Source organism: Sylvia atricapilla, chromosome 20 (genome assembly GCF_009819655.1).
Source record: "Sylvia atricapilla isolate bSylAtr1 chromosome 20, bSylAtr1.pri, whole genome shotgun sequence".
Classification (NCBI taxonomy): Eukaryota; Metazoa; Chordata; class Aves; order Passeriformes; family Sylviidae; genus Sylvia; species Sylvia atricapilla.
The window spans coordinates 3350542-3460864 of NC_089159.1; the positions used below are offsets into that span (position 1 = coordinate 3350542).

At 46.6% G+C, this 110323-nt stretch overlaps 4 protein-coding genes across 5 annotated transcripts; 2 read left to right on the top strand and 2 right to left on the bottom strand.

Annotated features, from left to right (window-relative positions):
* Positions 1-874: 874 nt before the first annotated feature.
* RFC2 (replication factor C subunit 2) lies at positions 875-9357 on the top strand. The gene is made up of 11 exons (XM_066333167.1): positions 875-1040; positions 2046-2115; positions 3628-3669; positions 4044-4150; positions 5294-5395; positions 6139-6239; positions 6914-7071; positions 7462-7527; positions 7957-8037; positions 8376-8489; positions 9139-9357. The coding sequence occupies exons 1-11, from the start codon at positions 925-927 to the stop codon at positions 9247-9249; spliced, it is 1068 nt and encodes a 355-aa protein (XP_066189264.1). The 5' UTR covers positions 875-924; the 3' UTR covers positions 9250-9357.
* A 4577-nt stretch (positions 9358-13934) lies between these two features.
* On the bottom strand, positions 13935-28985 carry LAT2 (linker for activation of T cells family member 2). The gene is given in 15 exon segments (XM_066333168.1): positions 13935-14766; positions 15988-16072; positions 16893-16955; positions 17683-17772; positions 18212-18282; positions 18416-18443; positions 18997-19035; positions 19784-19827; positions 20452-20503; positions 21316-21359; positions 22779-22818; positions 24151-24238; positions 28846-28935; positions 28937-28960; positions 28962-28985. Coding segments are annotated over 15 exon segments (801 nt in total). The 3' UTR covers positions 13935-14747.
* Positions 28986-35809: 6824 nt separating this feature from the next.
* EIF4H (eukaryotic translation initiation factor 4H) lies at positions 35810-47445 on the bottom strand. Of its 2 annotated transcripts, XM_066333169.1 has the most exons (7): positions 47312-47445; positions 41717-41898; positions 40745-40809; positions 40537-40636; positions 39813-39878; positions 37794-37952; positions 35810-37674 (listed from the first exon to the last, which is right to left on the bottom strand). In XM_066333169.1, the coding sequence occupies exons 1-7, from the start codon at positions 47368-47370 to the stop codon at positions 37538-37540; spliced, it is 768 nt and encodes a 255-aa protein (XP_066189266.1). In that variant the 5' UTR covers positions 47371-47445; the 3' UTR covers positions 35810-37537. The 2 variants fall into 2 exon arrangements, with proteins under 2 accessions (XP_066189266.1, XP_066189267.1); XM_066333170.1 differs by lacking the exon at positions 39813-39878.
* Positions 47446-49737: 2292 nt separating this feature from the next.
* On the top strand, positions 49738-105427 carry MYBBP1A (MYB binding protein 1a). Its single transcript, XM_066333171.1, has 27 exons — positions 49738-49956; positions 50124-50219; positions 51404-51487; positions 51868-51942; positions 52363-52470; positions 53293-53483; positions 53771-53938; positions 54111-54228; positions 56703-56992; positions 57636-57743; positions 58317-58442; positions 59186-59389; positions 60016-60124; positions 60509-60599; positions 61862-62013; positions 62729-62818; positions 63460-63585; positions 64299-64463; positions 65505-65662; positions 66494-66628; positions 67820-67925; positions 70146-70277; positions 71787-71855; positions 91858-91971; positions 103066-103167; positions 104234-104358; positions 104794-105427. The coding sequence occupies exons 1-27, from the start codon at positions 49756-49758 to the stop codon at positions 105305-105307; spliced, it is 3957 nt and encodes a 1318-aa protein (XP_066189268.1). The 5' UTR covers positions 49738-49755; the 3' UTR covers positions 105308-105427.
* The last annotated feature ends 4896 nt before the right edge of the window (positions 105428-110323 follow it).

The following is a 110323-nucleotide window of genomic DNA, read 5'->3' on the forward strand; positions in this document are numbered from 1 at the left end:
TGTGGAGCATAAACAGAAAGATGTACCAAGGCTCCAGTTACTACTGAGGTTGAAAATGAATACTGATTTCCAAGTTCTAGTGCTATGGATTCAATAACCCAGTTCTCTGTCAGGGGCTGGTAGCATGTAGGGGCACCAATGAGCTTAACTCCTCATCAGAATTATCAATTAAGGAAAAAAAAAGTCTTGACTTAGGTGGATGAGCCACCTTTACTTAACATGGAAAAGAACATTTATAATCATAGAATTTCAGAATGGTTTGGGTTGGAGAGGATCTTAAAGCTCATTTCATTTCACCCTCTGCCATGGGGACACTTTCCAGCAGATAAGATTGCTCCAATCCAAGCCACCCTTGAACACTTCCAGGAACAGAGCAGCCAGAGCTTCCCTGGGCAACCAGGATACATTCTATGTGTTCAATAAACGGAGCCAGAATCATCGCCCTGACTGTAACGTAACTGCTTACAGTATTTTGTATGCATCTTCTATTGTTTTCATTTTTGGGGCGAGAGGAGGAAGGCGGAAAGGGGCGGGGGGGGCGGGATAGAGGTAGATAGAAGGGACAAAAGTTTAGACCCCTGAAATGCAAACATGTTATTGTTTTTATTATCTTAACCCGCGGTAGGGTAGGAGGCCCAGCGAGTCCAAACAGACGAGTGCAGGCCCACCCAGCCGAGCTGCGAGCGGCCTCCCCACACCGACAGCTCCTTCCCTGGCACAGCACAGCACAGCACGGCACAACCACGGGCCTGGGTGCCGCCTGCCCGCCTCACAGCAGCCTCAGGAGCCGGGGAGCGGCCGGCCAGCGCACACCCCGGCTGCCTCACCCGGCCCGCCCCGGAGGCGTGCCGGCAGCGCGGCCCTCCCTCCTCCCCTCACGGCGGCATCGGCGGGGAGACGGCCGGGAGCGCCAGCTGCGCCGCCATGGAGGTGGATGTGGCGGAGGACGAGAAGGCCGGGCCGTCGGCAGGCGAGAAGCGGGGATCCACTGACTCTGCGGGAGCCGCGCCCGGCGGCAGCGGCCACTACGAGCTGCCGTGGTGAGCTGAGGGAGCGGGCGGGGGAGCGCGGCCGCCCCGAGCCGCCATGACTGCCCGCCACAGCCAGCGGGGGCGGGGCGAGGGGCGGGCGGGCCGCGCGGTGATTGGTGCGGAGCGGGGAGGGGGCGGGCCCCTGTGCGGCATAGCCAATGAGGTGAGGGCGGGGCGCTGGTGGCGGGAAGGCGGCGGCGGGGCTGTGGCGGCTGAGGGGAGCCGGCCATGGCCGGAGCCGTGTGTCCCAAGCTGTCCCCCGATGCCTGCCCGGGTGCGGGAGCTCAGTCTAGCCCGGAATCCGGGACTCCGCCTGCACCCTGTGACGTGCCCCGTCTGTTTCCGGGGCTGGGAAGGCAGGAATCAACAGGTATACAGAATTGTTTGGGTTGGAAAGGACCTTAAGGGCCTTTTCGTTCCAGCCTCTTGGCAGGGGCACCTTCCACTACACCGGGCTGGTCCAAGCCCCGTCTAGCCTGGCCTTAAACACTTCCAAAAGTCAACAGTAAAGAATATCCTTTGTTTTCCTTTGTAACGCAGAGAAAGTCAGCCCTGCAGGCTGTTTACCATGGGACAACACACAGGGTGGCTTCCTTCCCTCAGGCTGAGGCACCGAATTCCTCTTTGAGTCCTGCCTTTTACTTTTTTATACCAGCGGAAATAAAACCTTTCAGAGTGATGAGGCCCTGGCACAGGCTGCCCAGAGCAGCTGTGGCTGCCCCATCGTTGGAAGTGTTCCAGGCCAGGTTGGACCTGGAGCAGCCTGGGACAGTGGAAGGTGTCCCTGCCCAGGGCAGGGGGGTGAGATGGCCTTTAAGGTCCTTTCCAAGCCAAACCATTCTGGGATTCTCTATGGTTAGTGTTACGGAATGCTGTGCTTAGCAATGACACTGAAGACATGTCCAGCTGTCTTTGTCCTGTGCTCTCTTGATATGATCCTCCTTGTCCATCCCTCTAAAACACTATTAAAGTGTTATTACATGTGGTGAAGTGTGTGGAGTTTTACTTTTACAGGGTGGAAAAATACAGACCCATGAAACTGTCCGAAATAGTTGGAAATGAAGATACTGTGAGCAGGTTGGAGGTATGTACTTGTCCCTGTATCTTTTTATGTCTTATGTCAAAAATGTTAAAAACGGGCCAGGAGACCTGCTCCTTTGAAAAGCCTTTATTAGTCAGCTCTTTAAAGGGGGAACTCGAGGGGTCGCCTGCGCCGCCGCTGCTCCTGTCGCCGCCCTCGCTCCTGTCGCCGCTGAGGATCAGGTGTCAGTCGGACCTTCTGCTCTCGCTGCAGCAGAGTCGGGAGGCTCCGATCTCGCGGGAATTCCCGGCAACCCAACTGGGCTCGTGTGGTCTAGGGGTGTCACTTCTTCCCAGTCCCTTTGTGGTCGTGGCGAGGCGGCAGAAGCAGAATTCAGTCTTTAGGTAGCTGAGGGTCTTCTCGGTGTTGTAGTGCCTCCCTTTTTACCTGGATTTGGTGCTGGGTCGCGGCTTTTGGGTCCGCTTGCCGGCAGCTGTACTTCGGTTTTGGAGCGGTGCACCATGGAAGTCCTTGGATTTTCCTATTAGGCGGGGCCGGCAGCTCGAGGAGCCGGCAGGGAACGGCGACAGCCTAGCCCGACGGAAGGGGGGGGGCCCGGGGTTTTAGAGGGGGTATACAACTTGGAATGAGATTTTTGAGGGTACAAACTTTGGTACAAACAGCTTAACAGACCGGTTTACAACTGGCATAATATTTGAAACAGTACAACTTTTTAACAAATGGCAGACTGTGTAAGAAAATGGGAATCTCTTACATTTTATTCATTTCAAAAAACACATATATTTCTGTGTAGATCCATAGGCTAGTAAAAACACTGTCCTGTTTTTACATCCATGCTTGAGTATGTGGAAGAAAGCTTCCTGATTTACTTTAAAAATTACAAGTTTTACATGATATTTGAGTTGTGTGTAAGGAAATTTGCCTTCTTCAATTGGGATATTTAAAATTAACCATTTGATACAGTTTAGAGAATTTGTAGCTGTTACAATAATACTGTTTCAATTAATAAATATAATTCCTATAACAACAGAAAGAAATATAATGTTTTATTTGGAAAAGAAATGTTTGCCAGATCAATTCTTCCCTGAAAGTGTCCAAGGCAATGTTGGATGGGGCTTGGAGCAACCTGGTCTAGTGGAAGGTGTCCCTGTCTGTGGCAGGGGGTTGGAATGAGATGGGCTTTAAGGTCCCTAACTATTCCAGGATTCTATAATTCTATGACAAATTTATCTGTGAACACAGTATTTGTGTTCACACAATATTTTAATTATATACTAGCAGGTATATAATTAAAGCAGATACAAAGGAAAGGCAAGAGTACTAAAGATCTGTGGCATTAAGTGCTTTTAAATATATCCCTATTATTCTAGGGGCTGATTTCTAACAGTTCAATTTAAAAAACCCAAACATATGAAAGCACGAGGTTCAAAAAATGAAAATAGGAGGGGGAAAAAAGAAGCTTCTTTCTGATGCTTAAAATAGAACAGAATTGAAACTATTTGTTCATGGTACTTTTTTGTCCTTACATAATTTCTTATTATCATTCTTTCTTAGGTCTTTGCGAAAGAGGGGAATGTACCAAATATTATAATTGCTGTGAGTATTGCTGTGTTGTGCTGTATTTCAGTGTTGGTCCTGGATTTGAAATCTAGCCAGGATGGCCTCCCAGTACAGATCACTTTGTCCCTGAGTGTACTGCTGAGGGAGATGTGTGGTGTTGGGACAATGTTCTTGGCAGAATACACAGGGAAACAAGTTTAAATCTACCTCAGGTGCCTGCTGAAACACATCCTGCACCATATACCTCTGTCAGGAGCAGAATCCTGAGCTCAGGCACAGCTTCCAGGCTGATGTTTTCTCTGCAGTTCCTCACTTGCAGCCTTTTTTCAACATTGAGGAGATTTGTAGAGGGCACAGCTTAGAAAGTTGCATTAAACTTACCAGCAGTTGTTGCATTGTCACATTTTTAGGGCCCTCCAGGGACAGGTAAAACCACCAGTATCCTGTGTTTGGCTCGTGCTCTGCTTGGTCCTGCACTGAAGGATGCTGTTCTGGAGCTGAATGCCTCAAATGACAGGTGAGAATGAACCAACCTTACCACATTTTTAATGAAGAAGCGAGTTTCCATTAAACCCAGGCCAGTTTCGTAGGCTTAATGCTATAGTAAGGCCTCTAAGACTTATTTTAGTGCAGTCTTTCAAAATAAAAGGTAGGAGAACAGCAGTCTTTGGTGTTCACCCATCAACACAGATATTATTTCTTGATGTTTTAAAAACTTTATAGATACTTTAATATGTGAAAATATGAACAGGTAGAGTGCAGAATCCATAATAGTGCTTTTTTTTTTTCTCAAATTTATTTGAAAGAGTTAAGCTTCCCACTGCATTCATGAGGATCCTAAGAATGAAAAGTGAACAGGTTGTTTATACTCAAACTCTTCACTGCTTAGAGTGAGGGGAATTAGGGCTCTAAGGGCAGTTGAGGATTAAAATGTAGGATCAGGTTTTAGGTGTGTAGAGGACACTGACTGTACTCCAAGGACTCAGGCACTAAGGGCTGATTATATTTCCCAGGTTCTGTTCAGACCCACCCTGGAATACTCTGACATTTCCTGGTGTGTTGTCTGAGCACAATACACTTCACCTACTCCATTAGTATCAGTTATAGAAGAGCTACAGAATCACAACATTCTTTTTCTAGGCAGGACAAAAAAAGTAAAATCCTCTTTTAATAAAAGCAGGTCTTTGAACAGACTTTTTCTAGGAAAGTGTCTGTGTTGTGTTGATATGATTCAGTCTTTCCAGCTGTATTTTTTAAACTCTTGTGAGCTACAGCTGGGGCTGTGGATGGAGCTGTGGGAAGAACTGGCAAAGCAATCTCACATGCTTCTGCCTTTGTTTATTTATTACCCTTCCCTCGTGCCAAACATAAGTCATTTTGTGGTGGTGCTGCAAGGTTACTGGCTTTGTGTATATTTATATTGCTGCTGTTAAATTATTTACTTCAAGACCCCCAAAACCACAGATTGTTGGTGTTTGAATCTAAATCAGTTGGACAGTCTGGCTTAAAGCATGGTTCCACAGCAGTTGTGCTGAAACAGCTGAAGGGCAGGAACAAACAGTGGTAGAACCAGGAGCACTGCAACTGCTGTGGCTGCTGAAAAAAATCTACTCTGTATTTTCACCCAGCTTATCATGAATCAATTGAATTATTGTTCCAGAGGCATTGATGTTGTAAGAAACAAAATCAAAATGTTTGCCCAGCAAAAGGTCACACTTCCAAAAGGTCGGCATAAAATAATCATCCTCGATGAAGCAGACAGGTATGTTGTTTTATCTTGACCTCAGCTACTGTGTGAAATGTGCAGCATGTCTCCTGTCTGTAGAGCTCCAGTCTTGGACAGTGTGGGGTGTTTCTATCAAGCTGGTCAAAATAACTTGTTAGGAAATGAATATGGATTGAGCAGTGATCTTCTGGGAGTGCTCACAGCAAGAAGAGATCATTGCTTCAAAAGAGATGCTGAATATTGACATGGAATGCTCTGGATATGAAACACAGCAGTTTACTGGAAGGATGCCCCATCCCTGGAACTGTTCAAGGCCAGGTTGGATGGGGCTAGGAGCTGCCTGATCTAGGAAAAGGTGTCCCTGTCCATGGCAGGGAGTTGGAACTGGATGAGCTTTAAGGTCCTTTCCAACCCAAACCGTTTTGTGATTCTGTGATTCCTTCTCTTTGGAAAGAGTTCGGCTCATGTTGAGAATTTTCCTGGATGAAAACGGGACTTTCTCCTCCTCCATAATGTTACAGTGTTCTCCAGAGCGTTAATGATTTCATTTTGCATGTCACGGATGTCATTTTGCATGTTATGGAGGTCTCTGTGACTACCTGCATTGCAGGGTGGTTTGTTCACATGACTTGAAAAAGGTGCTTAGTTTATCAAACCAGAATGTTGCAAAGCACAGCTTAATACCTGTAAACTCTGCAGCTTGTATGAAAACAGTTTTTAGGCTGCACCTATGAGTGAGTGAAGGACAAAATGTGTCCTAACTCCTTGTCTCCCTTCAGCATGACAGATGGAGCCCAGCAAGCACTGAGAAGAACAATGGAAATTTATTCCAAAACCACACGCTTTGCACTGGCATGCAATGCCTCTGACAAAATCATAGGTAAGAGCTGCTGGTTCCTGGGTGTCCATGTCATATGTTCTCCACAATGTTGGCTCACTTCCAAGGCAGCTTCCAGAAATACCTTAATGCAGCTTGCTGCAGGAAAGCGTGGGACTTCTGAAAAATCAAGCCACCTGTACTTCAGCTGATAAAAGAGTTTATTTGTGTAGCCAGGGCACCTTCTGAGCAGCCCTTTTTGATGGATAGTGCCATATGTGACTGCAGAAGCAGATTTCTCATGTTTTGAGTTTAGTCTGCATCCCACTCTGCTACAGTTTAGGATGTTTGATGAATTCTTTACTGAGTATTGAACCCTTTTTGTCCTTTCTGAATTGTAATCTTAACTTTGCCTATAGATGAACACATTACAGACCTTTAGACTTCTCTTGAAAAAAATAATGTGATGACCATCTCTGTTCAGAAATGCAGGAGAACAGAGGAAGCTGAGCTTTGTATATAATTCCACTTATCTGGGAAAGCTCCAGTAGCACGTTTGGGCTCAAAGGAAGGACTATAACAATTGTATGTGCTCAAGGAGAGGCTGTGTTCTGCTTGGACCTTAACATGTCCTTTTTCTTGCTGGAATTCTTGGAAACTGAAATGAAGACTTGTGTTTGGTTGTGGTGTTTTTTGGGAAAAAGAGAGAGAAGCTAATTACACATCTCTGTCCTCAGAACCTATTCAGTCCCGGTGTGCAGTGCTGCGTTACACCAAGCTGACAGATGCACAGATACTTGCCAGGCTGCTGAAAATTGTTGAGAAAGAGGATGTAGCATATACAGATGATGGACTGGAAGCCATTATCTTCACAGCCCAAGGTGATATGAGACAGGTAAAAGGAGTAAGACAATGAAACAAAGGCTTCTGTTTAAAGCAAAAAACTTCTGAATGGCAGCTTTCAAGGATTTCTCTCTGGAGAGGTAAAGCAAAGGAGGATGTGACTTGTGGCCCAAGAGTAACTAAACTGTTTGCTTCTGTGAGGGTTTAAAATGCTCTGTAAAAGTGAGTTGGTGGGAAGTGAATACCAAATTTATGGGAGGAAATAAGTGAGCATAAAATTGTGGGGTTTTTCTGTTGTTTAATGGCAAACTGCTTATTTGACATCATTTCCTGAAGTGCATTTCATCCTGAGGAGGTGAGTGAGAAGTAGACTTCAGAAAACAAATTAAGTCTTTTTTTTTTTTTTTTTTTTTTTTTTTTTTTTTTTTTTTTTCTTTCACAGGCATTAAACAACTTACAGTCCACATACTCTGGATTTGGCTTTATAAACAGTGAAAATGTCTTTAAGGTCAGTAATAGCTGAAAACAATTTTGCCTGAAGATTAGTCCATGGCTGTGTGAGATTCCATTGGACACATAAACCTTTTTGCTGGTTTGCAGACAGCCCTGGGTATGTAGCAGTTACAGCATCAGACTTTAGCCTATGTGCCTTTTGAAAAGACATCCCTAGTGGCACATCTGAGACCTTTGCAACTCTCTCAAAGCACACAAATCCAGTAACTGCAGGGAAATTTCAGTGGTAACTTGGGAATCTGTTACTTGGGTGTTTTCATTTCATGCTGTTGAGTCTGCCAAGAGTCAGATTACTCAAAATTTAGTCTGTATTTTGGAATATTTCTGATTCAGTACTTTGTCTCCATAGCACCTTGGTGAAAATACCAGAAGTTTAATGAGAAGTTTTCTGATATTTTCAATGTAATATTTCTCTTGGATACAGGTGTGTGACGAGCCTCATCCTCTGCTTGTGAAAGAAATGATACAGCACTGTGTAAATGCAAATATTGATGAAGCATACAAGGTTGGTTTTCATGTCTTGTGTCAGTATAGTCAGGCATTCTTTCTCTACAAAATTTTTTGTTTGCTTTGAGGCATTCACACTGTGTGTTGCTTTTTGAGATAAGGGCAATGCCATGTAGATGAGTTGATAAACTAAATCCCTTTTGGCCAGGAGTTTGTTCAGATAAATAAGCCAACAAGCAAAAACCAAAGGTACAGTAAAATGAATTGCTAGATGCTTGAGGTTAAATCAGCTGATAAATAGTACATGCAATTTCAGTGATTATATACAGCTGTTCCAAAGGTGAATATCCTTGACTCAGCTGGCAGATAAATGGGGGGTTTTTCTTGCCTGCCCAGATTCTTGCCCACCTGTGGCGCCTTGGATACTCTCCAGAAGATGTCATTGGCAATATCTTCCGTGTGTGCAAGACCTTTCAAATGCCTGAATATCTGAAGCTGGAATTTATCAAGGTTAGTACTAACTCAGCTCCTGATGGGACCTTTTGGGCCTTTTTAAGAAGAGGATGTGATCAGGGGCAGCCTCAGGGGTTTCTGTTTAAATTTGGTGTCTATTAGCACAAAGAGAGTGCTTCTTGACTCATTACTGCCTTCTTTCCCACTGCATCATCAGTTTGTCAGTGAGAAGTCACTTGCACTTTAGCATCTGAACACCCACAGAAGTGCCAGAAGTCACTTTAGTGATCAGCTAAAATTAATAGCAGATGCAATGTTGAATTTATTAGTTATATCAAAGCATCAAATATCTGCTTGAAAATGTTTTTCAAGTGCATAGTTGCTTCTAGTCCAATAGATAGTAAAATATTAAATTAACAGAGAGTTGATGAACAGTAAGCTGGTGACATGGAACTACTCTTCATATTTGAAACCCATCCTCATATGCAGGCACCTTGCTTCTTATAAAGGTAGTGGGGAAGTACAGGCTTTGATTTTAAAAACAAAAGGCATTTTAGTTGGTTTATAGGAGAAGATGTATTCTCTGAGGCACGACTGACTCAAAGCTGGTCTTTTAGCAGCAAGGGATATGTTCTGTTTAGTCATTTGTAACGTATACACAGACTGGGGGAGTAAACAGAAGACTTGACAATGTCTCTGTCACCAGGAAATTGGGTACACTCACATGAAGATAGCAGAGGGTGTGAACTCCCTTTTACAAATGGCTGGGCTGCTGGCCCGGCTCTGCCAGAAGACTGCAGCCCCTGCAGCCAGTTAGGCACCTCCTCAAGCCTGCTGGGAAGAAACCAGGTTTTGTTGCAAAAACTGTTTTATACTTCTTTTATTTAGACCAATAAAGCTCTAAAATTTACTTTAACCCACAAAATTGTATGTGTTTTATAACCAGGATAGAAGAGAGAACTGTGACAGTCCAGAGCAATTAAGGTCTGTCCAGTGCACTCAGCAAAACTGCTTATGTCCATGGTATTGAGACCTAAGCAGGAGAAACAAAAATGGAATCCTGTTGTTGGGGATAACACTTCAAGCCTGGTCATGAGTGATCTTACCAAGACCAAGAAGGATTTTTTTTTTTACACAAAATACACCATTTACTGAAGTTATAATTGAGACATATTGAGCCACTTTGTGGGTAGGGAAGGTATTTTCAGCAAACATACAGGAGAAATATTACACATTTCTTAATGGTGCCACTACATTTTGGCTATTCCTTTTGTAATGTTTAAAAGACTTGACTAAATTCTGGGATGATCTGTATTTATGTTCCCTTTCCTGTCCCTGCTTGTCCAGGTTAGGTAATGTCATAGTTTCAGGCTGCCAAAAGACCACAGAATCATGTTTGCCTGTCCAGTTTTGGAAACACCTTGTAAATGGGCAATTAAGTGTGAAATGCAGACAGAAAGTAAATATAAATTGAATTTGACCACCTGATATGAGATGTGAGACTTGTCTCCAAGCAGATACATCTTAATATAATTACAGAATGATTAGGTTGGAAGAGACCTTTAAGATCATTAAGTCCAGCCCAGCCCTAACATCTCAACTAAACCATTGCACCAACTGCCACATCCAGTCTTTTTTCAAACACATCCAGGGATGGTGACTCCACCACCTCCCCGGGCAGACTATTCCAGTACTTTATCGTTCTTTCCATAAAAAGCTTTCCTAATACCCAACCTGTATTTCCCTTGGTGCAGCTTAAGGCTGTGTCCTCTCATTCTGTCAGTGGTTGCCTGGGAAAAGAGACAAACCTGGCCACAGCCACCGTTCAGGGAGTTGTAGGGAGTGATAAGGTCACCTCTGAGTCTCCTTTTCTCCAGGCTGAACAACCCCAGCTCCCTCAGTCATTCCTCACAGGGTTTGTGTTCCCAGCCCCTCACCAGCCTCGTGGCCTCCTCTGGATGTGCTCAAGTGTCTCAATGTCCTCCCTAAACTGAGATCCCAGAGCTGGACACAGCACTCAGTGTCCATCCTAAACTGAGATCCCAGAGCTGGACACAGCACTCAGTGTCCATCCTAAACTGAGATCCCAGAGCTGGACACAGCACTCAGTGTCCTTCCTAAACTGAGATCCCAGAACTGGACACAGCACTCAGTGTCCATCCTGAACTGAGACCCCAGAGCTGGACACAGCACTCAGTGTCCATCCTGAACTGAGATTCCAGAGCTGGACACAGCACTCGAGGTGTGGCCTCACCAGTGCAGAGCACAGGGGCAGAATGACCTCCCTGCTCCTGCTGGCCACACCATTCCTGATCCAGGCCAGGAGCCATTGGCTTTCTTGGCCACCTGGGCACACTGCTGCCTCATGTCCAGCTGCTGTCACCAGTGCCCCCAGGTCCCTTTGTGCCTGGGCACTGTCCAGCCACACCATCCCCAGCCTGGAGCACTGCAGGAGTTCTTGTGGCCAAAATGCAGGACTCAGCACTTGGACTTACTAAACTTCATCCTATTGGACTCTGCCCATCCATCCAACCATTCCAGGTCTCTCTGCAGAGCCCTCCTATCCTCCAACAGATGGACACACACTCCCAGCTTAGTGTCATCTGCAAATCTACTGGTGGTGGACTCAATCCCCTCATCCAGACCATCAGTGAAGATATTAAACAGGACTGGCCCCAGCACAGACCCCCGAGGGACACCACTGGTGACTGTCCCCAGCTGGATGCAGCACCATTCACCTCCACTCTGGGCCATGCAGCCAGTTCCTAACCCAGCAAAGAGAGCTCCTGTCCAAGCCCTGGGCTGCCAGCTTTTCCAGGAATATGCTGTGGGAGACAGTGTCAAAGCCTTGCAATTAGGCATGGTCTGGTTACAGCAGTCACACAAAAGAGTGCAGAGGCACAAGTTGCTGGTGCTTGCACTTCACTCTGCCCATTTTATTGATGATTTCCATTCCAAGTATTCAGTTCCCCACTGCAGCTGTCTCGGTGCCAAATGGATGTTTCCTGGCAGCACCAGTTGGCTTCAGCCTGGGGCTGATCCTGCACTGAGGCAGAGGCTGGGCACACCCTCCTGTTCTCTGACAACGCACAGGGGTCACAAGTTTCAGCAGCAAGAGCTGGTGGCATCGTGACTTTCCCCTCAAGTCTTCCTGCAGCTCCCCTGGCAGAGCCTGCAGACAAACCTTTGTGATTCAACGTGCAGGGGAGCAAGGGAATTGGCAGCTAAAGTGCAGGGAACGCAGCAAACAGCACTTGGAATAATGGATGTAATGCTCAAAGTACATTCTTTCTTCACTAGATATGTGTTGAACTTAGGCTTTGGTTCCCAGCCAGTGAGTTATCAGCACAAACTCTATTAATTCCACAACTAATAGTTTAGTACTGAGGCTTGAGCTGCTGAGCTCTCTACAGACACAGCATCCCAGCTTTTGTCCCCAAAAATTTAAATAAGGTTAATTTTCCTTTGACTACACATCACAGCCAGCCTACTCTGTCTTTGCTTTCTCATTAAATGTGTTCATTGCTGGATGGGGAAGGAAGAGGTGTTACCATGGATGTTTCATAAACCAGCAAACACTATTTTGGATGACTCAAGGTCAGTCTTTACCCTGTGGGATGTGCCTGCCCACAGTGTTGATGCTGGTAGAAGGGAGAGGAACATGGAGGGTCATGGTTCCTGTTCTACCTGGTTTCGGAGGGTTTCTTCTCAACTATATTCAGTAGCTGCATTTCACAGCTCCAGTTTGGAGCAGACTCTCCTTTGGGCTAATCCTTTCCAGCTCTGCAGGGTCATAATCACACCCACTTTTCCTCAGAAGAGGAATTGTATTGATCCCAGAGGCCACCAACACCTCCTGCTCTCCAAAGGTGTTTTTTGTCCCCTCTGAGTGCAGAGCTGCTGCTTTCCAGCACTTAACACAGACTCCCCAGCTCCATTTTCAGAGCTGCACCAGCCAGAACAACTTTTCTAAAGCATTTTGAATTGAAAACAGGAAGTGACTTTCTCACTTGACTGCCTACTAAACGTGAAGAGAGAGAGAGGTGGACCCAGGGGAGATGAAAGTCTCCTTGCATTAGGTTCAAACAACAGTGTCTAGCAATTCTGGTTGAGCACCAGAAATCCTTGCACACCTAAAGCCAGTCCCAAAAGGGCAGCAGGGCAATGAACACACACACCCATACTCATTGCAAAGAAAAACCATGAGGCTGTTCAGAGCAAGACTGATGACATTGGTGAGAGTTCCCGAAACAGTCCCTGGATACCCTGGATACCTTCCAGGGTATAGAAGATGGTAATGAGACGACTGGCTGAGAAGTGCCCCAGAAGCTTTACAAAGCCAAGGATTTACCCCTCACCACAGCTGACTGATCTGGAGAGCTGCAAAGGGGGATTTGCTCAGACCCCAGTAAGTGAAGGGAAGATTCTCCACATCCAGTTCTGCCCTGCATGCTTTGGCTGCACAACTTTCAGACTCAGACTTTGGCAATGGCTGAACCTTGTAGCAAGAAAATCTTAACTGGTGTAATCTGCCTCCCTGCTTAGTGAGGAGAGCAGTAAATCTTGTATGTTCACCTTCTGACCATGCAATGACCTGATGCCTAGAACTTTCTGGGAGGTCTCCAGCTGGATCTATTGCTGTGTGCCAAGGATCTGTCACTGCTGCTAATCTGCTATTCATGAATGGCTCCCTTGGTTGGGAGGTGGATCATTACCAGTGGGTAACATCACCAGACATCACCCAGAAGGAGCTCACTCTCACAGTGAACAGCCCACAGTCTGCAGCATTTCATGGAAAGTGGGAGCTCCTTCAGGTGCTGAGGATGAATCTCAACAGCTCTGTGAGGTACAGGCACAATTTCACTGACAAAAGCTCCCCTTGCCTGCCTGGGAGCCTGTGCAGAGCCAGCACAGAATGTCACTGTCTGCTTCTGGCTCATGCTGCCATGCACCTGTGCAGACTTTCTGTAGAGCATCTGACCATCAGGAAACCTAAGGGTGTGAGCAGAAGCTGGGCTGAGGTGAGCAGAAAACCAGGCTGTGGCTCTCTGCCTGTGTGCATCCCTGAAGTGCACTAGATTTTCCCTGTTGTAAAAGTCCTATGAGAACTTGTAGCATTTGTAGGAGCCACTAGCAAACCTCCAGAGCCCCACTCCAACCCATCCACTGTTTCAGCTACACCAGTGGTGGGCACCTGTGCTTTCTTGGTGGTTCTGCTAAAATTAGAGCCAAGTCATTTGCAGCAGGAAGCACCTGACATCCCTTCTCCCACTCCACAGCTCTCTAACCCTCAGCTCCCCTTCTCTGCTCACTCACCATCAGTGTGGGCTGTGTTCTTTCCCGAAACACAGTTTTCTGATCTGATTTTGAGGAAGAAGGCTTTGAATGCCTTTTCTCCCCCAAACATCCTGCACATCACTCCATGTCACCTCATGTCCTCCCATTTCTGTGTCACCTGATCATGTAGGCATCTATCAGTGTAAACCATAGCAAAACAACCCATTTTCTTTGGAAGCTTTTTAGTTTTAATAAATAAGTGTTCCAGAAGTACCAGATCTGTACATCAAGGCTCAGGAGATAGGGATTCTGGTTTTGGGATGAAGTTCCAACGCCCTGTTGAGGGACTGGTACAGTTTGTGAGGCTGGTGGCTGTGGATCTGACTCTCACAGTTGCTGCTGGTTCTTTGTATCATTATAAAACAGATACTGAAACACGAGGAAAACTGCCATAGACCAACACTGTGAATTACAAGCCATGGATAAGGCAGGCATTTAATCCTCTTTAGCTTTTGTGAACAGGTTGGAATCTCATTCAGCTCCAGACAACCACTGCTGTTACAAACACAGCCTCTGCCTTGCCAGTTCTCTCACGTAGGAAACTGCTTCTATAGGAGAGCCCAGGAACTAAATCAGAACGTAATCCCTGTGGCTTAATACCATGGTGCATGAGTCACCCTGACAGATTAAGTAGCTGGCTGTGTTACTGCTCAGCAAGTTAAGGATTCATTTCATGCCTGACAGGAGTAAACACTGCCCAGACTGGCCATCTTCGAGGGGACGTGCAGGGAAATGAGACTGGGGTGAGGAGCCTCGGGCTTGCCCGTGGTTGCTGTGAGCAGAGTGCTTTCTCCAGTTCCTGGTTTTGCAGTTGGACTTCCTTGGGGCTTCAAGCAGTGCATTTCCTCCTTTCAGTAACACCCCTTCTGCGTCATTGCAGGCACAGTTTGGAGAAGAGATTTCACTGAGGGATGGAAGTCTCCCCTCTCCCTGTGTGTGTTCTCTGGGTGTGCTCTTACAGCTCAGAAAAAGATTTCTTCAGACTTCATGCAGAATTCTTGAAATAAGAGGAGAAAAACCAGTGAGTTCAATGCCTTTTAATCCCTGCCTTCAACTTAACTCTGCTGCCTGACACATTTTCTTTCCAGGGACAAGCAGTGACATACACTACAAAATGTCCATGTCTAAGCAGAAACCGCAGTTGTGCTCCTGGAGGATGATTCCTGATCAGAGCAGGAGGCACAGAGGCACCAGGAGCACATTTCTCAATTCAGCCTCCCTTGGTGGAAAACTTCTGCTGGCACTTGTTGGTTGGACATTGAGATTTCAGAATATTACTCTGCTAGCAAAGGCTACAACAGAGTCATCGTTATAATGGCAAAAAGATGCCTGGCAGCAAGATATGGCAAGGTCAGGTTTCTCAGACTGGGTTTTTCCATGTCCAGCAGAAGCAAATGGCATAGTGTGCAGAATGGATGGCTGTGCTTTGCATGGTGGGCACAAATCTTAAGTATTCTGCATGGCTTCAGAAAGATCTGATTTGGGGAGTCTGCCCACTGCTGGTGCCTACAGTCTGGGAATATAAAACCCTATTAAACTAGAGCAGCTGGCACGTGGCATAAGGATAATCCCACTGGGTCTCCATAGGTGCTCAAGAGAGTAAAAACCCAACGAGGAGAGTGATACTGGTGCCAGTCCCTCTCCCAGCTGGAGTTCTAGACCAGTCTGGAGCAGGGTGACAGGCACTAACCAGCACATCATTCACTGTCCCTCAGTGTCATGCAACCTTCCTGCAGTTTTTTTACTTTATCTGCCTTGAGTAATTCTTTATGAGCAGCACAGGTTGGTGTTGATAATAGGGCAGATGTGGTATTAGCAGAGCAGGCAGGGCTCAGCTGAGGGAATCCCTGCTCAGAGCAGGAGTTGTGTCTGTCCCTGCCCACAGCAGGTAGCAGAGCTGTCTCAAGCTGCTCTGGAGCAGTTCCTGTGCCTGTTGGAGGAGGGCAGCGCTGGAGCTGGGACATGGACTTGGACAAATTTGTCTCCATGTTAGTCAGCTTGGCATCAGCCAGAGATGAGGCACTGCACAGGGTGGGCTCCTCACACTCCTCCACTGCTCCACTGCCCATGGGGGCTGCTGTGCTGCTGCTGCCAGCAAGGGCAGAGCTCCAGCTGAACTCCCTTTGGCATAAACCAAATCCTCCCACCCCTAAATGAACACCATAAACCAAATCCTTCCACCCTACATTGACGTATCAACCATTTACTCTGTCCCTACCTTTGCTGTGACAGCAGGGCAGGGCCTGACACAGGACCAGTGTTGATGTAGTCTGGCTCATCATCCAGGCTTTCTGTCAGCGAGGCTGTGGCTGAGGATGGGAAGCATTTATCAGTGAGTGGGTTGATGTAAAAACACACAGACCACTGACACCATGTGTCCTGCCAATATTTAGCCTTTGGTGCTGACATGTTTCTGTGCCTGGGCTAAGAAAACTCAGATCAGTGTCAAGGTCTCCTTGAAGAGGCTTCAAAATGATCACAGCAAATTTGCAAACACTCTGGGCAGCTCTTCAGAGCCAAAAAAGATTAAATCTCGAGAGTGTGCAAACAGGAATCAGTTTGCTTAGACAACTTTCACGCCAGAGACACAAAGCTCTTAAACGTTTATGTGTACACTCCCCACTATCCCCCAGGCCAGAACTACCCCCATGGCTCACAGGAAGCCACACGTTAAATGAAACTGTGGTTAAAAGGTCAGCTTCAGCAATTGGCCCCCTGCCTACAGCAGGAGAGTCAGGGGCTGACCACACTGGGTGTGTGCACAGTGTCACGGGGGGTGACACGGCTCTGCTTCCGCTGGGCCACCTCAAAGGTAAGAGGATGTAACGCCTGAAGAGCAACATTTCTCTGTAGCATCCCATGGACAGGGTTTAGGCACAGCCACCCAAGTGGTGCCCATTTGAGTAGGACAAACACCATGTCCTAACACAGCAGCATTCAGCTGCAGGATCCTGTTGCAATTTGCACGTTGCCTTGGATATTTATCATGGGCAATTGGGGAAGAATGAACTCAAGACAAGGGTGATGGCTGCGTTGCCCCTGCATGGTCTATACTGGCCTAGTGCACCAGGCACTCTGTCATGAGCCCCAACCCCAAACAGCAAATAACAGCCGAGGACGTACCTTGCCTGTGCTGGAGTTTCCATGTGTGTATTGCCATGCTGTTCTCATAGTCTACAGCATCATCTGTGACAGGGAAGAGTTTGGACAAATGGACTAAAAAAGGGCCTTTGTGAAACCCCCTCCTTCCACTGCACCCTGGCTGTGTCCTGCACGTGGCTGAGTTTCCAGCCAGCACAGATCTGCTGATGCTGCCTCATCATTTTTCCAGCCCTGGCCACGTGCCTGGATATCTGCAGGCACGGATGGGGATCAGACAGGTCCCTGCTGCTCCTGCCTCCTCTAATCACTGTGCACAAAGCCAGGCAGGAGCAGGGCAGGCTTCAGCAGCACAGAGTGTGTGTTAACTCACAGAAGGAAACGAAACTGACTTCCTATTTTGATTGCAACATCCCTGGAAGCCCTGAAGGGACAGTGTCATCCTCCAGAAACTTCCTGGCTTCAGCCTTCTTGTGCTGGATTTGGTGAGATACCTGAGCTAGGGGCTAGAACCGTAATCATCCTGCCTGAAACAACACTAAAAACCTAGAGATGCAGACCCCAAAGCTCCTGAATTGCTGCAGAAACCACTAAGTCAAAGGCATTGGGGGGGAGGTATCACCATGTGCATTTTCCTGTGGAAAGGGGAAATGTTCCAGACCTGCCCTGTGTGCAGCAGCCCCTGTGTGCCAGCTCCACGGGACAGAGCTGGTAGGAAGAGCTGAGCTGTGAACAGGCAGGTTCCTCTTGGCTAAGCAGGTTACCTTCTCTGCACTTTGTGTGACACACAAGAACTGTGACACAACACACTTACCTGGATCAGAGCCTGGATCAGAGGCTGGATCAGAGCCCTGAGGTGCTCCAATGATGACATTTTCATAGGAATAGGAATCCTCATCTTTCTCTGATGGAGAGAGGAAAGAGGAATGACAAAGGACCGACAGAAGTGTAAGTGATGTGGGAAGATCCCTCAGTACCTGCAGGAGGGGGCTGTTTCTCACAGTGAAATGTAGATTAGCTAAAAAATTGTTAGTCTTTGTGGTGACCAAGGGATGGGGTATCTGAGTACAGTGGAATCAGGTGATCACTCCCACAGGAGCACAATCCCCACAATCACCAATGGTTTTGGGCTGTTGTGTTTATGGGCAACAGAGGGACAGAAGGGGGCTTGGATACCCCTCAAATCCCACAGCTCTGCTACACCCTTTTCATGAATGTGTCTCCTGGACCCACACTTGCCTCAGGCCGTACACAGTGAAGCACAGAGCTCAGCAGGAACAGCCTCACGAGCTCCCTGGAGCCAAGGGACAGCCAGGCTGGATGAAGGAGCCCACCTTGCTTACCTGGAGACCTACGCTGCGGTGGATTGAAGATCCCGGTGCAATTGTAGTAGAGACCCAAAGATATGGGCTCCCTGTGAGAAGAGCAGCACTGTTAGCTCCTCCTGCCCAGCACAGGCTTCCCAGGCTGAGCTATGGGAGCACCAGACAGCACTGGGACCAGTATGGCTCCACTGGAGCGTGCTGGTGGCAGCACAGGGTACTTACACATAGGCAGACTCTTGCAGGCAGTTCTCTGCAAGAACAAGGGTTTGCTGTCAGCACCCCACCATGGCATCCCCCTGAACAGCCATCCCTGTGCACAGCTGGACAAACCCCCAGCACAGCCACAGCCACAGCTGACATCCCCAGCAGCCACAAAGCCCTGGAACAGCCCCAAAGCCTGTCCACAGCAGAGCCAGGTGGCTGGAGCACACAGCCCCGGTCCACCCCAGCTCCTGAGAAAACCCCAGCTCACCACTCTTCATGGATACATCCTGGCAGCTAGCAGGGAGAGGAGGAATATTGTCTCTGGCTTGGGAAAGGAGAGCACAGCCCCCCACACCAATAATTCTCTTAGGGCAAGCACCAGCTCACAGTGCCCTGGGAGGGAGCCAGGGCTGGGGAGCATCCATCCCTCTCCACTGCCCAGTAATGAGATCAGAGTGTGTCTCACAAAGCAATCTCTAAATGGACCCAGCCAGAGCTCTGCCAGCTGCAGTGCTGGCTGCCTGTGTGCTCCCTGCCAGCTCCCATCCCCTCAGCAGCCTTCCTTCCCAAACCCCCAGACACAGAGCTGCAGCATTTACCTGCCAGGAAATTCTGGTACCTGGACTCATCCCTGCTCCCTGGGGACAAGAGAGGGGCACATTACACAGGAACTGGAGCTGAGTGATAGGAGCAGTTGGACAATGGAGGCACCAAGTATTTCAGCAGCAGCAGCTCTACCCCCACTCAGCTCTGAGGTCAGGGTCATGGCTGCAGGGTTGGACACTCCGGGGTACAGGAATTGGGACAGCCAGGGGTGATAGTTTAGATAATCTGTGGCTGTCCAGGACTGGTCAGCCACAGCAGGATGAGCACTGGGCTTTAAACTCAGAGCCAGGATAGACCCAAATTAAGATGGATGTGGACCTGTTGGAGCAAGTCCGGAGGGGTGCACAAAGTTGCTCCATGGGCCCCTCTGCTCTGGAGACAGCCTGGGAAAGCTGAGGTTGTCCAGCCTGGAAAAGAGAAGGCTCTGGGGAGACCTCAGAGCCCCTTCTAAAGGGGAGAGGGACTTTGGACAAGGGCTGGGAGTGGCAGGACAAGGGGGTATGGCTTCAAACTGCCAGAGGACAGGGATAGATGGGATATTGAGAGGAGATTTTCCCTGTGATGGTGGTGAGACCCTGGCACAGGTTGCCCAGAGCAGCTGTGGCTGCCCCATTTTTGGAAGTGTCCAAGGCCAGGTGGATGGGCCTTGGAGCAGCCTGGTCTAGTGGAAGGTGTCTCTGCCCATGGCAGGGGTTGGAAGGAGATGATTTTTAAGGTTCCTTCCAACTCCAATCCCCCTGTGGTTCATTGTGTCTGTGCCTGCCCCAGGAAACTTCTCACCATATCCAGTGTGGTAGGAGGCACTGAGCTCTTCGATGGCTTTCCTGAAAGAGAGAAAAGAGACCTAAAATCCCGGGTCTGAGCCAACCCTACCAGCAGTTACACACCATCAGAAACCAGCCATGAAACCTCCCTGTGAGGTTATCAAGCACACACATGGAGCAAGGGGAGATTAAGGTTTTGGGGTAAAATCCCAAGATGGGAATAACTATGCTTCAGTTATTGCAGCAGTTGTCATGGCTGTGTAGTTACTGGGGGTTTGGGTGATGGAGAGAAGGGGATTTATCACACCAAACTGCTTATAAGTGAATAATGGCCATTTTTTCCCCATGATGTATCTGTTATGTACAGCCTCAGCTCACTTTCCTGGCTTTGATTTAATCAGTTGCCAGAAGAATGCAGTCACCCTGAAGAAAATCCAGAAAGAGACTAAGCATACTATTGACCATCAATAGGTGAAGAAACTTGATCAAGTTGAAGATGTCCCTGCTCCTCACCAGGGGTAGGACTAGATGACCTTGAAAGGTCCCTTGCAACCCAAACTATTCTTTGATTCTAAAGAATCACATCTATAGGGCCCAAAATGCAATCCCAAATGTTCATGTATATTGAGTGAACTTCATCCAACATTGGCTCTAGAGCTAGATTCCATTTGGGTTTTTTCCTACCTTGCTATTGGTAAGTTTTCAGGTTCCTTAATTTGTTCCAGCCTTCGGGTTGCTGTTGGCAACAACAACAGAATCACCACGTTAATTATTATGGCAGCAGCAGATATTTCAAAGAGCACAGAACATCCACCAGAGAGGAATCCCTGGGACTGGGAAGCATTTTCCTAATGCATCATAAAATAGCTTCCAAATTGTTCCTTGAATGTTCATAAGCGGTCAAAGCAAGAAACAACCAGAGAAAAAGCTGGTGTCTGTGCAGACCACAGAGCTTGGAAACCCTTGCTGGGGAAAACTACAATCCCAGCTGCTGCCTTGTTTTCTCTTGTCCCCCAAACCTGCTTGGTTTGGGGCCATTCCCTTCCCTCCACACTGCAAGGTGCAGCTGAGAGTGTTGGTTAGGAGGGGATAAAGACTTGTAGAGGGGTCTGGTGGTTGGAGCCAGCAGAGTCTTTGGGCAGGGCAGAGCCACCTGCAGATGGACACATTTCACATGGACCTGGCAGCACCTTGTTGTGGCTTAAACCCCAAAAGTTCAGCTCTGAACCCAACCTGCTGCAGGAAGCAGTGAGGGGGGATGATGAGTGAGTCACTGCTGTCACCCACACCTTCATTTTCACTGCATGCTTCCAAGAGCCCCAGCAGCTGAGATGTCACTTCTCAAAGACATCACTTCAGTGAATTATTTTCAATGGAAAGGGCATTTATTTTTCCTAGAGCTCAGAACTCACGTACCTAGAAGCATCCAAGGTGGCTTGGATGATCCAGGTCTCACCATTTCGTGGCCTGGCTTTGAATGTTACTTTCCCCCTGTCCCAAGCATGCAGGGCCCTCACACCAGGAGCCACAGGCAATGCTCATACTCACTGGTACGGGGTTGGATCACTGCAAACCTCTGCTGGCTTTCGAGCCTGGAAAAAACAGCAGGACAGCCCCAGCTGAATTGTGGGGTTTCTGACAAGGAAAACAGGTACCAGAGACCTGACTGGTTGGTGAGTGGAGGGCAGAGAGCACCGTGCTGGGCTCTGTGGGATGCCAAGCTGCATCACTCAGCGTGTTCTGCAAGGCCTGTATGACCTGGGAGAATCTTCCTGGACTCTTCTTCGATCCTTCAAAGACAAGATGTGGTTTTGGACCACCAGATAGAGCAGCCAACATCAGCAAGGGAAGGATCCGGGGATGATGAAAACATCATTTAGGATAATTCTGATGCTTCAGCCACCAAAGGCCAGAAAAACCTTTTTATCCACAAAAATATGGATGTTCATGCATGAAATGGCTTCAAACTCCACTGTTTCACCTCCACTGCTGCCTCTGCCCCTCCCATCATCCCTTAACATCAACATTAATAAAATAACATTATCAATGATAAGCTGTGCCCACTAACATCTTTACTTTTTAGTTAATAGGAGAGCTGCTTTTCAGAACACCTGAGAATTTAGCACCTTTTCTACTGCAGGTGTTTCTACACAGGTACTTATTAATTCCAATTTGGGAACCCTTTCCCCCTTTTTCATTGGGGTTGCCCCACACCCAGCTGGGATTCATGGCCCAGGGCTGCTGGGAGAGCTGTCAAAACCCCCAAACATACAGCCAAGCCATTTTGCTTGCAAGACACCCAAACCACTCTCTAAAAAGAGCACACAACACCACAAACCTGGACCCAAACCACCTCATCCAGGTATACATCTCAAGAAGTTGGGACAACTCATCATTGATGGATGAGGGATGGAGCCTTCCAGTGGGTGCTCCATCAATCTACAGTGGATCATTCCAGAGCTTTCCCCAAAGAAACAAAATCCCCAATTCCTTGGAGGCCTTTGCGGAGCCTCACTGCACCTCATTGCTCCTGTTACAAAGCTTACAGCCCAGCTTTTCTCTTTTCTAACATCATTTACTGTGGTTTGTCTGCCGCTGAAGGAAATAAGGGGCAGTGCACGTGTGTACACTGCATTTCCTTCATTTCTTGTGCTGCAGGTCAGTGGTTGCTCATGGTCCAACCAGCACCAGCCAAGGGCAGGGGCTTCTTTATGAAGTAAATAACCTTTCTCATCTCAGGGTACAACAGAACAGGACAACAACTTGCCTTTCTCTCCCAGACCTTTCCCAATTAGTTAATGATTCAGTGACATCGCAGTCAGAGCTTCAGTTTCATTTTGGATTATCCTCTGTAAAGGCACTGCCCCTTTAGCAGCACCTTGGGCTGGGGCACATGGCCACTTGCACCCCATCCTGGCATTATTTTTTCTACAAAACCAGATTTCAGCTTGGGTCTGGCTCTGGGTGAGCTGTTTGGGGGAGAAAAAACCATGATTGGAAAGGCAACTTACTGGCTCCTCCGTTGGCTCAGCTGTGTCTCCCGTTCGGTGGCTGGAAGACAAGGGAACAAAAAGCTCTCAGAAAGGCTGATTTGGGAGTTAGAGATCAGAAAGGCCCATAAAATACATTCACAAAACTTCTTCAGCAGGTCAGGACAGCGGATGCAGCAAGCAGCAGTTGCAGTAGGGTTTTGATTAACCTTTTTTCAAATTATGGTTAAATTGTGGCTTCTGTCTCAAACCCCACAAAGCAAAGCAGCCAGTCCTGGCCCCAAAGCCCCAAGAGCAGCCTGGCCCGGTTAGAACCCACCAAGGCTCAGGGAGGGGCTCAAACCCCACTCCCCCTGCCCTCTGTATCAATTTATCCCGCGGACTCCCGTCCTCGCCAGCCCCTGTGTCCCACACCCTGTGTCCCAGACCCTGTGTCCCACCCCTGTGTCCCACCCCTGTGTCCCAGACCCTGTGTCCCACCCCTGTGTCCCAGACCCTGTGTCCCACCCCTGTGTCCCACCCCTGTGTCCCACCCCTGTGTCCCAGACCCTGTGTCCCACCCCTGTGTCCCACACCCTGTGTCCCACCCCTGTGTCCCACCCCTTTGTCCCACACCCCGTGTCCCAGACCCTGTGTCCCACCCCCGTGTCCCACCCCTGTGTCCCACACCCTGTGTCCCAGCCCTGTGTCCCAGACCCTGTGTCCCAGACCCTGTGTCCCACCCCTGTGTCCCACCACTGTGTCCCACTCCTGTGTCCCAGCCCCTGTGTCCCACCCCCGTGTCCCAGACCCTGTGTCCCAGACCCTGTGTCCCACCCCCGTGTCCCACCCCTGTGTCCCACCCCTGTGTCCCAGACCCTGTGTCCCACCCCCGTGTCCCAGACCCTGTGTCCCAGACCCTGTGTCCCACACCCCGTGTCCTACCCCCGTGTCCCATCCCTGTGTCCCAGACCCTGTGTCCCAGACCCTGTGTCCCAGACCCTGTGTCCCAGCCCCTGTGTCCCACCCCTGTGTCCCAGACCCTGTGTCCCACCCCCGTGTCCCACCCCTGTGTCCCACCCCTGTATCCCACACCCTGTATCCCACACCCTGTGTCCCAGACCCTGTGTCCCACCCCCGTGTCCCAGACCCTGTGTCCCAGCCCCTGTGTCCCAGCCCTGTGTCCCACCCCTGTGTCCCACCCCTGTGTCCCACCCCCGTGTCCCAGACCCTCGGCAGGACTCGTGTGAGCGGAGCCCATCCTCCCGGTGCCTCCCGAAGCCGCACACGGACACAGGACACAAACCTTTGGGTGCCGCTTCCCTCCCGGCTCTCCCCGCAAAGCTGAGCACAGCCCAATGCACGCTTCCCGCGGACATTCCCCGGGGCAGGGACAGCCCTGGGCAGGACTCACCGGAGCGCTGGCACCTCATGCACAGGCTGACGGCCGCCCCCAGCAGCATCAGCGCCGCGGCCGCCCACAGCTCCGGCGGCACCATGGCCTGAAACACACGCCGAGGCCCCCCGTGAGGTGTGGGGACACACCGGGCTCTGGGGACAGCCCTCAGATGGGAGATTTACCCCCGAACCAGGCGCTGCTGGCCCTCACGGCCCGGCAGCGGCCGAGGATGCAGTCCCTGCCCTGCTCCGGGGTGCGCATCCCAAACCCACCCACCGCCAGCAGGCTTCTTTCACATCCCGAGGAGAGGGGCAAAGGCAGGCACTCGGCAGTATTGGAACCATCGAGACCTTTGCACAACGTGTTCTGGCTCATTGCTGCAGCTCCGAGTGACTTGCAGTGTTAAATTCCCCACGATTTTCTCAGCACTGAGCTGCCTCAGCCGCTGGCTCTTCCCCTCCTCCCCATGACAGGCTTTTTCACAAACAGCACCTAACATTTTTTAACAATCAGCACGGTTTGGCTTCAATTTCTTCCTTCAAAGTACAAAACATCCTGCAAATATCACAGAAAGCAGCCTGCTGGTACTGAGATGGATCATCCAGCCCATTCCTATTGCCCAGGGTCAGATCTTCTGTAGTTACAGATTATTTTTAATTTCTTTTTGTTTTTAAAAAACTTGCTTTTTTCCCTAGGGATGGAGACATTTCAACATGCCAAAGGCCAGCACATCATCACTCTGGCTGGCAGGAAGATTTCCTACTGTACCTTCAACCTCTCTCATTACAACTTAAGCCTGTATTATATTGGTGAATGGAAGAGAAAAGATATATTAGAGCAACTGATAATTAAAATAATTCAAAATAATGCAACAAATGCCAGTAGCAAACAATAGAAAGCAGCAGCTTGATTCTGCCCTGCTCAGTACCTTCTGCCTCTGCCTGATTAAAGTGGAATAAACAACATTTCTCTGCCCAAACTCTGCAGAAGTCTGGAAGTTGTCTGACAGCCCGTTCACCAAAGCCTCTCTGAGCCTGTGGGGGCTGAGCAAAACCCTCCTGTCCCTGCCAGGCCCGTGGGACAGCAGCTGAGCATGTTGGTGGCACGTTTGTGGTCCAGTTTGTCATTGAAGCCTCAGTCCTGGGCCCTAATTCTCAGGGCATAGTGAAAATAACCACCATCTGGGTGTCCAGGAGTGACCTTGATGAGGCTTTGACACCACACTGGGCTTATTCTCTTGTGTTCCAGCTTCCCTGGGCTCTCCAGGCCCTGGAGAGCTACCAGCGCTCACCCCACCACAGTTTTGCCTTTTATAGGCCCCCAGAGGCCTCTCTTTCCCTGCACAGTTTTTTTGCAGCACTTTCTGAAGAAGATGAGATGAGTTATTCTAAATTTAAGTGCCCAGACCTCCACGCACCCACCCCAGAGGTACAGGACCAGAGCTCAAAAGAGCCCAGTCAAAACCATGTGGTTTCTCCCATCATTTTTCCTTTGCTCAGCATCCCCCATGGAAATCATGAGCTGTGGATCATCTCTAAGGCCTCTCCAAGAGGCAGCTGAGGGAAGTTGGTCCAGTGCTGGTGACTAAAATACAAAGGGCTGCAGCGCTGCTGCTTTGTTTGAAGCTTTCCTGGCTTTTTTTCTTTTTTTTTTTCCCCTTTTTTCCCTTTTTTTTTTTTTTTCCTTTAAAGTGAAGGCAAGGCAGAGCTGAAGGCACCTGACAACAGTGACCTGGTTTGTCCCATTGCATGGCAGGTCTCCTCCCTTCCAGAGCCAGTTTTATTTTGGTCTCGGGCAGTGAAGCAGCAAAACCTGTCTGCTCCTGAGCCTCACTCGCCAGGGACACAAAAAGTGGTTATTTGGGGGGCTGATGAAAAGGACATGGGGTGTCCCACCCCACCAAGAAATTCACACACACACCATCAGCCCAGAGATCATTTCTGCTCCCCAAACACCCAAATCCATGGAAAACCCTTCCTTTTGGGACAAGCCCTGCTCTGGTGCAGAGCTGACAGAAGGAGGTGACGAACAGATTTATGACAAGCAGAAGGCTGGAAGCACTTACTCACGGCTAGCAGGTTATAAATAAAATATTTGGAAGGCTGAATGTGCTTCCCTGCACTCTGCCTTGGGGAGCTGGAGAGAACAAATTCCACCCAGAAGGACGTGTGGAGTTCAGGGATGGCCAGCTCTGCTCTCAAGGTGCTAACCCCAAACTCGGGGAGAAAACAGGTTCCCATCTTGTTTAGGAGTGACACTGAGATAGTGTGGCAATGCCCCGTTCTCTTCATGGAGTTCTCTCTTCTCCTTTTGCCTATTTTTCCCCTTTTTGTGCAGAGGAAGCCAGTGGGACCACGGCACCCCCTGAGCACCTGCAAATCCCTCAGGAGCAGCTGCTCCAGACAAGCAATTCCTGGGAGAGAAACACTCTGGGGTGTGGGTACAGCTGTGCTCCCCTTCAGAGGAGCTCATCTTCCCAAACAGGAGCTGCTCCTTCTCTGGCCTCAGATATTTTTAGCAATCAAGGAGACAGGCTTTTTTCTTCCTTAAATATATATATATATATGGAAAAATTAATGAACTTGCAAAAGCTTCTGTACTCTGTGCCAGGTCTTGTCCTGATTTAAGGATTCACCCCAGTAACCAGGCTCGCTGTGAAGATCCAAAGGAAGGAGAGGTGGTTTTATCCAGGAAGACTAAAAGGTCTTTTGCTTCTAATTCCACTGAAATGGAGAGTAAGAGGACACAGACAACTCACCATCCATTGTCCAAGAGCAGCACAACAAAGTGAGAAAATCTTTTGAATTGAAATTAGGCAATTCTGGCTTATAAAAAGAGTGGATATAAGCCGGATATACAAAGGCTAGAAATGAAATTCCTAATGGATGGAAAGTCTGGAATAACTTCCCAAAAGCAGCAGAAGAGGCACAAAGCTCACTAAAAAAATCCTGCAAGAGCACTTAAAGTGAACTTTAACTTTTCGCTGAGAAACCAGGAGAGTGAGGAATGTGTTGATGGGGCCTCAGCGATGGTTTTCCATGAGATAATTTCTGATTAAGACATTTTAACCCTTTGGAAACTTCAAGCCCTCCCCCGAATTCACATTATGAGATAAAGACTAAAATAATGTATTTGTATTATGCATTCTATCTATCAATCAAATCATGCCTGAAAGGCAAATATAAACCAGTCACTTTCTCTCCCCTCCAGAAAGTTTTGTGGTCTGCACCAGTTTGCAGTAAATTAATTTTAATTCAGGCTGGTAGGATGAGTCACTGGTATGAAATATGAAGTGGAGAGTGTATTTAAAGACTCACCATATGAAATTCAGCACACTGACTTGTTGAACAGATGCAATATTCAGCTTGAGTCAATGTCTCTAACATGTCTAAGAAAAGCAGCTCCACTTTCTGTTTGCCAGTGTGGCAGAAATTGCCACAGAAAGTCCCAACAATTCAGAAATTAAAGTCTCAGACCAAGGAAGCTCCTGTGGCTGGAATGAGTTCAATGGCCAGCACTGAGCCTTCAGAAAAGCTCCTTTCCAGAGGTCTGCACATCTCATTTCCTACCAGATTTATGCCAGTGTCAGGCTTTTAGGAAAGCTGCTGCCATAGAGTTGAAGTCGGGGGTTTTTACAGCCATTCAGGCAGATGAGGCTTTTATGCCAACAGATGCATTTCAGTAGAACATATGAGAAAAGGGGAAAATTAGAATTGATAAACCAACGCTCACATCAATTATAACTTTGGAAAATGCTTTTAAAAACCTTGGGTGGAACACACGGTGCGAAACCCCAATCACAACAGGCATGGCAGCACAAGAAGGTAACTCACAGACATATCTTCTATTTGTAATTTCCCTGTTCCAGACAGCACTGAAACCTCACAGCAGCATTCACTTCCACTGGGAGGCCAGGGGAATACAGGCAGCCCCTGTGTAACTACAGACTCCAGAACCATGAAAATCAGCCAATCTCAGGCAAGATTATCCCCAAATTATCCTCTTCTGCTAAATCATCTGCCTCATGGCCCATATTACACTGAACATCGCTCACACAAGAGAAAACTGTTGCAAAACCGAATCTCTTTCTATCTAGAATTACCTATTTCAAGCGCTTACATGAAGTAAAATAAATACATTGATGCCAGTCAGCTCTGAGATCAATGGAAAACCCAGGAAGTGTTGTTTGAATCAGCTATTTTTAAGGACTGGGCTTTGGAGGGAGAGCAGCGTGGGCTGCAGCAGTCCCAGAAGCTACAGAAGGACCATGCAGGGATGAGGGAGGCTCAGCACAGACTGAATCCTCCAGAATATTTCAGAAGATGTGAATGCAGAAATAATGTAATTGAACCCACGCTTCCATGAGCAGATGGACGAGGAGATGTGAAGCACAGTACAGTAAAGCAGACAATCCAGGCTGTGTGGGATGGACCCAGCTCAGGTCCAGAGGGGTTCACACAGGGCTGAGAAGAGAGAGCTGGTGATTCCTACCTTGGAGCTGGTGATGGCCCGGAGCAGCAGGGAGGAGGGAACATCCACCACGTTGCTTTTCAGAGAGGTTTTACAGGAATGACCTTGAACTTCTTTAAAGGGTCGCCAGTGCCTGACCTGGGATCTCTGAGCTCAGTGGGACACCCCACTGTCCCCACAGAGCCCCGAGCACTTGGGGCACTTTCCTCTCCCCACCTCTCCCTCCCTCACCCACCTTACCCACGGCCTCTGCCGCTCTCCCTGCTGTGTCCCAGCTCCTCCAGCACCTCTGGGCAGCAGCTGCTGGGGCTGGAGGTTCCTCCAGGGCTGGTGAGCAGTTGCTGGTTTCCTGTCCCCCTGTGAATCACCAACCCCAACATCCGCCGCGAGCGACGCCTGCACAAACCCACCCCAAAGGGTCACTTGGGCTCCTGTGGGGAGAGCAGGAGGCTTGGACAGCGTGGAACCACACACACACAGCACTGAGGGCACTCCCCTTGAGGTTCAGAGGGTGCCCCAAAGAAAGTTCAGGGTTTTCTTTCAGCAAAGAGCCCTCACAGGAATAACCCTGCGTGCTGGAAGTGGCAGGTGCTGCCAGGGGAGCCTCAAAGCAGGCACAGCAAACTGAGAGCCCCCTCTTAGTTTTTATAAAAAGGATGGTGACAAGTTTCAAAGGCACCAAACAGCCCGAGGTCACTATAGCTAATGGCCAAACCTGGAGCTCCTGTCCAGTGCTGTAAGAATAAAACCTCTTCTTATGCTTCAGCACTGGCAGTTTGCACGCAGCAGCCACAATGTCACTGCACTCCTGAAAAAAAGTAATTCCTCCAACTTTTCGGTGCTTGAATGGAATAAGGAGGGTTCATGAATTCCCCGTGGGGAATTTATGTATTGGCTTAAAGCCCTGCCACAGTCCGTGCAAGAGGGATCCTGCTCCAGCACCAGGGAAGTCTGCACACACACACACAAATGTGTAGCTGTGCAACAACAGCACAAGAGCCACGGGGTGCACGAGTTACAACCATAAATAAAACGTTTCATGCTGCTCTCACTAAGGCTCTACAAAGCCTCTCTTACATGTAAATTGTTCAGTAAAGGGAAATTTCGTTATATTTAAATTAGGGCACTCTGAAGCTGCCACAACCAGCCACCTACACACAGCTCTCTGTGCAAGAAAGTGACTCTTCATCATAAAAATTATCAAGGAGCCAACTGGTTACAATTTTTGCAACTCTGGGATGAAATGTGGCTATCAAGCTTTCAGAGGAAATGTTACTTCAGTAAGATAATTATCCACTGTACGTGTAAGTAACTTTCTCTCTTCCAATTCTAACCTGAGATGCAAAAATTATGCACCTTCCAGAGCCATTCCCAGGCAAAATCCGGGTGCTGAAGCCTATCTTGAATTCAGCATAATCTGAACCAAAGATAAAAAGAGGCAGACTCAGCTTTTAACTGCTCACATGGTTTTCTGGGTGGTCTCTGTGTAAAGGACATTGCAAAGTGTGAAATGTTTTTTTTCACTGCCAAAAGAGTTGTTACAAAATTGGCATGTCTAGCAGAGGTCTTAGTGATTAAATAGTTTATTAACAGCTTTCTAGCAGGATTTTTACGTGTTCAAGCATAAGCTGACAACAGAAGTTTTGCAAAAGAGTTCTTTATAGCAGAACTGATACTCAAAATCTGGTGGAGACATTTAAAGTTCATCTTTTGTACCCAAAATTAATTTTATCAGGAACAGCCACTGCTGAAAAGGTGCCACGAGTTTGTTTACAGGTTCTCTGGTGGGTCTCAGCTTCAGGTATGACTCAGTGCTGTGGTGGGGACATTACCCTGGTTGGCTTGGGCTGCACCTCGTGTTTGTCCCCAAGCTGTCCCCTGATGGAGCACTCAGCCTCTCCAGAGCAGGCAGAGGCTGCTCCTGTGGCCGAGGAGTGACAGCAGAGTCACCCCAGTGTGATGTACCAGCTCCTGGGCAGAGTGATGCCCCTGAAGGCATCAGTCCTCTGCAGAGGCCAACACCTTGCCTGGAGGGTAACTACTGCAGCAGCACACACCTCTGGGCGGATCCTATCTCCTTCCCTCACATTTCTCTTCACAAGGGCTGGATATAAAGGTCTAGGCTGAGTCCTCACTCCCAGCACTTTCCAGCACAGCCACAGGTTCTGCTCTTCATGAGGCCAGACCAACTCTCCTCCAACACACACAGAGTGACCCCCTAGGCACCAGCCCAGCTTGGGAAATGGGGCTCTGCCCTCCTGAAACCCCTCTGCACATCGAGAGCTGCTGCTAGAAACTATTTCTGATTTGACAAAAGGTCAATAACACAGGAGCAGCCTGGTTTTATCTACTGCGGTAAGTTATAGAAACACCACGTTGTAATTTCACCTTTCATGTTCTTTTCAAAGCTCACCCATTTCAACTTGGGCTTGTTTCCCCCCATAACATAGTTCCTACTCCTTCAGGCAGGTTCACCAGTTAACCTAACTAACCTAACCAGTTCACCTTTTGATACAAAGCTGACAAGCTGCAGACAGATCTCTCGGGTCCAGAAAACTCATCAGAACCCATCCTGTACCCAGCTCAGCTTGCCTGGGCCTGGGAAGCCAAATGCCCTGAGGGCTGATTTATTCTTTCACACAAAGGGGCGCTGCTCAAAGATCAGCTGACTTTGCTTGAATCAGGTGCTGTGATTAACACTGATCAAAAATCAGCAGTGAAACAAGGACTGGAAAACAGGGCATCATCTAAATCCCTTCTTCTGCACAAACACACCCAGTGCTGGAAGGTTTGAGAAAGCTCCAACATGTTTTCCAAGCTCCAACAGACTCCAAGCTCACCAGCTCTGCAGGTCAAGCATTGCTGTGCATCAGCATCAAGCCCCTCTTGCTTTGGGACACAATGAGCACGTGTCTCATCCCAACCACTAACTGGGATTACAATGCTTTCCATTTGTTTAGCAACATTTTCACGGCAGCTCTAATGCAAGCCACGTCTTGGAGGAAATTTTCTGATGTGCTGAAGTCGTGCTGGATAGTTTTGTATACACCCAGGAACTTTTCTCCCTGCTGTAGTGGAATGAGCCTTTCCCCAGGCAAAGGGGAAGTGCTGCCTCCTCCCCTGCCCCAGCTGCACATTGCTTCTCTCCGAGCCGAAACCGAAAGTGGCTCCGTTCCTGCTGAAGGAAAATAAATGCTGCTACCACCCAGTGGAAAGTCTTCTCACAGCCAGGATCCCCGGGTGCTTCACAAAACCTTGGCCAAGGGAGCTTTGCAAAGACTAATCCCAAACATCCCTGTGGTACAAAGCTTCCTGTTCTCACCCTGCTGAGTTCGTCCTTGCGGACACGACAATTCTCAATTTGAAGACAAAAACCTAGAAGGTTTGAATGCTTTTATTTGAATTTTTATACAGCAATACAAATTATACAGATTCGTTACAGTACAGATTTTGCAGGGGTTTATAGAGGTACTTTGTGAGTTTTTGGTTTGTTTAAAAGAAAGAGGCAGATCTCGGGAGCACGGTGACATGAACAAAACAATCTTGTGGTAGGAAACAAATCCTGACCACAGGGAACACTAACCTGGCTGAAACCTACTGGGCAGAAAGGTGGTGGTAGCATTCCCAGCAATAACATCCCCAGAACATCAACCCTGGGATACTCTAGAGCTTTACACAGGAATTGGTGAGCACACAGGTAAGAGGGGGTTCCTGTAACAGCACTGGAAGTCCTCGAAGCCCTTGGATGTACTTTGCTGCAGAGGGGACAGAAATGAGGGAGGCTGATGTCACACTGAACCTGCTGTGGAGCAGGTGATGCCATGGAATGGTGGAAAAGGAAACCTGAAAACGCTTTAGATTTAGTCACTCAAACAGGTACAGTGAGAGGAGGAACACGATTCCAGACCCGATAACGCTGACACCGTGTGCCCACCGAGACACCACGTGTGCCACCAGCACTGATGGCTCGTGTCTTGTGTCCCTCTGGGGTTCCTGGGAGCAGACAGAACAACAGCAGAGCTTCCCTGCAGGCCCTAATGCACAGGAGAGGGGCTGAACACATGTCATCAAGGTATTGCTATTATTAATGTGCATCAGCCTTGAGAGTCAAGTGTCTGGCACTGAAGGATTAAAGCCTTTCAGCAAGCAGGGTCAAAAATATGATTACACCATCCTAAATGCTTCTATTGGGTTTGGTTTAATACTGCTACAGCAAGTGCTATCACAAACAACAGAATAAATTACAGATTATATAAATAAAATGTATGCACCAAATAAAAGATGTCTCTGCCACTTCATTCCTGCAGTGGCGAAGTGGCATTTAAGAGGAGGGAGTCAACTACCAGTTGAGAAAATTCCACTCTCAGCTGGAAATCAAATTCTTTTTCAGTCACAGAAACTCCCCTTTCTAAAAACTTAAGACAAGCAACACCAACTAAATTGCATCCCAAGAATCCACCCCAGGGAAGCCCTTAAGAAGTACAAAGGTAACAGGTTCTACACTAGAATATGCTGGAATAGGAGAGCAGTCCCTTTCCTTCAGAGCTTTTGCACTCCACTGGCAATGAAACACAGAAACCATCAGAATGTAAAACATAAACATCAATATTAACACAGATTTCCAGATGCTAAATGTTAACAGCTCCTCCCTGTGCTCTTGCTGTGAGTGCAAATAACCCCGAGATGGCTTCTGTGCACAGAGAGGGAATGAATGGGCTTGGAACAGAAAACCTGTGACTGCACCTTGGAGCCAACCTGACACACAGAGCCTGTGTCCAAAACACACCCAGGGGAACTGGGGGTTTCCAGCAAAGTCACTCCAAGCACATTTGTCCAAAGCAGGCAGCAGGACAAGGGCTGCTCTGTAAGCTGCAACACATCAGCACTCTGGTTGAAGAGGTTGCACATACATTCCAAAATTTGCTGGCTTTAGTATTAAATCTTTCCTACAAAGAGGAAGGGTTGGAATATTACAGGATTTGCTCTAAAATTCTCACACTTTTATCATCTTTCCTGAAGACAAGTCAGCAGCCAGTACTACAAGTAGCAAATGCTTCAACTAGACTATGTACTAAAGTCAGGATTGAAACTGTAACAGTATTCATAAGTTAAAAATATCAGTATCATCCAAAATTACCCCAGGACAGCAAGCTTGGCCACAACCATCATCAGCCCTGGGACACCTGCAGAACTTTAGAAATTCACGGTCAGCACTGGAGACTGAGTAGTGGCAACAAATCTCAGCAGGTGAACAAGTTGTTGCTGCTTTAGGAAGGCCAGTGAGCCACACTCGAGGGCATGAATTTAACGTGACTCTGCCATCACCAGCCCATTATCTGAGTGTGTGAACACTCCTCCACCTCCTTCTTCAGCCATCAGAACCTCCTTGATGGCCACAAGCACAAAGAGCCCCCTCAGAAGTTGCTCCAGGCTTGTGCAGCCCAGCAAGTTGACAACACACCCGTGCCAGCACTGGGTGCTGCCCTGAGGACTGGGATGAGCTCTCCCAGGGGCATTCCTGCACTCAGCAGCTCAGTGGGGATTATTTTTTGGTGGCTGACAGCAGAGCTTTGCAGCACATTAAATGCTACTGTCCGCTGCTGCAGTGTCCAACAGCTCTTGCAGACTCCCACCTTCCCCACTTGCAACCAAACTGGAATAAGACAACAAAGCACTTCCTACAGCAGCAGAGCAAACTTGGTTTCAGTTCCAAAACCTGCCTGGTGCCTTCCTGCCTTCAGTTTTATTTATTTTTTTTTAAGTTTAAGCTGGAAGAAAGCACTGTATAGCTACCAGAAATAACTCAGAGAGAACATGAATAGCCACAAAGTGAATGATCCAGTTGCTGCACTGCTGGTACCTCCTCAGTCTGGCTTTGCCATGCTAGGCTTAGCTTTAAGCAGCAGGTAAAGTTAAGCATCACAGGTTAAACCTCAGCTGCTTTTCCTGGTAGGATGGGAAGGAAATAATCTTACTTCCTCTTACAAAACTAAATCCCACATCCATCTATTAAATATAGTTGTGTTAACTGTTGACAAAAGCTGGTTTGATAAGCTTTTGTATAGGAAAATGTTCACCCAGTACATTTTTGAAGGAGGGAAAAGAAAAAAAGACTGGAGGAGTCTGACCCTGAGCCACATGGGAAGCACAGTGTGGAATGCTCCAAAGAAACCAGTCAATGCACCAGTGTCTGCATATTAGAAAAGACAGAATGGTTTTGGGATCAGGCTGCACTCACTAGGGGGAAACCCTTAACCAAACCAGTATTAGCAGACACAGAGAAAGACATCTAGAACTAAGATGACCCATTTGCCACCTCTCTCACTCATCAGGGGTCCTTCTCTCCATGCAATGATGAAATCCCTGCTCCCAGCAGCACCAGTTTGACAGAGCAGCTGTAGATAAATGTGGCAAGAGCTGCAGGGGACCAACTCCCCACCAGCCCTGCTCCTCCACACAGGCAGGACAGCCAGGGGCTGGCACACACAGCTCCAGGGCAGGACTGGGACTCTGCTCAAGCTGTGCTGAGAGCAGGTCTAAAGAGAAGGTGACTAGCTGGAAGCAGGAACACTTCCCATCTTTTCAGCCTACAGAAAGCAGTAAAACCAGCAGGGAGGTCAGAGCTCATTTCCTCAATAAAAACATGGCTCTACCTCTTTCAACTTACCCTGCAGTACATTAAAGCACATCCTCCAAAGCCACAGGGCAGCAGCCTCCTTAACCATTATGCCCAGTGGGAAAGGGGTCAGTTGGAAAAGTTTGGAGGAAGTTGGCAAAACAGCAGTAGTTGATCCATTGACTGCCTCAGCACAAAGCCCACGTGACACTGCTCAGAACTCACTGGAAGGACACATCCTGCCCAGTGCCAGCCACAGGGCAGCAGCAGCACCCAGCTGGAGGGGCACAGCCTGAGCAGCTGCAAGACCTGCAAGCTGCAGGAATTCAAAATGCCACCTGGCAGCCGTAGCAATGCACTCAAGTGACACTGAAGTCACAGGACAACAAAGCTGGGCTCATTTTCAGCTATAATAATTTTCACTTCACTGTTACAGCACTCTTTAGATTAGATTCCTCCCCTTTATCTTTTCCTCTTCCCCCCCTTATTTTGTATCAGAATGGCTCTAGGACAAATTAACACAGTATTTGAAAACTGAGGGGGGGAAAAAACATGGTAGAGTAGACTCAAATAAAGACCAATGTTAAATATTACTTAATGTTTTCTTTTATTTAAAAGATCATTCACAAAATACCATATCCATAAATTTATTTTGTTATGAAGCAGAATGTGCTAAGTGTTTGGAATTCTTTTTTTTTTCTTTGTTTTTACATTTAAAAGTCAACTGCCTTGACTAGAAGTGAGTTTTTTATATGGGAATTTGTTCTTAAAATTTTTCCACATTGAAGATGTAAATAGATCAATTATTGGTTTGGAATACAACCACACAAATGCATGTCTGTCTTAAATTAAGTATTAGTGTTAGACAAATGGTTCTTATCTCAGAAGCAGATTAAGTGAAAGGCAGAAAGAAGGAAAGAGTAGTTCTGTAAATTGCTGGGACTCTGACTTACAATGGGAACCTCAGGGAAGAAATTCATCACTAGCAGTGGTGTTGGTAGTGGGGCAGCCGTGCTTCCAACCTCCTCTTGTAAGTACTCTGGGGTGCTGGCTGCTTTATCTGAAGGCTCTCAGCACTGGCAATGTGGGCCCAAGCTTTTCCTATACACTGGACATGTCCAAACTTCAGCGTGGTAGAACCAGGTTTTGGTTTTAAACATTAAAGATTTCTCCTTTTGCTTCAGCCTCCCCTCCCTCCTCCCACACAACACTGACAAGAAACATTTCAGGTGAAGAGAGGTGCTGTAACAAGAGATGCTATTTACCCAAAGTTCTACATGAAAATCTATAGCAGAAAGATTTCTAATCTGCCCATTTTCAAGGTATTCTGAAAGCTGACGTCGTAAAACTGTACCCACTGGGCAAAGAAATACAGGGGATAGTGACGATCAAATACTGCATGGCAAAGTATACACTCCTTCAACAAAAATAAAAAAGTCAAATTTTATTTGTAGAAATTTCATTTAAAAATTTACCAAACACGTAAAACCCAAAAAAGTAAGCAGAAAGAGCCAGTGAGCAGTTGTGCTCAAACAGGCATGGCTTTGCAGCACTAACCTTGAGCTCAGAGTTGTAGTAGCATCATACCATTTGGAAGTCAAGAGCCAGCAGGAAGAGGCTGCTGGCAGAGGCTTTATCCATACTGATTCCACCAGCTATTCACCAGGCTTGTCAGGCAAGGCATCCATTAAACTGATCCTTCCTGGCAACCCATGTGAAAGGACAGCTGCCCCCCTCCGTTTAATAAGGGGCTCTGCTGTGAACAGTGACTATCACCAATTGTCATAAATGGTATTTCACTACTGGGTTAGAACTGTAAATTTCTGTTCAACTCATCTGGACCCTTCAGTTTTCCTCTTCAGAGCCACAGCAATACAGAACGAGACATGCAAGTCAGAAGAGGAACACTGAGGAAGTAAAAGGAAACAATACAGGGAAATAACTAAGTCTAACCTGTGCTTCTAAAGTAAAACAAACCCAGAAAGGAAGAAGTGAAGCAGCACCTTTGTCCAGAGACCTCCACACTTGTGGAAGCAGCCACACTCCCTTATCTACTGGCAACTGTGCTGCTTGGAAGGAAACAGAAGAGGGAAACTCAGCACAAAGCAGGCACTAGATACAGCAAAGCCAAGAACGTACTAAAAACCACTTGTTAACAGCTGACATGCATTCACAAGCTCTGTGTTTTCGGTTTCAAAGAGGACAAATACCAGATGGCAGGAATGGTAAACTGCAGGGTTGACATTCCAGCAGAGCTAGTCACTCTGTACTGTCTTGCTTTTTCTCCCGCCTCCCCATTCCCTCTCAACCCCAAACTCAGTCGTGTTCTTTTACTACTTCCTCCCGGGGCTTGGCTCCTCCGAAGATGGCAGAGTTTGGATTGGCTACTTGATTGAGGGGAGTATCGACTGTTCGAGGTTTGAGCTGCAGTCGGGGTCGCTGTGCTCTTTCCTCTGGAAGGAAAAACATCCCACGTGTGAGATCTGCCTGCGAAGGGCAGGAGCTCTACCCTGACCATGAACCAGGAGCCTCCCCTGCAGAGGCAGACCAAAGCCCACCCGGCAGAGTTTACCTTCTGTTGGCTCTCTAAAGTCCATGGAGGACCCACGGAGGGGAGGCCCATCTCTGAAGCGACCAGTGCCACCACTTCCCATGGAGGCACCCGGTGGTCGCCGGTCTCCGGGGCGGGTTCCTCTACCCCGACCTCCCAAGAAGTCATCGTCTTTGAATCCTGAAGATGGAAGACAGTGAATTTAAAGAGCATCTTTTGCAATGTTTTTTATCTAGACTTAGCTGGATGACTGGAAAACCTTGCTAGTCACCGCTGTCAGTCCAAGGTGATGCACTGAGAGCCTTTGTCTGCAGGCAGATTGTTTCACAGAGCTCTGGCACCTTCTGGAGGAGCTGTTCAGGTTCCATTTGAAACCAAGTACACTATGCCAAGTTCAGAAAGTGCTTTATCCACTTAGAGGCTTATTGGAGTGTTGGAGAGTGGGTCAAGTGAATTTAAAATACGAGCCTTGGCTGCAACTTCAGTTTGTTAACATCATTAGCTGACTTGACAGACAACACTACAAGTGCTCAGAGTACTTCCAAAGCCAGATCATCACACTGGCAACAGCCTTAGCATGAAATCTGCAGGAGCAGAGCAAATGGGAAAATAGCTGAGGAGTAGTGAAATGCACTTATAAAACAGAATAAAACCCCAAGGCTGTTTAGCTATACTATAAACTGACCAGGCATTTACTAAACTAATTACAGGGAAAAAACTAATTACTGGGGAAAAAACCAAATCAGACTTTAAACTGACTGCATTTCTTCAGTTTATGTATCACAAATAAAAAAGTAAATCAAGAGCCATCTGTCACTGACCAGAGTTCTGGTCTGTACCAGTGATTACCCCTGAGTATCTCCCCAGGCCCCACTGCCTGCATTTCAGTGGGAGGAGGACACTTCAGGCTATCAGCATACAGAAAGGGAATACACTCAGATTTTCAGAAGCTGCCTGGAAGAGAAAGTTGTTTGGTTCCCAACTGAGATTTTCCTTTCCACTTCAGTATTTGGCAGAGCTGCAGAGCTGTCCCTTACTTACTTCAGTGCCAAACGAGCCACCTTTAAAGACTTGATCAAGAGCAAGGCTGTACAACCTGAGAAGAAAAGCTTCTGTAGCAGCTAATGCTGAAATGCTAAACTTTTGGCTCAGGAATCACTCATCCAGCATTTAACAGGCTGAAATGCATCCATTTGGAGAAGCTGCCAAAGAAGGTACAAAGCTGTGACACAGAACACTTAGCTCCAAAGGCAGGTTAAGCACAGCACTGCAGCAAGCTCCTCTCTCCAGCACCATGCTCCAGTCCATGCCGGGGGCAAGGGCACGCTTGGCTTCTCCTACATCGTTCATTCCATTCACGCAGAGACCAGACATTGCAAAGTTGTATTTGGCAACATCTCCCCATCAGAAAATGGACCAAACCCATGAGTTCAGAGGACAAAAGCAATTGTGTTAATGCCACCCTGCATTCTAATAGCTGGAACTGACTGGAAGTCAAGAGCAAACCCAGTGGCTCCGTCACTACCTTCCACTCAGCAAGCTCAGTAACTTGCTGCAGCTGCTTTACCAAAGCAGGCCTAAACATCCAGGAACATTTTGCATTTACAAGTGCTTTGGAACATTAATCTGCCTTTAGAGATGTCAGTTACTTCAGGGACACACATATGACATCACATCTCCCTGAGAAGGTGAAAGCCTCTGCTCTGACAGAATATCAGCCTTCCTATACGATCTGTCTGTTTCTGCTACTATTCAGAAATTTACTTAGTTGTATGTTTGAGAAATGCTTGAAGCAGTCACCCATAGGCTACACCTGGACAAGAATTCTGTCATTTATGGGTGTTTCATACAATCTTCTAATGAGACACTTTCCTCTCAAGGCAACGAGAGATTCCCTATGAGGAATCCCACCACAACTGCAGGATGTCCAAAGCTGGCACACACAGTAGATTCAATCAAACCAGTAATGGTGACAAATGAAAATGAGAACATTTCAGTGCCTTTTAGGCTTCCTATCTGTATAAGTGTTAATACTGATACCAGAATTGAAGTCATCTCTGGACTCCCATCCACCTCCTCTGGATTCTCTGGAACCTCCTCCCATTCCTAGGAAAAAAGCCACAATTGTGTTCAAGTCTGAAGCTGTGGGAAAGACTGAACAAGGGAATACCAAACAAATGTTTCAGTCCTTCAAAATTCAAAGTTACGCTGCTGGAAAATCCTTTTCTTTCAGTAGTACCAAGTTCCATTGCACAGGAACAAACAGTTTAAGTTAACCAAGGATAAGTGGCCAGAAAGGTTTCTTTAATACACATTCAATGGAAACCTCTGGTGAATGCAGTTCAACCAACCTTCAACTACAGGCAAGAATGCTTTTGCACTGGAACAAGAGACATACTCCAAAATAAGCACTTATCTACATGTGCTTACTCACTTTTCATACATCATCCTAAAATAGTAGCAGATCAGACTGTTGGGCTTATGATTGTCCTCTGCAAGACACAACAAGTTATTAGGGGTATTGGTCTCACTTCCTGGGTTAGGAGTGACAACACATCCAGCCTCTGGACACAAAGCACAGCTAAATTTCAGACACCTCAGGAGCAGCAGCAGCAGCTGGTTAGAAACACATATACATTCAAAATTCCTCCTTTCAACATAATCTTCATGTTCACTTGCATGCCTTGTCTTAGCATCAGTCAGCACCAGAAGCCATAACTGCAACCATTACATTTAAGAAGCTATTTAGAAAAATGGGAGTCACCTCTGTCATCAGGCCCGCCGCCTTTTCTGAAGCCAAAGCCACCTTTATCCTGTTTCCTGCCTTCTGCTATGTCCACTCGGAGTGACCGGTCACCCAAAAGCTGTTAAACCAAGGGGAGAATCTGTTCAGGATCTATCAGAAGGGCTGCCAAAGAGTTTCAGACTTGTGCTTGTCTTTCATTTCACAAATTAATTGCAAGTGTACTTACTGCACCATCGTATGTAAGAGCTTCCTTGAGTGACTCCACTTCATCGAACTCTACGTAACAAAATCCTGTAGGAAACAAACCTCAAGTTAAAAGCACTTTAAAAGGCCTTTGTAAGTGGCTACTCCTCCTGCATGCCTGCTAATAGCTTCCTTCACTTTTAAACATGAGTTGTGATGTGCACATGGCTCAGAAACCAATCATCATCAACAATGAACACATTTACCTGCACCTGTTAATGATGGGGCACATCCTGAAACAGAACTCTGGGCACTCTGTGAATGCCAAGAGCCTAATTCCCTTTTCCACAGGGTTCTCATTATAGATTAGATCCGATCTATGCCTTCAGACAGTTATTCAGATGAATATTGACACTTTGTTCCTAGTGGTTTAAACAAGAAATTGAAGTATTTATGTGGTCAGCAGTGTGATTTGTCATCACGTAATTTAGTGGATTTACTCCTTTTCAGAGGCCCTCTGTTATCCAAGACAAGCCTTTTCCACCCCTTAAAGTAACTTACAAATACAGTCCATTTCCACCAGACAATTCCCATAGCAAATGAATTTGGATCCCCTAAAACAACTGCCTGAATGGGTTATCTACTTGCTTTTTCTCCCTGTCTACTAAAAAAAGCCAGAGCTGAAGCAGTGGGAGTCTTCTGAAGTAAAGGAATTACTCAATACTTAAGGTCATGGGGCTTAAGTGGGTCAGCTCTGGTAGAATTCATACAGGACAAGGTTTGAGAAAATTCTTGTATGTCAGGGCAAATACTGACTGCTCACTCAGGTTACTCTGTATCACAGGATGATGAAACAGTGACTCTCATTCAAATGATACACTTACATGATAGTGAATAAGAAAACCTGCCTAAGTCAACATAAAAGCAGAAAACAACTGTGCTTTAGACTGGAATTCCGTTTGAAAGTGACTTCTACTAATTTTTCATCTACCACCCAAGAACTCTGAAGGCTCACCTTTAAATTTGTCTGTTTCCTTGTCTCTGACTAGTCGTACGCTCCTTATGCTGAGATCCTTGAAAATGGCATCTATGTCTCCTTGGACAGTGTTGAAGGGCAGATTTCCCACATAGGCTGTGAAAGGGGGTTCTGTTGGCAGCTCTTTATTTCTGCGGGAACCAAGGCCACCACCACGAGACCTGTTGGAAAAGCACAGTGCCTCTGGAACTGCCTCCAGCACAGCCACAGTGCAGTCCACAGCACTGCTCAGGTGCTGTGCTCAGCTGCAAGTCCATTTTCCCAAAGCTTTGGTTCGTTTTTCAATCCTTTTGCCTGTACCTGCCACCTGAACTGTTGGTCAACTCCTTTCCAATATTACCTGATGCAGTATTTCAGTGACAAACTGAATATATTACAAGGTAAACTCATTCATGAAGTGATGAATGAACTTCTCAACCCACAATTCATTAAGGAAAGCAACATAAGGTTACCTCTAATGTCCCCTGCTCAAAAAACTTTACCTCTTAAAAAATCAATCTTAGAATAGATTTTAAGAATAATTTATGTTGATGAAGACTTGTATGGCACAGGTTTGTCAACTTATCCAGAAATTAAGCTGGATCCAATGCTCTTAACTGAACAATATATTACCAACACCTACTCCACAATCATCCAAATTATCTCAGCAACATTTAGCTTAAGAGAAACACCTCCCCCTAAGTCTGAAGCTGTGTCCATAATTGTTGGATATCTGGACTGGAATGCTTTGAACTGAACACAAAATAAATTTGGTTGAACAAGGGGTTCTGAGGCAGAAAAGAACATGTGCTGTCTGGATGCTTACTTCTTCTTTTGTCTTGCGAATTACAAAGGTAAACTGGGTGGTCTTTTCCTGTCTTGTCCCTCAGTACCAGATAAACTCTTGGCACTGGGTGCTGAGGAACTAAATTGTACCAGCTAAATTCTTTACTGTACTAGTGTAACACACCTGTGTGAGCTTCCTGCAGAGCCTCATCTTCAAAGGCCAACCTGGAATTTCTGTGCAGAGAGCAAGGTATGTACAAGGCAACCTCAAGTGAAAGCTCCTAAACACTACAGGATGCCACAGGTTCCAACACCATGTGCCCCACTCAAGCAACCTGTGACTTTTACCTAAATATCTACTTACTACTCTGTCCATCTTCCCTTTATCACCTTCCTTCTACCGGCCTTTGCTTGTGTCTGTTCCCTTTCCCTGAGGCTCCCCGTGCATTTAAAACCACGATGGAACACAAGCTGTACCAAAGCAGGATCTGCCAATGTGACATGGACCAATTAAACTGCTGCAGAGTCCTTCCCAAAATCCAGAAGGTCAAATAATTTTATTGTTTCCCTTTATTCTGGCTGGTTGCATGCAGTCAAAAATCCCATTGGGCAAGCAAGGTACTTGACAGTATTTTTTTTTTTTAATTCAAGAATAAATATTTTACTAGTAATTAATGAGACAATGCATTAAGTCTGAATAAGATTCCTTAACTCTTCCTAGGTGAGCCTGTCATTTGTGCCTTATTTAGCAGCTCCATGCACAAATCATTTGTCACCAACACTATCAACATGCTGCTATATCAGCTTGAATCACAATCTACATATCTTTAATTAGTGTCCACCCAGGTTTGCATTTTAGCACTTTTGACAATATTCCTCATCTGCCTTTGTCTCATTAACAAGTCAACAAGGTACTGGAGAACTAAAGCTGTAATAGCTGTGAATTACTTCAGTCACAAGACTGAGTTTTAAGGAGAAACCCCAAGAAAGCAGAGGTGCTGCTCTAAATAATCCCATAATACACAGAATCAGTTCCATGCCTTTTTCTTTTTCTATCATCTACAGCATTAGGAACAGCTATTAACATACCAAACATTTAACTTGCATCCAAAAAAGAAAAACTTAACATTTATGTCCTACAGGAGCATCAGAATTGAGTTTCAAAGGAGCATTCGCTCCTTGCACATAATCTCAGGACATTCCCTGAGCTGCCAGTCACCTCACAGGGAGCTGATTCACCTAAAAACCCACCCTGGAGCTGAGCCCTCGGCCAGATCAACAAGGTGATCTGGACAGCTGCAAAGAGCCCTTTGCCAAAATGGGAATGAGAAGGAGAATGAGGGCTGCAACTACCACTTTCATCAGCAACCTCCACTCAGCTCCATTTGAGCCACTTCTAAAACCACACTCTCAATCCTCAGAAGGATTTTCTGTGCTACAGACAAACGTCCTTCCTTCCACAGTGCACCAGAACTTCACAGGCTGCATGTGTGGAAATCCATGCCCTATTGTGTAATCCAGACTGATTTTCAAGTCAGAAAATTAAATATTCTTCTCCAATTTGATATTAAGGCTTTGGTTATGAAATATATAACTATACCTTTGATATTTTAGTTACCATTTGAAGAACAGGAGTGGTCAATAACTAAGTTTCAAAACAAGTTTCTTATGGAACTCAGGCAACACAAAAAGAAACTGTTTCTGTACTTCCCTACATTTTCACTGGAACAGTGAAATAAAAGAAAAGGCTTGAGTTTAGTAACCAAACAATGAGATTGGAAGAAGATTTTCTCATTTGCAACAAAGTAGGACAAAAGTAAAAAAATAATTGAAAACACATCTGAACTAGGCAAACCAGAGTTGTGAATAAATATCTGCATTTCCCACTCTAAACTTTTGCTTGGACACAATTAGATAATAATTATGTCATCTTACTGTTGAGAACCTGAAAGACATTACTTGATTATCTTGGTTAGAAAACCAAAGCAGAAAGCAAAAGAGGAGAGTTTGCTTCTAGCAACATCCCCATAATTAAACTTTGGTGGGCTGAGTTAATGACTTTGGCCATATTGGATAGAAAACAACTAAACTCCCATTTTAAAGCTACTCTTTTGCAAAGTTTAGTTATGTCTCCAGAAAAGAAGATCTGCCAGAAGTTCAAAATGAAGGCTATTTTGAAACTCAGTATTTGAGTTAAATAGCTCTCACTAGAGGTCAAAGATCAAGATTTACCTTTTGCACAGCACAGAGACAACAGCCCACCTGGGCTCTGACATTAGTTTTCTGGGGCACCATAAGGGTTAGCAGATAACAGGGGCAACCCTCCAAGACCACTACACTAAATTCAAACCCAGTTTATTCAAGCAACCCAGGACATGTCTGAAGTATCAGAGGTTTTCAGCAAAATGCTTACCCAAGCCTAAAAATTAGGAGATGTCTTTTAATGCTCCATGGGTAAGACATGGGATCCAAGCTACCAGAAGGCCAAGGACTAACTCCTCATTTTCACTGAGCTCTCAATTTCACTTCAGCAGGTGAATCTTAACCTTTAGTAAGGTGCTCAGCACTCCAAGCCACACCTAAATAAACAGCCCAGCAGTGAGTTAGGAGTGGGAAACACTCCCTTTCTTTCAGCTGTGAGAAGTTCTACAGACTTTCAGTTTCAACTAGGCCTCAGTATGCTTAACTACAGATTCTCCTGTCAAACGTTGGGCGCCAAAATATTTTCTAAAAAGCTTATTATAAGCCTTTTGTCATTTATGTCAGCATCACATTCTTCACCAGGAACAAAGTGACTTCTGCATCCCCTAATATTATGATTCAGCTTTTAGTCAGTGCATCACTAAACATCTCAGCTGCAGCAAAATCCCATCTCATCACACTTACCTTGATGCTCTTCCATCATTATTTTGATGATTATGAGAAAGAGGCAGGTAACTGACATATGTCAGAACTCGCTGGGCACTGATTTCCCATCTGTCACACTGAAATCCCGTGTTCACTCCCTATGTACACCAAAGGTTTTGCAAAACGCAACGTCCCCAAAAAACTACTACATCTCAGCTGAGTTCACACTGTTCCTGCAGTCTCACAGTGCCTAAAAATGAGCAGGAGCCACTTTAAATTAACATGGGAGTCTTTAATCAGAACCTTCAAGAACAGTCATGCTTTTATTACACTTCATATATTACAGGACTTCATACAACATCCAGAGAGACCTGTTAAACTGTGAATTAGCTATCAGTAACTTAATAATGATAACAGTAAATTAGATAGAAGTATACACTGGTCTCTAATATTAGTAGTATCTGATGTTTAGAAATAAAGTAGGTAAATTAGAATAAGTACATTTTCTTATTTGTAAAGACATCTAGTAATTTGCCTTTAGTTTACTAAGCAAGGAGCCACATCTTCCCTGACAGCAAATTAAAGTTCTCTTACAGGAATCTGAATATAAAGTAACATTTTAACTGGCATTTTATTACTTCACAGAATATGCCTAAATTGACTAGGATAACTTTTGCAGCAATATCTGAGTTTATAATGGGTCAAGTACCACTTCAGGCTGCTGGCAAGGCTATTTTGTCACAGAATTTTAAAAAATAACAATAATGCAAGTGGCTACATCATCTGCTTGCTCTAGGATATCTCTGAATTAGACACAAAGGGAATCAGTGCATGACAATGAGCTTCAAAAGCTTAAAGCGTCAGAGTTCTTCCAAAGACAATAAAAACTTACTGCTGTTCTAACTGCAGCAGCTCCTCTCTGCTACCTAAAGAGTCTGAAATGAAACCGAGTTATTTATCTAAGAGCAGAAAAGAGCATGAACACTATTGATCAGGAAATACACCCTGGAAGATTAGATTATACAGTAATACACTTGTGAAATGAAGAATACACTTGTGAATACACTTGCTTCACAAGGAAGCTCATTCCACAGATCTACACCTACTGTTTTATTTCACTACACAAAGAAACTTGTAGCAGCACCAATCCCCAAAAAAATCAATTGTTTGATTGCACTTTCCTGATTTAAGACAAACTTCTAATTACTGGTTATTGTCTCTGTAGCTCCTCCCCTAAAAACTCTCTTCGGCAAAGGGACGGAGACAAGCCCGATCCCTAAGGATCAGGGATTTGCAGTCAGCACCCGGAGCCCCGGATAACGCAGGACGGCGGCTCCCGGCGCTCCTCGAGCGGAGGCACCACAAAGGCCTCCCATTTCCTCCCGCCGCAGGCACCACAACGCTGCCCGCTCCCGGGGGCGTCTCGTCCCGCCAGCACAGCGGCCTCCTGCCCTGCTCCAGCCCTTCAGGAACGTTCCCTCCGCCCATCCCGCTCCGACCCCGCACAAGCTCCTCAAGGCCTTCCTTGGCTCTGGCCCAGCACCTCCCTAAATCCCCCCTCCAGTCGCCTCCGGGACGGCGGGAACAGCGACACCCTCTTCCTCCCGCCCCTTCCCGGCGCTCCCGGGCCGCCGGCCCTGAATCCTGCGGCGCTGGCCGGAGCAGCGCGGGCACGGCCGGGACCCCCCAGACCCGCAGCCCCCGCCCCGCCGCACAAAGGGGCCCGCCACGGCCGGCGGAAGGGCACCCCCCGGCCCGGAGGAGGGCGGGCGGGGGCAGAACGAGCCCAAACAGTTCCCAGCGGCAGCGCCCCCGTCCCGCAACCCCCGCCCGCCATCCCCGCGGAGCGGGGCAGGCCGAGCCCTGCGGCCGCGCCCCCGCCGCGCCCGGCCGGGGCCACCGCTCCCCGCTCCCGTCCCAGCTACGGGGGGAGCCCCGAGTGCTGCCCCCGGCCCCGCTTACCCGCGGCCGCCGCCAAAGCTGCTGTAGGCCCGGTCGTCGTAGGGATCGAAATCCGCCATCGCCGCCGCGGCCTCGTCCCCGTGCGAGCGTGACAGGACCGCGCCCGAGGACCCCGCAACGCTTATATACGGCGGCGCGCGGGCCGGGGCTGCCCCGCGCAGTGCCTGCGTCCGGCGAGCCGCCCCGACGGGGCTGTCCGCGCTGCTGCCTGTCGGCAGCCGCACCACGGAGCTGTCTTCCGTCGGCTCTGGGACGGGGTCTGCCCGCGGATCTGCGCGATCTGCTCTGGGATCTGCGCGGGATTTGTCCGCGGCTCTGCTCCGGATCTGCTGGAGCAGCTGCCTGGGATGTGCCCGTGGCCGTGGCCGGCGTCTGTTCGGGATCCCCTGGGGATCTGCCCGGGCTGGGCCGCGTTAACGCCTCCGGTGAGCGTTGAACACTCCGGCGGTGATACCCAGCCCGCGGCTCTGGTTCCCCAAGCATCCCGCTGTCGCTGCGGGCAGGGATCACAGAGGTCATGGAAATGGATCCTGCTCGGAGTGTCACAGTCATCCACAGTGATAACAGGGATGGATTCTGCTCCGGGGTCATTCCCTGCCCTCCCGCGGGTGGCACCGGTGTCTGGCAGGATAGCAACAACTCGCAGTGTTCAGAGGCCTGCTGGAGACTAGTCCTGGATTTCAATGCAAATTAAGACAACGGGCTGTACCCGAGAGTTTCACGGTGTCCTTAAAAAACACCATTTGTACCAACTGGTTTGTCTCCTCTTGCCAGGCCATAATTTAACGTTTTCTGAATAAAACCACATGACAGATTCTCATACGATAACCGTCTATGCTCACACGTCGTGTCCTGGCCGTGCACTGCCGACCCGGGCTCACCCCGTGGCTTTGCCCCTCTGCCCCCGAGGAGCCCCGCGGATGCAGGCTCCAGGCTCCAGGCTGGGTCCAGCCCTCCCTCCAGAGATGCGAACCGAGCGAGACAAGGCCAGGAGCTCCCGGGGCAGAGGGACGATGGAGTCCCGCGGAGGAGCCGGGATGGGGATCAGGGAGGGAATGCGGCGCTGAGGGGAGCGGGGCTGTTGCGAAGTGTGGAATGTGTCAAGATTATCTCAAGTAGTAATGTTCTTTCATGTAAGCATACTTGGATACTTTCAGCAAGAAAGGAAACCTAACCCGTGGGGCAGGCAGCAGCCAGGATCCCTTACTGAAGGACATCCTGCAACTAATGAGCATTAAGGATGTGTTAAATTCAGATGTTGGTGTACGCCTGTGTATACTTCGCTAACTTATCAAAATACTCAAGGTCCATGTATCCCATAGCTGATCTATGTTCATTATAATTCTAAAGACGCTGTGAAGACCCTTTCCCTCAGCATGTGTAGGAGTTAGCTGAGGTTACGGCAGCTTGTAAATTACTAAAACAATCACGATAGACGGGCACTTGGAAAGTTACTAACTCTGAACTTTTGCACATAAATAATGGTGTGAAAAGCCCGGTGGGGCGTGCTGGATTAGTGGAACCCCACCGATTTAACTCTGAAATAATCAATGTGTCGGTGGAGCGTATCACGGTTGGCTTGCGGCACAACGGGTAAGGAATCCGATTTTGTGGGCTGAGGGAGCGGGGTGTGAGGGGAGAGGGCTCTGAGGGGACAGGGCTGAGAGCAGCGGGGGCACCGGGGGCAGCGGGGCTGAGGTACCGGGGCGCTGAGGGGAAAGGGACTCAGGTACCGGGGGCACTGAGGGGAGCGGGGCTGAGGTACCGGGGGCACTGAGGGGAAAGGGACTCAGGTACCGGGGCGCTGAGGGGAAAGGGACTCAGGTACCGGGGCACTGAGGGGAAAGGGACTCAGGCACCGGGGGCACTGAGGGGAAAGGGACTGGAGGACCAGGAGGCACCGAGAGGAGAGGGACTGAGGTACCGGGGGCACTGAGGTACCGGGGCACTGAGGGGAAAGGGACTCAGGTACCGGGAGGCACCGAGAGGAGAGGGACTCAGGTACCGAGGGCACTGAGGGGAGCGGGGCTGAGGTACCAGGGGGACTGAGGGGAGCTGAGGTACCGGGGGCACTGAGGGGAGCTGAGGTACCGGGGACGCTGAGGGGAGCGGGGCTGGAGGACCGGGAGGCACCGAGAGGAGAGGGACTGAGGTAACGGGGGCACTGAGGGGAGCAGGACTCAGGTACCGCGGGCGCTGAGGGGAGCGGGGCTGAGGTACCGGGGGCGCTGAGGGGAGCGGGGCTGAGGTACCGGGGGCGCTGAGGGGAGCGGGGCTGCAGGACCGGGAGGCACTGAGGGGAGCGAGGCTGAGGTAGCGGAGGCCCCGGGTCCCGCGGGCACTGAGGGTATCGCCTCACACGGCGCCGAGCCCGTCCCGCCGTGCCGCGCTGCCCCGGAAGAGGCGGAGCGGGCGGCGGCCCCACGTGCGGCAGCGGCGGCGGCATGGCGGGGACGGTGAAGATGGAGGAGAAGGAGCGGCAGGATGAGCAGCGGGCCGGCGGCGTGCCGGTGACCGACCCCCGCGGGGTGCTGCGGCAGGGCCGCGCCTTCCTCGACTTTTTCTGGGACATCGCCAAGCCGGAGCAGGAGGTGCGGCTGGCGGCCACTGAGAACCTCCTGCGGCACCTGCGGGAGGGCAAGAAGGTGAGGCGGGGGCCGGAGGGTGCGGGCGGGCGGTGGGTCACACGGCTCATCCCTCCGCTCCCGCCGGGGAACGCGTCAGTGCGGACGGGCACGGGCCGGCCCTGGGTCTGGCGGCCGGGCCGCGCTCGGAGCAGCCCGGACACCGCCCCGCTCGGTTTCTTTTGCAGGACGATGAGCTCAAGTACACCCTGAAGCGGCTGGTGGAGGGACTGGGAGCCACCCGCGAGGCCGCCCGCCCTGGCTTCAGCTTGGCCTTGGCGCAGGTCAGTGTTTCCCAGCGCGGATCAGAACCGTCGGCAGCCTCTGTCCATGCCTGGGGTGTCTTTTGCTCTCTGGGCAAGGCTGGGGGTCTCCCTTCTGGCTGCTCCTGTGTGCACATGGGAGGGAAGGCTCTCACAATAACCGTGGTGTTTTTAAATGGTGCTACTCTGCCTTAGAAGTTCTGATAAAGTTATGAACTATACCAATATCACATTCATACTACAGCATTCAGTCCTGCTTCAAGGACCCTCTTAATTTACAAATCTTGACAAAGTTTTCAATTACTCTGCATTTAGTACTGTTACTACTTCTGAAAACTGTCTTGCTGTTGGTCAGTTGAGGTGAGATATCTGAAAAGGTAACTCTTTAGCAAACACTTCAGAGTTATTTCCACCACAGTGGTTGTCTGTAACATGGCAAAGACTCTCAGCAACTGGTATCACCAGTGGTGTGTGACCTCATCTCACATGGGAATTTGAGAGAGCAGAAGAGGCTGTGTGTTTCCTGCTTTGATCAGGGGCCTGTCCATGAGGAAAAGTTTGATCACCTCTGTTACGGGGTCAGGCAGTTTCAGCAAAATGTTTTCATTATTTTTCTGTCATGTCCAGGGAAAACCCCTAGAATATCAGCAAGTATATTTGTGTTTGCATAGAATCCTAGAATGGTTTGGATTGGACGGGATGGGATAATTAAAAAGTATCTTGTTCCACCCCCTGCCTTTTTCTAGACCAGGTTGCTCCAAGTCCCATCCAGCCTGGCCCTGGACATTTCCAGGGATGGAGCAGCCACAGCTTCTCTGGGCAACCTGTGCAGCCTCTCCACCCTCACAGGGAATGATTTCTTCCTAATATCTAATCTAAGTTGACCTTCTGTCAATGTGAAGTCATTCCTCCTTGTCCTGGCTCTCTGGGACTCTAGAGTCCCTCTGCAGCTCTCTTGGAGCCTCTTTAGATCTCTGAGAAACTCTCAGAACTCCCTGGAGCCTTCTCCAAGCTGCACTACCCCAGCTCTTCCAGCCTACTTCCTTTTCTATGCATCTTTACTGATGTGGTTGTCTTTATTCTGGCCTGATAAAGCAGCACATCTGCTGCTGTGCTGAACAGCTGTTTGGCTCTGTTTTAGCTTAACCCAATACAATGTCATGAAATGGAAGAACTGCAAACACCTGTTCCATCTCTCCTCTCAGGTTTTGCAGGCTTTTGAGGAAATTCCACTGTGCAGCGTTTTGGAACAGATAAAAGAAAAACACAATCTGGAAAAAGTGAAAAAAGTAAGTCAGCTCATGGTAACATTTGCCAACTGCTACTTTAAATTAATTGTTCTCTATTCTTTGAAGTCTTACTGTATAGTGTTGTTTTGGGGTTCTTGTTAAAGCAAGTGACTATAATGAAATAACAAATATTTCTAAAAATTGGAAGTTGATGACATTGTCATCTGGCCCTGTTTTAGGTGAGATTTGTCAGTGTGAGGAAGAGGTACTCTAGGACAGTTAAACATTTTGCAGGGGGTTGTTTTTCAGTATGTTCTCTTCCCATGGTGGAATGTTCAAGGCTGGATCTTCCTGCCATCTTGCTCCACTGATCATGTGGAATCTAGCCTCTCAGGAAAGTAGATTTTTACCCTTTTTTCTTTCCTTTTTCTTCCTTTCAGAAACTTGTGAGAAATGCTGCTTTTGGGAACTTTTTTGGAGTTATGGCTCTGTTCCAGTCTGGGCGCCTTGTGAAGGTAACACTGCTGTCAGGTGTGTCAGTGCTGGTCCTGGGGCTTCTGATGTGACAGAGGATTGACAGAGAAAGGCTGGGCCACTGGGTAATCAATGCAGTGGCACTTGAAGGATCAATTTTACTTCATTTCTATTGCATCATCCATGGACTCTTTGTGCCTTGTTAATGTCTGTTCCTGAGTAGACTGTAGGAACTGTGTCAAATAGTGCAGGAGGTTCCTGCCTCTCCTGGAAGGAAGGGATCTGTTGTCATATCCAGCTGGAAAACATGATTTTGGAAAAAGCTGAGTGGCCTATCAAGACACAGTTTTGTGTTTCTTACTATAAGCAGGCATAAACATCCAGAGAGTGGATTGTTACCTGAGCCTTCAGCTTAGTTTCTGATTTATGTCCTCTGGTTTTGGCCTGTGTTTCCTTTCTAGGACCAGAAAGCTCTGCTGGAGAGCATCCAGCTTCTCCAGCAGCTGACAAATCACCAGACACACCTCAGGGATCTGCCCCGCAGAACTCTCATTGACATCACCTCTGAGGTACAGGCACTGCCCGTGGGCTTGGTGGGGCGGGAGGAGGAGAGGGCTTGGCTTTGGGCTCAGCTTTTCCTTTGCTTTGTTCTTAGCTGGAGGTTATAGGGGGCGTGGGGGAGTGAGTGTAAACTGTGGGACCTGTCCCTATATTGCCTGTGGGCAGATGCTTGTATTCTGGGGAGGGCTTAGCTTAGTTTGACTTTATCATGGACAATCCCACAGGCTGTTGTTTCCTGTTTCACTTGCTTGGATGATGTGTTAGACCATCTGCTCTTTTGAACAGATGTATGCTGAAAACTCTGAACAGAAAACCACTTTTTTATGCACCAAGCCTGGGCCCAGGGTTGAATTTTGGGCTGTTGGAAATGAAATGATGTAGGACAAGGAGTAAAGAGCTCTGAGTATGTAGTAAAAGAAAAGAGTTTATTTCCTTTTTTTTAAAGTGGGTATTATTTGTAGACATGAAGACTTGCAATGTTAAATAAAAACGGTTTCCTTGTCCCTGGGTTGCCCAGCAGTACAGGCAGAGCAGTCAGGCAGCAAGAGAACAATTGCAGCTGGAGTCAGTTGACCAGAATTGCTGTCTTATGACAGCAAACTGTCCTACTCCCCATGGCTTAGCAGCTGGGACTGTCTGGCAGTCATGGACACATCCATTATTTATTTTTCATCGTGTCACCATAAAGGCTATTTCTAGAGTTTCCAGAACACTGCAGGCTTTTAGTAAAATGTCCTCCAATGCAGATACTTTAATGTACTTACTTCACTGCAGGTTAGTAAAATGCCTTCAGAGATTTCTCATATGCTCTCACCCTTGTTCCTGTCTAGGTACCTGAAACTGTGTTTGAGGAGGTCCTGTTTGACATCCTGCAAGGTGACCTCTCTTCAGCTTTCACATCTCCAGAGAACCTGCACCTTTTGCTTGTGGGTATGCAGAAATTCCCTGGTGTTCTGAAACCTAAAAAGCTGAAGAAGCTGTTTGGCTCACCTACTGTTGTAAATAATGAAAATATTTCCAGGTAAGTTCTTAAATAAGGAGGCTTAAATGAACATTATTTTCTTCTTGGCCAGCAGTGAGGGAAATGTGGGTGTGATTCTGATTCCTGCTTGTATTTGCCACTGCAGTGCTGTTAAGGGTTAGGTGTTAATTGGTATGCAGGTTCCCAGGTTATAGTTGTGTCATTTATCCCAGGAGGCACAGCCTGCAGTGCTCAGGAAGTGTTCTTGTCTTTCAGCAGGATGAATTTGGCCTTCAGCAATTCCCTTTTAGGTCAGATCTTTCACATTATTTTATTTCTTCTTCTAGACTCGTAGAGCTTCTGAAAAGTGCTGCCAAGTCTGAGAAGGAAGACAAGAAATTGCCCAGTGTAGTGTTTGATTTGCTACAAGTTGCCCTGAAGGAAGGTGCTTTTGAACTGTTCTGGAATGAAGTTGTGGAGAATGGGCTACTGAAGGAGAAATCAGGACCTGTGAGGTTTGTTTTGACATACACTCTTTGTTGTCTCCCGTGCTATCCTTCTGTTTCTTGACCCAGAGGTTTTGACTTCCATCTCCCTGCATGCTCCTGGACCCTGCCCCAGCACTTTCTCTGTGTGTGGATTACTGCAGTGCTTTATTCTGAGGGAATGTTCTTTGTTCCCACTCAGTTTCATGTGCTACCGACTGCTGGGCAGTGCTCTCCCCTTGCTGTCCATGGAGCAGCTGCAGGTGGTTCTCAAAGGGAAGGTGATGCTGCACTATGGAGAACACGTGGTGGCAACTCAGGTAGGGCTTTGAACAAGGTAAAGGTCATGTCTTGAGCACAAGTTGTCCATGCCCCACTCCTAGTTTCAAATTACCTTGTATAAAAAAAAGTTTATGTCATTTTAGACCTTGAAGTCTTACTAAATGCAAGGTTATTGTATGACCATTGGTTGCAGTGGACTGAGTGTGGCCTGTGTTTGATTGTCATTGCCTGTTTTAAGGGTATGGAAACTGTTCAGCACTGCCCCACCTGCTTTCATTGCTGCTGCCAGGAAAACTCTAATGATGGGGGAGGCAGGGGAAGGGCAGCCCTCAGCAAATTGACAGTGTCATGTGTTGTCCTTTAACAGTCCCTTTGCTTCTGTGTGTCCAGAAGCTCCTTTTTGTTGATCATTGTGCTGGGTGTCACACCAGCATTGGAAGGCAAAGACAAAAAGGGACAACTCGTTCTTTTGTTTGCTAGTGCTTGTTTCAATAAGCACATCTGAGGTTTAAGCACAAAATTTATTTGAAATTGGATTTTGGAGCTCCTCTTCCTCTTTCCCTGCTGGGAAGCCAGCAAACAACACAACCCTGCAATAAACAGCGGAAAAGTAAAAAGGGGAATACTGTTAAACATGGCTTTTAGCTTGGCTTTTTGTGGTGACACAGTCCCAAACCTCCTCACATGCACCCAAACATAGTTGTTGTCTCTTGGGAGAGATAGGGCTGTGTGATCTTTTTGTTCTGTTATCACAGCAGCCATAGGTGTGTGGGTTTGCTCTGCAAATACTGAATTCCATGGTGCCTCCCTAAATGGACCAGCTTTCTCCAGGATTTATCTACTGGCTTAGTAGTTTTCCGTAGTATTTCTTACTTCTGTGCTTGTTGCACAGTAAATTAGGCTGTATTCTTCCATGTGCATCAAAAATTTTTTTATATGGTTCCTGTCTGAGATGTACATCAGATCCTCTGAAGACAATGAGATTAAATGGAAGAAGCTCCTGATACTCTTGATGAGAGAGTAGAAAAGGTCTTGGTTTGAATTTGATTCTGGTTTTGGGGTTTCTTTTGTTTTGTTTCTTGACATAGGTTGGTTGTTTTGAGAAGTAAATGCTGTTACCTTGTACTTCCTTATGGAATTCTGGTGATTGTTGGAGATGGAACTAGACAGAGCTGGAGTCTGATATTTACTGAAAGTTACCCTCCTGATTCCACTTTTTTATCAATAAGGGAGCAAATAAACTTGATTTGTTTTTTTTGAGAGGTGATTGATGAACCTCCTGTTGTGAGCTATTAGCCTGTTCACAGATTTTTTTTCTCCCAGTTTTCATATTGAAGCACAAGTATTGAGTTCTCCAACAGTGGAAGCGGGAGCTTGCTAAGTTGTGTTTTCTGTGAGCTTTCTTTCAGGGGTATTTTTGTTAGAATTGGATGCATTTAGTTAATTACAAGTTTATAGCCCCTTTATTTAAAAGAACAGTGTTCCCTAGACTTTTGTTCCTGTTTCTGCTCCTGTCACTGTATTGAATGTGACAGCAGACCAAACAAGTTATTTTATTAATTTTTAAAAAAAAGATGTGTTGGACTTTTGGAATGAGATCATCTCTTCAAGATTTCTCCAGTTAAGCATTTATTATTTTTCTAGAACAAGTTGAGTGGGATTGAGCATTGTGGGCTGTTAAAAACTGTAAGGGAATGGGTTGCCATGGTGGAATGGGACATGTCCTGGTGGTCTCTGTGCTGCTGGACAGTGTTCAAGGCTGTGTGCCTTGTGGGGCAGTGGCAGGACTGAAGATAAGGCTTAGCAGAGAACAGCCACACCTCAGGATATGAGTTTTAGCATAAACATATCTCTTAGACAAACTCCCCCAACCCTTCAGGATGCCTCAAGGCTTCTGAGACACCAGGGAGAGGAGGTGGCATTTATTCTAAGCCCCATAGGTCAGCGGGCTCCAGGGCTGCTAGATGAGACTGGAACTAACTGATGGTGAGGAATTTCCAAATCTAGGGAAAGTCTAAGGCAGCTGATGTGAGAAACATTCTGGAGCTTTCACCCAAATCTGAGAGTTGATCAGCCTGGGAACTTAGTTGCATTGGCCAGCATGTGCTCATCCTGTTGAAGCCTCACTGTTCTTGAAGGTGCAAATTACAGGGTTGGTGCTGGTACATGGCAGGATTCTGCGGTTGCTTGTAGTGGCTGCTGCTGTGAGAGGAAGACCATGAGGTGAAATTGATGACTGACTGTAAGCCTTAGGACAAATTTTCAGGCGCTTGACTTTAATTTACTTACTGCAGCCAAATTCTTTCTTGTGATTTACACTGCAAGTGTTCAAGGCCAGCAATCTGATCTAGTGGAAGTTGTCCCTTCAGGCCCATGGCAGGGGGTTGGGAATCAGATGAGCTTTGAGGTCTCTTCCAACCCAGGCCATTCTGTGATTCTGTGATTTGTATTTACAGAGCCATTCAGACTGAGTGTCAGGTTCCTGACCTGCTTCTTTGACCCTGTTTTTCAGTTTCCACAGGGATTTAAGTTTGCTGCAGAAATGGAGGGATACATAGATACATTTCTCAGTGGCTGTGATGACCCAGAAAAGCAACTGGCTGTGATGATAGGCTTCTCTACCCTCACCAACCAAGGGAAGCCAGTGTTGTTGAGTTCTTCCAGGGTAGTCAGACACCTGCAGGCAGTGGCCTTGCAAAAATACGTCTGCTGGCTAAAAGACATGTTCCTCAGGCCAGACTTGGACTGTTGTTTAGACTTCTCCAATAACCGGCGAAAACAGAACCGGGAAAATGCAGACATGTGAGTACATTGCACCTTCCTCTCAGTGTTTACTGGTTCCCTTGCCATGAGCTGACATTTGTTTATTTCCTCTGTCTCAGAAAGTTTAGCCCCAGTATCTGACACTTTTTTCTGGGATAAAATTCAGTTCTGCAAATTCTGTAAGAATACTGAGAGCCAGGCAGCCTGCCCAAAGCAGACTGGGTCACTGAAAGAGCCTTTTCTCTTTTTATTCTACCCCTGACAGCTGCTTTGGAGAATATGTCCGGTGGTTTCCTCTTTCACTGCAGCCTCTCAGGTCTTTGTAGGGATTGTGCCTCTGTTTTATCTGTGTATTAGACATGCTGGCATTCAGGGCAGGTTATGTGTTACCTGGCACCTGTAAACCTTCACTCTACTGACTGCTGCAATTCTTGAAGCACTTTTTGCTCATCTGCAGACTCTTTGGGGTAAACAGATTGCCTTTTGCATAGCAAAAAGCACACTTGAGAAGATCATATCCCTTCTTTTGTACTTGTTGCATTGTTACTATATAATGTTGCCAGTTTTAGTCTAAAGCCTCTAAATACCTGAAAGTCACTTCTTGATGCAGTGGATTGTGCAGTGTGTGTTTATGTTGGGTTAGTGTTCGAACTGCTGATTGTGCCCACCTTCTTATTCAAAGAGCACAACAGAAGACTCCTCGATTGAGAAAATGGATCATCCACAGGCTGGTTAGCATCACTGAAAGTGCAACAAGAAAAGAAGAGAGCCTTGTGATGGACATTGCCAGGTGAGATGGATGTAAAGACACATGTGCTTGTGATAGTTCTGTGTAGCTCAACAGCAGTACTCCACATAAGCTGTCCCCATGACACTGGGCAAATCCAGTAGTGGAAATGCTCCATAATAATAATTTAGTAGACTAGGTTTTGTTTTCAAAATGCCTTCTGCATAATTGGACTAACTTGTGTCATAAGTAGTCGGTACTTAAAATCACATTAGTCCATTTCTTTTCAATAAATTTTCCATTCCTGCTTGCCTAAACTGCTCGAAGATACTATTTTTAACATCAAGTCTTAATAAGTATTTATTTGTCACTTAAGGTGTCTTGGAGAGTATGATGGTCTTAATATTGTGGTTTGTGGCCTTACGTGTTGGTGCTTCACTTTTGTGAACTCCTGAGCATCTTTTTCTCTTCTTTACCTTGAGTATCTTGAGAAAACGGTCTCATTGTAAATAGTGGCTTTTTTCAGTGCTTGGACTTCCTTGAACATGGAGCTGTTTGATTTGCATGCATGAGCTGATTTTGCTTTGTTACCACCAGTCTGGGTTTTCATTTTGTCCCTATTTCTGTCCATTCTAGGTTTTGCTTTTTCCATGCTTTCTTTGTTGCTAAGAAGAAGAATTCCCAGATAGCTGAGGCCAGTGTCCTTCCATCAGAGCCTCTAAATGAACGGGATCACATGGAGATAGAAAACTACCTCTTTGGGTAAGGATTGGATTGCATGCTTTAAGCTTGGACATTTCCTGAGCGTAAGATCAGCTTGTGAACAGTGGGGCAAGAAGTTTGGAAGGTTAGCTGCTGTAAGAGCATTTCTCTGACTCCAGCATCAGAAAATGGCTTTTTTTAAGTAGATGGATTTTTCAAAGATCCATGTTTTGTCCATGGCAAATCTGATGAGTGTATGTGAGATAGATGATATGGCAGGTGTGGAGTTGAGCTTAATTTTTTTTTTCCCCTAATATTTCCATTTCCTCTGTTGCAAGCTGGAAGGGGAAGGACCCAAGGAGGGAGGTGCTGGGGTTGTGCTGGTGGCTGTTGGCTTTCTGTCCACTCTGTGTGAGAGGTGCTGGTGGCTCCACAGCCCTTCCTAAGGAAGGCACTTCCTGTACTAAGGAAGATAGAACTGGTAGTAGGTGTTTTTAGATGATTGCCAAACCTCAGTAGAGGGAAAGCAGAGGACATGGTGGGACACAGAGTGAGAAATAACTGAGATTAATAGTGTCCTATTAATCAGATGAGAGCACCAGATGGCTTGGGGTCACCAAGATAATGAGCTCTACACTACTGTCTTGGCTATATGTGTGGGTTCAAAGCTGGGCACTGTCAGTTTGGGCTGCAGTGAGTGACCAGAGCTCTGGGATGAAAGTGCCTTGCTGGTGTGTGTTAGAAAATGGGAGCAGGCCATTTGGTTCCTCTGACAGTAACACGGTGGCTGTGTTTCTTTGCAGATTACTTCAGACATTAAACACCATGCCTGTTCTGGGTGATACAGCAGAGACTGCAGCCTTGAGAGGGAAGCATATCCATGGTGTGACTGCAGATGGGAAGCTGTGGATCTTTCTCCTCGCTGAGTATGCCAACAAGCTGTTCTCCAGTGAACATGTCAAAGCTGTGAAACCTTTTACCAAGGAACAGAGGGATATCTGGGACAGGTGAGATGCTTTGGAAACTGGATGCTGGGTTGGTGAAGTGAGAAAGGTGGGAAAGCCCTGATCTTGGTTTCGCTTTAGGGCAGTAAAAAAGATATATTCTCTTTGCCTCTTGCAGTTCTGGTTGCTGTAGCACAGCCATTTCACAGGCAGTAGCAGTTTTTCCCTTTGAGTATCCTGCACCCATGGCTGGGTTTCAGAGTGTCTTTCTGTTTCTTTTCACCCCATTCCTTTCTTCCTCTTCCTTCCATGTGTTAACTATGTGATAGCCATATCCTTTTCTAGTTTTGATCATAGTCCTTCTCCTGAGCATGATCGTAACAGTCATATTTTCTCTTAATAATGCCTGTACAAACTTCTCAATGACTCTTCTGGGTTTGATTCCCCATAAAGGTCTAGCCTTGGCTGTGGTATTTGGGATGTAGTCTGTGCACAAGTGCAGATTTTTTATAACCCACATTCAGTGAGATACTGGGTTAAGACTGTGCACTAAAGGCATATCCAATGCCAGTAAATGAAATGTTAAATATGCCAAGCAGTACTATAGTTTTGATCACGTTTTTAGTCTGGTCATACGAGATGATTTGCTGTTGTAATTGTGAAAAACTCAGAGAGGTTTCTTTCTTCAGAACACTTCAGTCTGTGAAGAATCTGCAGAAGAAGGAAAACAAATCAGACAGTGCCAAAGTTGGTGCTTTCCAGCAACTTCTGCTTTCAATAGCCATTCATCTTTTCAAGGTAAGATCTCTGATGAATATGTCTGTAGTGTACAATAGGCTGATAGCTGGGCTTTCTGAACACCAAGATGGGGAGTTTATGGGGAGTTTCTCTGTGTTCAGAGATCCAGCCTTTCAGAACCCCTGGCTTCCAAAAATGGGCAACTGGCAGCTAATAAACTGTTATTTTTACACTACCTGTAGAGGTGTAGTGACAAAGCTTGGCCTGAGCATTAGTTCTGCCCAGTTTTTACCTAATTTCACGTGTTTTTTTCCTGCAAAAGAGTTGTAGCTGATTGTAATATTTGTACCTGTTTATAGTAGTCCTTAGATTTAGAGCATATTCCTTGTGTTGTTGGTATTGGAGAGTTCTGAGCCTGTTTCCTGTCTGCTTGTGATCAAACAGAATCAGCCTGAAACAGTGGATGTTCTGAGTGACCTTCTGAGCTGCACAGAGAGGGCATTCAGCAAAGAAGTCAAGAAAAAGAAGAAGACTGGTGAGTCCTTCCTACAGAAAGAAAGGCAGTGGGACTGTTGGTGGTCTTTCAAAGACAGAAGATGGCAATTCTGCATTAGTGAAACACTCTGCACTGGTTCTGGCTTGGTGCATTTGACACTCAGGAGAATCCCCTCTTCATTCTCTTTCTGTGCCATTCTAAGCCTTCTGCTCCGGCTCTCTGTGTGCACTGTGGGTTGTGTTCCTGTGTGCTCTCTGTGTGCAGTGTGGATTGTGTTCCTGTGTGCTCTCTGTGTGCGCTGTGGGTTGTGTTCCTGTGTGCTCTCTGTGTGCACTGTGGGTTGTGTTCCTGTGTGCTCTCTGTGTGCAGTGTGGATTGTGTTCCTGTGTGCTCTCTGTGTGCGCTGTGGGTTGTGTTCCTGTGTGCCTCAAAGGGGAGCTGAGCTCTGTAGCTGCCCTTGTGTGGGGGAGCACTCCAAGGGGCTTCATTCTCCTTGAGTCACTGTTCTGTGTGGGCCAGTGGCTGGTGGTGAGCTGGGTGCTGTCTGCCCAGCAAAGGTGTGGGCTCAAACACTCAGCAGGCATGAAACATGTTTTCTTTTTAGCCTGAGTTGTGAGCAAACTGAGTGTGTCCTCTGTGTACACACAGCACGTTTGGAGGTGGAGGCTGATCCTTGTTTAAGGCCTGTGGATCCTCTAGGTTGGGACTTGACCAGGAAAAAACTTGGTTTGATCTTTAGACTTCCTCTCTAGCTGTGGTCTTGTTCTCCTGAAATCTGTGTAAATCAATTTGAGGGCACTGTGAAAATAAAAGCTGTAATTCTTTGGTGGTTTGATTGGTTGTGGAGCAGAATTCCCAAAGTTTTGGACTAAAGGACAAATTTCAAATGCCATCATTTTTCATGCTGTGACTTCTGATTTCACTGGAAACACTATAAAATGGATCTACTTTTGCTGACCAGCTGCTAATTGCTTTAATGTGGCAAAGTAGATGTCATGCGACTTGCAGAGCTTAGTAATGATTTAATGAATCATTACTAACCTAATATAATGATTTAATAAATAGTGGCTTTTGTTACTTGGTAAGCCTTTGCAGTGGTCAAAAGACCATTTCAGGAAAGTTTTTCCCTGTAGTTTCTCCCTGTGGTTTCTCCCTCTCAGTCTTCTGGTCTGTGTTGCTGTGTGGATACTTTTAAGAGTCAGCTAGGACAATTTTATTTTTTATTCCTTGGTGAATTTTTCTGTAGTTCTTACTGATATACTAATGCATCTTCCTGTCATTGTTTGTTTGTTCCTGTGCAGACAACTCAGAGCCAGGATGGGTTGAGGTGATGGTGGAAATCCTTCTCTCCCTCCTTGCCCAGCCCAGCCTCCTCTTACGTCGGATTTGCAAGAGTGCGTTTGTATGGATATGCCCTAACCTGACCAAGAGGGGCTTGCAGCTGATCCTGGATGTAAGTGAGGCACTAGCAGGGCCTTGTACTGTTTGCCTGTTTTGTCCCTGACAGATGTATGTACAAGCATGTCTTGATTTTGGGTTTTATTTAAAGTCTACTTGATTTAGGAAATGTCCAATGATGAGTGTTACTGAATTTGAACTGTAGTTTAGAAAGTGTTGGGGCTTTTTTATTGGCTTTTTGGGGAGGAGTTTGGGTTGATTTTTTTTTCAGGAGCCTGAGGTCTGCTAACTTTAAGCTGTATTATTTGGTAGTTTCAGGCTGAAGAAATTCCTGGGTCAGTTTATATAACTGGTAGATTTTATATGTGAGTATAAATGGTAACATTTATTTTTTTGTAGAAAGGTACTTTTTTTGTAGAGGTGCTAAAAATAAGTGGCACTAAAAATCTGAAATGATCATATCACTAAGAAAGGTGATGTCTACTGAGAAAATACGTGGATTGCAAAAGTGGGCTGTCAGGTACTTTGTGATGAACCTAATACTTCATTGGTAAGAAACCAAGATGTGTGATGCCACCAGCCTCTTCAGTTTTCTCCACCTTTTTTGTTACCTACAGAAAGAACTTGGCATATTAACAAGCAGAAGGTTAATGCCCTTACTTAAAATTCCATTATTCAGCTGCTTTACTGTGCTGAAATTTCTGTCTGTTGTACACAAGAAATGCTTAAAAACAGAACACTGAATAAACACAAGTCCACTTTTTTTGTAGGTTTTTGACCCTAACCAAGAGCAAGATGAAGAAAGTGCAGTCGTTGTGATGGAAGAATCAAACAAAAAGACCAAATCTGCACAGGACACGGTAATTGTGCCATTGCCAGTGACAAACACTCTTCATATCCTCAGTGTTTAATGTTTCCCCTGAACTATGTTAATAGATTAGCATCATTTCTGTATTTGAGGAAAATGGCTGTCATTCTATTAAGATATATTTTACAGGTTCAGCACACAAATGGCTTGTTGGAAGTGCATGCTTGAGTCTCTTGACCTGCTGCTGTAGGTGTGGCTGGTTGAATAGTTGCCTTTCTGAGAAGAAATAGCTGCATCCTGAAATGAGCACAGGCCTCTTTCCCTTTTGCAGCCACGGACAGGATTATGGCTGTGATGCATAGCTGAATTCCAGATCTCACATTTTTAAGGGCTGTGGAGATTCAAGTCACGAATCATTACAGGCATCAGCAGAGAGGAGGGCCAGAGGGGAGCTGTTCCTTGGAAGCTTCTCTTTGATACTTATTTAATGTGACAAGTCTGTATTATATTCCACTTTCAGTTCTTGTGGAGACCTGGTACCCCGTTGTCTGAGGTGTCTGAACTTGAATCTGAGGGCTAGAAGGAAGGCAAATGGAGAGGGCAGGGTTGAGGTTTTTTGTCTGAACAGTGGCACATCTCAACATTGAGTTGGGCTTGTGTGGTGGACTCAGGAGATGAACTTTCCTTCCTTAGGATGAAGAAGGAAGCGAGGACTCCTCAGATGAAGACAACACTGACAGTGGAGATGAGGAGAATGAAGAAATTGATGAAAATTTTCGCAGTCAGCTGATGAAAGTTCTCCAAGCAGGGAATACTGTGGTATGTTTTCACTGCCTGCCTTGATAGAGATACCAGGAGGTTGGGATGGTGAGAGATGATCTAGTAACCCTCATCCTGCCTGAACTCATGCAGTCTCAGCCCTTGCAGCCTCTCTTTGTGTGGCACTTGAAACAGCTCAGGGTCTTAGGTGAGCTGTGGGAATAAGTCACTTGTTGTCTTATTTGTTGTTCATGTGTCTAGAGCACTTTAGCTTGTTCAGTCTAGCCTGACACAGCTTGTGCTCCTGCCTGTAATAAATGAGATTGATGTGAACTGAAGCACTGAGATAGTGTTACGTATGTGGGCTGGCCTGTGAGGAGGAGTGTTCCCTGAATGCCACTCTGGAGACTTTTCTATAGTAGTGATAGAGTTTGGTTTAATGACTCCAATAAATGTTGCAGACATAGCAACATATGAACCTCTTTACTGGAGGTAAAATGGAAGGAGGAGCAGCACAGAGGGAGTCAGGTCAAAACCTCAGCCTCTTTCCTCTCCTGATCCTTTCTACATGTTAGTGTTGTGCAGCCAGATTACCTGATGGGAAATATAAGTGAGATTTCTCATGGATCTGAGCATCTGTGTTCCCTCCCTACAGTACCATTCTGGGTTAGCAACATCCCTGCAGGAGTCTGGTCTTGGCTCTGGTTCCCTCCCCACTGTCTTTATGAAGTGTATGAGTTGATGTGTTGGGTTTTCTCTTCTGAAAACAAAAGGAAGGAGATCAGAGTGATGAAGAGCTGGATGATGAGGCTATGATGGCTCTTGACAAGAACATCTCAGCCCTTTTTGCTGAGCAGCAGAAACGGATCCAGGCGAAGAAAGACGAGAAGGACAGAATGCGGAAAGAGAAGATCCTACGGAGGGATTTCAAGGTCAAGGTGGGAGAGACTGTTTGGTAGTAAGCTACTACTTCTGGCTTAGTAGCATGTTAATTGAAGCTTATGCATGCCATGAGCTACCTAACACTGAACAGCTTGGACACTGACATATGTCATGAGCTCCTGGGAGCTGGGACTGGATTGTTCTGGCTTTGTACTGCACCTGCCACAGCACTGTTGGGGTCAGTGATTGGGGCTTCACAGCCTGTTTGAAGACCAGGATTGTGCTGTCAAAAAGTGCACCGTGGTTTTCATTTGCTGATCTGAAATGCTTAAATTGATAAGATCCTTTCCTGCAGCTACCCAAAGATGTCTGTCAGGTTTTTTTTAACTGTACAAGCTTGGTGTTCCTTAATGAGACATGCATAAAATGCCTCAGGTTATTTTGCAACATCAGCTTTTTTTGGCTTGGTATGCCGGTGAAATGGGAAGGGATTTTGATAAACCCCCTGGTTGGTTGTGACTGTAATGCTGAGTTCAGGCCACCTGGTGTCAGCATGGACCTTCTGGGACATTCCAGCATCCAGGGACAGCTCCAGCTGCTCCCAGACAGAAATGGGAGTCAGGAGTCAGGTTAACCAAAGCTGAAAAGTGAAGTGAGCCTGTGGCTTTGCTGCATTTCCCTTCTGATGCTGTTCTATAAAAGCTGATTTTATGCTAATGCACTACTAATTTAGTTCAAGAGGGGCTTGCAGGGGTGAGAGCTGTCAGTCTGTGGTGCTAACAGGGAGCTGTGCCAGGTTAGAGTGACTGCAGGTCTGGCCAGGTGACACTGATTCTTCTAACTGTTCTTTCCAAATGGTGTCACTGCATAAAATAGAGTTGGAACCAACAGACAACTCTTAATCTTCAGTTTCAAATTTTAATTTTCAGTTTCTGATGCCCTAACAGTAGAAAAGATACCAGAATGTGTATAGGTCTCAGCTGTAAATAATTTTCTTGAGCCCCTTCCAGCTGCTCCACAGCCTACTGGTAGGTGCTCTGGGTAAATCCATCTTGTTTCCCTGTCTGCCACACTCACATCGATAACTGTGTTTGCAGGTGTTGGATCTGATTGATGTGTTCCTGGTTAAGCAAGCAGAGAACCCTTTGGTGTTTGATGTCATTGAGCCCCTGCTTCAGTTGATTGAACAGTGCATGAGCTCAGGCTCTGACAAGCAGGAGCTTGACTTCCTCCAGAAAACAGCTAATATCTTCAAGTAAGTGTCCAAAGACCTCCAGATAATAGAAAATGGCTTTTGATAAACAGCTGTGGTATTGGTTGAACACCAGGAGCTGCTCTTTCCAAGGCTGAAGGGAATTGCTCTGCTTAGAGATTGTGTAGGTTAAATTATCAGCACCACACACATACACTGCTTAGTCATAACCTGCAGGAAAGGAATGAGGATCTGGATTTTCTAGGCTAAAAGACTTGAAGTGTCAAACCTGTTTGCAGGTGGAAGCCTCAAGAACAAACACAGGCATTGCAGGTATTCAGCCATGTCACTGAATACCTCCATGGGCCTCTGACCTCTGAGTCAGACTATGCAACAACTCCCAAGGCTTACAGAGTTGCTGCTGTTGCTGGAACAAACTCTCAGCAAGTTCTTTCTGAGACAGGCAGAGTGCAGATTCTCTCTTCAGGGTCAGAAGTGAGGGGTGATACCATCTAGACAGACATAAGGCATGGTGTGTCACATGTGTCCTCTTTGCACGACTTCTTGACATCCTCAGCACTCTCTAAAGCATTTTCAATGCTGATTTCTTTCCCCAGTTGAGAAGCAGTTGTGAAGTAACCAGGTTTGAGGTAGTCAGTCACCTTTGTGGGAGCTCTGAAGGGAAGTCAGCTCTGATGCCTAAATTTGTGCTTGAAGGTGAAGAGTGTTAAGTGCCTTCACCCTTCTTGCCACAACCATGTGCTGCCCACAGCTAGCATTGTTTGTTATCACTTACTGTATTCTGGTTTTGTTCTCTCTCACCCTGATAAAGTGATAAAGCTCCCCAGAGCTCTCTGTAGGTAATGGCTTTGGATTTGTTTTGATGCTGTGCAGGAACTCGCTGTGCCGCAATAAGCAGTACTGCAAGAGAGTGGCCCCCCTGCAAGAAGATGTGCATGCTTTAGTGCAGAGGCTTGTCCAGAAAGCCTGCAAACACAGCAACTCTGCAGTGGCTCTCTATTACTTCAGGTGAGTGTTCATAAGGAGCATCTCTACTGGTGCTGTGAGATCTGAGCAGGCATGATGTTGTGTGTTAAGAGCTCTGGGAAGCAAGAGCCTTGCAGGAGGCTTGATACCAGCATCTGTGTCTTACATAAGGACTAGTTAGTCCTGACAGTCTGAAGCATTTTCAAACATGCCTATTTTTTTGGTGATTGTCTTATAACTTCTATGATACAGAAATGGTCTGGTATAGCATTGCTGCTGCTGGTGGGAAGTGCTTTCTTGACGCTTCCTCTGGGAGTAATGCAGTGTGTGTGGTTCAGTGGGGGATGAGTGTAATTCCTAGGCAATGTGTGATGATTGTTCTTTAAATGTGGTGTTTACTGTCTCTATGATAGCACAATGGGGACAATAGCAATCAAGTCCTGACTGTATATACCAGTATTTTCTCCTTTGCTGTAGAATACAGGAAGATTAGGATAAGCCAGATATGTATTTGTTAGAAAGATGAGCAATCTTGCTGTTCTGTGGTGTAAACAGGAGTACCATTTACCAGCAGGCTCTTCTGTGACATGCAGCCAGTTTCATGAGGACTTTCATACTCAATCTGGGATTTTTCAGCTCAGCAGTGTCTGCAGTGGGTACCATGTTGCATGGTCAACCCAGTGCCATTGGACATTGTTGGCTCTGCAGCACGTCCCCCTTGGCTGTGCAGGAACTGTGGTACTTCTGGCAACATGAGGCTGGCTGTGTATGCTGCATGGCTCCCTGAAACTTCCCAGCAGTGGCAGACCTCAGTGGAGCAGTGCCCAGTAAATACTGCCTTTTCCAAAAGCACAGAGGTCTGCATTCTCTCCCAATGGATACACCTGAGTTCTCCAGCACATGGCAGCTGAGGCTGAGAGGCCATGCTGCAGCACTGTGCAGGCTCAGAAATCCTGGCAAGGTGCAGAACTCCTCCAGCAGTGCCAGTCAAAAGCATGAGCTGGAGGAAACTGGGCTGATAGTGGGGATATCAGACTGTGATGACACATAATGAAATGATTCAGCTTCCTGAGATTTCTTGCTCTTAAGGGTTACATAGAGAGAGGAGACCCTCTCAAATTCTATAACCATCTTTGCTACACAGTAAGCTGCCTGCACTGCTTGGCCTCTGCCTTTAGGTAGCTTTGCAGGGGTGCTGTGTCAACTGCTGTGTTCTCCCCTTTTCTTTTACAGTGCCTCATTATACCTGCTCAAAGTGTTGAAAGGGAACACATCATCAGCTCTTCCTCCCCCTAAGCCTGAGAAGCAGAGTGACAGCAGAGCAAAGCAGGCCTGCCAGGTAAGACACGAGGCTGCTCCTGAGGCTGTGTTTTTTGCCTGGTTCTGCTGAGTGGGCCATCATTGTTCATTGTCACTGGGCCTGCTGCTTGCAGGTACCTGTCTACATGATTTCCATAACACTGAAAAATTCCCCGTTCCTCTCTGGCCCTCACCCTCCTGCCATTCAGTGTGTGCTTGCCCATAGGCACAGGGGCTGCTGATTGGATCCAGGTTGATGTCCAAAGAAGCATCACATGAATTTGTGCTGTTCTTCGCCCTGATTTGCTGTTTTTTCCATTAAACTCTTGGCAATCACTCTTGAGGTTTTTTCCAGAGGATGCTGGAGGAGCAGAAAGACACAGAACAGTGGTGGATGAGAGTAAACTCCTATTCCTCTGAGGTTTAGGCTGAGGTGAAGAGGGAAGGGTGAAGGGTGTGTGGAGCAGCCCTGATTTTGGTGGTAGTTGTTTGGAGGGAGACTTCATCTGATTGTGCTGCAGGTGTCCTTTACTATGAGACCCTTAGTCTGATCCCTGTTCACCTGCTGTCTCTGCTGCATTTCACAGGTCTCAGTGTGGTGTCCCTTTATACTGGGCACCCCACTCCAGTCACCTCCACTAGAAACTTAGCAAATAGTGTCTCAGTCTCACCAGCTGACCTGACCTTGCCTCTGAACCCCTCAAATTGAGCACAGGAATTAGTGTCTTAATCTTGCTGATATCTCTGGGATAGAAAAATAAACAGAGCTCCCTCATGGAGATGACAAACACTGAGATATTACTGGAGGCTGAAAAGACAAGCAGTGTTTCTAGGGCTTAAGAGAAGTGGAAGGTGTTAATCCAAGTAACTCCTGTGCAATTCTGGGCCTTTTGTGAAAGAGAAACAAAACGAGAGGTCTGTGGGAAATATAAACAACATACTTGACTTTGAGGTTAGAGTGAGGCATGCTTCACAGCATCCTTGTGCAAATTCACAGAGAAGCCTCTTATTCCAGTGGGAGCAGAGCTCTGGCCTTGACCAGGCAGGGACAGGGCCAGCACTGCCATGAGCTGTCAGTTTGAGGGAAATGACAGCTCAGTTCTTGTCATGCTGCTGCTGTTGACATTGTGTTGAGGCCAGGGAGGTTTTGCAGTGGGGAACCAGAGACAGAGGTGTCGTGTGTTTCCAGTGAGCTGTGCTTTGTGAGCATAATTTGGAGCTTTTTAAAGAGCAGGAAAGTGGAACTAGAGGCACACACTAGGATGCAGTAGCCAAAATTATGGAAAAACTATAGAAGAATTTTTTTTGTAAATATATGCATGGAAGGAGAAATCGATTATTTCCCCTGCAGACTGTATGTCAAATAACTCCTAGTTAGAGACACAACTAGGAAAACTGAAGTCATATTTCAAGACTCATTTTCCTTGTTCCACTTTCACCTTTGTTCAGCTGTAGTAGCACTGGCAGTTTGACCTGAGGACGGGACACTACATTAACTTGGCTTTAGATTTCCATGGGGCTGTGGAGGAATTCCTTGGGCAGAGGTTCACTGTGTGCTTCACTACAGCTTTTTCCTCCTGGGCCCTAATCACTCTTCCCAAAGAGCAGTAATTCCCTGGCAATATGAGAACTGTCAGGAACGTTGGGGTGCAGTTCTCCACACTTGGCTCTTCAGTAACTCCTGTTTGTTTAGATCCATGTAGCCTGAGCAGGTCTCTGTGTGTGTCTGGGATTCTTGTTCCCCACCAGAGGGGGATATTGGAGCATGGACACAGTTTTGGGATTGCTGGATCCCTGATCAGTGCTAGGGCTTGTCTGCTGAGTATCCAGGAGTCCTGGGCATAGATGCTAAGAGTATGAAGATACAGATGTGTACATACACTAAAATCTACAGATACAAGTAGCTCCTCAGCTGAGAACGCTATATGCCCAGCTACTGCACCCATGGCTCTGTGAGCCTTGTGTGCTAGACATGGCAGCCACAGACCTAGAGCACAGCCCCCACACTACATGGAGTGTGTGTAGTCCTGTTAGGAAGCTGTGCTGCCCCTCAGTGACAAGGTCATATGGCTGGGGGAGAATATTTGGGGCCCACCTGACTGTTTCTTCATGCTTCTGTGTCATATCTCACGCAGAAGTAGTTCTGCGTTCGGAAAAACCTCTTAGAACTGATGAACTGATGAAAATTAATTTATTCACTGTTGGTGATTCATTCTTGTGTTTCGTTGGAAATGCTTTTGTTCTGCTTTTATCCCTACAGCTTTTGAACCCAGGCTGTTTGAATGTGGAGAAGGTGGCTGTTATCTACCAGCAGGCACTGACCCACTTCCTCAGTAAACGGAACAGTCCCCTGTCATGCTCCATGTTCCATGATCTCTTCAAACGCTTCCCAGTGAGTGCTGCTGACTGTCTGCTAAGTTGTCTTCTGCTGGTTCCAAAGAATAGTTAGAATTCTGGGGAAAGTAGGGAGAGAAACTTGCCTGCCTTTTTGCAGACTTTTGAAATTGCTGTGAGGATTTCCTTGGATTTTCACCTGCTCAGACTCTTAAACTCAGACTCAGTTTTTATAGCAACATTGCAGGAGGCCAGGATCTTATTTATGGTTTGGACTGGGATACCTCATGCAGAAAGCAGGTGAACAGCAGGCTTCTCTTTAAAATATAGTCCAAGAAGCTCTAATGTTTTACCAGTATTTAAGACAGCATGAATGAGCAAGGTTTACACAAAGGCAAAACAGGTCAACTTGTTTGAACCAGTGTAGTTTCTGTCCAGCTCTGCTCTGACTGCATCCTCAGTTTTTCAGTTTTCTTCCAAGAAGGCTGAGGAGTGTAAAGTCTAATTGGAATCTAATCTCCAAGCCTGATATTCGAACAGTGCAAGTGTCTGAAATGTTTGAGATATTTCCTGCAAGCTTGACCTATGCCTGGGGCTGGTCTCCTCTATGAGGACAGCCAGTTTTTAACAAACAGGCCATGGGCCTGAATGTCATACAATTCTCCAGGGGCTTTTAGGTCAGGGCAATCTAGAGACAGCTGCCAGAAGCCCTTTCTCAGAACCTTTTAGAATTGATGTGTGATGTGAGGGTGGGAGGATATGCAGGCTTGTGTAACTGGGGGAGGATGCTTTCAGGCTCTGAGGACTCCATCCAGGAGGGAGTTCTCTGCTTGCCAGGTTTTCTTTTCACCAGCCCACGAGGCCTTGTATGTGGATTTGAGAAATGGAGGGAGAGCAGGGCTGTGTGTTGCCCACAAGGACAGCAAACTTAAGATCCCACCTGCAGGTTTCTAAAGCCTTTGGATTCCATATGACTGTTCCTTGTAGAATTGTCTTTTAAAATCACCACATCCACGTGTCTTTCTAAATACCTTCAGGGATGGTGACTCAACCACTTCCCTGAGAAGCCTGTGCCAGTGCCTGACAACCCTTTCAGTGAAGAGATTTTTCCTTATACCTAATGTAAACCCCCCGCTGCTGCAACTTTAGGCCTTTTCCTTTTGTCCTGTCATTTGTTCCCTGGGAGAGGGAACACCTGACTACAGCTAAACATGTTCTGGGGCTCTGCACAGAGTGAATTGACACTACAGAAAGTGTCAGCCAGATGCAGACTTTAGTTTTCAAGTGGCAGAACACAGGGGGTGAAAAATGTTTGCCTCGTTTTTCCAGATGAACAGAGATAAAGAGTTTTGCTGCTGCTTTTTGTTGTGATCAACATTTCACTCAGAGCTGGTGTGAACAAAGCTGTTAATTTTCAAATAAACTGTTGCTGATTTCTGGACACTTCTCTTTCTTGTGTCATTTTCTTCTTAGTTAAGAGGCTGTGTAAAATATAAACTGTTTTGCTTGAAAAACAAACCTGTCTGTCAGCAAACCACTAATAAGAGACTGTCTTTCTTTGTTACAGATCATGTGTAAGCCGTTAGTAGATACTCTTGTTGAGTTTATCACAACAGCAGCCAGGCAACATCAGCAGGTAAGAATGAAAGTAAACCAACTGTAAAGTAAACAAAGTATACAAAGCTGTATAACATTCAATCAGAGAAGTCACTTAACCATGGCAGCTCAGATGGGTTTTAATAAGTTTATAATGTGCTTTTAAGGCTGCCCAATTTTGGAAGTGGCTTCTAGGGGGAGCAGAGCTTTTGCAAATACTGCCTTGCTGCTTCAGGTGTGTGAAGTGGTGGAAGTGCCACACAATAGATCCACAGTCATGGGAGTTCTTTGGTAGCATCTCCTTTAAAAACTGCCTGCAGCTTTCAGGGTTGAGGCCTGATTGTGGTAGGGATTGACTCCAGTTGCTTTTTCCTTGATTACTTCCTTCTTGGTAAGAGGTTCCTTGGTATTAATGGAGAATGTGTAGTCCCTGCCTCCTCATGCTACCTTGAGGTCAGGTTCTGGAGTCTGTTCTGCGCCCTGCCAGCTCTCCTGCATTTTGCAGTCCCTGTGCTGCTGTGTTTAGTTTAAAACCACCTGTACCACAGATCTGATTTTTGATGGTTGGTTGCCTGTGCCTGACTAACAGAAAATTAGTGGAGCCTTATCAATAAAACCTTGCAGGGTGAGTGCACAGCTCAGTGTTGCTGGAGCAGGGAATGAGGCCTGTCTGGGTTTTCACTGCAGTGGGGGGGCCTTCCACACAGTTAATAACCAAAACCCCTCTAGGCCAGTTGCACTGTCTCAAACTTTCCCACCCCCCAGCTGTACCCTGTGTCTGTCCCCTGCAGAAGTGCATCCTAGATTGATCTTTCTGTTTCATAAATAGCTGTTTTATTGTTTCTGATCATTGGAGGGAATGTGAAAGGGTAGGTATGTGTTTACAGTAGGGCTGCTTTACTTTGTCACTGTAAATTGCAGTTCAGACTGTTTTACCCAACAGAAATGGCTTTGACTTAAATAAAAAAAAAAAAAAAAAAAAAAAAGGTGTGAATTGAGCTATTAATAATTGCAGTGAATGATAATAAGGATGTGTTACACAAATAACAAATTAATTGTAAGGCACATACTTGATCCCATCCTCAGGAGACCAGAACAGCATCCCAAGCAGACAGCTCCATTATGTGGGTATCTTTGTTTCTCCACAGGGAATAGCACTGTCCTTCCACCAGGGCTTCCACAAAGCTGCTTGAGCTTTGTTTGCAGAGCCTGTTTGCCTGTGGGTGGGAGGAGTAGGGGAGGACATGTGGAGTGTGTGGGAGCTGGGTACAGAACATGGATATACTGCTGTTCAAACACAGGCACATGGAGAGTCAGCAATGGAAAGCCTGTGGAGCTTGGAGTTGCAGCTTTACATTTTTTAATGCAGTGCTTCCTTTTCAGGAATTCTGACTTTGCAGCATGAAATGTCCAATTTTTCAGGGCTTCAATTAAATTTTCCCACTGATTCTCAATGCAAATGTATTTTGGTGGTATCTTAGTGGGTAAGGTAGAAGTCAAACTAGGTGGGTGTATATGGCAAAGGGATGTGGGTAAAGCACGGGGGTGACTTCTCCCTGGCAGCCTCTGGGAAAATGAGGTGGAAGGACTCAGCTTCCAAAAGGGCTGGACTTACCCAAGATGATTTAGCTGAAAACTTACCTTGCCCTTGCACACATACTTTTTTCCCCCCTTTTGCCATGTTAAAGTTAACTTCAGTCAATTCACTTGTTCAGGGCACAGGAGCAGTCTATTCAGGGGCAGGGGTGAAAATTGATTAATTTCATCAGAGGCAGTGCTCATTAACAGGAGCACTGTTCTGTGAAGCTGGTACAAGAGTATTGTAAAGGAGAGACTGCATTTGGACTTGTTGGCTGTGGCTGATGACACAGGCAACTGGGTCTTGCACTGCTGCTGTCTTTTTGCTGTCCTGTGTCCCTCAGCTGGTCACCTCTAAAACCTGGAGAAGAACAAACCCTCAGGGGCAGTGCTGTGTCTTTACAGACAGAGGTGTTTGTAGCTATGGGATGGGTGTTAATGTCTTTCTGGGAGGTGCTTTTTGGCTTGTGTGTTTGCTGTGGAGCAGGGTGTTCTGTAGATATTCAAAGGTTGCATCTTGATGCAGAATTTAGCAAAAGAACAGGAAGCTTTAAAACTTAGATAGAGTGACTGACATTGTGAGCCCTTTTCCTCTGACACTGTTCCTGCATGCCTAAAGGAGCAGTGAGGTTGTTCAGCTCCATGTTGAAGTAATTTGGGAGATAAAACAACACTTTGAGGGCGGTGAGAGTTCTCAAGGCAGTTTTAAGTGTGGCTCACAGTGATTGGGTTGGTAGGTTTTCTTAGCTGTAAGCTCAACCTGTATAACAAGTTTTAAACTGGAAAGGTGAATGTGCAGCGATCTTACTGAGACTGAACTTGAGACTGAAGCTTCTTGTATCTGTGGCCAAACTCTGCTCCTCTGATCTTACTACTGGGGCACAGATACCTGCAGCAGACAGTAATGCAGCAGTTTCCCTGGAAAAGGAAAGAGAGGGAGAGAGTGGTTGTTATTTGTGAGTGAGGGAGCAAAGGCAAGGGATGTCTTAACCAGGGAAGGGAGATTGTCATCCTACTCTGAATTCATTCAGCACCTGTTTAAACCTGTACATCAGAAAGATACAAGATGTATGAGACAGTGGATCTCCAAAAGCACCTTGTTCCAGGCAGTTCATGCTTCCCAGCTGGACTTCTCACCCACTGTGAGACCACACTGGCTGCAGGACCCTGTGGCTCATGCTCTGTTAGTTCAAATGCATTGTGCATGTGGCAGCTAGAGCTGTGAATGCTCAGTGATATTGGCTGGCCTGTTTTCAAACTCTGCCTTTCTTCAAGTGGGAAGTTAAAGTCCCAAACATGTCTGTGTGAAAGTTAAAACGCTTCAGGCTTTTCAAAAAACAGTGTTTGGTTGTCCTTCATTTATTGAACTGAGAAATCTAGTGTGGTTTGTGATGGTTTGGGTGGGTTGTTTCTTGTTTTCTTTTGTTTGTGGGATTTTTTTGTTTTGTTTTTTTTTTCCTACAGTAGCAGTTGAGATCCCTTTCACAAATTTTTGTTGATCCTTGCCAGCCCATATGGATGTTAAACCAACATATAACTTAAGGCTGTATTGTCTTCTCAGAATATGGCCTGCCTCATCCTTGCCATGTGTCCTTGCAGTGTTCCCTGTTGTAGAAAGAAATCACTAAAAACTATACAAAATTACTTGATTGCAAGCATCTACTGTGAAGGTTTTCAAGAGGACCTGTAGTGTGGGAGACCTGCTGCAAGTTAAAGTAAAAAAAGGAAGGAAGAGGTAAAGAGTGACTTTGTAGTGCAGTCTAGTCAAAATTGTTAAATGTCATTGTTAAATGTCCACTTCTGTGGACTGAAGTCCTAAGAATCAGTGACACTGTGACCTTGTCCTTGCCAAAATGTCTTCAGTGGTGGTAGAATGGGGCCAGTGCTCACATCACAATCTTTTGGTACGTCCAGGCAGATCTGAGGAGTTCCCCTTACAGACAAGGTGCTTCCAGCAGAGTGAAGTGCAGCTCCATTCCTGGAGTGCAGTTACCAGGCACAAACCTGTCACACACCAGTGCTCCAAGCAGCTCAGGTACAAACGGCATCTGGGGAAAGAGTCCCCAGGGATAACTGGCATGGGAAAATGACAAGCCATCACAAGTGGAGCTCGCATTTTCCATTTGAGTTGTCCTGGTGCTAGTGAATTGGGATAATGGTCTGGCACAGATGATCTCAGTGGCAGTGCAGTTAGCCAGCAGGATGTCTGTGGTGCTGACAGGATGGGGGAGACTGGAGCCATTTCATAGACAAAGGATGTTCCTGTCATCCTGATGTTTTCCACAAGCACTAAACATAGTCTCTCGAATTCTGTTTGGAGAAAAATGTGTGTGAGCTAGTCCTCACTTCCTCCTTTCTTAGGATAATTCATTCTTACTGCTGCAGTCACTTTCCAGGAGACCTTGACCTTCGAATTTCTTCCTTGTGCCTGTTTAGTGGGCGTAGTGTTGGTTTTTCAATATGCACAAAAGCTTGGGTTTTTTAGTTTGTGCTGATGGAGCATAAACCAGGGATCTAGATGTGTTTAATTTAATGATTATTGCATGACTCAGCTACATACCAGAACCCTCCTGAGCCTTAGGTGAGGAATGTCTTCCTGGTTTATTTTTAGCTGCATTGGTCTGATGAGCAGAGCTACAGTAACATCTAATTCTGTAATTGTGCAGTCCTGGCCTGTCCCTGGGCTGATGCTGTTGCAGCACAAACCCTTCGGTGCTGCACTGGTCATTGTGGTGAGGTTCTCACTGCAGTATCCCCCCCATTCCCATATGTGAGGGCTGGATGAGTCCATGAACTAATGTTCCTACCCTAAAAACTCTCTGTGAGTGTGAGGATCAGGTGAGGAGGGAAAATGTGTGGCTGGTTGCACTGCAGTCAGTACCCAGGTGTGCTGCTGATGCAGGCTCCTGCAGGCAGGGACACCTGGCAGCTCCCAGCTGGAAACAGGCTGAAGCACAGCCTCTCTGGAAGCCTGGCCTGGAGCAGCTGTGCTTTTCCCTGAGAAGTCCAGCTTGTTGGCCAGCAGTATTGGAACCAGTTTGGAAATGAGCACTAATAAATGAAACATTACTACTGCCAGGAGTAAGGTGTTGTTTCCATCTCGCTCATGGCAGACACTTAAAGCCTCTTCTAGTCTGAAACTTTTTCCATGGATTTACAGAAAGGGTTTCATATCCATCCCTTGTTATTTTCCTTTGGGAAAGGTACTGGGAGTGTACACATCAACACAATTGCTAAGAGCCTCTGCAATTGCTTTTGCACTGTTGTCACACATCAATTGAATACATTCCTGCCTTCTTATTTACATTCAAAGCTATATTGATTGAGGATGTTGCAGTAGCTGGAAGCTGGATAATGAGGCTATATTTGTCCATCAAGTGAGTTTATTTTCTGTGATTTGGCTGGAACTCTGCAGAGCTGATGTAAGTGCAGAGCTGTCATGAAACTAATAAAAGTAATTTTACTTAGTGTGGAAATGAGAATGGGCACTGAGACAGAGTTAAAAATGTCATCTTATGTCATACAGATTCATTAGTATTTCAGAATGTGTTTTTATAAAGCTGTCTGTGACAAGGAACCCTTTAAGATCCATCTAACAGAGAGTGTATTTTAAGTAAGTTGCTAATTAATCTTGGTGCTTTGGCAGTCTCCCCAAAGGGATCAAACATATATAGACATAATTTTACAGAACTGAGGCAGGTCTGTGCCTGAGCTGCCATCACCAGAAGAGTAAAATATGATCCCAAAGTCCTGCCAAAGAGGTCTTGGCTGGTTGACAGTTGTCCTTCCGAACAGTTTATGTTCTACCTAAATACCTAAGTTAAAAATTAATTAAACTTTAATACAACAAGAGCAATAAAAGTGCTGCAAAGCATCAGAAGCCAGCACCCCTCTGTGTGAGTGTTTGGGAGTATTTCACTTCATGCTGGGGGAGATGAATGGATCCCCACATTAATGCACCATGCCCTGCCTGTGTGCTCACAGATAGCTGCCAGCAGGTAGTAGAGGAAGAGCTTGTTATGGAACATTTTGCCTAAGCTGTTACTAGAAATGAAGCAAAATAAACCTCCCCTGATAAAAACCAGCGCCAGTTCAGCTCTACCTCCTTTGCATCAGGAGTGAGCACTGGGCAGGCAGCTGGTGGGAGCTGAGCAATAGGAGTGAAAGGCTCCCCTTCCTCCAGATCATCCTCTGTCCTTGGCACAGGTCAGACACCCTGTGCCTGTGTCCTCTGGAGAGGTGGCACTGGTGGACAGACCTTCAGAAGGTGACTTGTCCACAGGCAGTGAGATCCGAGGCATGCAGTGCTGGAGAATCCATCCTTTTTGTCTTCCTTGGTTCAGTATGATTCCTTTCCTCAATAAAATGAAATCACTGGCAGCTGGAAAATCTACAGCAAACTGACATGCTTTGGCTCCAGTCAGTGTCTTGTTCCTGTTTTTGTTTTGTGTAAGGTGATGGTCAAGGAGAGTCTGTGTTTTGCAAGGTGAAGCTCAACTGTGGGTGGACTCTTGGGCATTTCTGAGCTCTTTCATCATGAGCCAGTGAAGCCCAACTAGCTCTAGATATGTAAACTATGCACTGAAGTTGAAGGGAAAGCAGTTGAATGCTTAAATGCTTTGCTGGGTTAGAGCCAGAGTGCTGTACATTTTTGTGTGGAGATTTTTAGTTCCCAGACCTTTAGGATGGTTGTGCATGTGGATTGTTGTATCCCAACCTTTCATTTTGGAGAGTGTTTCTTGCGCTGGGATTGTGCAGAAGAAACATTTTCCTTTGGTGAGCAGGACATGGACAGTAGCTATAAATAGTCTCTGATGTTCTTTGGAAAGGTGTCTGATGCCACAGCAAAACATGTCTCCCTGAGGAATTGCTTTCTAAGCTGTGATTCTTCTCTTTTACTTGTGTGAGACAGTTGAAAATTTAAAAAGGTCTCTTTAAATTTTTCAGGTCCTTCTGACTGCATTTAAAGCTGAGTGCTTGAAATCCCATGGCAGGAGTTTTCACTTGTATTTGCTTTGAGAGCTTGGTGTGCTCGTGGTGTATTTCAGTTGAATGTGGGACCCCTGTCACTGAACCTGCAGAGTCACTTGGGAGCATCCTGAGTGCTGTGAGCTGTTGATGTTTGATTATTTTTCCTTCATACAGGGTTGTTTTGTTGTTGTTGTTGTACTTGGTGCCTTCTAATGGCCTCTCTGTCTTTTGCCAGAAGTGTTTAACAGACAGTTGTTTGCACTGCCCACAAACAAATCCATACTGATACCAGGCATTAATTGAGTGGCACAGAGACACTGCCCTATTATCTCTATATTCCACCATACTCAGTGTAGCACAAGCAGAACAGCTTCTGTTTGCCTCTTGGTTGTGATTCTGGAGATCTAGGCTGCATTTATTCTGCTCACTGCTTTCAGCTGATTGTGTTGATGATCGTGTAGCAAATCTTCAGTAATGGAGGAAACATTCTCGTCTGTTCCTGTGAAAATAAAAAAATTAAAAGGTCACTTAAACTTTAATTCTTGCTGTAGACACAGCTGCTGGTAAGAGCTGTCCAAGAAGGGAAGTGCTCCAGAGCAGTAACAGCCCTGCATGTAGGATGGACTTGCTGAGTTAGAGCTAAACCATATTGCAGTGATTTTCCAACTCTGAGTAATTTCCTAGCCTACTAAATTAAACTTGCCATCTGATATGTGGGGAGTTGATAGTTTTTAAAAAGTGAGTTGATGGTTTTAAAAAAGAGATTGAACCACCCAAGTGTGTTGTGCTCAGCCTCCCAAACACAGCCCCTCCAACAGTTTGAGGAGCAGGTGTTTGTAGAGCAAATGGGAAAAGTTTGCTCGGAGACAAGGTCATTGCCATGTATTTAATAACGGCGTAGCAAACACAGGAGGGGAAGAAGTGGCTGTGGTGTGATAAAATTAGTTACTCTCAGTCGTATGGACTCAAGATATATTAATGCTGCAAAATATCTTAAAAAAATCAGGATAGAATCCTGTCGAAGTTCTGGGGAGTGATTTATGTTCTGTTTACAGTGAGCTGTGGGATCCTGGTGTGGGAATACTAGGAGGTGTGTTGGAAGGGTGTTTTGTTAGCAAGTGAATAAAGATTGGGGCTTCTACAGCATAAAATGAAATGCCAATCCAGGTTCTGCCCACTGACAAGGATGTCCCCAAGTGTTTGTGTACTTGGTAGCAGGTCCATTTTTGTTGTAGCATGGGGGTGTGGGAGTAGTGGGGTTTGGCTGCTTCTCTTTCTGCTTTCCCTTGGCACATATTAAAACGCCACTCTGCAAAAGTTGAAGCACAAGAAAGGAGTTCAGGCAGCTCTGCAGGATTTCTCAGCATCCTCCACACAGAACAGGGTTTCCAGCCCTGTCCCTCTTCCCAAGGGCACTGTGCCCTTTGTCTTGTCATCATCTCTCAGTGGATCCTGCAGAATGAAAAGAGGTCTGCTGGTGAGCATCCAAAACAATGAATCTTCAAAGTTCAACCCAGTACAATTTCCAACTTTTTTTTCCCCTTAGCAATGCTTTATTTCATTATTCCAAGCTAACAATTTTACTGGTGTGTGAGTGCCATTTTTTAATACTGCATGGAAACTAAACTTCAGTGGTTGATGTTTGAGTGAATTGGAATTCTAATTTCTCATTATCTGCTGATAAATGTTCTCAAAAGATGAAAACCTTTGTTCTTGCAATATCAAACTTGGTCTGGTGTATCAGGGGCAGCAGCTGAAAGCACACACTGCCTAGGCAACATGGGCTTTTTTTAAACGTGTGCTGCTCTTAAATCTCCTAAATTATTAAATTAGACTTCAGCAAAGTCTCCTTAAATAGGCTGCATTATGCTGTAGCTGCCTTCTGAATTGCCTCAAGAAAATCCTGTTGGGAGTCTATTCTGGACTGAGGGCTTTGCTGTGCAGAGACAACTGGCTTGGGAAGTCTTGGGAGGAGCAGTGAGGGTGAGGCAACTCGGGGACAGTTTTGGTCTTGGTCTTACCATGGTGTGTGAGTAACTTGAGGTGTCAGTGGAGCCTTTTGGTGTTCCGTACTACAATATATAAATAATAAGTAAAGTTAAATAGAAATCGACAAAATTAAAGCTTTGGGGATGAGCTGGTTTGGGGATTTTTTTCAAGAGGAAAGCCAGAGTTGAGAGAAAGGAGAATGTCCCAGATGATTTCCTGACAGGTTTCTTGGTCATGTTTCTTTGAGCCTCAGATACTGGGATGTCCTGCAAGAGTCTTTGCTTTGATTTCTTAACAAAAGAACATTTCTTGCTCTGATGTTTAGAGTGAGAAACTTGTAAAAGCAAAGTAGAAATGCTCCAAAATAACCAGGGTCATATAAAGAAACCAAATTGGTTTAGATTATTTTTTAAAATTGTGGCTATATCCTTAATGGGGGAGAGAAGAAGGAAAATGGGTGTATTTTCAGATTATTATCTTTAATGTGGGAGAGGAAGGCTTGGTTGCATTGCAGAGAGTCCATTCCTGTTCTTTTCTCCTCTGGTCTCAGTTGTACCATGGTATCAGTATTCCTCACCAGTGTTTCACTCCTATGACTGGACATTACAGGAAGAGCAAAAAGCCATCAGAGCTCATGGATGCTAATCTGTGTTCTGCTGCTGATTTATCTTGTGTTCTTATGGCTCACTTAATAATGACATCTTTTCATTTCCCAGGAATTTAGAGTAATAATATATTGACTTTTTTTTAGTGCAAAATGTTAGGATTGATTGGCCTTTCTGATATGGTAAGTGGTTACCCCAGGGAGAAATGAATCTCTGTGTTGACCAAAGCAGCAGTCCAGTGTATGGATTGCTGTGTCCCAAGGGTCTGCCTGCTGACCTCTGCTGAAAGAAGAGTGCAAGGTTTTCCCCAGCCCTGAATACTCACCAGTTGTTGTATGCCAATGAAACACTCAGAGCTGGTATCTCATCCCATCAGCCAGGCCTGGCCCTGGGCTCCTGTGTGTTATTTTATATGATTGTTGTTCTGACTGCACAGATGTCCTGCAGACCTTTATCTGAGGCAGAAAACCTGCCAGTGCACCCCAGTATTTAACATGCAGGTATGCTATGAAAAACTGCACTGTCACATCTCTCTGTGTGTATTGACTCCTGTCTACTCTCTTTAAAAGATAACCACTTCTTATTTGTATGACTGTGTCTTGTTAGACTGTGCTGACCGTAGGAGGAAGCTTTAATTTTTCTTTTAAATTATTTTTTTTGCCTCCCCCAGCTGCCAGCAGAACAGTGCTGAAGGAGGCAGCTGTACCTGTGCACACTTGTACTGGGCACAGATGTCCTGCTGCAGTGAGCAGACTCTCTCCCAAGTTGGCCCCTCTGGTTAGTCAAGTGCAAGTTGAGGCTTTCCTCTGGCAGGAACACCCTCCAGAGCACTATTTGTAGGAAAACCAAGCATCAAAAAAGTCCATTCCTTGGCAGCAGTGAAGATGATGTGATTTGCAGAGTCCCTGGTTAAACAATTAATGATGGTTTAAGGCATGAAGAGCCCTGTGTGTGAGTGAATTCTGTATACATGGTCTGCAGGCTGTATAAATGATCTGCCAGGACTGCTAGTCCTGGGATTTCTGCTGTCTCAAGTACATTTAAAACCCATCTGTTGTGGCTGGGTCAGTGAAATCAATGAGAATCTTTACCTGTAGGGTCTAGGCTGACACAACTCCTGTAGGTACAGCAGCATTATCTAAAGGTGGTTTGTGTGGAGTGTAGCTCAATCTACATTTGCAGGCAGATGGAGCAGCAGTGGTTAAAATGCTTGTCATGCTATAGCCATTTTCAGGTTGTGGGGGAGGAGGAGGATGTGCCAGTAACTAATGGCATAAACTTTCTGTTGTCTGGCAAGTCCTCAGTCACAGCAGAATGAAGTGAGCACCTCGTCTGATCAATCAACTGCTGCTCTTCAGAGCCCTGGGAGTAGCAGTGGAATCATGACAGGTTGCTTAACTTCTCCTTGCTGCCAGAGCAGGATATCTGAGCCATAGGTGAAGGGTAATAAAAATAGGCAGGAGAGGGGAGTTAGCAGGAGGGGTAGGAAGATGGAGATTCCTTTGCAGCCAGTTTTGTCTCTGCTGCCAGGGAGTTTTGTTCTTTTCCAGAAGAAAGGTAGCAAAACCTGAAACCCAAAAGTAGAGTACCCAAAGTAGGGACCAAGGTCTGATCTAGCTCCACATCCTGTGGTTTTCCTCTACTTGGAGGCGCTTTTGCCATCCCTGAGACTTGGTCTTGAGCCTTTCTCATGGAGATGAGGGATCCAGTTCACCTGCCACTTCACCAGGTGATTGCTTTTCCATTTTTTCCATTGCTGAGAAAGTGACTGGCAAGTTGAACTGCAATGGAATTACTGTATGGATGTATTTTCAAACAGTCCCAGGAGGACACATAACCCCTTTTTGTTTGCCAGTTGCTGTTGTGCAACCAGCTAGAGGGAGAGGTTTAGGTATAAAAGTTAAATCCACAGAGTTCATTCATCATTTTTGTGCTCAAGAAGGCCTAAACAGATCATCTACACGATGGTGGTGATCAAATGAGCAAAACATGTCTTTGTATGGCAGTTATTTTCAAAGTGCTAATTATATGTAGGCTGTTGTGAGTCGTTTAAAGGTTCCTGCCACATCTGTGGAAATCTGCATTTTTAGGAAGGAAGAACAGGTAAAAATGTCTAAAGCTGGGCTGCAGTTCAGGTTGGCTTGTTCTAAACCACTGAAGATTGCAAGAGCTGGATGATGTAGGATGTTTGGTGGGAGTACACTGAAACTGCCTTTCTTGTCCAAGGTTGTAAAATGTGATTTAGGTGTCACTTAAATGCTTTACATGTTGTAATTAACCAGCCTTGCAAAATTTTTCTCATCCATTTGTCTCAGGAACTTAATTTAAGCTGTAGAACATAATTTGTTTTCCTCACTTTTTAGCACAGAGAATTTTATTCCTGAGCTCGTAAATCTCTTTTTTTTTTTTTTTTTGGCAAGCCGTCCTGAGGGAGGAACCTGCTTTCTGGCCCAGAGCATGATGTTTGGAGCACTGTGAAGGTGTGGGAGAAGGGGATGGTGGATGATGGCTGGGGGTTTCTGCTAAGTTTTCACTTCTGCATTTTTCTACAATGTCTGTTTCTGGAGGCAGAAGGACAGACCTGTCGTTTGACTGCTGACCTTAGAGAGCAATATCACACCCTTGTCAGGGGGAATGCATTGAAAAAGCCATTTCATTAGTCTGAGGACACTGGATTGTAGCAGGAATTACTGAATTTGGCTCCAAAGCCAGGAGATCATACAGGAGATGTTTTCTTGGTGTTTGTGTGAAGTGTGAGCTCTCTCTGACTTTGCTTTCAGGCACCAGGAGTGTGTCTAGTGACTGACAATGTCCTTGTGCCAGGCAGGACAGAGCAGCCAGGAACAGGGTGCAGGGAAGCCTCTTCTCAGCTCCCTTAATCAGAGGGATAACAGGGTAATTTTGGGGTGAAAGTTGATGTCTAACACAAGAAATACTTGTTATTGCTCAAGTGTCCTTGCATGGGCAGTTCTTCCAGCCACATTTTCCTAACAGTCATCCCAGAAGCTGTGAGCACTTCCCAGACTGAAACCTTTTAGACAGCTGAATGATAGTCTTGGCTCTACTATTTGTGTGTGCCTTGTTTCAGTGGTGGTGAGGAGGGAACATTAGCTTTTGTTACCAAAAATAGTTTTCTTAAGCCACTATTCTTAAACCACTATTTCTTAATAGTTTTCAAGGGCTTTGTCTTATCCTCTCTCCCTGCTGGCTTTGAAATATGTATGAATCATGTCTGTGTGCATATGCTGTGTGTGAGATAGTGCACTTAAAACTCGGGGATTGAGGAAAATTGATTTGGGAAATGTTTCTTAAACACCTCTGGCTTTCACTTTTTCTGTCTAAAGCATTTGAATAAGCTTTAAGTCAATGTTTGTCATTTTTAGGTAAAGCCTTATTTAAGTAAATAATTGGTGTTTGATGCTTGTTCAGTGAAAGGCACAGGTTAAGCATAATTGAAGCATAATTTCTTGTCTGTCCTTACATTTGGGAAGAATCCTGTTCTGTCCCTCTTCTTGTCTTCCCCCAAGGAGGCCATGGAGCTGCTCCCAGGGCTGAATCCCCTCTGCTCTGGAGCCAGGCTGGGAGAGCTGGGGGTGTTCACCTGGAGAGGAGAAGGCTCCAGGGAGAGCTCAGAGCCCCTTCAGGGCCTAAAGGGGCTCCAGGAGGGGGACTAGGGACAAGGGATGGAGGGACAGGACACAGGGAATGGCTTCCCAGTGCCAGAGGGCAGGGCAGGGTGGCATATTGGGAAGAAATTCTTCTGTGTGAGGGTGGTGAGGCACTGGCACAGGGTGCCCAGAGCTGCTGGCAACACTTCTGGAAGTGCTCAAGGTCAGATTGGATGGGGCTTGGAGCAGCCTGGGACAGTGGAAGCCCACGGCAGGGGTGGAACAGGATGGGCTTTAGGGTGTCCCATCCAGACCAAACCAGTCCATGATTGTATGGTATATACAGCATACAGGGTATATACAGCCATTGCCTCTGAACAGCCTGCTGGGAATCTGCTGTGTGGAACAGACCCATTGGTGTGGGTCTTCTCCGATCCCTCTCATAATTTGTCCTTTTGAATAACCTTCTGGGCTGAGTTTCTAACTTGGATTCAGCTGACACACCACTACCAAACAGACTCGTAGCTCCTGGGCTCGGAAATACTCAAATGGGTGAATCAAACATGGTTGAGAAATAAGAGACCCTGAAACTCAAGACTGCTCTGTTCGAGCCTTTGTCTCCATTCCACATCCAATGTGAATGTAAAATTAAAATAGTTCGACTGTATGAGCAGAAATGGGGTAGATTAGCACTTTTTTCATGGCTTTGGATGCTCTTTGTTTTCTCTTTAAAAAAGCTTTAAGAGTAACTGGAAGAGGCTTTTGCTGTGGTGCTCTGCATCTCCTGCTCTGTAGTAATAAATGACAGATTGTTCTCCTGTAACCAGTACTGCTGTAAGGTGGAGCTTTTGGATTTTGGAGTGGATTGGTTGGTTTATTTTAAACATGCAATAAATTACAGATAGCTGAGGAATTAATTTCATAGTTTAATTATTTATTAAAATTCAGTGAAAACTTATTTCGAATTCCCTATATTCTTGGCCTCTGTTCTTTTACCCAGCTTTCCTGGTAGAATTTGTCACAAGTGCAGCATGTGATTCATGAGATTGCAGTCTCAAAGGGCTGGGGAGGAGAGAATTGCTAGAAGTGCCATTATTTTCTGCCATATCCCTGTTGCTGTAGAATAGTCTTAATGCTGAGCATTACACACGGAGAGCTGCTGTTTTATGCTGTGTGCTGGCACGGAGTCAGATATGCTGGCAGGGCAGGCTCTGTGCCAGAAGGGAGACATCAGTGCTCTGAAATACCAGTGGCCTTTGTGGTATGATACCAGCTGTATATTTTTGTCTCTGGGCTTCTAAGAGCAGTGGGATGTTGATACTACTAAAACTCCTGATGCTTCTTCACTTCTTAAAGTGTATTGGAGTTGCACAAACCTGTAATTTTTCAAGTAAAATGGTTTATATATACATGTATATATATAACATAAAGGGGATAAGATGCTCTTGCCACACTAGTGACATGTTTCATGTTGATAAACTTTGTTCATGTTGCAAAAAACAACAGGCAAAAAGATGAAGAAAATCCATCTTCATATCTTTGGTTGGCATTTAAACTCCTCGCTGCTTCTTCTACAAACTGTAAGGAGGTGTGATAAGCTCAAATACTGTCCTGGGTCAGATTTAATGTGAGTTTTTGTCCTGCCATGTGCTTGTGGCAAGCCAGGCAAACTTGGTGCCTCTTTCCTGAAAGCTGGAACTGGCTGTCAGGGAATTTGGCAGGGTTACTCAGCTGTAGCCTGCAAACTGCTTTGGGATCACCCAGCAGAGCAGCTGTGTGAAAACTCACAGTTGGGGTTTGGTGTGTCACACTGCAGGCACATCTTAAGGCTCCTGCTCCTCTCTTGGTGGCAGTGGTGGCTGCTGCTTTCAGTGTCTTTTCTCAGGACTGTGCCTGGGTGGCAGTCTTTTTTCACTTGTTTGCAAAGCCACCTCCAGCCAGTATCCTAAAACACTTGGGACTGAAAAGTGTTTATTTTTGCATCAGAAACAAGTGTCCTTCTATTAACAGAATGCTTTTCTTTGGAAAAACAACTCTGAATTTAGGTCATGCCTTCATCTCTTCAGGATTGCAAACAGAATCTCTACAGTCTTGCAAAGGCTTGTTTTGTTCTTTTTCTCTTTCACAACTGCAGTGATTGAGAGCACCTCCATCTGTTCCCCTCCATCCAGCTCACCTGGCTGGTGACTGGGGAGAGCAACTTCTGACCTACCTGTGCTAGATACCTGCTGTCAATAGGAAAACAGTGGCTGGACTGGTGGGGGTTTAATCCATTACCACATTTAATGGTTAGGCCAGATGTCTTGGCCTTCCCTATACAGGGTAAAGTTGGGTTGTATGCAAACTCCACTCACGCTCCTTTTCAGTGTCTGACACAACATTCTGCACAGAATGGTATTTTGTGCAATTGTTGTAGATAAGAGAGAAATGAACAAAGCCACAGAAAATCTTAGGGTCAGCACTGCCCTTAGTTATTGCTTGTTCTCTGCTCCCACATGGACTGATAATGAGCCTTTCTGCCTTATTTAGTACTGTGCTTGATAAATACATGTGGGAGTGTGTATGTGTATCTACTGTGCCTGCTTGAAAAGACTTCCCTTGTATTTCTTTTTTTTTTTTTTTAACTATTTTTAGTATTTTACGTTCTTTTTAAAAACTGACATTAAGGAGAAAATTATGGCAACTGGGTGGCTTTTAATGCACAGGATGCACTGCAGCATACAGCTCCCTTTAGAAAAAGCTCTAATCTGGCTGTCAGCTGCTTGTAACTATTCTGACACATTCTCATTTCAGAGACTGTGTATATGGGGGGGTGACAACCCTCTTTTCTCAACTGGACAGGAGTTTGGTAGCTGGGACTCTTGAGTCTTCTGCTATTTTTGTCCATTTGGGAAGTGTTGATAATACTTGGCTCTCTCGTGGGGCTGTCAGGAGCACAGCAGGCTTGATTTGGCACTGAGAAAATGCAGAGAATCTTCTATGATATTCTTGGGGACAGTATTGTTCCGCCAGCCTCCAAAATTGCCAAATGCTTGTAAGACCTTTCAAAATACCAGTGTTGCTAGGGAGGGCAGGAGGGAGAGAGACAACTGGGTTGTCAAGTGCTTGAGCTCCAGGTCTGTGCTGGATTTAATGGAAGTACTCTCCAAACTTCAGATTGCTGCTGGTCTGTAATTTGATGGTTAAACATGCAGCTGGTCATGTATAAAAGACACAGCATAAATATATTAAGGGTAAATGATGAGCTGTGAGAAATTACAAGGGTTGAAAGTATTGATGCAAAAGATTTGAACTGGCTGGGGTGGTTTGGCTCCTCCTAAGGTGCTCTGTGTGTGGTTTTATATTTCAAAAGTTTCAGTGAAATCACAGAACTGAACATGGGTAAATCTTGTAACTGTTCTTCATTTCTGAAAAGATCTTTTTGGATTACTGGTACTGCCACTACTGCTTGGTGGTGCTCCAGTGACATGTTTCCAGAAGTGGCTGGGATGGGAAGATCCTCATTCCCAGGAGATGGCTTCAAAAATTCCCTGAGCAGTCTCATTTTCTTTTTTAGGCTATTCTCATTAAAAACATTGAGTGCATTCCCAAAAAGTGGATGTGTTGAGATGGGCAAGAACGTGGCTTATGGTGTCTCTGACTAGCCCTCTAAAGCAGATGTGGGGTGATGAACATTCACTCCCATGTGCATGAACATCACACCTCTAACACATCTGCTTTCAGCTGCATTGTGTCCATGTACTGGAGAAGATAAAACAAGGAAAATGAAATGCAACAGCAGAGCTGTTTCTCTGCCACCTCAAGGAAATGGCTCCTGAAGGCCTGACTGACTTTGGGTCTCTCTTATGCAAAGTGCTCATATACTCTTATTCCACTCCCCCCTTTTATGAGGTGATAAAGCAAGGCTTTTTTTGCCTGGTGAAGCTCCTGAAGGTCATGAAAGTACTTGTTCTTTGAGTGTTCAAAATCCTTTTTGCAAGTCCTGCCAGGGACTACTCTACAGGGATCTATTCCATGCCCTCCCTGGCAGTGGTTTAATGTTTCCCAGCCCTGACAGATGAATTGTGGCTGAAAAGCCATTGCTGAAGACTGTTGCTTTCCAAGGGGATGTGGCAGCTTTGTGGTCCTGGTTGCTAGATTGTTTTCTTTGGGTGCATTTGCCTGTTTAGCAATCTTCTGATGACATCAGGATCCTTCTGCATGTGCTTATGGATGCTGTGAATGATGTGTGATGGTTGCACCACCTTCTGAAGAAAGCTTGGTGCCCTCCTGGTTTGGCTTGAATTTGCTGAGGTGAGATGGCATCAGCAGGAGGATTGAGAAGGGTTTCTTACGGGGTTTACCCTTGGAGAAGGATTGAAGAACTTGATTTTAGTTTTGGTTCTGCCCCTGATGTTTTTGGCTGAGTCCACTGATGTCAGTCCCTCTCCCTGTGGTTTAATTTTTGGTGTTGAAGTGTTCAGTTTGCTGTGAAAGAATAGGCTGTACAAGGGCTGTATATTAATAACAGCTCTAGGAACAGAGAAGTCATTAATTCTGGGATAAATATGATAACCTTAAACTATAGCATAGCATGGTGTTGATACCCTGTAGTTATTAGTGTCATGTTTACTCTCTAATTGAGATGTTCTTAAACCAAATTTTATTTCAACCAACAAATAAATATTTCATTTTTGTTGTTTCAAATGAGAAAAGTTGTTTGTGCTTAGTACTAAATTATCATTGGTTTAAAAAACAATCAGGAAAAAGAATAATGTTGAATAGAGCAATAGCAGTGTTTTAATTATGTGAAACTCAAAACGTATTTTCACTTTGCTGGAATCTAATACACAGGCTGGAGGCGTGAAGGCTCTGAGTGTGACAGAATTACTAAAGAGGGCTAGCACCAGCCAGGATCCTCAGATGACTGGGTGTTCTGGCCTCCTCATTTATGTCACACAGAAGGGAATGCTCAGTGGTTTGGATTTTTTTTCCCTTTATTCTAAAACACTTCTCAAGCTTAGTGCTTACCGAGGAGTAAGTTCCATTCAGGGACTGTCAGTGCACTGTGAGGGTCTCAGGTCTCCAGAGCTCCCATTCCACTGGGTGGCTTTGATTTCCTCCCAGTTCTTTTCCTCATTAACTTGCAGTGCTCCTACCTACTGCTAACTGGAGCAGTTCCTGAGCTGGCCCTTGGCACTGGTGCCTCTGGAATTAACCTGTAGTCCTGGGATATCCCAGGACACCTTAACATGACCCTTCTCTCTGCTTCACACCCACTTGCAGTATAAATGTGTTTGTAACTGTCAGAGAGGAGCTGGTGCCCTGAGGTTTGTGACCCTGCCTGGGCCTTTCAGAATGAATTACAGTCGTTCATCCGCTCTGAGGGTCACGTTCTCTTTGTAATTGCACTGAAATGACTTCCCACTACATTTGGTAGACACATGCAGACATACCATAATTTGTTCTGTGAGACACAGCCTCCCCATAATTACAAGGAATATGTAAACCTGCCTGCCTTGAAGATGGCATTAGGGTGTTCTCTCTCATTGAATGAGCATAAATCCTCTGACGTGGTCTCATTGGTTCCCTGCTGCATTTTCACTTTCCAGTAAAGAACAGAATTTCTGTGTGTAATGAAAGCTCTTTCTCTTTGGATAATTCTCTTTGCTGGCCATACTGGTGCAAACTGGAGGTAAGGTTACAAGGATGTGTGACATTCTCTGTTGTGAAACAGATACAAGTGCTGGTGTTCTCCAGGGAGCAGTCTGTGTCCCAGTATCCCCTCTGTCCCAGAAGCCTGGAATGTGTTGTATGGGAAACACAGACCTCCTTGAGCTTGTGATGTGTTCTGTTTGACTGCCCTCAACTCTGGCTGGTTCTGCTGTACTCAGGAGTTACAGGGATTTCTTCCCTTTGCTCACTTTGAATTACTCAGTAAATAACTCCCTAGAAATGACCCAACAGAAGTTTTTAGCCTCCTGCTCCATGTTTTTCAGGTTGTTTCTGTTGGACCCAAGGGGTCCCTGGAGGCCAGGTTGGGTATCACCAGGTTGTTTTTATCCTTGAGGTCTCAGACTTTTAATCTCAACGATGTCTTTCATAAGGAGCTTTACAAACTTTGCTCATTTGTTTTCTGTGATATGTGGCTGAAGAACAGCAGCCATTGCATTCTTTGGATGAGATTAGCTCTTGTAAATCCTTCTGATTTTTGATGTTTGTAGCTGCATTCAAGTCTGGTCTGCGTGATGGCAGCTAGAAGCAGCATTGTTTTCTTTATATGTGTAGAATTTACTCACTAACTCCATGCTGCTACAAAAAATTCCCCCTTAAATCCTCTAAGCTATTTGTACTAATCCTCATTACTGTATATTGTGCATTTCTCTATTTTGGCTTTGACTAATGCTGCATTTTTTCTTGTACCTAAGAAAACCTTAAAATAGGAATTCTGGAATAGAAAAGGATATCTAAGAAGATTGCAGATTACTGTTGGTTTTGTAGTGGCCATTCTTTTCATTGCTGTGTTAATGTAGAGGCTTAATGAGCAAGTTTGGCTGCAGGGCAAGACTGAGTGCTCTGAACAGCAGCTCCCATCTAGTATTCCTTTGAAATGAATCATTTGCTGTCCTGCCAGCTTTTATTTATTATTATTTGTGCCTATTGCATTGGTCAGGGCAGTAAGGATGCAGTCATTTGAAGGTGCTGCCTGAAAACCTGGGGAGACTGACAGTGATGCCCCTGGAGCAACTGCTAAAGCGTATTTTGGATATTCGTGCCTAAATCTAGAACTGTAGTCATCCCTCCACTCCCCTTTGACCTTCTCTTTTATATATGTGCATTCAACCAAAGCCACCCCCCTGTCTCCTGAGGGGTGACTCTGTAACAAGCTAGAGAATGTTTTCAAACAGAGCCTTTTGCTGAAGGAGGACAGGTTTAGGTTGGATATTGGGAAGAAATTCTTCCCTGTGAGGGTGAGAAGCCCTGGCACGAGTTGCCCAGGGAAGCTGTGGCTGCCCCATCCCTGGAAGTGTCCAAGGCCAGGCTGGATGGGGCTTGGAGCGACCAGGGATAGTGGAAGGTGTCCTTGTCCCTGTTCTGTCTAGTCCCTGGCAGAGGGTTAGAATGAGATAATCTTCAGGGTCCCTTCCAACCCAAATCAGTCTGTGATGCACTTGTTTGGTGAGGATATGCAGCCTTTGTAAGCTGGCTCCCCTAGAGGTGGTGTGTGTAGCTGTTTATTTTAGCAGAGTATTTATATTGCTAACAGCTTCTCTGGAGAGTCTCATGTTCTTCTCTCCCCTTTCTCTTTCAGGCCATGGCCTGTATGCTTCTCCACAAAGTTCTGCTGCTTCATGAACTGAAGCTCTTCGTTACAGAGGAGGAGTGGGAGCAATTGATCACCAGAAGCATCAGGCAAGTGACAGAGGTAAGAAGCTCCAACAGGTTCTAAGTACAAATGACCCCTGCTTGGTCTCAGAGCTGCACTCTGGGACTGTGCTCAGCCTCAGTGATCTTAGAGACCTTGTACCTGGTGGCACCAGCTCTGGGCTGTGCCTTCCAGGCTGGCAGAATTCATACAACACCACTGGGATGTTCCTGCTGCAGCTTAGTGAGGCTTCGTGTAGATCTAGAGACAGAGCTTGAATTTTAGGGAATACACTCATACAGATCAATTTAAGATGTTTTAAAAACCAGAAAAATAAAAAGAACGGAACAGTATTGTGAACTTTAATTTCAGGACATGTCATGCAAGTTCTGTATTGGAATGAACTTCAGGGCCACAAAAGTAGAGCTGAGGTGCACTGGACTTTTGACTCCTGGTGCATTGCAGGCCTTCTGGGCCACACTCCCTTGCTAATACTGTTCATCAGGGAAACCTTAAAATATATTGGAAAACAATCTGTATAGAAGAAACCCTGACAGAAATTGCAGGGCTCCTGAGTCAGTGGCAAGTGCAAATTGTACCTGAGGACAGTGTTTGGGTGCTGCTGTTACATGGGAGATGATCTGTGGGACAGGAGGTTGAAGAAGCAAATGCCATTCATTTTATTCTTGTGGATTGATGTGGGGGGAACCAAGCAGACAAATTAATGTTGTGATGTGGTGACTAAATTTGATGACATGGGAGATTCCAGTCTTGGAGTTTCTACGTAACTGTAATAATGACCTCTTTCTAAGGGTAGCTTTCATTACTTACTCATGCTGGTAATTTACTCATGGTAATTTAGGCTTTTCTATAACTTGCTGTATTGAAGCAGAACAATTAGATCTGTTTCTTTCTGTCAAAGAGGGTCAAAAATCTAAGCAAGTTTAAAACAGGGAATTTAAAGACGTTATTGATAATTCTGGACCCTCAGTTTCATGAAATACTTTTCATTTAAAGATTACATCAGGAGTCTAATGGGTGGATTTAGGTATTATTTTGTTTCTCAGCTACATAAAACATGCCACTCCTCCCAACCTGGTCATTTCCGTGTTTCACTCTAGCAGCTGAATACAGAACTCAGTGATTCACTAGGAAACCACAAACATTTACAATGCCTTTATGCTGTTCTTGTCAGGGGGAGTTTAGCAACTTGCAGCCCATCCAAGATTATAATGAGCTTTGCTATTAAAGTTTCCTCAGTGCCTCTCATGTCTGTGGTCATGTGTGTTTAAAGAAAAATTCCTGAGAAATACTGTCAGTTTGTTTGGGTTGTCCAAGGTTTACCCTGTGGGCAGGAGGTCTCCCATACTGTTAAGTGGCAGTGGCATATAGCTGTTGGTTCTCTTTTTGGCCTGTAAAAGTCCATAACATTTTTACAAACTGCTGTTGGTGTTCATACATGTGAGGGTTTTGTCTTCCTTCCTCCTGTTTCCCCCAGGTACTTGACCCAGCTGGTGTGGTTCTGTGGAGCAGCTGCACATTAAATATTGCTGTAGTGAGAAGGGATCAAGGACTTAAATTCTACATAAAGTTTTTGATTCATAGCCAAAGGCTGGCACTTGTGCTGAAAGACTTTCTGAAGCTGCAAAAGGAATCCTGTGTCTTTTTTGGTGGTGCAGAAATGCTCACTTCTCTGAGTAAGAGCTGTAAAAATGTGTAGTGGCTCTATGGTGTAGTAAAACAATATTCACAGTGTCACTGATCTCTTTTAAAGGTGGTGAAAAATCTCTTGTAGGAGAAGTCAGAGGCTGGGAACTGAGAAAATTTAGAATCTGTAGAAAGTAGGTATTTGGCAGAGACTATTCCACCACTAAAGTAACTTGCTGAAGAGTTTATTAGCCCTGAATCTCCAGGTGGAAGTTGTGTACTTGGCTGACAGAGAAGCTGCAGGTTAGGCAGAAGTTCCAGGCCTGGTGTTGAAGTTCTGGGGTGGGTTTGTTTGGGAAGAGCTTGGACTAAACAACAGCCCTTTCTGTCACTGCTGTCCTCACGTGCTCCTGCTTGGCTGGAGGACTGGGATGATGTTTGCAGAACTCTGAGTTTCTCCTGCAGCTCAGTCTCATCCCTTTTCTTCTGAGACTTGTTTCCATGGGCCATTCTAGATCAGCTGTGATTTTAGAGGTGAGGATGTAAGTGAGTAGATGCTGGCAGATGTGGGTGCTTACCTATGAGAACCTGGACTGAAAGCTGTGGGATGCTGTAGAAAATTATATTTATTGCCCTGCATCTGCTTGAAATATATTTGTCATTGGCCATTCCTGCCACTGTCCCTCACAAAACCAAGTGTTTTGTACCTTTCCTTGACCTAGGGACAGGTTTGCAACTCTTTAATGTGCTCTTGTAATTCAAGTGGTGCTGTTGCCACAAGGAGACTGTCACCTGAAGGCTTTGCCACACTCTGTGTCCTGGGTCGCTTCTGCAGCTAGGAGGCTGTAGCTCCCCAGCTGCAGGATTGCCCTGGCAGGCTTAAGGCTGTCAGAGAGGACAAGATATTATCTCCTGGTGTCTGCCTGCTTATCCTGTCTTGCCTCAGGGATTGTACTGCATACCTGCTGAGATCCCTTGGTGAGGAGCATCCTCACCAGGGAAATCTGGGATGGGTTAGGCAGTGATAGGAGCTGGAACTGGGGAAAAAGCAATGTGAGACAAGTGCAGTCTTGGATATCACTGAATTATGCAGGCAAAGCTAAGAGGCAGATGAGGGAGAATCAACAGCCAGGAACATTAAGTGAAGAGACAGATTCCTGAAATAGCAGCTCTAGCTGCTGCAAGGCAATGGCTCTTGTGCTTATATAAGCTAACTTGACCTTATCTGTTCCCAAATTGTTTAAGCATGCTTATAAAACATACACCATGGCGATGAGGGATCCAGGTTTGCCCTCTCCTTGCTGTCAGTGAGGCAAGTGTCAATGTCCCATCAGGTGCTTTGGAGTTCACTTTGTGTGAGAGCCCTGCTCGCTGTTGGTGCTCTTGGCTTGTGCTGATGGGTCACCTGGGCACAAAGTGTCATCCACAGCCCTGCACTGCAAAGGTGAGGAGGCAGAAAAACAGCTCTGGCACAGTTTTGCCCCCCCAAATCCTATATAGTTACTTTACACAAAGCAGAATCTTGCTACAAGATTGTTCAAGTCTGTTCTAACTGGGGATCTGGGTGATATAGTTGTGTTCATGGTATAAAAAATAAAGTTGCTTCATGTTGTAAGTGACAGAGCTCACCTGGGATGCTGGAACATTTAACAGAAACATCTTCCTCTTGGAGAGCTTTGTTCTTTATCAGTTGGTCTCAAAGTGCTTTACTAAGGAAGTTCAAAGCAGTGAGTTGTTGATGTAATGAAGAAAGTATTTTGCAGAAACACAAGACATAATGGATTCATTTGCCAAAGCTGTTGATCCTGTTTTACAGGTGACACTCCTTGGCTGGGAGCTGAGCCAAGAATCAAACTTGGGTCTCCTGAGACATCTCAGAGACCCTTTTTGTGCATGGACAATCTGCCCATCTCTTGGCTTCAGCCCAGCCCTGTGTGTTGGTCAGTCATCTCTGTGCCATGGTCATCTCTGCTGACTGTGGGGAGCTGCCCCAAATAACACAGTGCAGTAGTTACAGAGCCTGAGGGGTCCAGTTCCCCATTCCATACAGGAAACTGTCACCCTGTTTTGGTGAGAGATCTCTGGGTTTGCTGCTGTGGCCCACACACTCTTTTTTGCTCTATCCAGCATCTCTCAATTTGCTCTTTCAGCTCTCCTGCTTGTCATTGTAGGCACGTTTTGGTGTTTGCATCCATTATTAGATATATTTATGTTTTCTTTTTATATGTTATAAAATTGCCATCTTAGGTTTGGAGAGATCTTGAACTTGTACCAATTTTTCAGAGCTGGAAGTTCCAGGTTCTGAACACATCATTTCATTACCCCTTTTTGTCATCCCTTTCCTAGGGATCAGCTTGCCCTCCTGAACTGAGCTGTTTTGTGTGTAACTCCCAAATTAGGCTGAAACTCCCAGTTGTGATACAAAAGTCAAAGGGAATGAGAATAGTCCAGAAAATACATATTTTGATGGCTTTGAGCTTCAAAACAGAACAGCGCTCAGAAAACTGTTGTTAAAACTGCTTTTTCTGGCTTGAACACAGTGGTTTCCTGAGGGTTTCTTTTGTCTTTCTTCTGCAGTAAGTACATCATAAGACGAGACTTTACTACTGATTTTCCCTTTGCTTGTTTTATCAGTGTCATAAGGACCGGACAGAGCAGTGTTGCAGTTGGCTGTTTGAAACCCAAACAGGATCAAGGCATCCTGTAAAAGTGCCAACAGAATCTAGCAGCTTGGTTCAGGGCAAGCCCAAAGCGCTCCTGGTCACCAGTTCTGGAGGTGATTATTTCAGATGATTACAGACAATCCCAGTGGGATGCATTTGATGCCTGCATACATTCTTAGGCTTGGACTGGGCAGGCATGAATGCAGACAGATAGGGAATTACATGGCCTGGGAAGGATGGCAGAGATAACCCAAGACCTCTTCTCCATATCCTGTGGGAGTTACTGTGTGCTCCCTGAAGACCACTGTTGTACAGCATTCCAGAGTTTTGTTAATTTGGTGGTGTTCAGTGAGGGATTTAAAATAACTATCTGGAGCTATTGAGAATGTGTAGAGGAGAGAGGAATATACTATCTGACCTTTCAGTGTGGACATGCCCTTAATTTCTGAAGGGCATCACATTTGATAATCAGTGTCTTAATTTGTAGTGAGATAAATTATTAAAGTGACTTCATCAAATCTCTAAAAAAGCCATCCTTCAATTTTTTTCCTTGAAGATTGCCTGAACCTTTATCTGTCCATCTTTATAAATTCTTAATTCATTGCCCTTTCTCAGCCTCTTAGTTTGTAAAATGAGGCCAGTAGTGATTGAACTGATATCTTTGACGTGCTTTCAGAATACTGGATGTCTCTGTGGAGACTTCCTTTTCCTCTGTTCCCTCAGCTGTCCTGTATGGTTTTTCCCTGCTGCATTTTCATATGGCCTTTGGGGAGAAAAAAAATCAAGCTCATTAAACTTGGGAAAGTGTTGACATTTTCTGTGAGGATGGCTTCTGGATTTTTTGTCTCCTCCCTCTAATAACTGCCAAAATAAACATCACCAAAAAAGTCTTTATTTACACCCTTCAGTGGGTCTGGCTTAGTCCCCTGCCTTCCCTTCTTCTCAGTCAGGGGCAAGGAGAAACTTCGTGGTTCCCACCCTTTGGGAGCATTTCTTGATGACTTGTTTGTGTTAGAAATGCAAGGAAGTAAGTTTTGAACATTTACACTTTCAGTCTTCAGAAACTTAGAGAAAATGGATGGAGGAGGGACACTCAGTGCTTCTTTCCTGCTTGAAGTGCTGCTCAGGGCATCCTGCTGTGCTGGTCAGGTGAGGGGAGTGACAGCCTCTCCCTGTGTGTACCTGGTGTTGGAAGTGGATGTGGCTCTGTGGGTAGATGAAACCTGGAGTTAAGAGATCTATGGCTCTTCCCTCCTCTCTTCTTTGTCTTCCCTGGTTTAGCCCTGAGTTCTGGTTTGGGATCCGTTGTGCAGTGAATGTTATCATGAAAGGAAGCGTTTGGGGCTTACTTGTCTGGGTTTGGGAAGCTCAGAGCTGATTCCTGGCTCTGCCACTTGTGTGGCATCATGTTACTTGGCCTGTGTGAGACAGGAGGAATGAATCTGGCTTACCTCTTTCCTCTCAGGAGAAGCACAAGCAGAATAACAGGTGAGGGGATACTGAGCATACAGTGCTCTGGATGCTCACAAGGGGTAGAAACAGGAGCTGTGAGCATACAGAATACTGCAGGCTTTCACTTGGTTGTCACTTTCTTCTTGACCTCTGAATAACACAGGAAACCTCACCTGAATGGTGACATGGGACATCTTGTGCTTTGGCTCAGTACTGGACATGGCTTGTAGGACTCCAAGTGTGTTTGCTGGGCCCCTCTGGGTGTGATTCCACCACAAGGTCCTGAGCCACAGCACCAGCCAGATGCCAGGCTGTGCCATTGCTCTGGGATCCTGCATGTAGCACACAGCTGGGGCACAGCTGGGATCTGGCTGTTGTGGATCCTCGTTGTGGCTGGGGACATTGTGGGGTGGAACCTCTGCTGAACTCTGCTACTGCTAAAGACACTTTACCTGAGGAGCCCCGAGCTGTCCAGTGGTGTAAGGTCAGGGAGGGGTGTCTGTGGGAGGACTCGGTGCTGTGTCCATGAATCCACACATTCATCATCCAAACATCCACACCATCAGCTTCTGGTGCTGTGTGGGAGGAGGGGATGGATGGAGGTAGCACAGTGTACAGGGAGAGTGCAATCTGGCCAGGCTTCTCCAGCTCTCACTGATGGATCTGTCAGGCTGATCCCATGGAGGGGAAGGGCTCTTCGTTCCGAACAATGGACTAGGCTGGGAATGCATAAATATGGAATGGTATTCGAACTTGCAGCTGGGAACTGAGCTTGTCCCTGGTGTCAGAGCACTCTGTGGCACTTGGGCTGCTGCTGTGTCTTGTGAGTCTGGGCTGAGTGTTTCCCCCAGTGGTCCCTGTGCAAGGGGCAGAGGTGCAGGCAGGTGTGGATGTGGACACTTCCAGGAACATTGCATGGCTCCAAGTGACAGCATATTGCCATCTCCTTCAGGGAAGGTGGGCACTGGCTGGGATGCTGACTTTGGCTCTAGGGGCACATACAGCTTCTTCTGTGTGTGATGAGTTTCAGGGCAGTTTTGGACTTTGAAACTGAGCTGTGTGGTTATAACTACCTGGCAGCTCTCTGTCCTACCTGTGTGACTGAATTACTGCAGATATTCACCTCCTGTGCTCTGACTTGTTTTACACTTTGTGAAGATGGGGGAATGCTGTGAAGTGCAACGTGACATGGAATGAGGGCTGGATCCTGCAGTAGTTGGGATATATTGATGTGTGATACAGGAATGAATGATATAATAAAACCTACTGATTGTTAAGATGCTGGCAGTGTGCAGTTCTTGTAGAAATTTGAGAAGCAGAGAACTTTGGATCCAGGAGTGCTCCCCTCCAGAGACAGCCAGAGGCTTTTGGAAGCAGCCTGTCTGACATAACAAGACAAACCCATCTCTGCCAGCTGAATCCACATAGGGTGAGGCAGGAGCTGTGTAGGCTTGAGGTGAGATGGGAGCTCCAGCTGTGAAAATTGCCTCCATAGTTTTTCCTTTTGGAAAATGACCTGCCCAGATCTGCTGACAGCTCAGATGTACAGACATGATTAACCATCACAGGTATTGCTGAGCTGGAACTGTAACTGAGATATCCTGTGAAATGGGACTGGCTGAGCAGAGTTGAGAAAAGCAAAAAATGGGAGAAAAGCAACATAAATCAGCAAGTGACGCCAGTGTAGCTGTTGGATGTAAATCATGTGGTCTCTCTGCCTTTAGTATTGCATAATTGGGTTGTGTGACCCTTGGGCTGGTGATGCTTTCAGAGGCCAGGGAGAGAAGGAGTTGGCTACCTCTGGAACAGCACATGGCAGAGAATCACAGAATAGGTGGTTAGACAGGTTCTCCTGGGATTTCCTTTAACTCTCCACCACTGACCTGTAGCATAGCTGGAAGCAAATCCCTGCTTTGTGTCTTGCTATTGTAAAACACATCTTTACCAGCCTTGTGCAAGTGTTTGTGATCTGATCAGTGTTCAAAGCTCTCCCGAGGGTGCTCAGAGGACTGAAATACTACTGCTCTTCTTAAGGCCTGTTTGCCATGTGTTGCAGCTTGCCATCTGTTATATAATAGCTTTTGCTTTGATTTTATGATTGGATTATGTACATTCCCCAAATAAAATCAGGGTAGGCCTGTGAAATGATGGACCTCTGCAGCTGGGGTGGCAGAGCTGATTTCATCTCTTGGGGACCTGAGTGAGGGAGCAGAACCAGCATGCAGACAATGGTTGGTACCCTGTGTAGCAGGAAGTTTTATCATCACTTGAGATTAAGTTACTTAAATTCTTGGGAAAGCTGCTTTTGACTTCTGGACCCAGTTCCCATTGAAGAGGCTTTGGATTTCATTCCCTGGGATCCATTTCCTCAGGCTTGCCAGCAGTCCCAGCCCAAAGTCAGCTTCTTTTACATAACCAGAGTGAGCATGTTTGTGTTGGTGTCTCATGCTGACACCAATAACACAAATCCCATGGAAGCAAATGCTCCATTCTATGTACTCCCTGCTATTGGGAGCAGGAGAATGAAGCAATGCCTAATCACAGATAGCATCTCACGGAATGCTAAATGGGAAGTGAGTGCTCTGAGTGGTGAGATCAAGATAATAAGGGACTCTGGCCTGAGCAGGAATTGGGCTCAAGTCTTTAGGGAGGCTTGGCTGTCTCAGCCTACTACATACAGAGGTGGTGGTTTTGTGCTTTAGTAGCAAAAATTTTACACCCTTTGTAGGAGAAGGGAAAGGGAGGAGGCATATGTTGAGAAACAGTAAAACTTTCTCTGAACCCAGCTTCCTTAAAGCAAATCCTTCTGCTTCTGGGCTAGAGAAAATTGTCCAGGCTGTAGGAATGAATTATCTGCTGCTTCTTTGCAGCTTCTTTGGCTTCTCCTCTCACCTTCCTTGTTCCTTTCTGGTCTTTGAAAGCTGTTTTAAAGTGATCCATTTCAGCAGGGAGCTCTTTGTTTGCAGAACATCTAAATTGTACCAGTTTGCCTCTGGCTATTTATACTGGTGGAAGTGCAGTTTCCAGATTCATGCAAAACACTGCTTTTAATATAGATGTTCAGTCACTAGACCAGTGATGTTTTCCATCTCCAGCTGGGCCAGCCACTCTTTTCTTTCCACAGGTCTGCAAGAATTTGGTTTGGTACCCCCAACTAGATGCACCTTCCCAGTTTCCCCAGCACCTGAAAACGTGTTTACTGCTGAAAATCAGCCCCTCAGGTGCTATTTCAGAGCTGCAGGACTTTTCTGTTGACTTCAGTAGGATTTATTTCAAACCTTTCTTTTAAAAGCATCAGGGCAGCAAGAACAGGCAGAGCCAAGCCAGCATGATTTAAATGCAGTTGTCTGCATCACTCATGTACAGTGAAGAGAAAATGCAATTTATTTTTAACACCTTTTTAATTCTAAAGCGTTTGTATATTGAAAAGATGAAATGACAGTTGACTTCACTTTGGCTCCATCTCCCAGCCCTGCCCTGATTCTTCTTGTCCCAAGGAGCTGACAATCCATGCTGATTTTCTCATCCTGTGAACGTGTGCACAGCTTAGCAAAATAAGGATCTCAACCTAATAGTCTCCCTGAAAGGTGATTTAACCACAAGGAAGACTGTTAGCCTGGCAATATTTTGTCCTTCAAATTACAAAGAAAATGTTTATGTAAATCAGCCTTTTTTGTTTATTATTATTTTATTGTTAGTGGTGAGCCTAATAAATTGAATGTGCCTGACCCACGGGGTGTTATATCCTACATGTGAAGATTTTTTTTTTCCCCCCCAATCACACCCCCAGTATTTGTCTCTCTTTTTACCTGGGAGACTTCAGAGCTGTGGAATTGTGTGACCTTGTAGGTTAATGACAGCTCTGGAATAGAGTTGCAGAGCATCTGTCTATATCAGGAGAGAGTAATTAGCAAGTTATTGATAGTCAGATGAAGTTGCAGCTTGAATTCCAGCCAGCAGAACAGCTTCCTAATACAGGGCTTGAGTGGACCATCCTGAGCAGGAAATAACTGTATCTTTATTATTTAAAAAAGATACTCCCAGGGTGTGGAGCCTGTACAGATAGTGAATAATTCTACTTGAAGGCTGCTGGTTTTGCAGACATGTTATCTTGTCTCCACACTTTCTATGCTGAAAGTGTTCCCTACACTCTTGCTGGGCATCATCATTTTTCTGTTGTGAGTGTCATTACAGAAAGAATTTGCTTTGGGGAATAGATTTCTTATATATCTCGGTGTCTGCAGGGATTTTTTATTTTATTTGCCAACTTTAAGGTGGTGTAGATGGAGAATAGTTTGCTGAGTCCTTAAATTGTTTCCAGTCTGATTGGAATACAGGATCAGTGTAGGGTACAGGTTTGGGGCAGGGACTTCTGAGCCTGAGGAACTGAGGATGCTGAGCATGGGGTGGGCTTTGCCCCTTGGCTGTGTTGAAATGTCCAGATTCCAAGGAAGGGAGGGCTTGGCCCCAGGTGCAGCCTTCTCTAGAGGAACAGGCTTTGGTGGGACATGCCGCTGTCTGTAGCACACTTGTCCCTGCAAAGCCTATTTCATATTATTAGTGATGTATTAGTGATTATTTCATATCAGTGTGATCTGTGTGGGGCTTGCTGTGGTGTGTCCACACAGAAATAGAGTGGGGAGGAAAAGGACTGTGTAAGCAGGGATGAAGGACCAGCTGCAGGCAGAGGATCAGTGCCCCTGAGCCACCTCTTTGATCCAGCTGCCTTTTTATGGCTATTTTCTGCCCTTTTTGTAAATAACTGGCTTTTATTTGACCTATCTTTGGCATGATTTTCCTCTTAAGCCAGACCTTTAAGTGTCTCAGAAACCCTGCAGCACATGGAGAGAACACAGGGGAGATTTTTTTCCCTCAGATATTTCAGTGAACTTCAACTTGACAAGCCCTGCCATAGGCTGGCACCTGGGATTTCCTGGGCATGAGTCTTAATGGATTTTTGCAGCAATGCTTTCTGTGTAAATCCCAGCTCCTGAAGCTGAGTAGCTGTGCTCCATCAGGGGTGTGTGTGTTGTCTGGCAGCTTCTTGGCCTTCCCAGGGTGTGTCAGGAATTATTGTACCTCTTTTTTCTCCAAGAAAGCATCTCCAGTTGTGCTTTAGCTTAGAAACTATAGACAGCAGCAAGGTTCTGCTTCTGTAATATTGCTGGCTCTTACTTTGTCCAGTTATTTCTTAATTAAACTGGGTATCAGAAGCTTTCACCAAGTGCATTCCTGAGCTTTTGCAGAGTTTGGTGGGGTTTGTGTTCCAGAATTACTTTGCTGACAGGTGAATCCTGCTGTTCATGGCTGGTTTTCGGCTTTCTCCTGTGAAGTGTGATTTGTTTTCCCCATCTAATGTGTGTTCTTCTCAATCTTCTCATTTAATTTGCAGTCTTTGAAAACGCTTGGAAAACCCCTCATGAAGGCTGAGAAAGAGAAACTTGCCAAGAGCTTGGAGCTGTTGAACTTTCTCCTTAAAACTGTGACAGAACAGGTGAGTGTGTGACCCAATATGTGACAAATGGCTGTTTTCTGAGTATCTTTTAAATGTCACACTTAGATTTTGCCATGTGATTGCTACATCCCACCTCATTTCCTACCAAAAGTACCTCCAGAGGGAATGCCTGGTTGGATCTGAGGGCAGAAGAGCCCTCCTGTCTGAAGGAGTGACCCATAGTCTTTATGAGCTGAAGTCCAGAAGAGAATTAGTGCAGTCTTCAGCAAACACTTGTGGCATCTGCTTTCTTAGCAGCAGAAATACAACCTGGGGTACAGCGAGGGTGGGTTTTATCCCAGGTGATTGCTCTTTCCTCTCCACTGAACTCCAGAGATCATGATTCCCAAAACCAGACTTAATAGCTTTAAGAGCAGAAGTAAAGCTTTGTTCTGGGGCTTTGTTTTCCCTAATAAAAAAACTACTTTTTTGAGAACGCAAATATTTTCTATGACAAAATACATCCCTAATGGGGTCTTATTTACTGGAGGAAAACAACACAAGCAGCAGGACTGCCAAAGCCCAAGTTTCCTACTGATAAGCCCAGAGCTCAGCCCACAGCCTATTTCTTTGTGAAGACCTAGTAGGAAAATGGGTGGAGAAGAGAGATTATTCCAAGGCTCTTGTAGGAGCTGAATAGCCTTTGAGACACCTCTTTCTGCCTGGTTTGACTGAGATTATGCAGTGGGTTATAGAAGATCTTTAGAAACCAGACTGGACGTGCTGCTGCTTTTCTCCTGGATGGGAACACAGTCATGTGTCTTCTTTTCCCTGCTCCCAGCCATGGACAGGAAAGGAAAGGGGACTGAAGGACCCTCCCGTTGGTTTTATGCCAGCACAGTTCTGTTAGATCATGCCTCTCGTGGGTTCTGAAGCAAACCCAGTAGGTGATGGTGTGGTGTGACTGAGCAGTTTCTGCCCCACACTGAAGTGGTGCAGACAGACCCAAGGCAGCATCCTGGAGGAGCCGGGATGGGTCATTCCTGCCATGGCCTCCCCCTAAGGATGGCCAGTGCCCATTGCTGTGAGTGCCCCTCTGCACACTGCCTGTGCCTGCCTCTTGCAGAAGCTGAATGTGAAGCTGACAGAGGTGGAGAAGGTGCTGCTCCCTCTGACCCAGCTGGAGGACATTGGGAATTCACCTCGGCTCGACTCTCTCTACTGGAACGTCCTGCGCTGGCTGAACTACAAGTGAGTGTGCCTGGGGGCTGCCTGCCCTGCCTGGGGACACTCATGGGGGAGGTGGGAAGAGAAAGGAAGTCAAGGCAGCAAGTTTAGGGTGGAGTTTAATGGAGCTCCTTGGTTGGTGGGCTTGAGAGACTCACTAATGCTTGTTTGGAATAATACCGGGGCTCATTGTTCTGTGTGCTAACATCTTGGGATTTGTCCTTGGTGGGAAGGGGCTGCAGCACATCACTGACATGTCTGGTGCCTGATCATCTGAAAAATTCACTGAGGGGCCACAGGCAGGCATTAGCCCACCTCCATGGGTAATCCTCATCCTCATCCTGTGCTTCCTGCACCTTTCTGGTGCTTCTGCCTGTTCGTGAACTGCCTGTCACATGGATCACACTGTTCCCTGGCTGTGAATGAAGTTGCTGTTGGTTTTTGGCATTTTCTCTGCAGGAAGCCCAAGAAAGAGAAGTCAGCCCCTAAACCCACACAGGGAGAGGAGCTGCTCAAGAAGAAGAAGAAGAAAGGCTTCCTGCCAGAGACCAAGAAACGCAAGAATCGCAAGAAAAGCATCCAGGAGAACGGGGTGGCACCAGGGGAGGATGGAGAGCCAGCAGAGGAGCAGCCCCAGGGAACAGAAACCCCCAAGCAGAAGAAAGGCCTCGTGCCTGGGGGCAGCAAAAAGCATCCAAACAGGGGGGGCAAGGAGAATGGGGTGGCAAAGGTGGATGGTGGGGAGCTCCCCATTGCTAATGGAGGAGATGCTGTGGCTGACAAGAAGAAGAAGAAAAAGAGGAAAAACAGAAAAAGAAAAGGTGCTGCAGGCAGTGAAGCTGAGCAGGTTCCACCTGCAAAGAAAACCAAGGGCAGTGTTGTCCAGGAGACCCAGCAGAAGGTGACCCAGCAGAAACAAGACAAAGCTAAGAAAAAAAGAAAAGAGAAACGTGCTCCAGTGCAGCAGGAGTAAACTGCATGGACTCAGCCAGGCCTGGCATGCCTAGCATGCTCAGTAGACTGTTGAAATACCTTTAATACCTATATTTTTTATGCTCTCTGTGACTTTTAAATAAACCTTCCATGATGCTGAGCTCTAAAGCTGTGGGTCTGGCTTGTGCGGAGGGTTCAGCCTGGAGCACAGAGAGCTTCAGGAGGTCACATACCCTGCAGGCTCTGGGAGATGCCCACTCTCTCTTCTGTGGCAGTGCCAGAGAATCCTGTCTCCATCATTTCCCAAGGCAGAAGTGAGAGTCTGGTTTGGATTCCTTGGGGAGTTGGGGTGGGTGTGCTGGCACTGCTGAGTTAGTGGTCCACCCCCTGTGGGAGATTCAGAAGTGACTCCTGAAGGCTCATCCCTGTCCTGCCCAGGCCCAGCAGTGCTCACAGCTTTTCCAGTGTGGGAGATGCAGCCTCTCAAATGCCTGGGGTTAAATGGGTGTGCACAGGCAAACTCTGGGGTCAGTTATTTCCAGTCTGACCACTCTGGTATATTGTCTGTTAAGTACCATGATCTGGTTTTTCTTGCCTTTTTGCTGCTGGGTGCAGAAAGGGGTCATGGTCCCTGTGGTAGTGCAGGGACATCAATAAATCAGTGAAACAATTGAAATGCTTGACTGATTGGCCACTGTCCCAGGCTGGCAGCCTGTGTGCAGCCATGCAGGGCACCTGGAACAGCAAGCCTGCAGCAAACAGTCTGGGAAGGTGACTGCCTGGAATTGCATCTGCTCTTTTATCCCCAGGCTCCTGAATGCTGGAATGCCATCATCCCTTTGCAGAGTGCCAGGACCAAGTCCCCCAATGTGCTGGGTACCTGGTTCTTGTTGAGAGCTGAGGCAGGAAGTGTTTGAGATGCCACTCATGCTGTAGTTGCCACTGAAGCCTCCCCTGCTCCTGCATGCCAGAACACGGCTCTTGGTGCCTGGCCCTGACTCCTCTGCAGCATCTGAGGGAGCAGTGCTGGCTTAATGCTTGGACCTGGTGATATTGAAGATCTTTTCCAACCTTAATGATTCTGTGATTCTCTGAAGGCCTCACTGCTCTCCTCCCTGCTGCAGAGGAGTTTGGTGCTGGCTCCTGGCAGAAGCTGTTGCTGGCAGAGGGGAGGGCTGTGCCTGTTGTGCCTTCAGCTCTCATCCTGCAGCTGGGTCTGTGCCACCAGGCAGAGATCAGGGCACTGGAAATGTCATACTGCTGTTGGAGGGGATGAGAGACGAGCTGCAAAGGGCTCTGCTTGCCCGTGGCCATTTATCTGCCTTTGCAATGATTCTCTGCTCAAATGGCACAGAGCTCCTGTGAGAGCAGCTGGCAGCAGCACAGACACACCCCACTGCAGGCCCCATGTCAACCCCACTGCAGATCCTGTGTCAACCCCACTGCAGATCCTGTGTCAATCCCACTGCAGATCCTGTGTCAATCCCACTGCAGATCCTGTGTCAATCCCACTGCAGATCCTGTGTCAACCTCACTGCAGATCCTGTGTCCATCCCACTGCAGATCCTGTGTCCATCCCACTGCAGATCCTGTGTCAACCCCACTGCAGATCCCCTGTCAACCCCACTGCAGATCCTGTGTCAACCCCACTGCAGATCCCATGTGAACCCCACTGCAGGCCCCTGGTCAATCACATTGCAGACCTGCAGCTCCCACTTTCTCTGTCCCAGCAGTGATCCCACAACTGAGCTGCACACCCAAGGTGTGTGCTGGCTGCTGTGAGCAGCAGGTGATTGCTGCAGTTTCTGTGCCCACAGCTCAGCAGAGAATCCTTCCTGTGCCTGCCTCACTCCCTGCCTCCACAGCTGGCTCCAGGCACTCGGGGGAGTCAGGACTGAGGGCTCTCGGTGGTGGTGGTGTTGCCTTGGAGGACACAGCCCTTGTGCAGCTGGATGAGGAGGAGTTGGTAGGCTCTGGACTCTCCAAGTTGAGTCTTTCAAGTATTGGCACAGATTGGGCAGGAGGTGAAGGGCAGCTCTCCTTGTGCCCACCCTTGATGACCGTTGAAGGGTTTGCAGAGGCACCCAGCCAGGATGGAGATCTGGGCTGCAGGTGCCACCAGGACACTGCAGGTCAGACCCTCAGGAGGTGGCCGGTTCCTGCTCTCTGTGCTGCTCCCACGCGTGTCTGAGCAGTTCAGGGCTGGACTCACGCTGCTGGACCTTTTCTCCCAAAGCACTTGTTCATCTGGAGGTGGCTGTAGCCCCTGACTGCAGGAGCTGCTGTTGCAGCCCGAAGAAGAGCTGCAGATCTCTATTCCCAGGCAGGAGGTTGGCAATTACAGCCAATCCTGTCCCCAGGAGAAAAGGGCCTCTGCTCCAAACGGGCTGTTGACAGTGGGGGTGCTGCCCTGCCTCTGCCATTCAGTGCCGGGAGCTGGTTCATTGCCTCGGTAAAACCTCAATCCCAGCTAAGCCCCTCCAGCTGTCCCCAGTGAAGACTTTTCATGTATTATGCAAATGCAGCTCACAGGAGGCCAGCAGGTCACGGTTTAATGATCCGCAGGGGCCCCAGAGGACAAGGGGCTCCAGATCTGAAGTGTCTCCCTAATGATTTCCTTCTTTCTCTCTGTGCCTCTAAGTAGGACACCCTGTGCTTTTGTGCCTCTGCTGTGTGGAACCAGAGGACGAGGAGCAGGCAGGTGTGGTGGTGGGAAGCAGGAGTGAGCTGGATGGGAGGGTTTTCTCCAGGCAGTTCAGGGAAGGAATCTCCACCTGCCTGCAGACGTTGCAGCCGTGGCACCCAGAGCCCCCACGCTGGGCAAGTCCTTGCCCACCTGAGGCCACAGAGGCTCCCTGGGATACTGCCAGGGTCACTGCAGTGAAGAGTTCATTGGATCAGCTTGGCACTGTCATTCTGGGAAGGGCAAAGCACGAGGGCAAAGCTGTGGCAGCTGTTGTTTCTGACAGAAGGATGGCAGTGCCAGCTGTCAGGCTGGAGAGGGCTGACCTCTGCGTCCTGTGTTCAGCCTCCAGGAGCTGCAGAGTGGTCAAGGGGAGAAGGGAGAGGAGAGCTGCAGGACACAGTGCAAGTCACGCTGCCCTAACAGTTCTTTTGCCAGTTAAATTACCTGACTGTAGGCTGGCTTTGCTGCACAGTTTATAGAATGCAGTCACTAATCAAACAAGTCAAATTGTGTTTTGTCAGCACTTATTTGGCCCTTTAAATAATCACAAAGGTTTCGTTTTACTTGATTTCAGGTCCTGTCTGTTGCTCGACCGTTAGGGCTTTGATGACTGAGCTTGCTGTGATTTAAATGAAGCCTTTTCTTCTCCTGGGCTCAGAGCTCTTTGCCACAGAGCTCAGGGGTTCCTCTGGATGCAAGAAAATAGCCACAGGCCCTGGGCACTGAGCTCAGGACGAAATGCTGGAAACTGGCCGAGGCCACGGGACAAATCCAGGCACGTGGAGCCCTGGCAGGGTGGGCAGGCCCTGGCACAGGGTGCCCAGAGGAGCTGCCCCTGGATCCCTGGCAGTGCCCAAGGCCAGGCTGGACAGGGCTTGGAGCAGCCTGGGACAGTGGAAGGTGTCCCTGCCATGGCAGGGGGGTGGAATGAATTGGTCTTTATGGTCCTTCCACCCAAACCATTCCATGATTCTGTGATTTCTGATGTCATACCCTGTATATCACATTCTGCCAGGGGCTCTGGGTGCAGTGCTGGAGTTGCTCTGGAGAGGTTTCCATGCAATCAGCACCTCTGTGTACAATGTGATAAATGTAAATGCACCAGTGAGACCAGCACAAAGAACATCAACTTGTGCAGACCAGCTGAGGAGAGGTCAGGGCAGTGACCTGTGCCAGCCCTTGGGGCTTTGTCAGAGCCTGGGGGGCTGTGAGAGCTCCACGGGCAGCGAGGGCAGCGAGTGTGAGGCAGGGATGGGGAGGGATCGAGTGTGGGGGGACACACATCACACGACACATAACACACACACAGATAACACACATCTTACACACACATATCATACACACATATACACATCACACACATAACACACACATCACACACACACATAACAGACACACAGATAACACACACACATCACACAACACACATAACACACACAGATAACAGACATAACACACACAACACACACACACATCACACACACACATAACACACACAGAGGTATGGCGTTGATCCACACCCAGTGTGGGCAGCACACTCTTGTTAGCAGTTGGTGGATGGAAGCTAAAGCTGCTGAGCTTCAAAGCTTATCTATCTGCTGGAACATCAGAATTTGGAAAATTATTCTTAATCACATAATTTACAAGAATGATTAAGCTGAAAGCCCCAAGAAGCATAGACAAAAGGCCATCAGGGACGATTGAGTGACAGAGGCTTTGCTTTTGGAGTTTCCTGGCTTGGACCCTTGCCCTGTGCCGAAGGACTCAAGGGAGGCACTGCAGGGGGCTGTGGGAGGCTCTCTCCCAGCTGCTCAGGGAGCCTGAGCCCTTGTGTCAGGGCAGCCCAAGGCTGAGCTGCAGGGCTCCTGAGCAGGACCAGCCCCTTCACTCCTTTTCTCCACAGTCACCATCCTGTGAGGCTGCTGCAGGATCACTGCAGCCTTGATGCCCACTGTGGGACCGCCTGGGAATCCCAGTCCTGCCTTCCAGAGCACCTGACCCACGGCTCCCACACCACCCACTTCCATCAGTCCTCTGTAGTGCTGTGAGGGGCCAGATGGGGCTGGAGCAGGACCCACCTCTGTGCCCACTCTGACTGTTCCCCCAGCTCTGATCCTGGCTGGGTGCAGCCCAGAGGGGACAGGAGGCTGTAACCCACCACCTTCCCTGCTCCTGGTGTTATTGCTCAACAAACTCCAGGCAGCCTGGGGCCCAGGTCAGCTCTTGGCAGCTCTGAGGCTGCTGGAGCTTGGAGCACCCTTATCCCAGGGGCCAGCCCTGCAGGCAGCAACCACAGCAGGTGACACAAGAAAAGGAGCCAGAAGGTACATTTTAAATACTTTTATTTCTTAATTTACATAAAGGTATATA

Bases quoted from the DNA above. Each gene is read 5' to 3' on its own strand.
- EIF4H (XM_066333169.1), bottom strand. From the start codon at position 47,370: ATGGCGGATTTCGATCCCTACGACGACCGGGCCTACAGCAGCTTTGGC. The intron at 37,953-39,812 runs GTATCAGTATTA...TTCCATCTTCAG, and splicing joins CAGAGATGACTTCAATTCTG to GATTCAAAGACGATGACTTC. The intron at 37,675-37,793 runs GTAAACTCTGCC...TTTTCCTTCCAG, and splicing joins CTTTAGAGAGCCAACAGAAG to AGGAAAGAGCACAGCGACCC.
- RFC2 (XM_066333167.1), top strand. From the start codon at position 925: ATGGAGGTGGATGTGGCGGAGGACGAGAAGGCCGGGCCGTCGGCAGGC. The intron at 2,116-3,627 runs GTATGTACTTGT...ATTCTTTCTTAG, and splicing joins ATACTGTGAGCAGGTTGGAG to GTCTTTGCGAAAGAGGGGAA. The intron at 5,396-6,138 runs GTATGTTGTTTT...GTCTCCCTTCAG, and splicing joins ATCCTCGATGAAGCAGACAG to CATGACAGATGGAGCCCAGC.
- MYBBP1A (XM_066333171.1), top strand. From the start codon at position 49,756: ATGGCGGGGACGGTGAAGATGGAGGAGAAGGAGCGGCAGGATGAGCAG. The intron at 57,744-58,316 runs GTGAGATGGATG...TGTCCATTCTAG, and splicing joins CTTGTGATGGACATTGCCAG to GTTTTGCTTTTTCCATGCTT. The intron at 104,359-104,793 runs GTGAGTGTGCCT...TTTTCTCTGCAG, and splicing joins CTGCGCTGGCTGAACTACAA to GAAGCCCAAGAAAGAGAAGT.